The following is a 144,179-nucleotide window of genomic DNA, read 5'->3' as shown; positions in this document are numbered from 1 at the left end:
GAGATGCCCGAGTTATACCGGCTGTACATATATAATTATATAGAGGATATACCCAGGTTATACCGGCTGTACATATATAATTATATACAGGAGATGCCCAGGTTATACCGGCTGTACATATATAATTATATAGAGGATATACCCAGGTTATACCGGCTGTACATATATAATTATATACAGGAGATGCCCGGGTTATACCGGCTGTATATATATAATTATATACAGGAGATGCCCGGGTTATACCGGCTGTACATATATAATTATATACAGGAGATGCCCGGGTTATACCGGCTGTACATATATAATTATATATGTCACGCTCCCCGGGTCCTCGGCTCCCCTTCCCGGGTCCTCTGTTCCGCTCCCCGGGTCCTCAGCCCCGCTCCCCGGCTCACCTGCCACGCTCCCCGCTCTCCAGCCTCCGGTGCCCGTCCTTCCCAGGTCCCCTGGTCTCCGATCCCGGCGCCCGACGGCTTCCCAGGCCCTGGCCGGCTCCCCTGCGTCCTCCTCTCAGCTTCCTTCCCTGGCTTCTGGCACCCGTGCCGCGCGCATGCGCATTAGGGCGCGCGGGCGGTCACTGACCCTTTCTTAAAGGGCCAGCGTCCATTAACAGGAAATGAGGCTAAACAGGTACAGGGTATAAAGGGGTTTATTGTCCAAGGGGGCGGGGCCTGATCTTCGTGTTTCCTAAGCTAGGAGTCAGGTCTCCTGGTGTCTCTGTGCATATACTCACCTATCTCTCTTGTAGAGCCGTGCCTGCCTCGCCATCCAGTCCTGCCGTATCCTGAACCCCGAACGCTGTCCATCTGCCATCCTGACAGTCCGCACCATCTCGGATCCCTGCGGTGACCCGTCATCTCGCTCCAAAGGTTCCGGACCCCGCCTGACATCATCTCGGCTTCCGAACCTGAGCTGCGTCACCCGGACTACCACCCTTGACTCCGTGGTCCCAGGGACTTCTCCGCTATACTCGTGTGCACGGACTGTTCTGCTGTTTATAGTGTTCCAGCTACCGGACTCTTTACTACCATCTAGGAGTTCGGCCCAGTGGATCCACCTCCTGGGTCTGCCCGTCCACCTGGCCGTGACAGTAAGATCAGGCCATGGATCCCGCTGCAGCACTAGCAGCCATACAGGAGGAACTCCAACGCCAGCGTGAGACTCAGACCCGCATGCTGCAATTCATGTCTTCTGTGGACGCCCGCCTGAACACGCTACAAGCGGCAGTCACGTCTTCAGCATCTCGGGCTTCCACTAGTCAATCCACGGATCCAGCTCCTGTGGCGACTTCTTCAGATACCACCAGACTTCGGTTGGCTTCACCACCCCGGTACGCCGGAGACCCCAAGACCTGCAGGGGATTCTTAAACCAATGCTCCCTCCATTTCACGCAGCTGCCGCATTTGTTTGCCTCCGACCAAGCCAAGGTCGCCTTCATCATGTCCCATCTAGAGGGTGAGGCACTGGCGTGGATGAACCCCTTGTGGGAGAAGGGGGATCCTGTGACCACGAACATCCAGGACTTCCTGCAGGCATTCCGTGGTACCTTTGATGAGCCCGGACGCGCCTCCGCGTCTGCTTCGTCTCTTCTCCGGTTACGTCAGGGGACTCTGACGGTGGGTCAATACGCGATCCGGTTTCGCACCCTGGCCTCAGAACTCGGGTGGAACAACGAGGCCCTAACCGCCGCCTTCTGGGAAGGACTCTCAGGGCGAATTAAAGACGAGCTGGCGGGTCGTGACGTACCGACCACCCTGGATGCCCTGATTGCCCTAGCGACTCGAGTGGACATTCGCTTTCAGGAGCGATCCAAGGAAGTGTCCCGTGAGAGACGTCCGGTACGGCATTCCTCTCCTCCGCAGAAACCCTCCGTACTTCAGTCATCGACAGCTGGGGCTCCCGTCCACGAGCCCATGCAGATCGACCGAGTGCGTCAGTCTGAACAACGTCGAGCAGAGCAGCTCGCCAAGGGTCTCTGCTTTTACTGCGGTGAGGGCACACACCTGCTACGCTCCTGTCCAGAGAGGCCGGGAAACTCCAAAGCCTAGGGTTGGTAGGAGAGGCCACCCTAGGTGCTGGGAATCTCTCTGACCCGGTTACATGGACAGTGCAAGTGACAACGGGAGAGACGCGGTTCACGGCTGATGCCTACCTCGATTCCGGGGCAGCAGGCAATTTCATCCAGCAGGCCACGGTGGACAAGTACCGGGTGCCTGTTATTCCACTCGACAAGCCCCTAGTGATTGCCTCGGTGGATGGGAGACCCCTCTCTGACACCATCTCCTGGATCACCAGGCCGGTCGAACTGCGTATCGGTGCCCTTCACACCGAGAACATCGCTTTCTACGTCCTCCCACACATGTCCCACCAGATCCTGCTGGGACTTCCATGGTTGCGGACACACGAACCCTCAGTTTGCTGGGGCACTGGCGAAATCACCCGATGGGGCTCTTCGTGTCATGAGAGGTGCCTAAAGTCCATACAACCCATCCGACGACCTCCGGTTCCAGAGAACCTACCGGGGCTGCCCTCGGCCTATTGGTCCTTTGCAGATGTCTTTGATAAAAAGGAATCCGAGGTACTGCCGCCACATTGTCCATACGATTGTGCCATCGATCTGCTCCCAGGAACAACACCACCACGAGGACGGATATATCCTTTATCTCCAGCCGAAACAAGGGCCATGTCTGCTTACATCTCAGAGAGCCTGGCAAGGGGGTTCATTCGGAGATCCTCCTCTCCTGCTGGAGCAGGTTTCTTCTTTGTCAAGAAGAAAGAGGGCGACTTACGCCCATGCATAGACTACCGGGGTTTGAATCAAATCACCGTAAAAAACAAGTACCCTCTGCCGCTCATTCCCGAATTGTTTGACCGGCTTAGAGGAGCTCGTGTGTTCACCAAGCTGGATCTTCGGGGTGCTTACAATCTGGTACGCATCCGCTCTGGTGACGAATGGAAAACCGCGTTCAATACGCGCGATGGACATTATGAATACTGCGTGATGCCCTTCGGCCTGTGTAACGCTCCTGCCGTCTTTCAAGAACTGGTGAACGACGTGTTCCGGGACCTTCTCTACATCTGTGTGGTAGTGTATCTAGATGACATCCTTGTCTTCTCTCCGGACCTCCAAACCCACAGAGAAAACGTACAGCTGGTTCTACAAAGACTGAGAGAGAATCGTCTGTACGCAAAGTATGAGAAGTGTGTCTTTGAGCAGTCTTCTCTCCCCTTTCTGGGGTACATCATCTCTGATACTGGCCTGCAGATGGATCCCAAGAAGGTCTCCGCCATTCTCAACTGGCCTCCTCCTTCTGGACTGAAGGCAATCCAACGCTTCCTGGGATTCGCCAACTACTACCGCCAGTTTATCCCTCACTTCTCTGCCTTGACTGCTCCTCTCTCCACTTTGACTAAGAAGGAGGCTAATCCAAAGGACTGGTCACCTGCGGCTGACGCCGCGTTTGGCTCTCTGAAGCGGGCTTTTGCTTCCTCTCCTGTACTTCACCGTCCGGAGTTAAACCGCCAGTTCACCTTGGAGGTGGATGCCTCCTCCTCAGGAGCCGGAGCAGTGCTCATGCAAAAGTCCTCCTCCGGGAAGATGGTGACTTGCGGATTCTTCTCCAAGGGCTTCTCAGCGCCTGAACGCAACTACACCATCGGTGACCGAGAGCTCTTGGCAGTCAAACTGGCTTTGGAGGAATGGCGCTACCTCCTGGAAGGTGCAGTGTACCCCGTGATTATTTACACGGACCACAAGAACTTGGAATACCTACGGTCCGCTCAGCGTCTGAACCCACGGCAAGCCAGGTGGTCCCTATTCTTTGCCAGGTTTGATTTCCAGCTTCACTTCCGACCCGCGGACAAGAATGTACGCGCTGATGCCTTGTCCAGGTCTTTCATGCCCATGGAGCAGGAGGAAGAGACTACCCAACCCATCATTTGTCCTAGTAAAATCATTCCGGTGGCCCCTGTCACCCTGGCCCAGATACCGCCCGGGAAGACCTATGTCTCCGAGGTAGACAGGAAAAAAGTGTTACACTGGGGTCATGCCTCGAAAACAGCCGGTCATGCTGGTCAGAAAAAGACATGGGGTGCGATTGTACGTCATTATTGGTGGCCATCCCTTCGCACGGACGTCGCTGCTTTTGTATCCGCCTGTTCCTCTTGTGCCAGGAACAAGACGCCCAAACACCTCCCATATGGCCGTCTTCTGCCTCTGCCGATACCCTCAGTTCCGTGGCAACACATAGCAATGGACTTTATTACGGACTTGCCATTGTCCTCCGGACACACAGTCATATAAGTCGTGGTGGACCGGTTCTCTAAAATGGCCCATTTCGTCCCTATGGCTGGACTGCCCTCTGCTCAGGAACTCGCGGACGCCTATATACAACACATCTTCCGCTTGCATGGCTTTCCATCACACATCGTGTCCGACAGAGGAACTCAGTTCACCTCCCGCTTCTGGAGGGCTCTCTGTAAACATCTGGGAGTGACTCTGGACTTTTCATCTGCATACCATCCTCAGTCTAATGGCCAGGTAGAGAGGGTCAATCAAATCTTGACCTCTTTCTTACGTCACTATGTTAACGCCCATCACGACGACTGGTCCGCTCTTCTTCCTTGGGCTGAATTCTCCCACAACCACCACATCAGTGAGTCGTCCTCCAGCTCTCCCTTCCATGTCGTTTACGGACTTCAGCCTTCCATCCCATTGCCTATATCCCCTTCTTCGGATGTCCCTGCTGCAGATACAGTAGCCCGTGACTTTGCAACCATTTGGGACTCTGTCAAAGCGTCCCTTGGGCGTGCTTCCCTGCGGATGAAAAGACACGCAGACAAGAAACGTCTGGACCCTCCGTGTTTCTCTCCTGGAGATCTCGTCTGGCTTGCTTCCCAGTACGTCCGCCTGAAGATACCATCATACAAGCTGGGTCCTCGCTACATTGGGCCGTTTAAAGTCCTCAACAAGATCAATGAGGTCTCCTACAAGCTACAGCTCCCGGCCACGATGAGGATACCCAACTCATTCCACGTCTCCCTGCTCAAGCCGGTTGTCCTTGGTCCCTTCTCCGCTGCTGCCAGTCCGGCTCCTCCACCTATTGCCGATGACGACATCTATGCGGTAAGGGATATCGTGGCCATGAAGACCGTACGAGGTCGACAGTTCTTCCTGGTGGACTGGGAAGGGTATGGTCCTGAGGATAGGTCCTGGGAGCCCAGGGAGAACGTAGGCACTCCTCTGATCCGTGCCTTCCTGTCCCGGTTGCGGGGAGGGGGGCGTGGGGGGGGGGTACTGTCACGCTCCCCGGGTCCTCGGCTCCCCTTCCCGGGTCCTCTGTTCCGCTCCCCGGGTCCTCAGCCCCGCTCCCCGGCTCACCTGCCACGCTCCCCGCTCTCCAGCCTCCGGTGCCCGTCCTTCCCAGGTCCCCTGGTCTCCGATCCCGGCGCCCGACGGCTTCCCAGGTCCTGGCCGGCTCCCCTGCGTCCTCCTCTCAGCTTCCTTCCCTGGCTTCTGGCACCCGGGCCGCGCGCATGCGCATTAGGGCGCGCGCGCGGTCACTGACCCTTTCTTAAAGGGCCAGCGTCCATTAACAGGAAATGAGGCTAAACAGGTACAGGGTATAAAGGGGTTTATTGTCCAAGGGGGCGGGGCCTGATCTTCGTGTTTCCTAAGCTAGGAGTCAGGTCTCCTGGTGTCTCTGTGCATATACTCACCTATCTCTCTTGTAGAGCCGTGCCTGCCTCGCCATCCAGTCCTGCCGTATCCTGAACCCCGAACGCTGTCCATCTGCCATCCTGACAGTCCGCACCATCTCGGATCCCTGCGGTGACCCGTCATCTCGCTCCAAAGGTTCCGGACCCCGCCTGACATCATCTCGGCTTCCGAACCTGAGCTGCGTCACCCGGACTACCACCCTTGACTCCGTGGTCCCAGGGACTTCTCCGCTATACTCGTGTGCACGGACTGTTCTGCTGTTTATAGTGTTCCAGCTACCGGACTCTTTACTACCATCTAGGAGTTCGGCCCAGTGGATCCACCTCCTGGGTCTGCCCGTCCACCTGGCCGTGACAATATACAGGAGATGCCCAGGTTATACCGGCTGTACATATATATAATTATATACAGGAGATGCCCAGGTTATACCAGCTGTACAAATATATAATTATATACAGGAGATGCCCAGGTTATACCAGCTGTACATATATAATTATATACAGGAGATGCCCAGGTTATACCGGCTGTACATATATAATTATATACAGGAGATGCCCAGGTTATACCGGCTGTACATATATAATTATATACAGGAGATGTCCGGGTTATACCGGCTGTACATATATAATTATATACAGGAGATGCCCGGGTTATATCGGCTGTACATATATAATTATATACAGGAGATGCCCAGGTTATACCGGCTGTACATATATAATTATATACAGGAGATGCCCAGGTTATACCGGTTATACATATATAATTATATACAGGAGATGCCCAGGTTATACTGGTTATACATATATAATTATATACAGGAGATGCCCGGGTTATACCGGCTGTACATATATAATTATATACAGGAGATGCCCAGGTTATACCGGCTGTACATATATAATTATATACAGGAGATGCCCAGGTTATACCGGTTATACATATATAATTATATACAGGAGATGCCCGGGTTATACCGGCTATACATATATAATTATATACAGGAGATGCCCAGGTTATACCGGCTGTACATATATAATTATATACAGGAGATGCCCGGGTTATATCGGCTGTACATATATAATTATATACAGGAGATGCCCAGGTTATACCGGCTGTACATATATAATTATATACAGGAGATGCCCGGGTTATATCGGCTGTACATATATAATTATATACAGGAGATGCCCAGGTTATACCAGCTGTACATATATAATTATATACAGGAGATGCCCAGGTTATACCGGTTATACATATATAATTATATACAGGAGATGCCCGGGTTATACCGGCTGTACATATATAATTATATACAGGAGATGCCCAGGTTATACCGGCTGTACATATATAATTATATACAGGAGATGCCCAGGTTATACCAGCTGTACATATATAATTATATACAGGAGATGCCCAGGTTATACCAGCTGTACATATATAATTATATACAGGAAATGCCCAGGTTATACCAGCTGTACATATATAATTATATACAGGAGATACCCAGGTTATACCGGCTGTACATATATAATTATATACAGGAGATGCCCAGGTTATACCAGCTGTACATATATAATTATATACAGGAGATGCCCAGGTTATACCAGCTGTACATATATAATTATATACAGGAGATACCCAGGTTATACCAGCTGTGCATATATAATTATATACAGGAGATGCCCAGGTTATACCAGCTGTACATATATAATTATATACAGGAGATGCCCAGGTTATACCGGCTGTACATATATAATTATATACAGGAGATGCCCAGGTTATACCAGCTGTACATATATAATTATATACAGGAGATGCCCAGGTTATACCGGCTGTACATATATAATTATATACAGGAAATGCCCAGGTTATACCAGCTGTACATATATAATTATATACAGGAGATACCCAGGTTATACCGGCTGTACATATATAATTATATACAGGAGATGCCCAGGTTATACCAGCTGTACATATATAATTATATACAGGAGATGCCCAGGTTATACCAGCTGTACATATATAATTATATACAGGAGATACCCAGGTTATACCAGCTGTGCATATATAATTATATACAGGAGATGCCCAGGTTATACCAGCTGTACATATATAATTATATACAGGAGATGCCCAGGTTATACCAGCTGTACATATATAATTATATACAGGAGATGCCCAGGTTATACCAGCTGTACATATATAATTATATACAGGAGATGCCCAGGTTATATCGGCTGTACATATATAATTATATACAGGAGATACCCAGGTTATACCGGCTGTACATATATAATTATATACAGGAGATGCCCAGGTTATACCAGCTGTACATATATAATTATATACAGGAGATGCCCAGGTTATACCGGCTGTACATATATAATTATATACAGGAGATACCCAGGTTATACCGGCTGTACATATATAATTATATACAGGAGATGCCCAGGTTATACCAGCTGTACATATATAATTATATACAGGAGATGCCCGGGTTATACCAGCTGTGCATATATAATTATATACAGGAGATGCCCAGGTTATACCGGCTGTACATATATAATTATATACAGGAGATGTCCGGGTTATACCGGCTGTACATATATAATTATATACAGGAGATGTCCAGGTTATACCGGCCGTACATATATAATTATATACAGGAGATGCCCGGGTTATATCGGCTGTACATATATAATTATATACAGGAGATGCCCAGGTTATACTGGCTGTACATATGTAATTATATACAGGAGATGTCCGGGTTATACCGGCTGTGCATATATAATTATATACAGGAGATGCCCAGGTTATACCGGCTGTACATATATAATTATATACAGGAGATGTCCGGGTTATACCGGCTGTACATATATAATTATATACAGGAAATGCCCGGGTTATACCGGCTGTACATATATAATTATATACAGGAAATGCCCGGGTTATACCGGCTGTACATATATAATTATATACAGGAGATGCCCAGGTTATACCGGCTGTACATATATAATTATATACAGGAGATGCCCAGGTTATACCGGCTGTACATATATAATTATATACAGGAGATGCCCAGGTTATACCGGCTGTACATATATAATTATATACAGGAGATGCCCAGGTTATACCAGCTGTACATATATAATTATATACAGGAGATGCCCAGGTTATACCGGTTATACATATATAATTATATACAGGAGATGCCCGGGTTATACCGGCTGTACATATATAATTATATACAGGAGATACCCAGGTTATACCGGCTGTACATATATAATTATATACAGGAGATGCCCAGGTTACACCGGCTGTAGATATATAATTATATACAGGAGATGCCCAGGTTATACCGGCTGTACATATATAATTATATACAGGAGATGCCCGGGTTATACCGGCTGTACATATATAATTATATACAGGAGATGCCCGGGTTATACCGGCTGTACATATATAATTATATACAGGAGATGCCCAGGTTATACCGGCTGTACATATATAATTATATACAGGAGATGCCCAGGTTATACCGGCTGTACATATATAATTATATACAGGAGATGCCCAGGTTATACCGGCTGTACATATATAATTATATACAGGAGATGCCCAGGTTATACCGGCTGTACATATATAATTATATACAGGAGATGCCCAGGTTATACCAGCTGTACATATATAATTATATACAGGAGATGCCCGGGTTATACCGGCTGTACATATATAATTATATACAGGAGATGCCCGGGTTATACTGGCTGTACATATATAATTATATACAGGAGATGCCCAGGTTATACCGGCTGTACATATATAATTATATACAGGAGATGCCCAGGTTATACCGGCTGTACATATATAATTATATACAGGAGATGCCCAGGTTATACCAGCTGTACATATATAATTATATACAGGAGATGCCCAGGTTATACCAGCTGTACATATATAATTATATACAGGAGATGCCCAGGTTATATCAGCTGTACATATATAATTATATACAGGAGATGCCCAGGTTATACCGGCTATACATATATAATTATATACAGGAGATGCCCGGGTTATACCAGCTGTACATATATAATTATATACAGGAGATGCCCGGGTTATACCGGCTGTACATATATAATTATATACAGGAGATGCCCGGGTTATACCGGCTGTACATATATAATTATACACAGGAGATGCCCAGGTTATACCAGCTGTACATATATAATTATATACAGGAGATGCCCGGGTTATACCAGCTGTGCATATATAATTATATACAGGAGATGCCCAGGTTATACCAGCTGTACATATATAATTATATACAGGAGATGCCCAGGTTATACCGGCTGTACATATATAATTATATACAGGAGATGCCCAGGTTATACCAGCTGTACATATATAATTATATACAGGAGATGCCCAGGTTATACCGGCTGTACATATATAATTATATACAGGAGATGCCCGGGTTACACCGGCTGTACATACATAATTATATACAGGAGATGCTAAGGTTATACCAGCTGTACATATATAATTATATACAGGAGATGCCCGGGTTATACCAGGATTGCACAGATCCGTGCACAGGCGTCTTCTGTGCTGGTAAATGCTCGGCTGTGCAGATCTCACCACGTATACGTTTATATCCAGGTTGTGGTCAGGTGATGACTGGAGACATCGCATTTAATCATGTTCTTCTCCGGCTTCTGCATGAGATGAACACAGGAATGATAATTAGATGTTATTTACCGAGTCATCAACAAGAGATGGATTTTCCTGAAAGCTTCATTTATTTCCTAAAATATTCTTGTTTTTTCAGTTTGTAATGAACGTTGCGTAAAATTGATCCAAGGAACCCACCGCGCCGGGCATCTTGGTTTTGCAGCGGTGACCAAGGTCCACAAGAGACAAGGTTTAGCGACCACAAAATCCCATCACATATAAATGACCGAAAACAAAACCCGCTTTCTTCTGATCTCACAGGATACAAGAGCGGTATTCAACAAACGCAGAAAATAGAAACTGAAGTAACGGAAATAAAGACACTAAAGAGGCACATTCACTGCTCCAGCAACACCAAACCGTGCACATAATAATGCTGCAACAGAATTGTCAGAAAACTGCCCCCTAAATACAAGAATATAACTACTATAATACTGCCCCTACGTACAAGAATATAACTACTATAATACTGCCCCTATGTACAAGAATGTAACTACTATAATACTGCCCCTATGTACAAGAAAACAACTACAATAATACTGCCTCTATGTACAAGAATATAACTACTATAATACTGCCCCCTATGTACAAGAATATAACTACTATAATACTGCCCCTATATACAAGAATATAACTACTATAATACTGCCTCTATGTACAAGAATATAACTACTATAATACTGCTCCTATGTACAAAAACATAACTACTATAATACTGCTCCTATGTACAAGAATATAACTGCTATAATACTGCCCCTATGTACAAGAATATAACTACTATAATACTGCCCCCATGTACAAGAATGTAACTACTATAATACTGCCCCTATGTACAAGAAAACAACTACAATAATACTGCCTCTATGTACAAGAATATAACTACTATAATACTGCCCCCTATGTACAAGAATATAACTACTATAATACTGCTCCTATGTACAAGAATATAACTACTATAATACTGCCTCCTATGTACAAGAATATAACTACTATAATACTGCTCCTATGCACAAGAACATAACTACTATAATACTGCCTCTTATGTACAAGAATATAACTACTATAATACTGCCCCTATGTACAAGAATATAACTACTATAATACTGCTCCTATGTACAAGAATATAACTACTATAATACTGCCTCCTATGTACAAGAGTATAACTACTATAATACTGCCCCCTATGTACAAGAATATAACTACTATAATACTGCCCCTATGTAAAGAATATAACTACTATAATACTGCCCCTATGTACAAGAATATAACTATTATAATACTGCTACTATGTACAAGAATATAACTACTATAATACTGCTCCTATGTACAAGAATATATCTACTATAATACTGCCCCTATGTACAAGAATATAACTATTATAATACTGCTCCTATGTACAAGAACATAACTACTATAATACTGCCTCCTATGTACAAGAATATAACTACTATAATACTGCTCCTATGTACAAGAATATAACTACTATAATACTGCCCCTATATACAAGAATATAACTACTATAATACTGCCCCTATGTACAAGAATATAACTACTATAATACTGCCCCTGTATACAAGAATATAACTACTATAATACTGCCCTCTATGTACAAGAATGTAACTACTATAATACTGCCCTCTATGTACAAGAATATAACTACTATAATACTGCCCTGTATAAAAAGATATAACTACTATAATACTGCCCCCTAATTACAAGAATATAGCTACTATAATACTGCCCCCTAATTACAAGAATGCAATCACTATAATACTACCCCCTATGTACAAGAACATAACTACTATAATACTGCCCCCTATATACAAGAATATAACTACTATAATACTGCCCCTATATACAAGAATATAACTACTATAATACTGCTCCTATGTGCAAGAATATAACTACTATAATACTGCCCCTATATACAAGAATATAACTACTATAATACTGCCCCCTATGTACAGGAATATAACTACTATAATACTGCACACCATGTACAAGAATATAACTACTATAATATTGCTCCTATGTACAAGAATATAACTACTATAATACTGCCCCCTATGTACAGGAATATAACTACTATAATACTGCCCCCTATGTACAAGAATATAACTACTATAATACTGCCCCTATATACAAGAATATAACTACTATAATACTGCCCCCTATGTACAAGAATATAACTACTATAATACTCCCCCCTATGTACAAGAATATAACTACTATAATACTGCTCCTATGTACAAGAATATAACTACTATAATACTGCCCCCTATGTACAAGAATATAACTACTATAATACTGCTCCTATATACAAGAATATAACTACTATAATACTGCTCCTATGTGCAAGAATATAACTACTATAATACTGCCCCTATATACAAGAATATAACTACTATAATACTGCCCCCTATGTACAGGAATATAACTACTATAATACTGCACACCATGTACAAGAATATAACTACTATAATACTGCTCCTATGTACAAGAATATAACTACTATAATACTGCCCCCTATGTACAGGAATATAACTACTATAATACTGCCCCCTATGTACAAGAATATAACTACTATAATACTGCCCCTATATACAAGAATATAACTACTATAATACTGCCCCCTATGTACAAGAATATAACTACTATAATACTCCCCCCTATGTACAAGAATATAACTACTATAATACTGCTCCTATGTACAAGAATATAACTACTATAATACTGCTCCTATATACAAGAATATAACTACTATAATACTGCCCCTATATACAAGAATATAACTACTATAATACTGCTCCTATGTACAAGAATATAACTACTATAATACTGCCCCTATGTACAAGAATATAACTACTATAATACTGCACCTATATACAAGAATATAACTACTATAATACTGCCCCCTATATACAAGAATATAACTACTATAATACTGCTCCTATGTACAAGAATATAACTACTATAATACTGCCCCTATGTACAAGAATATAACTACTATAATACTGCCCCTATATACAAGAATATAACTACTATAATACTGCCCCTATATACAAGAATATAACTACTATAATACTGCTCCTATGTACAAGAATATAACTACTATAATACTGCCCCTATGTACAGGAATATAACTACTATAATACTGCCCCCTATGTACAAGAATATAACTACTATAATACTGCCCCTATATACAAGAATATAACTACTATAATACTGCCCCCTATGTACAAGAATATAACTACTATAATACTCCCCCCTATGTACAAGAAAATAACTACTATAATACTGCGCCTATGTACAGGAATATAACTACTATAATACTGCCCCTATGTACAGGAATATAACTACTATAATACTGCCCCTATGTACAAGAATATAACTACTATAATACTGCCCCCTATGTACAAGAATATAACTACTATAATACTGCCCCTATATACAAGAATATAACTACTATAATACTGCTCCTATGTGCAAGAATATAACTACTATAATACTGCCCCTATATACAAGAATATAACTACTATAATACTGCCTCTATGTACAAGAATATAACTACTATAATACTGCCCCCTATGTACAGGAATATAACTACTATAATACTGCACACCATGTACAAGAATATAACTACTATAATACTGCCCCTATATACAAGAATATAACTACTATAATACTGCCCCCTATGTTCAAGAATATAACTACTATAATACTGCTCCTATGTACAAGAATATAACTACTATAATACTGCCCCCTATGTACAAGAATATAACTACTATAATACTCCCCCTATGTAATTAGCTTACTGGGTAAATGTGTTTCCATACTTGATCTTAGAGGGGGTTACTATGTGATCCGCATCCGGGAGGGTGATGATTTACGGCCTGTTTAATGTCTGTTTGAATATCTTGTCCTCTCTTTATTCATTGCTCCTCCAGTTTTTCAAAACTTTGTGAATGATATTTGTGCTGATTGTGATGGGAGCTTTATCCTGGGTTATAGGGGCGATATTCTTTTTTTATCCCGATCTGGAATCACATTATGATCAGGTCCATTATTTCTTACAAAATCCTTTAGAAAATTCTTTGTTTGCAGAGTTGGAGAAATTCACTTTTTCTGTGCAAAAAATGTTTTCCTTGGTTCTTTGTATCTGCTGAAGGACTTAAGATGAAAGCTGAGACGGTACAAACCATAAATGATTGGGTTCAACCTCCGGACCTTAAAGCATTGCAATGATTCTTAGGACTCGCCAATTACTCCAGAAAATCATCAAACTTCTGACTGGTCTCACACGTAAGGAGGAGGAATGAGGGTCTGGACTCCGGATGTTGTTGGGGCCTTTCTTAAATTGAAAAAGTGTTTTATGTCGCTTCAGTTCTTTTCCAATTGTGGAGATGGATCTTCTGAAATTGGGGTAGGGGCTGTATTGTCTCAAGGTCCCAAAACATTGGCCAACTTGTGGCTGTGTGCAATTTTCTGTAGGAAGTTCTTGTCTGCTGAGTGAAATGATGGTGTTGGGAATCGTGAATTGTTTTTTGAAGAATAGAGATATTCTTTGGAGGGAGCCGTGAATCAAATCACGGTTGTGATTGATCATAAAAATTTGGCTTATATTGAGTCTGTCAAGGTGCTGACCCCAAGACTGGCCAGATGGTCATTATTTTTCCCTAGATTAGATTTTTCTAATAAGTTCAGGCCGGGGTCTAAGACCGTGAGTGCTGACACTTTGTCACGCGGACTTGAGTCCGTTTGTCCTCCAGAGCCTCCATCCTCTATTCGTCCTCAGGATATTGAGGTTTCTATGATGTCCTCGGAGTTGGAAGCAGAGATGCGTGAAGCCCAGTGGTTGGAGCCTTCCACTACTCCAGAGTCCTAGAAGGAGGTTAAAAGGAATATTGGGGTGGCCCAACTTGGTCAGAAATGGAAGGCTGATAGGAAGCCGTCGGGAGGTCCCGTCTTCAAGGAAGGAGATAAGGTTAAACTGAAGATGCCATCAACTAAATTGGGTCCTAAATTTATTGTCCCGTAAGAGATTCTGAAGATAATGAATCCAGTTGTCTAAAGTGGGCTTTACTTGCTACGATATATCTAACGAGATGACGTCGGGGTCACGTCGTTAGTGAGGCACATCCGGCCTCGTTAGTGATATCGTAGCGTGTGACAGCTACGAGCAGAAATACTCACCTTCTCGTTCATCGCTGACACGTCGCTCATTTTCTAAAAATCGATTGTCCGGTTGTTCATTGTTCCTGAGGCAGCACACGTCGCTATGTGTGACACCCCGGGAACGATGAACACAGCTTACCTGCGGCCACCGGCAATGCGGAAGGAAAGAGGTGGGCGGGATGTTACGTCCCGCTCATCTCCGCCCCTCCACTTCTATTGGCCGGCTGCTGCGTGACGTCGCTGTGACGCCGAACGTCCCTCCCACTCCAGGAAAAGGATGTTCACCGCCCACAGTGAGGTCGTTTGGAAGATAAGTGCATGTGACGGGGGTTACAGCATTGTGCGACATGGGCAACTAATTGCCCGCGCCGCACAACTGATGGGGGCGCGTGCGATCACAAATGCGATCCCACAATAAATTGTAACGTGTACAGCAGCCTTTAGTATTGAAACTTCCTCAGTCTTTTCGTATCCCTCATGCTTTCCACAGATCGCTGATGAAAGGTCTTTGTCCCTCCCGTGTTGTCCCTCTTCTCTGCCTCCTCCTGTTTCCGTTGATGGAGGTTTAGATTATGAGGTTCGGAGGATCATGGATTTCTTGAATGCCCCGAAGTCTCTCCAGCATCTGGTTCACTGGAGGGGATACGGACCCGAGGAGGGGTCTTGACTTCCAGCTCTATCAAGGCTGATCCTTTGATCAGCGGAATCCATAGGAGGTTTACAGGGAAACCTGGGGTCCGGTGGCTTCCCTTAGAAGAGGGGGTACTGTCACGATTCCTCAGCTCAGTGATCTGTCAGACTTTTGAGTGACAGCTCATGCACTCTCAGTCTGGGCTCATGCACTCTCAGTCTGGGAGGTGCTGGGTTTCTGCAGGAGTTCCCTGTTCCCTGTTATTGCCCAGCTATTTAGCTGAGCAGTCTTCCCCAGAGCACTGCCAGTCTTAGCCTTCTGCTCAGTGGTGCTAGTTGTGCTCTGGGAATTGTTCTTTTGCTGCGCAACCATAGACTTTCTTTGACCGTTCTTTTGCAGTCTGCTTTGATCCGCTGCCCTGCAGATATTCTGACTCCACACCATGACCTGCCTATGCTTCCGCATATTCCCTTAATCCTGATGTCCTCTCCTGGCACCTGACCTTGGAACATTTGACTATCCTGCCTCGTGACTGGCCCGTGTAATGACTTGCGCCACAATACGTGGGAAACCACAGATAGGTCTCATCTATAACTTGTTGCACTTTCTTTGCCCCAGAGACCCCCGATGTGCCAGAGTGGAGCTCAATGTTGCCTCACATGACAAGTTACACATCAGGACGCTGTTGAACCACATATACCAGCATGCCCCCATCGACCTCTCACCACTGTGTTTGATCTTCTCTTGTCCCGTGCTCAGTTCCGTGCTGTGCCCGCCACACTTTATATTTAGCGCTCCCTGGTGGCACCTGTCTCGGCAGGTGCTGATCACCAGGACCCCGATCTGCCGGAGCTGTCATAGCTGTCAGGGGATTAGAGCGCAGCTGCCGGGGCCTCACGTGCAGACAGTGGCGGCTCCGAACAATGGCTGTCAGCCGAGACAACGAGAGAGGGGCCATGTGTTATCCTATTTTCTTCCATCAAAGGGTCCGAGAGTGATGCCGAGAGCGAAGGAAGAGGCCAGAACATACATCACACATCACCTTATATATACCGATACCTATGTCATAAGAGGGAGCAGAAGATACCCAACTGCTGCCGGATTATCAGACGGACGAGAGAAGGCAACGAAAGGAGCGTCTGCCCCGCGACACGTCGGTCTGGTCTTCTCAAAGGTGGTCACTCGGCTTTCCTCGGAGCAGATCTAGGAGGACACAGTAACAGATTCCTCAGTCTCATGCCACTTCACACGCCCGTGTTTCCGGTATGTGCGGCATCATTTATTTCACGAATATCACCATTATAACCTATGGTGATCTTGACATGTCCATGAGAACCACACGTGTGTCCATGAGAACCACACGTGTGTCCATGAGAACCACACGTGTGTCCATGAGAACCACACGTGTGTCCATGAGAACCACACGTGTGTCCATGAGAACCACACGTGTGTCCATGAGAACCACACGTGTGTCCATGAGAACCACAAGGACACATGTCCGCTCTTTATGGGCAGCATGGAAGAAAATGGTCAATAGAAGTCTATGGGTCCATGAAAAACACGTATGGCAGATGGATGACATACGTGCGCCGTCCATGTGAAACATACCAGAATTAAATGCATTCAAGAAATGAATGATTTTTATCAGTGATGGACTCGGCCCAGTATTCTGGTACTGGGCCCGCATGTTTCTCAGCCATTAAACATGCAGTGATTGCCTGCCATACACAGTAATGCATTGGTCACGTTGGTTACTGACATTCCTGTGATTGGCGGCCACATTGCGTCATTGGGTCTATATGAGACCAGGCGGCATGACGCTCGGCACACAGCAGTGCAAGGAGAGTTGGTGTAGGAGGGAGATCCTAGATTAGAGCAGGCATGGTTGTACATTGCATCCTTTACTGCCTGTCATGTGCCACTAAAGGATGTTTTTAGCCGAGTTTAATATAATAAATAAATAATTAAAAAAAATTATGTGGCCTCCCCTCTATTTTTGATAATCAGCCAAGGAAAAGCAGACAGCTAGGGACTGGTGTTATCAGGCTGAGAAGATCCATAGTTATTTGGCCCTTCCCAGACTAAAAATAGCAGCTCACAGCCTCTCCAGAAGTGTCGCATCCATTAGATGCTCCAATTCCGGCGCTTTGCCCACCTCTTCCTTATGACCCTAGTACAGTGACAGGGTAATGGTTTTGGCGTTGATGTCAGCTGTGAATTGACAGCTGCCATCAAGTCCAGGGGTTAGTAATGGAGGATAGTCTGTCAGACAGCCCCATTACTAACCTAATAAGTGTAAAGAAAAACACACAGTGTCATGAAAATATAATAAGCAGATATGTTTTCATGGTCTCTGGATCAGGGGTGATTTCCCCCCCCCCCCTCCCTCCAGAGCCCTACCAAATTAACAGTCAGGAAACGATTTCCTTGTCAGGAGATGCAACAGGTACCTTTAAATTATCTTACAACACCCCTCCCCAGCTCTTCAAAGACCCCCTGCGTAGCCAGAGACGCTCCGTCTACAATCTGTATACACAGGGGCGGAGTACAAGATTCCTGCAGGAATATATAGCTTTGCTGATCAAAAGGCTCGGGCAGCCGTATTGTCTCCGTTGGGGAAGTATTAATATTGCGAGATACATATACCCCCAGATATGGCGGGCATACCACTGATCTCGAAATTCCATAACGCACAACTCACATATTTAAGCTTAATCGTAGGACATACGGAAGAGCCACAAATTAATATCTGCCACCCAGAACATACCCGATCCCCCTTGTGTGGTATTCACCTTCTGCTAAAATCATAAAATATGACGGTAATATCGTCCGCGTGGGATGTTCCCACACGGAGATATGAGGACCATGAGGATTCCATAATTTTGGAGGAGGGGAAAACTCCCTCCCTTACATGATGTCAGCAGAGGTGGGGACTGCAGGTTAATACAAGCCAGTGTCTTAGTACACACTGTGTCAATGCCAGAGGATATGCAGTCTGTGCAAAGGATTGTCCAGTTCCAAGGGGCTGCCTCTCCCCCCTATATCTGAGCCATAATCTGTGACCAGGTGTAGTAATCTTTCATTTTTGTTCATTTTTATTTTATGTAACTATACTGTATTTGTATTGTTCCCTTTTGTAAATTCTTGTATATTTTTATAAACACTGCCTTCTATTTTGGATTAAATATATAAAATTTAATAGTTTCTTTCCTCATGCTCTATATTAATGAATCCACAACCCGAAGGGCCTTATGCTTTCTGTAACGGGTGTCCGAACTTTGTGTACTAATTTTCGGTGGTGGCAGGGGAATTATTGTTGTGTAGAATTATTGGGGTGCTATCATTAAGGGTACCGAGGTATATATATATTCCATTAGAATCGGTGATATATACATTTACCATTGCTGTGAGACCTCCAATATTTGGCATTATTAGCTCAGCAGCCTCATTTACTTATTGTCCGGCAGTTCTGAAATTGACCTGACACTAAGGGGGCACTAAAGAGTAGTCGTGTTCTTGACAAATCCGTGAACAGCTGCGGGATACCTCAGTGACTCCCCCGGCTGTTCATGACACACAGGAAAAAATATTTTATTTGAATAAGGACTCCACCACGCTCGGCCTCTTTAACCAATTTATTAAAAAAAATCTTCCCACGAACTTCCGATGTAATCCACAATCCAGGACTCCATCTCCAGCGACTGTATTTGGCAGTAAAGTGCAGCTATTTATGGGCCCCGTTGACTACAATGCTTATCAGAGCCACCGGCCTAATGCTGCGCTCAGTGAGACCCGGCAACGCTGAAGAGCAGTGACATTAGTAATGTTACCTCTCCTTAGAGGCTCACGCAGCGCAGCGTGACCCGGAAGTGCCTGTAAGAACAGTCAGAACGAGGCTCTATACACTTTGTTCGCCCGAATCGCTGAACTATGGTGGACCTGCGGGGGATTTTATTTTATTTTGTAATAAAGTGGTGAACAAGAGAAAGTGTCGCGTTTTATTTCTCTGTTTTTGTAAGTTTTTCAGGTTTCCATTACTGGACTACGATGGATTCGGTGCAGTACAGGGGACTCCCTGGAGAATGTTGGTTTTCTTTTGGTTTTTTTTTAATAAAGTGGTGAATGAGGAGTGTTTATTGTTAGTAATGGGGTGTGTAATAGACATCTCTCCATTATTAGCACCAGGGCTTGATGCCAGCTGTCACTACACAGCTGGCATCAACCCCAAAACTATTACCCTGATTGTCATTGCATTACAGCAATCAGGAAGAGCTGGGCAAAGCGTTAGAATTGGACACTCTAATACACGCACCAATTCTGGGGCAGCTGCGGGCTGCTACTTTTAGGCTGGGAAGGGCCATAAAAAGCTGTCTGCTTTACCTTTTGATGGTTACCAGAAATATAAACTATCTGTCTATCTATCTATCCCTCTATCTATCTATCTATCTATCTATCCCTCTATCCCTCTATCTATCTATCCCTCTATCTATCTATCCCTCTATCTATCTATCCCTCTATCTATCTATCCCTCTATCTATCTATCCCTCTATCTATCCCTCTATCTATCCCTCTATCTATCTCTCTATCTATCTATCTATCTATCTATCTATCTATCCCTCTATCTATTTATCTATTTGTCTATCTATCCCTCTATCTATCTATCCCTCTATCCCTCTATCTATCTATCTATCTATCCCTCTATCTATTTATCTATCTGTCTATCTATCCCTCTATCCCTCTATCTATCTATCTATCTATCTATCCCTCTATCTATCCCTCTATCTATCTATCCCTCTATCTATCTGTCTGTCCCTCTGTCTGTCTGTCTATAACGCATAAAAATAAGTCATTTCTTGAATTCACATGGATGGTGAAAATTGACCATAACGCACCTTTGTTTGTTGCGCACAAAAGTGAAGCGGTTTTTAGGCTAAGTTCAAACGAACATCTAACACATGAGTTTCATCCAGAATACTGTCAACTACACCATGTGCAGAATTATTAGGCAACTTAATAAAAACCAAATCTATCCCCATCTCACTTGTTTATTGTCACCAGGTAACCAATATAACTGCACAACATTTAGAAATAAACATTTCTGACATGCAAAAACAAAACACAAAAAATGAGTGCCCAATATCACCTCTTTCTTTCTGATGACACTCAGCAGCCGACCATCCATAGATTCTGTCATTGCTTGATCTCTTTACGCTCCACATTGTGTGAAGCAGACACCACAGCCTCCAGACACCACAGCCTCCAGACACCACAGCCTCCAGACACCACAGCCTCCAGACACCACAGCCTCCAGACACCACAGCCTCCAGACACCACAGCCTCCAGACACTGCTCCCAGAGGTGGACTGTTTTCCCTCCCTGTAGATCTCACATTTTATAAGAGACCACAGGTTCTCTATGGGGTTCAGATCAGGGGAACAAGGGGGCCATGTCATTATTTTTCATCTTTTAGACCTTTACTGGCCAGCCACGCTGTGGAGTAGTTGGATGCATGTGATGGAGCATTGTCCTGCATGAAAATCATGTTCTTCTTGAGCGATAGCGACTTCTTCCTGTGCCACTGCTTGAAGAAGTGGTGTTCCAGAAACTGGCAGTAGGTCTGGGAGTTGCGCTTCACTCCATCCTCAACCCGAAAAGCTCCCACAAGTTGATCTTTGCTGATCCCAGCCCATACCAGTGCCCACCTCCACCTTGCTGGCGTCTGAGTTGGAGTGGAGACTCTGCCCTTTACTGATCCAGCCTCGGCCCATCCATCTGCCCATCAAGACTCACTCTCATTTCATCAGTCCATAAAACCTGAGAAAAATCAGTCTTCAGATATTTCTTGGCCCAGTCTTGAGGTTGTATCTTCTGTTTCTTGGTTAGAGGTGGTGGTTTTCAGCCTTCCTTACCTTGGCCTGTCCCTGAGTATGGCACACCTTGTGCTTTTTGATACTCCAGTAACGTTGCAGCTCTGAAATATGGCCAAACTGGTGGCAAATGGCATCTTGGCAGCTTCACGCTTGATTTTCCTCAATTCATGGGCAGTTATTTTGCGCCTCTTTTGCCCAGCACGCTTCTTGTGACCCTTTTGGATATTTGTCATGAAACGCTTGATTGTTCGGTGATCACGCTTCAAAAGTTTGGCAATTTCAAGACTGCTGCGTCCCTCTGCAAGACATCGCACAATATGGACTTTTCAGAGCCCGTCACATCTCTCTTCTGACCCATTTTACCAAAGGAAAGGAAGTTGCCTAATAATGAAGCCCCCCTTATATAGGGTGTTGATGTCATTACACCGCACCCCTCCTCATTACAGAGATGCACATCACCGGATTTACTTCATTGGTAGTTGGCTCTCAGCCTATACAGCTTGGAGTAGGACGACATGTATAAAAAGTATCATGTGATCACAATACTCATCTGCCTAATAATTCTGCACACGGTGTATGTTCCTCTCACTTCTCATCCGTACGGACCCGTTTTTCCAGAAGCAGCTATCAATCATTTACAGTCTCCTCTGTTACAGAATTGCAATGTATCTCTAATACTAATTGTCACACTGACCCGACACATGGAAGTCACTGGTGCCCGCTCGTGCGTCCGTGGTCAGTAATTCTGTAGCAGTGCATGAAGAACAGTACCCCACAGAGACAGGAAGGACGGAAGGACACCCATGTCTGCCATAGCGGTGTAAAGTGGTCTCTGGTGTTGTGCGTCTCGCTCTGTCGGGGACAAACACCAAAGCCATGTTCACACACAGAGACTTCTTGGCGAAGGAGAGCGGCGCCCGCGTGGCCCAGGGCCGATCATCTTCACTCCCAGGGAAAGCTCTCATGTGACCCTTATGCTCCAGTCACTCCCGAAGCTGCACTTTCTGTGGCAGTGGACTGATGCCCCCGGGAATTCATATGCAGGGTCTGCAGGGAATCAATGGATGTGCCGCTGCAGCTCTGGGTGTGACTGGAGTACAAGGAAGGAGATAATCTGTGACAGTATTCATTCTAGCTCTGGCATTGTAATCATGAAGCAGGAGGCTCAGGCTGAACATACAGATGAGAGTGAGGATCCAGTGACTACAAATCTGCCCTATAATGATGCTGTGTCTGTGGCTGGAATATACAGGGGGCTCGGGGCAGATTTTGGGGTGATGTGGAGCCCCCTTCATCACTATAATACGCTGTCAGTCTGGATGTGATGAGGATCACTGCTGATCTGACTTCACACTGATCCTCTGCATAGGAAAAATAGTGGAAAATACAATGAAAAATGCTACTTGCTAATTTGAACATGTGAATAATGAATTGCATACCTTGACGAGGTTTTGGGGCTCAGTTACATTGATCAATGCGATTGCTAAATATCTCCTTTTTCCTAATATTTATGGCAGGTATGCAATTCATTATTCACATGTTAAAATTAGCAAGTAGCATTTTTCATTGTATTTTCCACTATTTTTCCATATGCTTGAGGCATTATACCATTATCTAAGTTTGATGTGCAGCCTTATCCTTGCATAGTATGTCATTTTTTGGCTTGCACTCAGAATATATATATTAGTGCTCACTTCAGTTATCCTATTCACTATTATGGCTGCAGCATCTCCAGACACTACTATGGCTGCAGCATCTCCAGACACTACTATGGCTGCAGCATCTCCAGGCTTGTTCCCATGGCTGCAACGTCTCCGGACTTGTCTCCTGTGGCTGCAGCGTCTTTGGACTTGTCTCTCAAGTGGCTACAGTGTCTCCCGTGGCTGCAGCGTCACTGGACTTGTCTCCTGTGGTTGCAGTATCTCCAGACTTGTCTCTCCTGTGGCTGCAGCATCTCCAGATTTGACTCCTATTGCTGCTGCATCTCCAGACTTGTCTCCTGTGGCTGCCGCATCTCCAGACTTGTCTCCTGTGGTTGCAGCATCTCCAGACTTGTCTCCTGTGGCTGCCGCATCTCCAGACTTGTCTCCTGTGGCTGCAGCATCTCCAGACTTGTCTCCTGTGGTTGCAGCATCTCCAGACTTGTCTCCTGTGGCTGCCGCATCTCCAGACTTGTCTCCTGTGGTTGCAGCATCTCCAGACTTGTCTCCTGTGGCTGCAGCATCTCCAGACTTGTCTCCTGTGGTTGCAGCATCTCCAGACTTGTCTCCTGTGGCTGCAGCATCTCCAGAATTGTCTCCTGTGGCTGCAGTGTCTTCAGACATGTCTCTTCTGTGGCTGCAGCATCTCCAGACTTGTCTCTCCTGTGGCTGCAGCATCTCCAGACTTGTTCCCATGGCTGCCGCATCTCCAGACTTGTCTCCTGTGGTTGCAGCATCTCCAGACTTGTCTCCTGTGGCTGCAGCATCTCCAGACTTGTCTCCTGTGGTTGCAGCATCTCCAGACTTGTCTCCTGTGGTTGCAGCATCTCCAGACTTGTCTCTCCTGTGGCTGCAGCATCTCCAGACTTGTCTCCTGTGGTTGCAGCATCTCCAGACTTGTCTCCTGTGGCTGCAGCATCTCCAGAATTGTCTCCTGTGGCTGCAGTGTCTTCAGACATGTCTCTTCTGTGGCTGCAGCATCTCCAGACTTGTTCCCATGGCTGCAGTGTCTCTGGACTTGTCTCTTCTGTGGCTGCAATGTTTCTGGCCTTGACTCCATCGAACACCTGGGGGACATCATTGGTCGGTGCATAAACACGAGCTGCAAGCAGAGGATTTTGATGATTTGTCCAAATACTTTCAGCAGCAGAACCTTCCTCAGGTGGAGGCTGGAAGTGCCGGGATTTCTGCACGTGGATCGGACTCCAGCCTGGAAAAATCCAGAAGATTGGAAAATATTGTTTCCAGTTTTCCTCCTTAACAGATCAGTGATGTCTGTGTCCTCTGATCTCCATCATTCACCACTTCTTCTTGTTACAAGATATTGAGGAGTGTAGATGTATAAAGTATACAGTATATATTATGTTCCCATTATTACGGGAACCTTGCATGCGAGTGACAGCGTCACCATGAGGAGACCATGTGCCCGGTCCTCTGCTCCTCGCAGGAGCCTCTGATCGCAGGGTCATCAGTGATTGTCCAGCTATGTCATGTCAATTAATGGAGTCTATCACTTTGGTCATATGAGCCCTGCAAATAGAAAGTGTTTGTAGTGTGGATGATAGGATCTGTCCAAACTCCACACATGGGACTCGCTAATGAACACTCCCCGAGCTGGCGACACATTCCGGGAACGCTGCCTCGCGCCTCTCCAGAAAGCCGCTAATCTGGGGGGATTCACACCGCCTGGATGCAATCAATAGAGTGCGCCCCTCCATCCTGGATGCACTGGACCTGAATTCTTGGCGCCACCTTAAATTCTACACATAAATGTATCACATTTTCTGCATCGATACAAGTAGGATGTTTATAAGTAGAAAATATCTCCAGACCGGAGTGTGCAGAGACTCGGGGGGTGGCCGATCATGTAGAGACACCGATGCTCCACACTGAAGTCACAATATGGTTTTATCCGCTACTAGAAGAGATGAATGAGACGCTCGGAAATGAAAACTGGACATTTCATTTGTGTCACATAAAAATTGCAGAAAACTCAATACTGGAAAGAGTTTAATTGTTTGAAAATACAGATTGTGGAGAGAAGAAAAAAGACAGAACCCCACTGGCCATGAGAGCTTACACTCTACAGGAGAGAGGACCCCACTGGTCATAAGAGCTTACACTCTACAGGAGAGAGGACCCCACTGGTCATAAGAGCTTACACTCTACAGGAGAGAGAGGACCCCACTGGTCATAAGAGCTTACACTCTACAGGAGAGAGAGGACCCCACTGGTCATAAGAGCTTACACTCTACAGGAGAGAGAGGACCCCGCTGACCATAAGAGCTTACACTCTACAGGAGAGAGGACCCCACTGGTCATAAGAGCTTACACTCTACAGGAGAGAGGACCCCACTGGTCATAAGAGCTTACACTCTACAGGAGAGAGAGGACCCCACTGGTCATAAGAGCTTACACTCTACAGGAGAGAGAGGACCCCACTGGTCATAAGAGCTTACACTCTACAGGAGAGAGAGGACCCCGCTGACCATAAGAGCTTACACTCTACAGGAAAGAGGGAGGACCCCGCTGACCATAAGAGCTTACACTCTACAGGAAAGAGGGAGGACCCCACTGACCATAAGAGCTTACACTCTACAGGAGAGAAAGAGAACCCCACTGGCCATAAGAACTTACACTCTACAGGAGAGAGGACCCCACTGGTCATAAGAGCTTACACTCTACAGGAGAGAGAGGACCCCACTGGTCATAAGAGCTTACACTCTACAGGAGAGAGGACCCCACTGGTCATAAGAGCTTACACTCTACAGGAGAGAGAGGACCCCGCTGACCATAAGAGCTTACACTCTACAGGAAAGAGGGAGGACCCCACTGACCATAAGAGCTTACACTCTACAGGAGAGAGAGGACCCCACTGACCATAAGAGCTTACACTCTACAGGAGAGAGAGGACCCCACTGGCCATAAGAGCTTACACTCTACAGGAGAGAGAGGACCCCACTGGCCATAAGAGCTTACACTCTACAGGAAAGAGGGAGGACCCCACTGAACATAAGAGCTTACACTCTACAGGAGAGAGAGGACCAGACTGACCATAAGAGCTTACACTCTACAGGAGAGAGAGGACCCCACTGGCCATAAGAGCTTACACTCTACAGGAGAGAGAGGACCCCGCTGACCATAAGAGCTTACACCCTACAGGAAAGAGGGAGGACCCCACTGACCATAAGAGCTTACACTCTACAGGAAAGAGGGAGGACCCCACTGGCCGTAAGAGCTTACACTCTACAGGAGAGAGAGGACCCCGCTGACCATAAGAGCTTACACTCTACAGGAAAGAGGGAGGACCCCACTGACCATAAGAGCTTACACTCTACAGGAGAGAGAGGACCCCACTGACCATAAGAGCTTACACTCTACAGGAGAGAGAGGACCCCACTGGCCATAAGAGCTTACACTCTACAGGAGAGAGAGGACCCCACTGACCATAAGAGCTTACACTCTACTGGAGAGAGAGGACCCCACTGGCCATAAGAGCTTACACTCTATAGGAGAGAGAGGACCCCACTGACCATAAGAGCTTACACGCTACAGGAGAGAGAGGACCAGTCTGACCATAAGAGCTTACACTCTACAGGAGAGAAAGAGAACCCCACTGGCCATAAGAGCTTACACTCTACAGGAGAGAGGACCCCACTGGTCATAAGAGCTTACACTCTACAGGAGAGAGAGGACCCCACTGGCCATAAGAGCTTATACTCTACAGGAGAGAGAGGACCCAGCTGACCATAAGAGCTTACACTCTACAGGAAAGAGGGAGGACCCCACTGACCATAAGAGCTTACACTCTACAGGAAAGAGGGAGGACCCCACTGGCCGTAAAAGCTTACACTCTACAGGAGAGAGAGGACCCCGCTGACCATAAGAGCTTACACTCTACAGGAAAGAGGGAGGACCCCACTGACCATAAGAGCTTACACTCTACAGGAGAGAGAGGACCCCACTGACCATAAGAGCTTACACTCTACAGGAGAGAGAGGACCCCACTGACCATAAGAGCTTACACCCTACAGGAGAGAAAGAGAACCCCACTGGCCATAAGAGCTTACACTCTACAGGAGAGAGGACCCCGCTGGCCATGAGAGCTTACAATCTACAGGAGAGAGAGGACCAGACTGACCATAAGAGCTTACACTCTACAGGAGAGAGAGGACCAGACTGACCATAAGAGCTTACACTCTACAGGAGAGAGAGGACCCCGCTGACCATAAGAGCTTACACTCTACAGGAGAGCGAGGACCCCACTAACTATAAGAGCTTATACTCTACAGGACCCCACTAACCATAAGAGCTTATACTCTACAGGGGAGAGAGAGAGGACATCGCTGGCCATAAGAGCTTACACTCTACAGGAGAGAAAGAGAACCCCATTGGCCATAAGAGCTTACACTCTACAGGAGAGAGGACCCCGCTGGCCATGAGAGCTTACACTCTACAGGAGAGAGAGGACCAGACTGACCATAAGAGCTTACACTCTACAGGAAAGAGAGCACCCCACTAACCATAAGAGCTTATACTCTACAGGGGAGAGAGGACCCCACTAACCATAAGAGCTTACACTCTACAGGAGAGAGAGAGGACCCCACTGACCATAAGAGCTTACACTCTACAGGAGAGAGAGGACCCCACTGGCCATAAGAGCTTACACTCTACAGGAAAGAGGGAGGACCCCACTGACCATAAGAGCTTACACTCTACAGGAGAGAGAGGACCCCACTGACCATAAGAGCTTACACTCTACAGGAGAGAGAGGACCCACTGGCCATAAGAGCTTACACTCTACAGGAGAGAGAGGACCCCACTGGCCATAAGAGCTTACACTCTACAGGAAAGAGGGAGGACCCCACTGACCATAACAGCTTACACTCTACAGGAGAGAGAGGACCCCACTGACCATAAGAGCTTACACTCTACAGGAGAGAGAGGACCCCACTGGCCATAAGAGCTTACACTCTACAGGGGAGAGAGGACCCCACTGGCCATAAGAGCTTACACTCTACAGGAAAGAGGGAGGACCCCACTGACCATAAGAGCTTACACTCTACAGGAAAGAGGGAGGACCCCACTGGCCGTAAGAGCTTACACTCTACAGGAGAGAGAGGACCCCGCTGACCATAAGAGCTTACACTCTACAGGAAAAAGGGAGGACCCCACTGACCATAAGAGCTTACACTCTACAGGAGAGAGAGGACCCCACTGACCATAAGAGCTTACACTCTACAGGAGAGAGAGAGGACCCCACTGGCCATAAGAGCTTACACTCTACAGGAGAGAGAGGACCCCACTGACCATAAGAGCTTACACTCTACAGGAGAGAGAGGACCCCACTGGCCATAAGAGCTTACACTCTACAGGAGAGAGAGGACCCCGCTAACCATAAGAGCTTATACTCTACAGGGGAGAGAGGACCCCACTAACCATAAGAGCTCACACTCTACAGGAGAGAGAGAGGACCCCACTGACCATAAGAGCTTACACTCTACAGGAGAGAGAGGACCCCACTGGCCATAAGAGCTTACACTCTACAGGAAAGAGGGAGGACCCCACAGACCATAAGAGCTTACACTCTACAGGAGAGAGAGGACCCCACTGACCATAAGAGCTTACACTCTACAGGAGAGAGAGGACCCACTGGCCATAAGAGCTTACACTCTACAGGAGAGAGAGGACCCCGCTGACCATAAGAGCTTACACTCTACAGGAAAGAGGGAGGACCCCACTGACCATAAGAGCTTACACTCTACAGGAGAGAGAGGACCCCACTGACCATAAGAGCTTACACTCTACAGGAGAGAGAGGACCCCACTGGCCATAAGAGCTTACACTCTACAGGAGAGAGAGGACCAGACTGACCATAAGAGCTTACACTCTACAGGAGAGAAAGAGAACCCCACTGGCCATAAGAGCTTACACTCTACAGGAGAGAGAGGACCCCACTGGTCATAAGAGCTTACACACTACAGGAGAGAGAGGACCCCACTGGCCATAAGAGCTTACACTCTACAGGAGAGAGAGGACCCCGCTGACCATAAGAGCTTACACTCTACAGGAAAGAGGGAGGACCCCACTGACCATAAGAGCTTACACTCTACAGGAAAGAGGGAGGACCCCACTGGCCGTAAGAGCTTACACTCTACAGGAGAGAGAGGACCCCGCTGACCATAAGAGCTTACACTCTACAGGAAAGAGGGAGGACCCCACTGACCATAAGAGCTTACACTCTACAGGAGAGAGAGGACCCCACTGACCATAAGAGCTTACACTCTACAGGAGAGAGAGGACCCCACTGACCATAAGAGCTTACACTCTACAGGAGAGAGGACCCCACTGGTCATAAGAGCTTACACTCTACAGGAGAGAGAGGACCCCACTGGCCATAAGAGCTTACACTCTACAGGAAAGAGGGAGGACCCCACTGACCATAAGAGCTTACACTCTACAGGAAAGAGGGAGGACCCCACTGGCCGTAAGAGCTTACACTCTACAGGAGAGAGAGGATCCCGCTGACCATAAGAGCTTACACTCTACAGGAAAAAGGGAGGACCCCACTGACCATAAGAGCTTACACTCTACAGGAGAGAGAGGACCCCGCTGACCATAAGAGCTTACACTCTACAGGAGAGCGAGGACCCCACTAACTATAAGAGCTTATACTCTACAGGAGAGAGAGGACCCCACTAACCATAAGAGCTTATACTCTACAGGGGAGAGAGAGAGGACCTCGCTGGCCATAAGAGCTTACACTCTACAGGAGAGAAAGAGAACCCCATTGGCCATAAGAGCTTACACTCTACAGGAGAGAGGACCCCGCTGGCCATGAGAGCTTACACTCTACAGGAGAGAGAGGACCAGACTGAGCATAAGAGCTTACACTCTACAGGAAAGAGAGTACCCCACTAACCATAAGAGCTTATACTCTACAGGGGAGAGAGGACCCCACTAACCATAAGAGCTTACACTCTACAGGAGAGAGAGAGGACCCCACTGACCATAAAAGCTTACACTCTACAGGAGAGAGAGAGGACCTCGCTGGCCATAAGTGCTTACACTCTACAGGAGAGAGAGAGGATCCCACTGACCATCAGAACTTACACTCTAAAGGAGAGAGAGAGGACCCTAATGACCATAAGAGCTTACACTCTACAGGAGAGAGAGGACCCCACTGACCATAAGAGCTTACACTCTACAGGAGAGAGAGGACCCCACTGACCATAAGAGCTTACACTCTACAGGAGAGAGAGGACCCCGCTGACCATAAGAGCTTACACTCTACAGGAAAGAGGGAGGACCCCACTGACCATAAGAGCCTACACTCTACAGGAAAGAGGTAGGACCCCACTGGCCGTAAGAGCTTACACTCTACAGGAGAGAGAGGACCCCGCTGACCATAAGAGCGTACACTCTACAGGAAAAAGGGAGGACCCCACTGACCATAAGAGCTTACACTCTACAGGAGAGAGAGGACCCCACTGACAATAAGAGCTTACACTCTACAGGAGAGAGAGGACCCCACTGGCCATAAGAGCTTACACTCTACAGGAGAGAGAGGACCCCACTGGCCATAAGAGCTTACACTCTACAGGAGAGAGAGGACCCCACTGACCATAAGAGCGTACACTCTACAGGAGAGAGAGGACCAGACTGACCATAAGAGCTTACACTCTACAGGAGAGAAAGAGAACCCCACTGGCCATAAGAGCTTACACTCTACAGGAGAGAGGACCCCACTGGTCATAAGAGCTTACACGCTACAGGAGAGAGAGGACCCCGCTGACAATAAGAGCTTACACTCTACAGGAAAGAGGGAGGACCCCACTGACCATAAGAGCTTACACTCTACAGGAAAGAGGGAGGACCCCACTGGCCGTAAGATCTTACACTCTACAGGAGAGAGAGGACCCCGCTGACCATAAGAGCTTACACTCTACAGGAAAGAGGGAGGACCCCACTGACCATAAGAGCTTACACTCTGCAGGAGAGAGAGGACCCCACTGACCATAAGAGCTTACACTCTACAGGAGAGAGAGGACCCCACTGACCATAAGAGCTTACACTCGACAGGAGAGAGGACCCCACTGGTCATAAGAGCTTACACTCTACAGGAGAGAGAGGACCCCACTGGCCATAAGAGCTTACACTCTACAGGAGAGAGAGGACCCCACTGGCCATAAGAGCTTACACCCTACAGGAGAGAAAGAGAACCCCACTGTCCATAAGAGCTTACACTCTACAGGAGAGAGGACCCCGCTGGCCATGAGAGCTTACACTCTACAGGAGAGAGAGGACCAGACTGACCATAAGAGCTTACACTCTACAGGAGAGAGAGGACCAGACTGACCATAAGAGCTTACACTCTACAGGAGAGAGAGGACCCCGCTGACCATAAGAGCTTACACTCTACAGGAGAGCGAGGACCCCACTAACTATAAGAGCTTATACTCTACAGGAGAGAGAGGACCCCACTAACCATAAGAGCTTATACTCTACAGGGGAGAGAGAGAGGACCTCGCTGGCCATAAGAGCTTACACTCTACAGGAGAGAAAGAGAACCCCATTGGCCATAAGAGCTTACACTCTACAGGAGAGAGGACCCCGCTGGCCATGAGAGCTTACACTCTACAGGAGAGAGAGGACCAGACTGACCATAAGAGCTTACACTCTACAGGGGAGAGAGGACCCCACTAACCATAAGAGCTTACACTCTACAGGAGAGAGAGAGGACCCCACTGACCATAAAAGCTTACACTCTACAGGAGAGAGAGGACCTCGCTGGCCATAAGTGCTTACACTCTACAGGAGAGAGAGAGGATCCCACTGACCATAAGAGCTTACACTCTAAAGGAGAGAGAGGACCCTAATGACCATAAGAGCTTACACTCTACAGGAGAGAGAGGACCCCACTGACCATAAGAGCTTACACTCTACAGGAGAGAGAGGACCCCACTGACCATAAGAGCTTACACTCTACAGGAGAGAGAGGACCCCACTGGCCATAAGAGCTTACACTCTACAGGAGAGAGAGGACCCCGCTGACCATAAGAGCTTACACTCTACAGGAGAGAGAGGACCCCACTGACCATAAGAGCTTACACTCTACAGGAGAGAGGACCCCACTGGTCATAAGAGCTTACACTCTACAGGAGAGAGAGGACCCCACTGGCCATAAGAGCTTACACTCTACAGGAGAGAGAGGACCCCACTGGCCATAAGAGCTTACACCCTACAGGAGAGAAAGAGAACCCCACTGGCCATAAGAGCTTACACTCTACAGGAGAGAGGACCCCGCTGGCCATGAGAGCTTACACTCTACAGGAGAAAGAGGACCAGACTGACCATAAGAGCTTACACTCTACATGAGAGAGAGGACCAGACTGACCATAAGAGCTTACACTCTACAGGAGAGAGAGGACCCCACTAACCATAAGAGCTTATACTCTACAGGGGAGAGAGAGAGGACCTCGCTGGCCATAAGAGCTTACACTCTACAGGAGAGAAAGAGAACCCCATTGGCCATAAGAGCTTACACTCTACAGGAGAGAGGACCCCGCTGGCCATGAGAGCTTACACTCTACAGGAGAGAGAGGACCAGACTGACCATAAGAGCTTACACTCTACAGGAGAGAGAGCACCCCACTAACCATAAGAGCTTATACTCTACAGTGGAGAGAGGACCCCACTAACCATAAGAGCTTACACTCTACAGGAGAGAGAGAGGACCCCACTGACCATAAGAGCTTACACTCTACAGGAGAGAGAGAGGACCTCGCTGGCCATAAGTGCTTACACTCTACAGGAGAGAGAGAGGATCACACTGACCATAAGAGCTTACACTCTAAAGGAGAGAGAGAGGACCCTAATGACCATAAGAGCTTACACTCTACAGGAGAGAGAGGACCCCACTGACCTTAAGAGCTTACACTCTACAGGAGAGCGAGGACCCCATTGACCATAAGAGCTTACACTCTACAGGAGGGAGAGACAGGACCCCACTGACCATAAGAGCTTACACTCTACAGGAGATAGAGAGGACCCTGTTGACCATAAGAGCTTACACTCTACAGGAGGGAGAGAGAGGACCCTGCTGACCATAAGAGCTTACACTCTACAGGAGAGAGAGAGGACCCTGCTGACCATAAGAGCATACACTCTACAGGAGATAGAGAGGACCCTGCTGACCATAACAGCTTACACTCTACAGGAGAGAGAGGACCCCACTGGCCATAAGAGCTTACACTCTACAGGAGAGAGAGGACCCCACTGGTCATAAGAGCTTACACTCTACAGGAGAGAGAGGACCCTGCTGACCATAAGAGCTTACACTCTACAGGAGGGAGAGAGAGGACCCCGCTGACCATAAGAGCTTACACTCTACAGGAGACAGAGACATTTACCAGTGACTCTGCGGTACATATTGTGCTCGGCGGGGAGACGCTGATCTGTGATACTTTTATGAACGGTGAAGCAAATCTTAAAGAATTTGAATTCGCATGAAAAATTATTCTTTGCACTTTGCTCCTCCCCCGATGGATCCACTCCTCTGTGATTGTCAGGGTTATGCAGTGTACATTGTTACCAGGCAGGACGGTCATCCACACCTCCTCTGATAATGACACAGATCACAGGGGTAGTTACTGATCACCCCTCCATCTGTATGCGAGGAGCAGAGCGCCCCTTTATCACACAGCGCAGGATGAATACAGCCATCTGAGCAGAGCGCCCCTTTATCACACAGCGCAGGATGAATACAGCTGTCTAAGCAGAGCGCCCCTTTATCACACAGCGCAGGATGAATACAGCCGTCTGAGCAGAGCGCCCCTTTATCACACAGCGCAGGATGAATACAGCCGTCTAACCAGAGCGCCCCTTTATCACACAGCGCAGGATGAATACAGCCGTCTAAGCAGAGCGCCCCTTTATCACACAGCGCAGGATGAATACAGCCATCTGAGCAGAGCGCCCCTTTATCACACAGCGCAGGATGAATACAGCCGTCTGAGCAGAGCACCCCTTTATCACACAGCGCAGGATGAATACAGCCGTCTGAGCAGAGCACCCCTTTATCACACAGCGCAGGATGAATACAGCCGTCTGAGCAGAGCACCCCTTTATAACACAGTGCAGGATGAATACAGCCATCTGAGCAGAGCGCCCCTTTATCACACAGCGCAGGATGAATACAGCCGTCTTAGCAGAGCACCCCTTTATCACACAGCGCAGGATGAATACAGCCGTCTAAGCAGAGCGCCCCTTTATCACACAGCGCAGGATGAATACAGCCGTCTAACCAGAGCGCCCCTTTATCACACAGCGCAGGGTGAATACAGCCGTCTAACCAGAGCGCCTCTTTATCACACAGCGCAGGATGAATACAGCCGTCTGAGCAGAGCACCCCTTTATCACACAGCGCAGGATGAATACAGCCGTCTAAGCAGAGCGCCCCTTTATCACACAGCGCAGGATGACTACAGCCGTCCAAGCAGAGCGCCTCTTTATCACACAGCGCAGGATGAATACAGCCATCTGAGCAGAGCGCCCCATTATCACACAGCGCAGGATGAATACAGCCATTTGAGCAGAGCGCCCCTTTATCACACAGCGCAGGATGAATACAGCCGTCTGAGCAGAGCACCCCTTTATCACACAGCGCAGGATGAATACAGCCATCTGAGCAGAGCGCCCCTTTATCACACAGCGCAGGATGAATACAGCCATCTGAGCAGAGCGCCCCTTTATCACACAGCGCAGGATGAATACAGCCGTCTTAGCAGAGCACCCCTTTATCACACAGCGCAGGATGAATACAGCCGTCTAAGCAGAGCGCCCCTTTATCACACAGCGCAGGATGAATACAGCCGTCTAACCAGAGCGCCCCTTTATCACACAGCGCAGGATGAATACAGCCGTCTAACCAGAGCGCCTCTTTATCACACAGCGCAGGATGAATACAGCCGTCTGAGCAGAGCACCCCTTTATCACACAGCGCAGGATGAATACAGCCGTCTAAGCAGAGCGCCCCTTTATCACACAGCGCAGGATGAATACAGCCGTCCAAGCAGAGCGCCCCTTTATCACACAGCGCAGGATGAATACAGCCATCTGAGCAGAGCGCCCCATTATCACACAGCGCAGGATGAATACAGCCATCTGAGCAGAGCGCCCCTTTATCACACAGCGCAGGATGAATACAGCCATCTGAGCAGAGCACCCCTTTATCACACAGCGCAGGATGAATACAGCCATCTGAGCAGAGCGCCCCTTTATCACACAGCGCAGGATGAATACAGCCATCTGAGCAGAGTGCCCCATTATCACACAGCGCAGGATGAATACAGCCGTCTGAGCAGAGCACCCCTTTATCACACAGCGCAGGATGAATACAGACATCTGAGCAGAGCGCCCCATTATCACACAGCGCAGGATGAATACAGCCATCTGAGCAGAGCGCCCCTTTATCACACAGCGCAGGATGAATACAGCCATCTGAGCAGAGCGCCCCTTTATCACACAGCGCAGGATGAATACAGCCGTCCAAGCAGAGCGCCCCTTTATCACACAGCGCAGGATGAATACAGCCGTCTGAGCATAGCGCCCCTTTATCACACAGCGCAGGATGAATACAGCCGTCTGAGCAGAGCCCCCCTTTATCACACAGCACAGGTGAATACAGCCGTCTGAGCAGAGCACCCCTTTATCACACAGCGCAGTATGAATACAGCCGTCTGAGCAGAGTGCCCCTTTATCACACAGCGCAGGATGAATACACCCGTCTGAGCAGAGCGCCCCTTTATCACACAGCGCAGGATGAATACAGTCGTCTGAGCAGAGCGCCCCTTTATCACAGAGCGCAGGATGAATACAGCCGTCTGAGCAGAGCCCCCTTTATCACACAGCGCAGGATGAATACAGCCGTCTGAGCAGAGTGCCCCTTTATCACACAGCGCAGGATGAATACACCCGTCTGAGCAGAGCGCCCCTTTATCACACAGCGCAGGATGAATACAGCCATCTGAGCAGAGCGCCCCTTTATCACACAGCGCAGGATGAATACAGCCGTCTGAGCAGAGTGCCCCTTTATAACACAGCGCAGGATGAATACAGCCATCTGAGCAGAGCGCCCCTTTATCACACAGCGCAGGATGAATACAGTCGTCTGAGCAGAGCGCCCCTTTATCACACAGCGCAGGATGAATACAGTCGTCTGAGCAGAGCGCCCCTTTATCACACAGCGCAGGATGAATACAGCCGTCTGAGCAGAGCCCCCTTTATCACACAGCGCAGGATGAATACAGCCGTCTGAGCAGAGTGCCCCTTTATCACACAGCGCAGGATGAATACACCCGTCTGAGCAGAGCGCCCCTTTATCACACAGCGCAGGATGAATACAGCCGTCTGAGCAGAGCGCCCCTTTATCACACAGCGCAGGATGAATACAGACATCTGAGCAGAGCGCCCCATTATCACACAGCGCAGGATGAATACAGCCATCTGAGCAGAGCGCCCCTTTATCACACAGCGCAGGATGACTACAGCCATCTGAGCAGAGCGCCCCTTTATCACACAGCGCAGGATGAATACAGCCGTCCAAGCAGAGCGCCCCTTTATCACACAGCGCAGGATGAATACAGCCGTCTGAGCATAGCGCCCCTTTATCACACAGCGCAGGATGAATACAGCCGTCTGAGCAGAGCCCCCCTTTATCACACAGCACAGGTGAATACAGCCGTCTGAGCAGAGCACCCCTTTATCACACAGCGCAGTATGAATACAGCCGTCTGAGCAGAGTGCCCCTTTATCACACAGCGCAGGATGAATACACCCGTCTGAGCAGAGCGCCCCTTTATCACACAGCGCAGGATGAATACAGTCGTCTGAGCAGAGCGCCCCTTTATCACACAGCGCAGGATGAATACAGCCGTCTGAGCAGAGCCCCCTTTATCACACAGCGCAGGATGAATACAGCCGTCTGAGCAGAGTGCCCCTTTATCACACAGCGCAGGATGAATACACCCGTCTGAGCAGAGCGCCCCTTTATCACACAGCGCAGGATGAATACAGCCATCTGAGCAGAGCGCCCCTTTATCACACAGCGCAGGATGAATACAGCCGTCTGAGCAGAGTGCCCCTTTATAACACAGCGCAGGATGAATACAGCCATCTGAGCAGAGCGCCCCTTTATCACACAGCGCAGGATGAATACAGTCGTCTGAGCAGAGCGCCCCTTTATCACACAGCGCAGGATGAATACAGTCGTCTGAGCAGAGCGCCCCTTTATCACACAGCGCAGGATGAATACAGCCGTCTGAGCAGAGCCCCCTTTATCACACAGCGCAGGATGAATACAGCCGTCTGAGCAGAGTGCCCCTTTATCACACAGCGCAGGATGAATACACCCATCTGAGCAGAGCGCCCCTTTATCACACAGCGCAGGATGAATACAGCCATCTGAGCAGAGCGCCCCTTTATCACACAGCGCAGGATGAATACAGCCGTCTGAGCAGAGTGCCCCTTTATAACACAGCGCAGGATGAGTACAGCGCCCCTTTAAGAAGCAGGTTAGGAGGGTCAGTGATGGGAATTGCGGCGCTGGCCTCAGCTGTCACTGATCATGTAGAATATAAATGTGATACGTATTATACAGAGATGAGCGCAGACATCAGAGGTAAAGGCAGAAGCGACAGGCGCTGATACAAAGTCACAATCTGCGTCAGATCCGCCTCCTCCAGGATCCGCCTCCTCCAGAATCCGCCTCCTCCAGAATCCGCCTCCTCCAGAATCCGCCTCCTCCAGGATCCGCCTCCTCCAGGATCCGCCTCCTCCAGAATCCGCCTCCTCCAGAATCCGCCTCCTCCAGAATCCGCCTCCTCCAGAATCCGCCTCCTCCAGAATCCGCCTCCTCCAGAATCCGCCACTCACAGGCAAAAGAGGAGATCGAAGAGAGAAAGTGTCTGACACTGATATTTATACCCCGGGAGACGCCTCCGAGGAAGGAAGATGATGGACGCCATCAGCGAGGCCCGGAGAATGCTAATCAGGGGAGTGGAGGGTCCGGCCACACCTTATATCACAGGGGTCTCATACAGGGGTCATCCCAGAGGCACAGGGGTCTCATACAGGGGTCATCTCAGAGGCACAGGGGTCTCATACAGGGGTCACCTCAGAGGCACAGGGGTCTCATACAGGGGTCACCTCAGAGGCACAGGGGTCTCATACAGGGGTCATCTCAGCGGCACAGGGGTCTCATACAGGGGTCATCTCAGAGGCACAGGGGTCTCATACAAGGGTCATCTCAGAGGCACAGGGGTCTCATACAAGGGTCATCTCAGAGGCACAGGGGTCTCATACAGGGGTCATCTCAGAGGCACAGGGGTCTCATTCAGGGGTCATCCCAGAGGCACAGGGGTCTCATACAGAGGTCACCTCAGAGGCACAGGGGTCTCATACAGGGGTCATCTCAGAGGCACAGGGGTCTCATACAGGGGTCATCTCAGAGGCACAGGGGTCTCATACAGGGGTCACCTCAGAGGCACAGGGGTCTCATACAGAGGTCACCTCAGAGGCACAGGGGTCTCATACAGGGGTCATCTCAGAGGCACAGGGGTCTCATACAGGGGTCATCCCAGAGGCACAGGGGTCTCATACAAGGGTCATCTCAGAGGCACAGGGGTCTCATACAGGGGTCATCCCAGAGGCACAGGGGTCTCATACAGGGTTCATCCCAGAGGCACAGGGGTCTCATACAGGGGTCACGTCAGAGGCAGAGGGGTCTCATACAGGGGTCACGTCAGAGGCACAGGGGTCTCATACAGGGGTCATCTCAGAGGCACAGGGGTCTCATACAGGGGTCATCTCAGAGGCACAGGGGTCTCATACAGGGGTCATCCCAGAGGCACAGGGGTCTCATACAGGGGTCATCTCAGAGGCATGCAGGGGTCATCTCAGAGGCACAGGGGTCTCATACAGGGGTCATCTCAGAGGCACAGGGGTCTCATACAGGGGTCATCTCAGAGGCACAGGTGTCTCATACAGGGGTCATCTCAGAGGTGCACGGGTCTCATACAGGGGTCATCTCAGAGGCACAGGGGTCTCATACAAGGGTCATCTCAGAGGCACAGGGGTCTCATACAAGGGTCATCCCAGAGGCACAGGGGTCTCATACAGGGGTCATCTCAGAGGCACAGGGGTCTCATTCAGGGGTCATCTCAGAAGCACAGGGGTCTCATACAGGGGTCATCCCAGAGGCACAGGGGTCTCATACAGGGGTCATCCCAGAGGCACAGGGGTCTCATTCAGGGGTCATCCCAGAGGCACAGGGGTCTCATACAAGGGTCATCTCAGAGGCACAGGGGTCTCATACAAGGGTCATCCCAGAGGCACAGGGGTCTCATACAGGGGTCATCTCAGAGGCACAGGGGTCTCATTCAGGGGTCATCTCAGAGGCACAGGGGTCTCATACAGGGGTCATCCCAGAGGCACAGGGGTCTCATACAGGGGTCATCCCAGAGGCACAGGGGTCTCATACAGGGGTCATCCCAGAGGCACAGGGGTCTCATACAGGGGTCATCCCAGAGGCACAGGGGTCTCATACAGGGGTCATCTCAGAGGCACAGGGGTCTCATAAAGGGTTCATCCCAGAGGCACAGGGGTCTCATACAGGGGTCACCTCAGAGGCACAGGGGTCTCATACAGAGGTCACCTCAGAGGCACAGGGGTCTCATACAGGGGTCACCTCAGAGGCACAGGGGTCTCATACAGGGGTCACCTCAGAGGCACAGGGGTCTCATACAGGGGTCACCTCAGAGGCACAGGGGTCTCATACAGGGGTCACCTCAGAGGCAGAGGGGTCTCATACAGGGGTCATCTCAGAGGCACAGGGGTCTCATACAGGGGTCATCTCAGAGGCACAGGGGTCTCATTCAGGGGTCATCCCAGAGGCACAGGGGTCTCATACAGGGGTCACCTCAGAGGCACAGGAGTCTCATACAGGGGTCACGTCAGAGGCAGAGGGGTCTCATACAGGGGTCATCTCAGAGGCACAGGGGTCTCATACAGGGGTCATCTCAGAGGCACAGGGGTCTCATACAGGGGTCATCCCAGAGGCACAGGGGTCTCATACAGGGGTCATCTCAGAGGCATGCAGGGGTCATCTCAGAGGCACAGGGGTCTCATACAGGGGTCATCTCAGAGGCACAGGGGTCTCATACAGGGGTCATCTCAGAGGCACAGGGGTCTCATACAGGGGTCATCTCAGAGGTGCAGGGGTCTCATACAGGGGTCATCTCAGAGGCACAGGGGTCTCATACAGGGGTCACCTCAGAGGCACAGGGGTCTCATACAGGGGTCATCTCAGCGGCACAGGGGTCTCATACAGGGGTCATCCCAGAGGCACAGGGGTCTCATACAAGGGTCATCTCAGAGGCACAGGGGTCTCATACAGGGGTCATCTCAGAGGCACAGGGGTCTCATTCAGGGGTCATCCCAGAGGCACAGGGGTCTCATACAGAGGTCACCTCAGAGGCACAGGGGTCTCATATAGGGGTCATCTCAGAGGCACAGGGGTCTCATACAGGGGTCATCTCAGCGGCACAGGGGTCTCATACAGGGGTCATCCCAGAGGCACAGGGGTCTCATACAAGGGTCATCTCAGAGGCACAGGGGTCTCATACAGGGGTCATCTCAGAGGCACAGGGGTCTCATTCAGGGTTCATCCCAGAGGCACAGGGGTCTCATACAGGGGTCACCTCAGAGGCACAGGGGTCTCATACAGGGGTCACGTCAGAGGCACAGGGGTCTCATACAGGGGTCATCTCAGAGGCACAGGGGTCTCATACAGGGGTCATCTCAGAGGCACAGGGGTCTCATACAGGGGTCATCCCAGAGGCACAGGGGTCTCATACAGGGGTCATCTCAGAGGCACAGGGGTCTCATACAGGGGTCATCTCAGAGGCACAGGGGTCTCATACAGGGGTCATCCCAGAGGCACAGGGGTCTCATACAGGGGTCATCTCAGAGGCATGCAGGGGTCATCTCAGAGGCACAGGGGTCTCATACAGGGGTCATCTCAGTGGCACAGGGGTCTCATACAGGGGTCATCTCAGAGGCACAGGTGTCTCATACAGGGGTCATCTCAGAGGTGCAGGGGTCTCATACAGGGGTCATCTCAGAGGCACAGGGGTCTCATACAGGGGTCACCTCAGAGGCACAGGGGTCTCATACAAGGGTCATCTCAGAGGCACAGGGGTCTCATACAAGGGTCATCCCAGAGGCACAGGGGTCTCATACAGGGGTCATCTCAGAGGCACAGGGGTCTCATTCAGGGGTCATCTCAGAGGCACAGGGGTCTCATACAGGGGTCATCCCAGAGGCACAGGGGTCTCATACAGGGGTCACCTCAGAGGCACAGGGGTCTCATACAGGGGTCATCTCAGAGGCACAGGGGTCTCATACAGGGGTCATCCCAGAGGCACAGGGGTCTCATACAGGGGTCATCTCAGAGGCATGCAGGGGTCATCTCAGAGGCACAGGGGTCTCATACAGGGGTCATCTCAGTGGCACAGGGGTCTCATACAGGGGTCATCTCAGAGGCACAGGGGTCTCATACAGGGGTCACCTCAGAGGCACAGGGGTCTCATACAAGGGTCATCTCAGAGGCACAGGGGTCTCATACAAGGGTCATCCCAGAGGCACAGGGGTCTCATACAGGGGTCATCTCAGAGGTGCAGGGGTCTCATACAGGGGTCATCTCAGAGGCACAGGGGTCTCATACAGGGGTCACCTCAGAGGCACAGGGGTCTCATACAAGGGTCATCTCAGAGGCACAGGGGTCTCATACAAGGGTCATCCCAGAGGCACAGGGGTCTCATACAGGGGTCATCTCAGAGGCACAGGGGTCTCATTCAGGGGTCATCTCAGAGGCACAGGGGTCTCATACAGGGGTCATCCCAGAGGCACAGGGGTCTCATACAGGGGTCATCCCAGAGGCACAGGGGTCTCATTCAGGGGTCATCCCAGAGGCACAGGGGTCTCATACAAGGGTCATCTCAGAGGCACAGGGGTCTCATACAAGGGTCATCCCAGAGGCACAGGGGTCTCATACAGGGGTCATCTCAGAGGCACAGGGGTCTCATTCAGGGGTCATCTCAGAGGCACAGGGGTCTCATACAGGGGTCATCCCAGAGGCACAGGGGTCTCATACAGGGGTCATCCCAGAGGCACAGGGGTCTCATACAGGGGTCATCCCAGAGGCACAGGGGTCTCATACAGGGGTCATCCCAGAGGCACAGGGGTCTCATACAGGGGTCATCCCAGAGGCACAGGGGTCTCATACAGGGGTCATCTCAGAGGCACAGGGGTCTCATACAGGGTTCATCCCAGAGGCACAGGGGTCTCATACAGGGGTCACCTCAGAGGCACAGGGGTCTCATACAGAGGTCACCTCAGAGGCACAGGGGTCTCATACAGGGGTCACCTCAGAGGCACAGGGGTCTCATACAGGGGTCACCTCAGAGGCACAGGGGTCTCATACAGGGGTCACCTCAGAGGCACAGGGGTCTCATACAGGGGTCATCTCAGAGGCACAGGGGTCTCATACAGGGGTCATCTCAGAGGCACAGGGGTCTCATTCAGGGGTCATCCCAGAGGCACAGGGGTCTCATACAGGGTTCATCCCAGAGGCACAGGGGTCTCATACAGGAGTCACCTCAGAGGCACAGGAGTCTCATACAGGGTTCACGTCAGAGGCAGAGGGGTCTCATACAGGGGTCATCTCAGAGGCACAGGGGTCTCATACAGGGGTCATCTCAGAGGCACAGGGGTCTCATACAGGGGTCATCCCAGAGGCACAGGGGTCTCATACAGGGGTCATCTCAGAGGCATGCAGGGGTCATCTCAGAGGCACAGGGGTCTCATACAGGGGTCATCTAAGAGGCACAGGGGTCTCATACAGGGGTCATCTCAGAGGCACAGGGGTCTCATACAGGGGTCATCTCAGAGGTGCAGGGGTCTCATACAGGGGTCATCTCAGAGGCACAGGGGTCTCATACAGGGGTCATCTCAGAGGCACAGGGGTCTCATACAGGGGTCATCCCAGAGGCACAGGGGTCTCATACAGGGGTCACCTCAGAGGCACAGGGGTCTCATACAGGGGTCACCTCAGAGGCACAGGGGTCTCATACAGGGGTCACCTCAGAGGCACAGGGGTCTCATACAGGGGTCACCTCAGAGGCACAGGTGTCTCATACAGGGGTCACGTCAGAGGCAGAGGGGTCTCATACAGGGGTCATCTCAGAGGCACAGGGGTCTCATACAGAGGTCACTTCAGAGGCATAGGGGTCTCATACAAGGGTCACCTCAGAGGCACAGGGGTCTCATACAGAGGTCACCTCAGAGGCACAGGGGTCTCATACAGGGGTCACCTCAAAGGCACAGTGGTCTCATACAGGGGTCATCTCAGAGGCACAGGGGTCTCATACAGAGGTCACTTCAGAGGCATAGGGGTCCCATACAGGGGTCATCTCAGAGGCATAGGGGTCTCATACAGGCGTCATCTCAGAGGCGCAGGGGTCTCATACAGGGGTCATCTCAGAGGCACAGGGGTCTCATACAGGGGTCATCTCAGAGGCACAGGGGTCTGATACAGGGGTCATCTTAGAGGCACAGGGGTCTGATACAGGGGTCATCTCAGAGGCACAGGGGTCTGATACAGGGGTCATCTTAGAGGCACAGGGGTCTGATACAGGGGTCATCTCAGAGGCACAGGGGTCTCATACAGGGGTCACCTCAGAGGCACAGTGGTCTCATACAGGGGTCACCTCAAAGGCACAGTGGTCTCATACAGGGGTCACCGCAGAGGCACAGGGGTCTCATACAGGGGTCATCCCAGAGGCACAGGGGTCTCATACAGGGGTCATCCCAGAGGCACAGGGGTCTCATACAGGGGTCATCTCAGAGGCACAGGGGTCTCATTCAGGGGTCATCTCAGAGGCACAGGGGTCTCATACAGGGGTCATCCCAGAGGCACAGGGGTCTCATACAGGGGTCATCCCAGAGGCACAGGGGTCTCATACAAGGGTCATCCCAGAGGCACAGGGGTCTCATACAGGGGTCATCTCAGAGGCACAGGGGTCTCATTCAGGGGTCATCTCAGAGGCACAGGGGTCTCATACAGGGGTCATCCCAGAGGCACAGGGGTCTCATACAGGGGTCATCCCAGAGGCACAGGGGTCTCATACAGGGGTCATCCCAGAGGCACAGGGGTCTCATACAGGGGTCATCCCAGAGGCACAGGGGTCTCATACAGGGGTCATCTCAGAGGCACAGGGGTCTCATACAGGGTTCATCCCAGAGGCACAGGGGTCTCATACAGGGGTCACCTCAGAGGCACAGGGGTCTCATACAGAGGTCACCTCAGAGGCACAGGGGTCTCATACAGGGGTCACCTCAGAGGCACAGGGGTCACCTCAGAGGCACAGGGGTCTCATACAGGGGTCACCTCAGAGGCACAGGGGTCTCATACAGGGGTCACCTCAGAGGCACAGGGGTCTCATACAGGGGTCACCTCAGAGGCACAGGGGTCTCATACAGGGGTCACCTCAGAGGCAGAGGGGTCTCATACAGGGGTCATCTCAGAGGCACAGGGGTCTCATACAGGGGTCATCTCAGAGGCACAGGGGTCTCATTCAGGGGTCATCCCAGAGGCACAGGGGTCTCATACAGGGTTCATCCCAGAGGCACAGGGGTCTCATACAGGGGTCACCTCAGAGGCACAGGAGTCTCATACAGGGGTCACGTCAGAGGCAGAGGGGTCTCATACAGGGGTCATCTCAGAGGCACAGGGGTCTCATACAGGGGTCATCTCAGAGGCACAGGGGTCTCATACAGGGGTCATCTCAGAGGCACAGGGGTCTCATACAGGGGTCATCTCAGAGGCACAGGGGTCTTATACAGGGGTCATCCCAGAGGCACAGAGGTCTCATACAGGGGTCATCTCAGAGGCACAGGGGTCTCATACAGGGGTCATCCCACAGGCACAGGGGTCTCATACAGGGGTCACCTCAGAGGCACAGGGGTCTCATACAGGGGTCACCTCAGAGGCACAGGTGTCTCATACAGGGGTCACGTCAGAGGCAGAGGGGTCTCATACAGGGGTCATCTCAGAGGCACAGGGGTCTCATACAGAGGTCACTTCAGAGGCATAGGGGTCTCATACAGGGGTCACCTCAGAGGCATAGGGGTCTCATACAGGGGTCATCTCAGAGGCATAGGGGTCTCATACAGGCGTCATCTCAGAGGCGCAGGGGTCTCATACAGGGGTCATCTCAGAGGCACAGGGGTCTCATACAGGGGTCATCTCAGAGGCACAGGGGTCTGATACAGGGGTCATCTTAGAGGCACAGGGGTCTGATACAGGGGTCATCTCAGAGGCACAGGGGTCTCATACAGGGGTCACCTCAAAGGCACAGTGGTCTCATACAGGGGTCACCGCAGAGGCACAGGGGTCTCATACAGGGGTCTCATGCAGGGGTCATCTCAGAGGCACAGGGGTCTGATACAGGGGTCACCTCAGAAGCGCAGGGGTCTCATACAGGGGTCATCTCAGAGGCACAGGGGTCTCATACAGGGGTCACCTCAGAGGCACAGGGGTCTCATACAGAGATCACCTCAGAGGCACAGGGGTCTCATACAGAGGTCACTTCAGAGGCACAGGGGTCTTATACAGGGGTCACCTCAGAGGCGCAGGGGTCTCATACAGGGGTCGTCTCAGAGGCACAGAGGTCTCATACAGGGGTCACCTCAGAGGCACAGGGGTCTCATACAGAGGTCACCTCAGAGGCACAGGGGTCTCATACAGAGGTCACTTCAGAGGCACAGGGGTCTCATACAGGGGTCACCTCAGAGGCACAGGGGTCTCATACAGAGGTCACCTCAGAGGCACAGGGGTCTCATACAGAGGTCACTTCAGAGGCACAGGGGTCTCATACAGGGGTCATCTCAGAGGCACAGGGGTCTCATACAGAGGTCACTTCAGAGGCACAGGGGTCTCATACAGGGGTCATCTCAGAGGCACAGGGGTCTCATACAGAGGACACTTCAGAGGCACAGTGGTCTCATACAGAGGTCACTTCAGAGGCACAGGGGTCTCATACAGGGGTCATCTCAGAGGCACAGGGGTCTCATACAGAGGTCACTTCAGAGGCACAGGGGTCTCATACAGGGGTCATCTCAGAGGCACAGGGGTCTCATACAGGGGTCATCTCAGAGGCACAGGGGTCTCATACAGGGGTCATCTCAGAGGCACAGGGGTCTCATACAGGGGTCATCTCAGAGGCACGGGGGTCTCATACAGAGGTCACTTCAGAGGCACAGGGGTCTCATACAGAGGTCACTTCAGAGGCACAGGGGTCTCATACAGGGGTCACTTCAGAGGCACAGGGGTCTCATACAGGGGTCACCTCAGAGGCACAGGGGTCTCATACAGAGGTCACTTCAGAGGCACAGGGGTCTCATACAGAGGTCACTTCAGAGGCACAGGGGTCTCATACAGAGGTCACCTCAGAGGCACAGGGGTCTCATACAGGGGTCACTTCAGAGGCACAGGGGTCTCATACAGGGGTCACCTCAGAGGCACAGGGGTCTCATACAGGGGTCACCTCAGAGGCACAGGGGTCTCATACAGGGGTCACCTCAGAGGCACAGGGGTCTCATACAGGGGTCATCTCAGAGGCACAGGGGTCTCATACAGGGGTCACCTCAGAGGCACAGGGGTCTCATACAGGGGTCACCTCAGAGGCATAGGGGTCTCATACAGGGGTCATCTCAGAGGCACAGGGGTCTCATACAGGGGTCATCTCAGAGGCACAGGGGTCTCATACAGGGGTCATCTCAGAGGCACAGGGGTCTCATACAGGGGTCATCTCAGAGGCACAGGGGTCTCATACAGAGGTCACTTCAGAGGCACAGGGGTCTCATACAGAGGTCACTTCAGAGGCACAGGGGTCTCATACAGAGGTCACTTCAGAGGCACAGGGGTCTCATACAGAGGTCACCTCAGAGGCACAGGGGTCTCATACAGGGGTCACTTCAGAGGCACAGGGGTCTCATACAGGGGTCACCTCAGAGGCACAGGGGTCTCATACAGGGGTCACCTCAGAGGCACAGGGGTCTCATACAGGGGTCACCTCAGAGGCACAGGGGTCTCATACAGGGGTCATCTCAGAGGCACAGGGGTCTCATACAGGGGTCACCTCAGAGGCACAGGGGTCTCATACAGGGGTCACCTCAGAGGCATAGGGGTCTCATACAGGGGTCATCTCAGAGGCACAGGGGTCTCATACAGGGGTCATCTCAGAGGCACAGGGGTCTCATACAGGGGTCATCTCAGAGGCACAGGGGTCTCATACAGGGGTCATCTCAGAGGCACAGGGGTCTCATACAGGGGTCATCTCAGAGGCACAGGGGTCTCATACAGGGGCCGCATTTCCAAAAGGAAACTGATATAAAGTAACAAGTTCCTATTTTACTTTATCTTTGTCATTTTTTCTGGTATTTTTGATATTTTTACTGCAATTTAAAACAACCAAATAAATAAATAGTGAAGTAAGTGATGAAAGCGTCGGGTGTGAAGAGATCCAGTAGATCCCGGCCCTCACGCACAGTGTCTATGGGAATAGAAATGCCGGCATTCATTACATCGGATACTTAATATTATTCTTATAGAAATGTCGCTTATTGAAATCTCCAAGAAAATCCTATAAAGCGGAGATATTCTATACAGTAAATGTGATAAGTGCAGTATACATCTGCATCTCCCAATCAGAAGCTGCCATTGCTATTCCTTGTTCTTTCTGCACATTGCGGGAGATCACCACCTTCTGCTTCTTGTGGATCCGCTCTTCTAGGAGACATTGTGACCTGAGGTTGGAGAACGGGAGGGTTTTATAAGGTCTGATGCTCATCCAGATCCTCCTGATTCAGGCTGAGCTGACTCCATCCTTCACAATAATTGCAGAAGGTGCCATTGTCTTTCCCAAGGTGGCCGCGACTCTCAGCTGTAACAAAGGCCACTCCACCTGCTGCGAATAGCACTGAGAGTTTTCTCCATATATAGCTGCCACTATTCTCGCCGGCAGGAGGAGGGGGCTCCATAAAGACCCCTCCGGCCACATCTGTCCTCACAGTCCATTGTCACCTCCATCCAGATCATCTCACAGCCACCATGCCACCCAAGAAGCCCGAGCCCAAGAAAGAGGAACCCAAGAAAGAAGAACCCAAGGCTGCTCCAAAGCCACCGCCAGAACCTCCCAAGGAACCGGAGCTGGACCTTTCCTCCATCACAGTAAGTCCCTGTATCCCCCGGGACCCCATAGACACCACAGTAAGTCCCTTTATCTTCAGGGACCCCGTAGACACCACAGTAAGTCCCTTTATCTTCTGGGACCCTGTAGACATCACAGTAAGTCCCTTTATTTCCAGGACCCCGTAGACACCACAGTAAGTCCCTTTATCTTCAGGGACCCCGTAGACATCACAGTAAGTCCCTTTATCTTCCGGACCCCATAGACATCACAGTGAGTCCCTTTATCTTCCGGGACCCCGTAGACATCACAGTGAGTCCCTTTATCTTCTGGGACCCCGTAGACATCACAGTAAGTCCCTTTATCTTCTGGGACCCTGTAGACATCACAGTAAGTCCCTTTATTTCCAGGACCCTGTAGACATCACAGTAAGTCCCTTTATCTTCAGGGACCCCGTAGACATCACAGTAAGTCCCTTTATCTTCCGGACCCCATAGACATCACAGTAAGTCCCTTTATCTTCTGGGACCCTGTAGACATCACAGTAAGTCCCTTTATCCCACAGGACCCCATACACATCACAGTAAGTCACTTTATTTCCAGGACCCTGTACACATCACAGTAAGTCCCTTTATCTTCTGGGACCCCATAGACATCACAGTAACTTGCTTTATCTTCCGGGACGCCGTAGACATCACAGTAAGTCCCTTTATCTTCCGGGACCCCGTAGACATCACAGTAAGTCCCTTTATCCCCCGGGACCCCATAGACATCACAGTAAGTCCCTTTATCTTCCGGGACCCTGTAGACATCACAGTAAGTCCCTTTATCTTCTGGGACCCCGTAGACATCACAGTAAGTCCCTTTATCCCCCGGGACCCCATAGACATCACAGTAAGTCCCTTTATCTTCCGGGACCCTGTAGACATCACAGTAAGTCCTTTTATCTTCAGGGACCCCGTAGACATCACAGTAAGTTCCTTTATCTTCCAGGACCCCGTAGACATCACAATAACTCCCTTTATCTCCTGGGACCCCATAAACATCACAGTAAGTCCCTTTATTTCCAGGACCCTGTAGACATCACAGTAAGTCCCTTTATCTTCTGGGACCCCATAGACATCACAGTAAGTCCCTTTATCTTCTGGGACCCCGTAGACATCACAGTAAGTCCCTTTATCCCCCGGGACCCCATAGACATCACAGTAAGTCCCTTTATCTTCCGGGACCCTGTAGACATCACAGTAAGTCCTTTTATCTTCAGGGACCCCGTAGACATCACAGTAAGTTCCTTTATCTTCCAGGACCCCGTAGACATCACAATAACTCCCTTTATCTCCTGGGACCCCATAAACATCACAGTAAGTCCCTTTATTTCCAGGACCCTGTAGACATCACAGTAAGTCCCTTTATCTTCTGGGACCCCATAGACATCACAGTAACTTGCTTTATCTTCCGGGACCCCGTAGCCATGACAGTAAGTCCCTTTATCTTCCGGGACCCCATATACATCACAGTAAGTCCCTTTATCTTCAGGGACCTCGTAGACATCACAGTAAGTCCCTTTATCTTCTGGGACCCCGTAGACATCACAGTAAGTCCCTTTATCTTCTGGGACCCCGTAGACATCACAGTAAGTCCCTTTATCTTCCGGGACCCTGTAGACATCACAGTAAGTCCCTTTATCTTCTGGGACCCCGTAGACATCACAGTAAGTCCCTTTATCTTCTGGGACCCCGTAGACATCACAGTAAGTCCCTTTATCTTCCGGGACCCTGTAGACATCACAGTAAGTCCCTTTATCCCCCGGGACCCCATAGACATCACAGTAAGTCCCTTTATCTTCCGGACCCCGTAGACATCAGAGTAAGTCCCTTACGGGGAACAGACAGGGAACAAATGGGGAAGACACGGGGAACAAACGGGGAACAGACGGGGAACAGACGGAGAACAGACGGGGAACAGACGGGGAACAGACGGGGAACACGCGGGGAACACACGGGGAACAGACGGGGAACACACGGGGAACACACGGGGAACAGATGGGGAACATACGGAGAGCAGACGGGGAACACACGGGGAACAGACGGGGAACACACGGGGAACAGACGGGGAACACACGGGGAACAGACGGGGAACACACGGGGAACACAAGGGGAACAGACGGGGAACACACGGGGAACACAAGGGGAACAGACGGGGAACAGACGGAGAGCAGACGGGGAACACACGGGGAACAGACGGGGAACACACGGGGAACAGACGGGAACAAATGGGGAAGACACATGGAACAAATGGGGAACAGACGGGGAACAGACGGGGAACACACAGGGAACACACCACCTACAGGAAAAGGTTGTAGTGATATAAAGCCTGGACCTCAGTGCTGCACAGCAGAAATGCTAACCACTGAGCCACCATACTAACCACTAAGCCACCAAGATAACATACAAGCCATTGTGCTAACCACTTAACCATAGTGATAACCACTACGCCAGCCATCAAGCTAACTTCTAAACCACCTTGCTAACAACTGAGCAACTGTGTTAACAACTGAGAAATTGTAGTAGCCACTGAACCACCGTGCTAACCACTGAGCTACCATGCTGATCACTAAGATGCTGTATTAACTTTTAAGCCACCTTGCTAACAATTGTGCAAATGTGTTAACCACTAAGCCATTGTAGTGACCACTAAGCCACTGTGCTAACCACTAAGACACTGTATTAACCTCTAAGCCACCTTGCTAGCAATTGAGTAACTGTGTTAACCACTGAGCCATTGTAGTAACTATAGAGCCACCATGCTAACTACTAAGACATTTAACTTCTAAACCACCTTGCTAACAACTGTGCAAATGTTAACCACAGAGCCATTGTAGTAACCACTGAGCCACTTTGCTATCCAGTGAGCTACCATGCTAACCACTAAGACACTGTATTAACCTCTAAGCCACCTTGCTAACAACTGACTGACTGTTAACAAATGAGCCACTGTCCTAACTACTGAGCCACCCAGTTTATCTCTAAGCCTCCTTCCTAACAACTTGACAACTGTGCTGACCACTGAGCCACTGTGCTGACCACTGAGCCACGTTCTCCCGCTATCTCCAGAGCTCTTTCCCTATGACCTGGAGGTGACGGCCATAACCCGTGGAAGGCCACAATGTCACAGCGAGAGGTGAAGTGATGAAGGATCATAATATGGAGAACAATGGGCGATAATCTAAATATAATCCCTGACACTGAGCACCAGACACAGGAGGGGCCGCACGTCACCACTGAGGGGGCAAGTGAAGGACCCGGGGAGACCCCCACTACTGGGGCTGTGCATAGAGATGTCACTGCATTATTGATTCACTCCACATTTCAATAATTACTGCACATCACTGCCAGAGAGTACAGTATAGATTACCCAGAGGATTGCAGAAACTTCCCAAACCCCCACAATCCACCCTGAAATGCCCCCATATTCCCCCCGATATCTCACCACAATGCCCCCCACAATCCACCAACATTCTCCCAGCAATCACCCCATAATGCCCCCACAATCCCCCCACAATCCCCCAACATTCTCCCAGCAATCACCCCATAATGCCCCCACAATCCCCCAACATTCTCCCAGCAATCACCCCATAATGCCCCCACAATCCCCCCACAATCCCCCAACATTCTCCCAGCAATCACCCCATAATGACCCCACAATCCCCCAACATTCTCCCAGCAATCACCCCATAATGCCCCCACAATCCCCCCACAATCCCCCAACATTCTCCCAGCAATCACCCCATAATGACCCCACAATCCCCCAACATTCTCCCAGCAATCACCCCATAATGCCCCCACAATCCCCCCACAATCCCCCAACATTCTCCCAGCAATCACCCCATAATGACCCCACAATCCCCCAACATTCTCCCAGCAATCACCCCATAATGCCCCCACAATCCCCCAACATTCTCCCAGCAATCACCCCATAATGCCCCCACAATCCCCCCACAATCCCCCAACATTCTCCCAGCAATCACCCCATGACCCCACAATCCCCCAACATTCTCCCAGCAATCACCCCATAATGACCCCACAATCCCCCAACATTCTCCCAGTAATCACCCTATAATGCCCCCACAATCCCCCTGCAATTCCCCATAATCCCCCCGCAATCCCCCTGAAATTCCCCCATATTCCCCCTGATATCCCCCCACAATGCCCCACATCCTCGCAGCAATCCCCCCCCAATGCCCCTATAATCCCCCTGCAGTCCCCCACACAATCACCCCCACAATGCCCCCATAATCCCCCCTGCATTCCCCCATGCAATCCCCCTACAATCACCCCACAATGCCCCCATAATTCCCCCTGCATTCCCCCACACAATCCCCCCGCAATCCCCCCTGCAATTCCCCATAAACCCCCCGCAATCCCCTACACAATCCCCCCTGAAATGCCCCCATATTCCACCTGATATTTTCCCACAATACCCCCCACATCCTCCCAGCAACCCCCCCCCCCCCCCCACAATGCCCCATGATCTCCCCACAATCCCACTACAATCCCCCCCACAATCCCCTCACATTCTCCCCCACAATGCCATGTACACCTCAATGCTATGTCTGGGAGCACCCCACAGATCTGGTTAGTTGGGGTCTTTGCAGAGACCCTCCACGGGTCATAGAGATCTATCCGGGTGTACACCCCGATCTATCATTGTGCAGTAGATCCCCTGCAGATCACACCCGACCTTGTGTCCATATTTCTCCATTGTGATCTTGTTGCGGTGCTCACACTTGTCACTGCTGAGGGTTTGCTACAATTGTATCCAGTCCAAACAATCCTCTGTGAGAAAAACATCTCAGCCCCGGAATGATACCTTTTCCCTGCGCTGACACACTGCAACAAAAACTGAGCATTGCAGAAACTGGACACAATTGTAGCAGACCCTCAGCTCTGGGAAATATACGGTTCTGTTCACATGCAGCGGGTTTTTTAGCATCTTTTTCCTGATTTATCTAACCTGTTTGCTACATTCTCTCCAATGCTTTTTTCACTTTCTTATTGATTTGCTGCAAAAACCCTGAAACAATCGACTGCTGCAGATCTTAAAAAATGCCGCAATTCTTAATATTAGTCAGAGAAAAAAAAATAGAAATCTCCTGGTTGTTAATCAGAAATGCATCAAAAACAACCACAAAATGCTGCGTGTGAACAGCGCCTAATGCTGCGTGTGAACAGCGCCTAATGCTGCGTGTGAACAGCGCCTAATGCTGCGAGTGAACAGAGCCTAATGCTGCGTGTGAACAGCGCCTAATGCTACGTGTGAACAGCGCTTAATGCTGCGTGTGAACAGCGCCTAATGCTGCGTGTGAACAGCGCCTAATGCTGCGTGTGAACAGAGCCTAATGCTGCGTGTGAACAGCGCCTAATGCTGCGTGTGAACAGAGCCTAATGCTGCGTGTGAACAGAGCCTAATGCTGCGTGTAAACAGAGCCTAATGCTGCGTGTGAACAGAGCCTAATGCTGCGTGTGAACAGAGCCTAATGCTGCGTGTGAACAGAGCCTAATGCTGCGTGTGAACAGCGCCTAATGCTGCGTGTGAACAGCGCCTAATGCTGCGTGTGAACAGAGCCTAATGCTGCGTGTGAACGGAGCCTAATGCTGCGTGTGAACGGAGCCTAATGCTGCGTGTGAACAGAGCCTAATGCTGCGTGTGAACAGCGCCTAATGCTGCGTGTGAACAGAGCCTAATGCTGCGTGTGAACAGAGCCTAATGCTGCGTGTGAACAGAGCCTAATGCTGCGTGTAAACAGCGCCTAATGCTGCGTGTGAACAGCGCCTAATGCTGCGTGTGAACAGCGCCTAATGCTGCGTGTGAACAGAGCCTAATGCTGCGTGTGAACAGAGCCTAATGCTGCGTGTGAACAGAGCCTAATGCTGCGTGTGAACAGCGCCTAATGCTGCGTGTGAACAGAGCCTAATGCTGCGTGTGAACAGAGCCTAATGCTGCGTGTGAACAGCGCCTAATGCTGCGTGTGAACAGAGCCTAATGCTGCGTGTGAACAGAGCCTAATGCTGCGTGTGAACAGAGCCTAATGCTGCGTGTGAACAGCGCCTAATGCTGCGTGTCAACAGAGCGTAATGCTGCGTGTGAACAGCGCCTAATGCTGCGTGTGAACAGCGCCTAATGCTGCGTGTGAACAGCGCCTAATGCTGCGTGTGAACAGCGCCTAATGCTGCGTGTGAACAGCGTCTAATGCTGCGTGTGAACAGCGCCTAATGCTGCGTGTGAACAGCGTCTAATGCTGCGTGTGAACAGAGCCTAATGCTGCGTGTGAACAGAGCCTAATGCTGCGTGTGAACAGAGCCTAATGCTGCGTGTGAACAGCGCCTAATGCTGCGTGTGAACAGCGCCTAATGCTGCGTGTGAACAGCGCCTAATGCTGCGTGTGAACAGCGTTTAATGCTGCGTGTGAACAGCGCCTAATGCTGCGTGTGAACAGCGCCTGAGGGGATTTCTCCTAAAGGCATTTTTGCTTGAAAACCTCTTGGTGTTTGAACTCAAAACCGTGTCTGCAGCGAGGAATTAGCAAGAATCCACCCAAACGGTGAAGGCTTCTTCCCGTCATGTCCATTGTAACCTGCTCTATGTCCAGTCTCTGGAGAATTGTTTCCCTTCTTTGGGTTTTAAAAAATGTCGAGAAAGAAAATCAGAACGTTCCGGAGACTCGAGGATCTGCTCCAAACCGGGCAGAGACGGGGAAATAATGCAGCCGTTATCCCTAGGATAGGTATCGGGCCGCGTCATGGAGACTCGGGCACACGTCAGGCATATAGCAGGGCTGTGGTGACGGAAGATGTGGAGTTCACGCCACTCAAAGAATCCAGCGCCTCTTCTAGCCGTGAGTCCTCTGCGCCCTCTGCGCCCCCTGCACCTCTCCGGACATGGACTGCAGTGACATTTCTAGTGCAGATTGCACCACTAATATAGAGTGAATTGGTGGCTGGTGCTGACTCGTCTGGTCCTGCCCGCACTCTGTCCTCTTTTGTGGCTGGTGCTGACTCGTCTGGTCCTGCCCGCACTCTGTCCTCTTTGGTGGCTGGGGCTGACTCGTCTGGTCCTGCCTGCACTCTGCCCTCTTTGGTGGCCAGCGCTGACTCGTCTGGTCCTGCCCACACTCTGCCCTCTTTCGTGGCCGGCGCTGACTCGTCTGGTCCTGCTCGCACTCTGCCCTCTTTGGTGGCCGGCGCTGACTCATCTGGTCCTGCCCGCACTCTGCTCTCTTTGGTGGCCGGCACTGACTCGTCTGGTCCTGCCCGCACTCTGCCCTCTTTGGTAGCCGACGCTGACTCATCTGGTCCTGGTCGCACTCTGCTCTCTTTGGTGGCCAGCGCTGACTCGTCTAGTCCTGCTCGTGACTCGCCCACCCCAGGGCTATGGGACACCCGGTGCCGGGCCGGACCAGTCCAGGGGTAGTCAGTGGTGGCGGGGCCCGACTCCGTGGCCCTGGTGGGTGTCAGTTTAAATATGGCTGGTGACTTGGGGTTTGAATAAAGTTTGTGTTCGTGACGCCACCTGTGGTATGCGGCTATTAAGCCGCCGCTGCTGTGTAAGGCCTCCGGGGTGATGATATGGCAGCAATGGTGGTACTGCTCCCCACAGGTGGAGCAATGCCCCGGGGCACAGTTGGTGCTCGTGAGAGTCTATGGTGTAGTGAAAGTCTAAGCAGACGGAATAACAGAGGCAACTCCAAGGGTGCAGTTTCAAGTTCTTTACTCACACGTCCTGGTATGCGCACACTGGTGCCCTCAGACGACTGGAACCCACTGTCAGGGACCTCCGCCGTTTCTGGGTGATTCTTGGAGTGAAAACCGGTACCCTTCTCTCTAAGGTGTCTCTGTCTTCAGCTGTCTTCCTAAGCCTAGCTCTTTTAGGATGAACCTGCTCGGCCTCCACTACAGCCTCCAGACTGGGGGGTCACCTGTCGGATGATTACCCCTTTCTAGAGGTTCTGCTGTGGGCTGTGGCCCGGGGAGTTTACAACTTTCCCTGGGCCTCGGTTTTTACTGTTTGGAGATGATTTTGCACTCCTCCGGTTTCTAGGGACCGTCCCCTGATGCAGCTTGATCCCTCCACCGATGTTCCTGTGGAACAGGCCACCGCAGCTCTACAGCTACCCGTGGCCCTGGAATCCCTTCTCTTCCTCTGCTTGGGACCCTCTGAGTCCCAGGATCTTCACCAGGAAGCGTCTCTTTCTTCTTCTTAGCTCCTGACTGACTAGAGCTTTTCTTCTACTTTTCCTCCTTGCCTGCCTCCTGCACACCTCCTCCTCCTTCCCCACTCTCTCTCAGACTTCTGTTGCTTTCTCTGTGCGGACCCTCTGAGCTCACAGAGCTCCTTTCTCTTTCACAGCTACATGCTGGCTCCTCACCCTCTCACTCTCTGAGGTAAACTGAAACTCTGACCTTCCTTTCTCTGACTGCTCTCTGGTGGCTCCTCCCACCTCCCCAGTTGCTAAGCTGTACCCTATAGGAGCAGGGATGGGTCTTACAGCCCCTCCCAGCATGCAGCATGGGGGGGTAACTGCCACTGTTCCTGGTCCCAGTATGTACCTAACAATGGGTGTTGTGTAGATTTACCAGGGGACCGGTGTTCACTCCTTTCCTCACTCAGAATGGGGCATCACACCGCTGGATGGGGTGCAATGTCCTGTGGCGACGGAAGCCTCAGGGGCGCCACACTCGCACTCTGCCCTTTCTGGTGACCGGCGCTGACTCGTCTGGTCCTGGTCGCACTCTCCCTCTTTGGTGGCCGGCGCTGACTCGTCTGATCCTGCTCGCACCCTGCCCTCTTTGGTGGCCGGCGCTGACTCATCTGGTCCTGGTCGCACTCTGCCCTCTTTGGTGGCTGGCGCTGACTCATCTGGTCCTGTTCACACTCTGCCCTCTTTGGTGGCCGGTGCTGACTCGTCTGGTCCTAGTCACACTCTGCCCTCTCTGGTGGCCGGTGCTGACTCGTCTGGTCCTGCTCGCACTCTGCCCTCTTTGGTGGCCGGCGCTGACTCATCTGGTCCTGGTCGCACTCTGCCCTCTTTGGTGGCTGGCGCTGACTCATCTGGTCCTGCCCGCACTCTGTCCTCTTTGGTGGCCGGCGCTGACTCATCTGGTCCTGCTCGCACTCTGCCCTCTTTGGTGGCCGGCGCTGACTCGTCTGGTCCTGCTCGCACTCTGCCCTCTTTGGTGGCCGGCGCTGACTCATCTGGTCCTGCCCGCACTCTGCCCTCTTTGGTGGCCGGCACTGACTCGTCTGGTCCTGCCCGCACTCTGCCCTCTTTGGTGGCTGGCACTGACTCGTCTGGTCCTGCCTGCACTCTGCACTCTTTGGTAGCCGACGCTGACTCATCTGGTCCTGGTCGCACTCTGCTCTCTTTGGTGGCCAGCGCTGACTCGTCTGGTCCTGCTCGCACTCTGCCCTTTCTGGTGACCGGCACTGACTCGTCTGGTCCTGGTCGCACTCTCCCTCTTTGGTGGCCGGCGCTGACTCGTCTGATCCTGCTCGCACTCTGCCCTCTTTGGTGGCCGGCGCTGACTCATCTGGTCCTGCTCGCACTCTGCCCTCTTTGGTGGCCGGCGCTGACTCATCTGGTCCTGCCCGCACTCTGCCCTCTTTGGTGGCCGGCACTGACTCGTCTGGTCCTGCCCGCACTCTGCCCTCTTTGGTGGCTGGCACTGACTCGTCTGGTCCTGCCTGCACTCTGCCCTCTTTGGTAGCCGACGCTGACTCATCTGGTCCTGGTCGCACTCTGCTCTCTTTGGTGGCCAGCGCTGACTCGTCTGGTCCTGCTCGCACTCTGCCCTTTCTGGTGACCGGCACTGACTCGTCTGGTCCTGGTCGCACTCTCCCTCTTTGGTGGCCGGCGCTGACTCGTCTGATCCTGCTCGCACTCTGCCCTCTTTGGTGGCCGGCGCTGACTCATCTGGTCCTGGTCGCACTCTGCCCTCTCTGGTGGCCGGCGCTGACTCATCTGGTCCTGCTCGCACTCTGCCCTCTTTGGTGGCCGGCGCTGACTCGTCTGGTCCTGCTCGCACTCTGCCCTCTTTGGTGGCCGGCGCTGACTCATCTGGTCCTGCCCGCACTCTGCCCTCTTTGGTGGCCGGCACTGACTCGTCTGGTCCTGCCCGCACTCTGCCCTCTTTGGTGGCTGGCACTGACTCGTCTGGTCCTGCCTGCACTCTGCACTCTTTGGTAGCCGACGCTGACTCATCTGGTCCTGGTCGCACTCTGCTCTCTTTGGTGGCCAGCGCTGACTCGTCTGGTCCTGCTCGCACTCTGCCCTTTCTGGTGACCGGCACTGACTCGTCTGGTCCTGGTCGCACTCTCCCTCTTTGGTGGCCGGCGCTGACTCGTCTGATCCTGCTCGCACTCTGCCCTCTTTGGTGGCCGGCGCTGACTCATCTGGTCCTGCTCGCACTCTGCCCTCTTTGGTGGCCGGCGCTGACTCATCTGGTCCTGCCCGCACTCTGCCCTCTTTGGTGGCCGGCACTGACTCGTCTGGTCCTGCCCGCACTCTGCCCTCTTTGGTGGCTGGCACTGACTCGTCTGGTCCTGCCTGCACTCTGCCCTCTTTGGTAGCCGACGCTGACTCATCTGGTCCTGGTCGCACTCTGCTCTCTTTGGTGGCCAGCGCTGACTCGTCTGGTCCTGCTCGCACTCTGCCCTTTCTGGTGACCGGCACTGACTCGTCTGGTCCTGGTCGCACTCTCCCTCTTTGGTGGCCGGCGCTGACTCGTCTGATCCTGCTCGCACTCTGCCCTCTTTGGTGGCCGGCGCTGACTCATCTGGTCCTGGTCGCACTCTGCCCTCTCTGGTGGCCGGCGCTGACTCATCTGGTCCTGCTCGCACTCTGCCCTCTTTGGTGGCCGGCGCTGACTGATCTGGTCCTGGTCGCACTCTGCCCTCTTTGGTGGCCGGCGCTGACTCATCTGGTCCTGCCCGCACTCTGCCCTATTTGGTGGCCGGAGCTGACTCATCTGGTCCTGCTCGCTCTCTGCCCTCTTTGGTGGCCGGTGCTGACTCGTCTGATCCTGCTCGCACTCTGCCCTCTTTGGTGGCCGGCGCTGACTCATCTGGTCCTGCTCGCACTCTGCCCTCTTTGGTGGCCGGCGCTGACTCATCTGGTCCTGCCCGCACTCTGCCCTCTTTGGTGGCCGGCACTGACTCGTCTGGTCCTGCCCGCACTCTGCCCTCTTTGGTGGCTGGCACTGACTCGTCTGGTCCTGCCTGCACTCTGCCCTCTTTGGTAGCCGACGCTGACTCATCTGGTCCTGGTCGCACTCTGCTCTCTTTGGTGGCCAGCGCTGACTCGTCTGGTCCTGCTCGCACTCTGCCCTTTCTGGTGACCGGCACTGACTCGTCTGGTCCTGGTCGCACTCTCCCTCTTTGGTGGCCGGCGCTGACTCGTCTGATCCTGCTCGCACTCTGCCCTCTTTGGTGGCCGGCGCTGACTCATCTGGTCCTGGTCGCACTCTGCCCTCTCTGGTGGCCGGCGCTGACTCATCTGGTCCTGCCCGCACTCTGCCCTCTTTGGTGGCCGGCACTGACTCGTCTGGTCCTGCCCGCACTCTGCCCTCTTTGGTGGCTGGCACTGACTCGTCTGGTCCTGCCTGCACTCTGCCCTCTTTGGTAGCCGACGCTGACTCATCTGGTCCTGGTCGCACTCTGCTCTCTTTGGTGGCCAGCGCTGACTCGTCTGGTCCTGCTCGCACTCTGCCCTTTCTGGTGACCGGCACTGACTCGTCTGGTCCTGGTCGCACTCTCCCTCTTTGGTGGCCGGCGCTGACTCGTCTGATCCTGCTCGCACTCTGCCCTCTTTGGTGGCCGGCGCTGACTCATCTGGTCCTGGTCGCACTCTGCCCTCTCTGGTGGCCGGCGCTGACTCATCTGGTCCTGCTCGCACTCTGCCCTCTTTGGTGGCCGGCGCTGACTGATCTGGTCCTGGTCGCACTCTGCCCTCTTTGGTGGCCGGCGCTGACTCATCTGGTCCTGCCCGCACTCTGCCCTATTTGGTGGCCGGAGCTGACTCATCTGGTCCTGCTCGCTCTCTGCCCTCTTTGGTGGCCGGTGCTGACTCGTCTGGTCCTAGTCGCACTCTGCCCTCTTTGGTGTCCGGCGCTGACTCGTCTGGTCCTGCCCACACTCTGGATAGAGCTGGCTGGGAATGACGCAAAAAAGACCAAAAGTTGTAACATTTGTAAACGTGTTTTATACCATAAATACTTTAATGTATCTGCCCCTTGATTTTTCATCATCTACACACCCAGAGGTCAGAACAGGATTCGGGCCAGTAACGGTTTCAGACTTAGGAAGCAGAGATGTTACAGATATTGTGATATTGGATCACGTAGGAGATTGCAGGACATCAGGAATGTTCAGAACGTTTTGTGATACAGTGATACATGTAACTCTATGATCTGATGCCCACATCCTCCACCAGCTGCCCCCTGCCCCGAGGTCATGACACTGAGGATCCATGAGCGGAGCAAAGGATCAGTCACTTCAATCCCTTCTCTCCATGTCCGGCGATAGAGGCTTCTATCACATTCACAATGGAGAAGGACAAGAGTCCAATGCAGAAGCTTGTAACACATGGGCGGTGGATGGAGATCTGGGAACAACTAGAGGCGGCTGTGGAAGCGTCTTCCAGGTGCACAATGTCTAGGAGTCAGGGACGGACTAGAGGCGACCACATAGTATTCTGTGACATTGATAATGGTTGGTGGTCGGGATATAACTAGAGGCGACCACATAGTATTCTGTGACATTGACAATGGTTGGAGGTCGGGATATAACTAGAGGCGAGCACAGAATATAGATAATGGTTGCAGCGGGAGCTGCCATCACCCCCCCCCCATCTGTCTCCGTTTTCAGCTCCACTATTGTATCTATATACAGGTTGCAGCCCCACCTAACCCTCTATCCTCTAATTCTTTGTGGCCCCGGTTCCAGACCTCAGGGGCCCCAGCACTCCTTTGAACAGGACCTGGCGTTTGACATTGACTGACAGTCATCACTGTGAGTGGCGGAGATGCGTTTGGGATGAACGTGTAGCAGTACAAGCTGTTTTCAGCTTTTATCGCTATTTCCGGGCCCCGATTATTGCCGGTGATTGACTTGTCACCTGTGATGTGTCGTTAACCTGCGGAAACGTCTGTGGATCTACATGAATAATTGAGGGAGCAGTGAGCAGATGCCGGAAGCCATGACCTGTCTGTTATGATGGGACTTTACTCTTCTGCCCCCGTCATGTAATATTTATCACCGGCCCAAGGGCTTCTTAAGGTTTTAACTTCAGTCTCCAAATCTAGAAAATTGCAAAAGAGCAAGAAAAAGTGAAGCTCAGGGTGACCAATTACTGAGACAGTCCGGACTGGCAGCACCCCGCACACAGGCAGAGCTGCCGGACTCCGGGCACGAAAAGTCACCACACTGGAGCTTATATAATGAAAAGCAGAGCATGGGGGGCAGACACTAAAGGGGGACCATTCTGTCTGTTTTTGGCTTTTACAATACGAGTTACATCATCTTATATTTTGATAGATCGGACTTGATTTTATTAACCACAAAAATAAAAAAATAAAAAAATGGAAGGAAGAACAAATTATTCACGATGTGGATGGAATAAGGGAGCAATGAAATAAACACAGCTATTAATAATGAATGCACAGTGTGTGCAAATAATTACATGTATGTGAGATAAAAACAACTAATGCTAATGAAAATAATACAATGGATGAATAATAAATACAGATTTAATTTCTACATAATTAAAATGAAAAACAATAAAAAAAAACCTTTCGTACAGATGTGCGGTCCTGCGGGATGGCAGCGGTCCTGCGGGATGGCAGCGGTCCTGCGGGATGACAGCGGTCCTGCGGGATGGCAGCGGTCCTGCGGGATGGCAGCGGTCCTGCGGGATGACAGCGGTCCTGCGGGATGGCAGCGGTCCTGCGGGATGGCAGCGGTCCTGCGGGATGGCAGCGGTCCTGCGGGATGGCAGCGCTTCGCCTATCGCTTCCTCAGCTTTGATGGGTTGATCGTTTGCTCTGTATATTGCAGATTTTAGTGATATTCTCGTTCTTCTATGAAGCCCAAACGGATAAACAGGAGAGATGAGCGGATCACGCAAAATGAACCGTCCCCGGTGTGAGCAATATGTCCTTGGAAATTTTATGAGCAGAGAAGTTATTCTCCACTGATTTACTGTTCCATATTATGCTCTGGGGTCTCTCCCAGGACCATAACCAAAACTCTCATGGGCCCTGGTGCAAAGTTTGGACCTGGACCGCATCTGTATGTTGGTGAGATGTATGGGCCCGTGTAACATTCTAAATCCTATAAAGACACACAAGCTACCCTCATAACTGTACTAATGTCCCCCATCCTGAGCCCCTTCCAGTAATAATGTCCCCATTCTTGCTTCTTCCTGGTTTAATGACCCCCATACTGTGCCTCTTCAGTAATAATGTCTCCCATCGTGATGCAATGTTGCCAATCCTGACCTATTTCACAAATATATGGTCCACGTCCTGGGCTTTTCCTGGTATAATGTCCCCTATCCTCTGCTGCTTATTGGTATAATTTCCCATGTTTCACCTCTTCCAGTCATAATGTCCTGTGAGACTCATGTGGGATTAGTGGATGAGGGCAGGTATATCTCACCCCGGTATCGGTCCTATGTGACTAAGGGGTGCTTCACACACAGCGAGCTCGCTGCCGAGATCGCTGCTGAGTCACGCTTTTTGTGACGCAGCAGTGACCTCATTAGCGATCTCGCTGTGTGTGACACTGGATCTGGCCCCTGCTGCGAGATCGCTGCTCGTTACACACAGCCCTGGTTCGTTTTCTTCAAAGGCGCTCTCCCGCTGTGACACACAGATCGCTGTGTGTGACAGCGAGAGAGCGACAAATGAAGCGAGCAGGGAGCAGGAGCCGGCGTCTGACAGCCTGCAGTAAGCTGTAACCAGGGTAAACATCGGGTAACCAAGGTGGTTACCCGATATTTACCTTAGTTACCAGCCTCTGCAGCTCTCACGCTGCCTGTGCTGCCGGCTCCGGCTCTCTGCACATGTAGCTGCATTACACATCGGGTTAATTAACCCGATGTGTACTGTAGCTAGGAGAGCAAGGAGCCAGCGCTCAGTGTGCGCGGCTCCCTGCTCCCTGCACACACAGCTAAGCGGTGTGCGCTGGTAACTAATGTAAACATCGGGTAACCATACCCGATGTTTACCTTAGTTACCAGTCTCCGCAGCTTCCAGACGCCGGCTCCGTGCAAGCGCAGCGTCGCTTGCACGTCGCTGCTGGCTGGGGGCTGTTCACTGGTCGCTGGTGAGATCTGCCTGTTTGACAGCTCACCAGCGACCATGTAGCGATGCAGCAGCGATCCTGACCAGGTCAGATCGCTGGTCGGATCGCTGCTGCATCGCTAAAGTGTGAAGGTACCCTTAGCCTGGCCAGGATCACCTGGCTACTAATGGATTAATGGGAGGTGAAGGACGGAGGTAAAAGGAATCTGGGAAGTTGGGGGAGGGTCTCCATCTGGGAACACAGTAAGCCTGTCTGTGTAGGAGACACTTGTGAGGAGCAGTGCCTGATGTTTGTATGGTTTAGCTGGAAGGGAGAAGCCCTCCAGTTGGTAGTTAGGATAACACCGTGTATAGTTAGTGCCGGACAGGCAAGGATTTATTTTGTTGGTGTTTTTTTTCTTTTTGTTTATGCTTCACTGCAATAAACCTGACCAAGCGTCAGTTACACCTTGAATTCGGCTGTCTGCCTGAGGTGAATACGTGCCCTTTGAACCCAGCAAAGGCGATCCCGGAGCGTGTTATCACATTGTGGTGGAGAATGCGGGCAGCACGTTACAGCGCATCATAATGGATGACGTGGTGAAAGCGCTGGTACAATCCGCAGCTGTGCAGCAGGAGGCTAATCGCTTGATGTCGGCACAGTTGAAGGAACTGGTGGAATCGACGGTTAAAGACCGCCAACTTTTGCAGCAGGTGGCGCAGCGTCTGGCGACCGTACCGGAGAGTAATGCAGAGGCTGACCAGAGGGTGATTCATGTGAGTCGGTGCTGGCAGAAATTAACCACAGAGGACAATGTGGAAGCTTACCTGACCACGTTTGAACGGACGGCAGAGCGGGAAAAGTGGCCAAAGGAGCGATGGGCCGACTTGCTTGCACCGTTTCTGGCAGGTGAGGCCCAAAAAGCCTACTTTGATCTTGAGCCTGAAGCAGCGCATGACTTTGATAAACTAAAAGCCGAGATCCTTGCCCGGCTGGGAGTGACGACGGCCGTGCGAGCACAGAGAGTTCATCAATGGACTTATCAGCCCGATAAACCACCGCGGTCACAGATGTTTGACCTCATTCACTTGACCAAGAAATGGCTACAGCCCGAGGTTTTGACGGTGCCAGAGATGGTACAAAGAATCGTTCTTGATAAATACCTAAGAGCTCTACCGCCATCTCTGAGAAAGTGGGTAAGCCATGGAAACCCCACGACAGCGGATCAGCTAGTGGATCTAGTGGAGCGTTATTCCTTGGCAGAAGGACTTATGGACGATGCTACACATCCTCACTCTTCCCCTTCTCGACGAGGATCTGGTAAGACTGTTCCAGGGTCATGGGGAGGAGGAAAATATCCTAAGGCAGTGGAGGAGGAAAACAGGACTGCTGGCCCTGTGAGGGCTAAGGTGCCAAACTATGGTCTTAGCAAGGGGCCCGTGAGGTGTTTCCGCTGCCAGGAGGTGGGCCATATTGCTGCGAACTGTCCCGTAACTACAGAACCGATGCAGTGCGATGTCACAGACTTTGAAAAACGCATGGCTATGGTTGCACGGGTAGTGTGTATTGCGGCATGTCCAGGCGATATGGAAAAACACCTGTGTGAAGTGTCCATTGATGGCAATACTGTTGTTGCACTATTAGACTCGGGAAGTGTGGTGACTCTGGTAAAGGCCAGTCTGGTAGCAGTCCCGATGGGACCGTCAGATAAATTTTCTGTGACATGTGTGCATGGAGACACCTGCTCGTACCTCACAACGGTCTCCTGCATTACTACGCCCTATGGGTCTGTGCATCATAAGGTGGGACTAGTACCAGCACTATTGCATGATATCATTTTGGGCAGGGATTTTCCCCACTTCTGGCAGTTGTGGGAGAACCAATTAGTACCCCAGGGTAGCCGCACGGATGATCCTTCTCCCACACCTTGTGTGGGCCCGGAGCCACTAGAGGATGCCCCACAAGAGGGTTCAGAGGAGGAATCCGCTGAAAACAACCCCCAGTTCCCCTTTTCAGTTCTGGCGGGTGATTCCGATGAACCCGGGGCAGAGGCGGACACGGGTGGCTGTCCCCCTTCCTCTTGGCTGAATTTGGAAGTCCAGAAAGATGACTTCCAAAGTGAGCAAATGAGAGATCCTACCCTTACTCAGGCTATAAAAAATGTTAAAATGATAAACGGGGTGCAGGTGGATGCAGGTACTAGGCTGGCTTACCCCTACATGGCACTGGAGAATGACTTTATCAGATAGAGAAGAAGGGGGATGACACAGTACAACGATTGGTTGTGCCGAGAGCCTACAGGCGGAGAGTGCTGGACCTGGCACACGGACACATGATGGGGGGACACCTGGGGGTCCAGAAAACTACCGAAAGGATATTACACTGTTTTGTTTGGCCCGGCATGCATCACGATATTCGCACCTATTGCGAGTCTTGTCCTGACTGCCAAATGTCTGTGCCTAGGCCCCGCTTCTGTAGCCCCTTAGTACCTCTGCCTATCATCGAGATCCCATTTGAGAGAATTGGGATGGATTTAGTTGGACCCCTCCCCAAGTCTGCACGAGGACACCAGCACATCCTTGTCATCTTGGATTATGCCACTCGTTACCCCGAGGCCATCCCTTTGCGTAACACGGCCACCAAGACCATTGCCAAGGAGCTGGTCCATGTGTTTAGTCGGGTTGGTGTCCCAAAACAAATACTCACAGACCAAGGAACCCCCTTTATGTCTAAAGTAATGAAAGAACTCTGCAGGCTGTTACAAATAGCACAGTTACGCACCTCCGTGTATCACCCTCAAACGGACGGACTGGTCGAACGGTTTAACAAAACTTTGAAACAGATGCTCCGTAAGGCGATAGACAAGGACGGGAAGAACTGGGACTACTTACTCCCGTATTTGCTTTTTGCCATCCGGGAGGTGCCCCAGTCTTCCACCGGGTTCTCTCCTTTCGAGCTTCTGTACGCCCGACGTCCCCGTGGACTGTTAGATGTCGCTAAAGAAACCTGGGAGGGACAGGTCACCCCGTTCAAAAGCGTAATAGACCATGTAACCCAAATGCAGGACCGTATTGCGGCGGTGATGCCCATCGTTAAAGAGCATATGATACAGGCTCAAGGAGCACAGAAAAGGATTTATGATAGGGGGGCCAAGATCCGTACTTTTGCACCCGGAGATAGGGTGTTGATCCTGGTCCCCACGGCAGAAAGCAAATTTCTGGCAAAGTGGCAAGGCCCCTTTGAAATTAAGGAATGGGTGGGTGAGGTAAACTACAAAGTGTACCAGGCTGGTAAAAGGAAGCCTGAACAGATTTATCACGTGAATCTGATAAAACCCTGGAAGGACCGTCCAGCTCTGTCAGCAGGTCTGGCCCTTCCGGTCTGCAAGCAGACCATACCGGATGTCGGGACGGCGGAGACTCTGTCGGAGCGGCAAAAGACCGACGTCAAGCAGTTTGTAATCAACAATCACGAGTTTTTCTCGGAAAAGCCCGGGCAGACCACTCTCATTAAACATGACATCATAACAGAGCCTGGGGTAACAGTTCAGGTAAAGCCCTACCGAATACCGGAGGCTCGGCGGGAAGCTGTCTCCCGAGAAGTGAAGACCATGTTAGACTTAGGTGTAATCGAGGAATCGCATAGCGCCTGGTCGAGTCCGATTGTGTTAATACCGAAACCAGACGGCTCCATTAGATTCTGCAATGACTTCAGGAGATTAAATGCGGTCTCCAAATTTGATGCATACCCTATGCCACGGGTCGATGAATTAATAGATCGGCTTGGAAAAGCCCAGTATATCACGACCCTAGACTTAACGAAGGGCTATTGGCAGATCCCGCTAACAGAGGCCGCTAAAGAGAAAACCGCGTTTTCTACACCGGAAGGTTTATACCAGTATGTGTATATGCCGTTTGGACTACACGGGGCACCGGCAACCTTTCAAAGGTTGATGGACCGAGTCCTGAGGCCCCATAGGCAGTATGCTTCTGCGTATTTGGATGACATAGTCATATACAGCCTGGACTGGGAGACGCACCTCCAGAAACTAGAGGCCGTGATTGAGGACCTGCGGGAGGCAGGCCTAACAGCAAACCCCAAGAAATGTCATATCGGGCTGGAAGAAGCCCGGTATTTGGGATACGTAATTGGGAGGGGAATTGTTAAACCCCAGATTGACAAGATACAAGCCATTCAGAAATGGCCGCAACCAGTCAACAAGAAGCAGGTGAGAGCATTTTTGGGAATAGCCGGCTACTACCGACGGTTCATTCCCAATTTTGCGGCTACCGCTGTTCCCCTGACGGACCTTACCAAAGGGAAAGACTCTGTCATGATCAAATGGACCACGGCAGCCGAAGAAGCCTTCCATAACTTAAAACTAGCTCTTTGCTCTCAACCTGTGCTAATGACTCCTGACTTCCGCAGCGAGTTCGTGGTCCAAACGGACGCTTCTGATGCCGGTATAGGGGCTGTATTGTCACAACTGAAGGATGGAGAGGAACATCCGGTCCTTTATCTTAGTCGGAAACTTAATAAGCATGAACGCAACTATGCCATAGTGGAAAAAGAATGCTTAGCCATTAAGTGGGCTCTAGAGTCCCTTAAATATTACTTGATTGGAAGGAAGTTCCGGCTGATCACTGACCATGCCCCTCTCAAGTGGATGCACTTGAATAGGGAACGGAATGGCCGAGTGACCCGGTGGTTCCTTGCACTTCAGGCCTACCGTTTTACAGTGGAGCACCGCCCGGGGGTGCGGATGGGGAATGCTGATGCCCTGTCTCGTGTGCACTGTTTTGTGGGTGCTGTTGCTCAGCTGCAGTGGTCTGAGCAGAGGGGGGGGATATGTGAGACTCATGTGGGATTAGTGGATGAGGGCAGGTATATCTCACCCCGGTATCGGTCCTATGTGACTTAGCCTGGCCAGGATCACCTGGCTACTAATGGATTAATGGGAGGTGAAGGACGGAGGTAAAAGGAATCTGGGAAGTTGGGGGAGGGTCTCCATCTGGGAACACAGTAAGCCTGTCTGTGTAGGAGACACTTGTGAGGAGCAGTGCCTGATGTTTGTATGGTTTAGCTGGAAGGGAGAAGCCCTCCAGTTGGTAGTTAGGATAACACCATGTATAGTTAGCGCCGGACAGGCAAGGATTTATTTTGTTGGTGTTTTTTTTCTTTTTGTTTATGCTTCACTGCAATAAACCTGACCAAGCGTCAGTTACACCTTGAATTCGGCTGTCTGCCTGAGGTGAATACGTGCCCTTTGAACCCAGCAAAGGCGATCCCGGAGCGTGTTGTCACAGTCCCCCATGTGAATTATTTCCAGTAATTATTTCCCCATCTGGGCTCCTTCCTGGTATAATGTCTCCAATTCTTTGCCTATTTCAGTAATAATGTCCCCCATATTGTGCCCCTTTCAATAATAATGTCCCCCATTTGGGCTCCTTCTTGGTATAATATCCTGCATCCTTTGGCCCTTTCTGGTATAATGTCCCCAATGTTATGCCTATTCCAGTAATAATGTCCCCCATATCGATCCCTTTCCAGTAATAATGTCCCCTATTTGGGCTTCTTCCAGGTATAATGTCCTCCATCCTTTGCCCCTTACTAGTATAATGTCCCCCATTCTTTGCCTATTCCAGTAATAATGTTCCCCCTATTGAGTCCCTTACAGTAATAATGTCTCCCATCCTGGGCCCTTTCCTGGTATAATGTCCTCCATCCTTTGCCCCTTACTAGTATAATATCCCCCATTCTTTGCCTATTCCAGTAATAATGTTCCCCCTATTGAGTCCCTTACAGTAATAATGTCTCCCATCCTGGGCCCTTTCCTGGTATAATGTCCTCCATCCTTTGCCCCTTACTAGTATAATATCCCCCATTCTTTGCCTATTCCAGTAATAATGTTCCCCCTATTGAGTCCCTTACAGTAATAATGTCTCCCATCCTGGGCCCTTTCCTGGTATAATGTCCTCCATCCTTTGCCCCTTACTAGTATAATATCCCCCATTCTTTGCTTCTTCCAGTAATAATGTTTCCCATATTGAGTCCCTTACAGTAATAATGTCTCCCATTCTGGGCCCTTTCCTGGTATAATGGCCGCAATTCCTTGCCAATTACTAGTATAATGCCCCCCATTCTTTGCGTCTTCCAGTAATAATGTCCCACATATTGAGCCCTTAACATTGATATCTTCCATCCTGATTCTGAATGATATAACATCCCCATCTTTCACCTCTTCCAGTAATACTGTCCACCATATTCAGCCCCTACCATTATTGCCTCCCATCGTGATATAATGTCCCCCACCCTGAGCCCTTTGTGTTATAATGTCTGTGTTTTGTGGCTTTTCTCTAACACATTTAAAAAAAACAAACAAAAAAAAGATTATTCTCTATTTCCTGCTCCAACAACACAGAGTGTCCATGTGTCCCTCCCATGATTCCAGCTCTGGTCGTGTGCCGTCCATGTGTCCCTCCCATGATTCCAGCTCTGGTCGTGTGCCGTCCATGTGTCCCTCCCATGATTCCAGCTCTGGCCGTGTGCCGTCCATGTGTCCCTCCCATGATCCTGGCTCTGGTCGTGTGCCGTCCATGTGTCCCTCCCATGATTCCAGCTCTGGCCGTGTGCCGTCCATGTGTCCCTCCCATGATCCTGGCTCTGGTCGTGTGCCGTCCATGTGTCCCTCCCATGATTCCAGCTCTGGTCGCGTGCCGTCCATGTGTCCCTCCTATGTTCCTGGCTCTGGCACTGGTCATGTGATGTCCCTGTGTCCCTCCCATGATCCTGGCTCTGGTCGTGTGCCGTTCATGTGTCCCTTCCATGATCCTGGCTCTGGTCGTGTGCCGTCCATGTGTCCCTCCCATGATTCCAGCTCTGGTCGCGTGCCGTCCATGTGTCCCTCCTATGTTCCTGGCTCTGGCACTGGTCATGTGATGTCCCTGTGTCCCTCCCATGATCCTGGCTCTGGTCGTGTGCCGTTCATGTGTCCCTTCCATGATCCTGGCTCTGGTCGTGTGCCGTTCATGTGTCCCTCCCATGATCCTGGCTCTGGTCGTGTGCCGTTCATGTGTCCCTCCCATGATCCCAGGTCTAGCATTGGTTGTGGGATGTCTATATGTCCCTCCCATGATCCCGGCTCCGGCACTGGTCTTGTGCTGTCCATATGTCCCTCCCAATAGTCCTGGTTCCGGCACTGGTCTTGTATCTGTGCCGCCGGTGCTCCACTTTACTATACACTAATGTCTCCTACCATCATCCCCTCCGATCTGCCTCCTCTGTCCATCAGTCTCCGTCAGTCTCCGTCAGTCTCCGTCAGTCTCCATCAGTCTCCATCAGTCTCCATCAGTCTCAGATCCTTCTCTTGTCACAAACTTCGATTTTATTTTTTATTAACACAATTCTGAAATATAAAAAAATAATATAAAATTATGAAAAATAAGCCTGGTAGAAGCTAGAGACAGATGACAGAATAAATCCTGCCATTATTGCCAGCGCCTGGAGTCAGACACAAATCAGCTCATTGTAGCAATTTCTGTGTTTCATAAGATATTTTCAAACTTTCACATCAGGTTATTAAAAGTTCTGCTTAAAGGAACAGCAACGCAAAAATGAGACACCCAACCCCCAGATATGACTATTACAGAGAGGAGAAGGCGACGACTGGAGAAAGAATAAGATGAAAATTTTGCCACTTTTGGCTTTCAGGTCTGGGGAGGGTCCGGGGTCGGATCGGGGGTGGACGCACCACAAGTCAAACTGCGCAAAATCCCAGCGGTGTTCTGTTTATAAAAACATAAATCCCCCAAGATTCTCTGCTAATTAGTTTTCATTTGACGTCTCCTCCCTGAAATGGCTGCAGAACATGTTCAATACCTATCACTTTACAATCCGAAGTATTTCCATTGTGTCTACTAATACAATGTTTATAAATAGAGGAGCTCTTATCCACAGTTTTATTAGTGACATTTTAATGAATACTTTTCAAAGCACCAAAAAAGCCTCAACAACAGGGATATTTTTTATCACATTTCGGACGACATGAATCCGCGTGTAATATGCAATTTATAGCTATTATTTTCCTAGAAGGTGATACAATAACCTCCTGTGTAGGATCCAATGTAAGTGTTATATCCGGAACGTTAATGTTATTAAAACTAACCTCGTCAGTGACATTTAAATTCATGTTATTATTGATAGACGAAAAATTGTGACACCAATTCCTTGTGCCCATCCCATATCAGGAGCAGGTGGTCTATAGAGCGACCAAACCACCTGATATTGGAGGAGAAAGGAGCAGAGTCCGAAAGAATACAAAGATTTTCCCATTCAGATATGTAAATATTAGCTATCAAGGGCGAGAACCAGCCCCCATAGCAAGAACCCAGCCCCCATAGCAAGAACTCAGCCCCCATAGCAAGAACTCAGCCCCCATAGCAAGAACTCAGCCCCCATAGCAAGAACTCAGCCCCCTTAGCAAGAACCCAGCCCCCATAGCAAGAACTCAGCCCCCATAGCAAGAACACAGCCCCCATAGCAAGAACTCAGCCCCCATAGCAAGAACCCAGCCCCCATAGCAAGAACTCAGCCCCCATAGCAAGAACACAGCCCCCATAGCAAGAACACAGCCCCCATAGCAAGAACTCAGCCCCCATAGCAAGAACACAGCCCCCATAGCAAGAACACAGCCCCCATAGCAAGAACTCAGCCCCCATAGCAAGAACACAGCCCCCATAGGAGGTCGGCATTTCTGGAGAAAACACAGCTTATTACACGAAAAATGATTGTGCTTCAAAAGAAATTCCACTGAAATCATAAGAAATTCCAGCACATGGCGAATATAAGACCACCCGGGAGCACAACACTCCCCAACACTGCCAATTCCCACCACAATGAGGCAAAAGGGGAGGAAAGATCTCCGTGTGGAGAGGCAGAGAATGACATACGGGAACACTGGATAATGGACAAGTAAATCAATTAAAATAGTAAAAGGACACCATGACTGACAACTATACACCGTGTGCAGAATTATTAGGCAAGTCGTATTTTAGAGGATTTTTTTTATTATTGATCAACAACTATGTTCTCAATTAACCCAAAAGACTCATAAATTTCAAAGCTTAATATTTTTGGCAGTTGGAGGGCGTTTTTAGATTTGGCTTCTTAGGAGGATCTGTTTGTGCGGGTAACTATTACTGTGCAGAATTATTAGGCAACTTAATAAAAACCAAATCTATTCCCATCTCACTTGTTTATTTTCACCAGGTAAACCAATATAACTGCACAACATTTAGAAATAAACATTTGTGACATGCAAAAACAAAACCCAAAAAATGAGTGCCCAATATCGCCCCCTTTCTTTCTGATGACACTCAGCAGCCACCATCCATAGATTCTGTCATTGCTTGATCTCTTTACGATCCACATTGCGTGCAGCAGCCACCACAGCCTCCAGACACCACAGCCTCCAGCCACCACAGCCTCCAGACACCACAGCCTCCAGACACCACAGCCTCCAGACACCACAGCCTCCAGACACCACAGCCTCCAGACACCACAGCCTCCAGACCTCCAGACACCACAGCCTCCAGCCACCACAGCCTCCAGACACCACAGCCTCCAGACACCACAGCCTCCAGACACCACAGCCTCCAGCCATCACAGCCTCCAGACACCACAGCCTCCAGCCACCACAGCCTCCAGTCACCACAGCCTCCAGACACCACAGCCTCCAGACACCACAGCCTCCAGCCATCACAGCCTCCAGACACCACAGCCTCCAGACACCACAGCCTCCAGCCATCACAGCCTCCAGACACCACAGCCTCCAGACACCACAGCCTCCAGACACCACAGCCTCCAGCCATCACAGCCTCCAGACACTGCTCCCAGAGGTGGACTGTTCACCCTCCCTGTAGATCTCACATTTTATGAGGGACCACAGGTTCTTAATGGGGTTCAGATCAGGGGAACAAGGGGGCCATGTCATTATTTTTCATCTTTTAGACCTTTACTGGCCAGCCACGCTGTGGAGTAGTTGGATGCATGTGATGCAGCATTGTCCTGCATGAAAATCATGTTTTTCTTGAGCGATAGCGACTTCTTCCTGTACCACTGCTTGAAGAAGTTGTCTTCCAGAAACTGGCAGTAGGTCTGGGAGTCGAGCTTCCTCCATCCTCAACCTGAAAAGGTTCCACAAGTTGATCTTTGCTGATCCCAGCCCATACCAGTGCCCACCTCCACCTTGCTGGCGTCTGAGTCGGAGTGGAGCTCTCTGCCCTTTACTGATCCAGCCTCTGGCCCATCCATCTGCCCATCAAGAGTCACTCTCATTTCATCAGTCCAGAAAACCTGTGAAAAATCCGTCTTCAGATATTTCTTGGCCCAGTCTTGAGGTTTTATCTTCTGTTTCTTGGTCAGAGGTGGTGGTTTTCAGCCTTCCTTACCTTGGCCTGTCCCTGAGTATGGCACACCTTGTGCTTTTTGATACTCCAGTAACGTTGCAGCTCTGAAATATGGACAAACTGGTGGCAAATGGCATCTTGGCAGCTTCACGCTTCATTTTCCTCAATTCATGGGCAGTTATTTTGCGCCTTTTTTGCCCAGCGCTTCTTGCGACCCTGTTGGGTATTTGCCATGAAACGCTTGATTGTTCGGTGATCACGCTTCAAAAGTTTGGCAATTTCAAGACTGCTGCGTCCCTCTGCAAGACATCTCACAATATGGACTTTTCAGAGCCCGTCAAATCTCTCTTCTGACCCATTTTGCCAAGGAAGGAGGTTGCCTAATAATGAAGCCCCCCTTATATAGGGTGTTGATGTCATTACACCGCACCCCTCCTCATTACAGAGACGCACATCACCGGATTTACTTCATTGGTAGTTGGCTCTCAACCTATACAGCTTGGAGTAGGACGACATGTATACAAAGTATCATGTGATCACAATACTCATCTGCCTAATAATTCAAGGTCCTCTCTCCTCCTATACCAGTCTGTCTTGTACTGTTAATGATTGTTGTACGTATACCCTCTCTCACTTGTAAAGCGCCATGGAATGAATGGCGCTATAATAATAAATAATAATAATAATAATTCTGCACACAGTGTATATTACTGCCCCCTATGTACAAGAATATAACTACTATAATACTGCTCCTATGTACAAGAATATAACTACTATAATACTGCCCCTATGTACAAGAATATAACTACTATATTACTGCCCCTATGTGCAAGAATATAACTACTATAATACTGCCCCTATGTGCAAGAATATAACTACTATAATACTGCCCCCTATGTGCAAGAATATAACTACTATAATACTGCCCCTATGTACAAGAATATAACTACTATATTACTGCCCCCTATGTACAAGAATATAACTACTATAATACTGCCCCTATGTACAAGAATATATCTACTATAATACTGCCCCTATGTACAAGAATATAACTACTATATTACTGCCCCCTATGTACAAGAATATAACTACTATAATACTGCTCCTATGTACAAGAATATAACTACTATAATACTGCCCCTATGTGCAAGAATATAACTGCTATAATACTGCCCCTATGTACAAGAATATTACTACTATATTACTGCCCCCTATGTACAAGAATATAACTACTATAATACTGCCCCTATGTACAAGAATATAACTACTATATTACTGCCCCTATGTGCAAGAATATAACTACTATAATACTGCCCCTATGTGCAAGAATATAACTACTATAATACTGCCCCTATGTACAAGAATATAACTGCTATAATACTGCTCCTATGTACAAGAATATAACTACTATAATACTGCTCCTATGTACAAGAATATAACTACTATAATACTGCCCCCTATGTACCAGAATATAACTACTATAATACTGCCCTTATGCACAAGAATATAACTACTATAATACTGCTCCTATGTGCAAGAATATAACTACTATAATACTGCCCCTATGTCCAAGAATATAACTACTATAATACTGCCCCTATACACAAGAATATAACTACTATAATACTGCTCCTATATACAAGAATATAACTATAATACTGCCCCTATACACAAGAATATAACTACTATAATACTGCCCCTATGTACAAGACTATACCTACTATAATACTGCCCCCTATATACAAGAATATAACTACCATAATACTGCCCCTATGTACAAGAATATAACTACTATAATACTGCCCCCTATGTACAAGAATATAACTAATATAATACTGCTCCTATGTACAAGAATATAACTACTATAATACTGCCCCTATGTACAAGAATATAACTACTATAATACTGCCCCTATGTACAAGAATATAACTACTATAATACTGCCCCTATGTACAAGAATATAACTACTATAATACTGCCCCTATGTACAAGAATATAACTACTATAATACTGCCCCTATGTACAAGAATATAACTACTATAATACTGCTCCTATGTACAAGATTATAACTACTATAATACTGCCCCTATATACAAGAATATAACTACTATAATACTGCTCCTATATACAAGAATATAACTACTATAATACTGCCCCTATGTACAAGAATATAACTACTATAATACTGCCCCCTATATACAAGAATATAACTACTATAATACTGCCCCTATGTACAAGACTATACCTACTATAATACTGCCCCCTATATACAAGAATATAACTACTATAATACTGCCCCTATGTACAAGAATATAACTACTATAATACTGCCCCCTATGTACAAGAATATAACTAATATAATACTGCTCCTATGTACAAGAATATAACTACTATAATACTGCTCCTATGTACAAGAATATAACTACTATAATACTGCCCCTATGTACAAGAATATAACTACTATAATACTGCCCCTATGTACAAGAATATAACTACTATAATACTGCCCCTATGTACAAGAATATAACTACTATAATACTGCCCCTATGTACAAGAATATAACTACTATAATACTGCTCCTATGTACAGGAATATAACTACTATAATACTGCTCCTATGTACAGGAATATAACTACTATAATACTGCTCCTATGTACAAGAATATAACTACTATAATACAGCCCCCTATATACAAGAATATAATTACTATAATACTGCCCCCTATATACAAGAATATAACTACTATAATACATCTCCTATGTACAAGAATATAACTACTATAATACTGCCCCTATATACAAGAATATAACTACTATAATACTGCTCCTATATACAAGAATATAACTACTATAATACTGCCCCTATGTACAAGAATATAACTACTATAATACTGCCCCCTATATACAAGAATATAACTACTATAATACTGCCCCTATGTACAAGACTATACCTACTATAATACTGCCCCATGTACAAGAATATAACTACTATAATACTGCCCCTATGTACAAGAATATAACTACTATAATACTGCCCCTATGTACAAGAATATAACTACTATAATACTGCCCCTATGTACAAGAATATAACTACTATAATACTGCCCCTATGTACAAGAATATAACTACTATAATACTGCCCCTATGTACAAGAATATAACTACTATAATACTGCCCCTATATACAGGAATATAACTACTATAATACTGCCCCTGTGTACAAGAATATAACTACTATAATACTGCCCCTATGTACAAGAATATAACTACTAAAATACTGCCCCTATGTACAAGAATATAACTACTATAATACTGCTCCTATGTACAGGAATATAACTACTATAATACTGCTCCTATGTACAGGAATATAACTACTATAATACTGCTCCTATGTACAAGAATATAACTACTATAATACTGCTCCTATGTGCAAGAATATAACTACTATAATACTGCTCCTATGTACAAGAATATAACTACTATAATACTGCTCCTATATACAAGAATATAACTACTATAATACTGCCCCCTATGTACAAGAATATAACTACTATAATACTGCTCCCTATGTACAAGAATATAACTACTATAATACTGCCCCTATGTACAAGAATATAACTACTATAATACTGCCCCTATGTACAAGAATATAACTACTATAATACTGCTCCTATGTACAAGAATATAACTACTATAATACTGCCCCTATGTACAAGAATATAACTACTATAATACTGCCCTTATGTACAAGAATATAACTACTATAATACTGCCCCTATGTACAAGAATATAACTACTATAATACTGCCCCTATATACAGGAATATAACTACTATAATACTGCCTCCTATATACAAGAATATAACTACTATAATACTGCCCCTATATACAAGAATATAACTACTATAATACTGCTCCTATGTACAGGAATATAAGTACTATAATACTGCTCCTATGTACAGGAATATAACTACTATAATACTGCTCCTATGTACAAGAATATAACTACTATAATACTGCCCCCTATGTACAAGAATATAACTACTATAACACTGCTCCCTATATGCAAGAATATAATTACTATAATACTGCCCCCTATGTACAAGAATATAACTACTATAATACTGCCCCTATATACAAGAATATAACTACTATAATACTGCTCCTATGTACAGGAATATAACTACTATAATACTGCTCCTATGTACAAGAATATAACTACTATAATACTGCCCCCTATGTACAAGAATATAACTGCTATAATACTGCCCCCTATGTACAAGAATATAACTACTATAACACTGCTCCCTATATGCAAGAATATAATTACTATAATACTGCCCCCTATGTACAAGAATATAACTACTATAATACTGCCCCTAGATACAAGAATATAACTACTATAATACTGCTCCTATGTACAGGAATATAACTACTATAATACTGCCCCTATGTACAAGAATATAACTACTATAATACTGCCCCTATGTACAAGAATATAACTGCTATAATACTGCCCCTATGTACAAGAATATAACTACTATAATACTGCCCCTATGTACAAGAATATAACTACTATAATACTGCCCCTATGTACAAGAATATAACTACTATAATACTGCCCCTTAGGTACAAGAATATAACTGCTATAATACTGCCCCTATGTACAAGAATATAACTACTATAATACTGCTCCTATATACAAGAATATAACTACTATAATACTGCTCCTATGTACAAGAATATAACTGCTATAATACTGCCCCTATGTACAAGAATATAACTACTATAATACTGCTCCTATATACAAGAATATAACTACTATAATACTGCCCCTATGTACAAGAATATAACTACTATAATACTGCCCCCTATGTACAAGAATATAACTGCTATAATACTGCCCCTATGTACAAGAATATAACTACTATAATACTGCTCCTATATACAAGAATATAACTACTATAATACTGCCCCTATGTACAAGAATATAACTGCTATAATACTGCCCCTATGTACAAGAATATAACTACTATAATACTGCCCCTATGTACAAGAATATAACTACTATAATACTGCCCCTATGTACAAGAATATAACTACTATAATACTGCCCCCTATGTACAAGAATATAACTGCTATAATACTGCCCCTATGTACAAGAATATAACTACTATAATACTGCTCCTATATACAAGAATATAGCTACTATAATACTGTCCCCTATGTACAAGAATATAACTACTATAATACTGCCCCCTATGTACAAGAATATAACTACTATAATACTGCCCCTATGTACAAGAATATAACTACTATAATACTGCCCCTATGTACAAGAATATAACTACTATAATACTGCCCCCTATGTACAAGAATATAATTACTATAATACTGCCCCTATGTATCGGAATATCCCTTCTGTCAGTTGTAGGACTTTCTTTGTGTAGGTGTGAATGTGGGTTATTTCTTGGTTCTGGGGTCCGGCCTCTCCTGGGGGTGATTGTGTAGTGTATAGTGTCCTCCTCTATACAGTGATACATAATGGCGGCTCTTGCAGCTATTGATAATATTATGCAGAGCATTTGTCTCCTTACTCCTTAGTGTTCGGTGATGTTTTCTGCACTTTCTTCCCTCATTTCTGGAGGATGTGGTCTCCCCTCTGTGAGTCATTGTGGGGTCTCTCTTCTCTGTGAGTCATTGTGGGGTCTCTCGCCTCTGTGAGTCATTGTGGGGTCTCTCCCCTCTGTGAGTCATTGTGGGGTCTCCCCTATGAGAGTCATTGTGGGGTCTCCCCTCTGAGAGTCGTTGTGGGGTCTCCCCTCTGTGAGTTGTTGTGGGGTCTCCCCTCTGTGAGTCGTTGTGGGGTCTTGGCCGTGCTGGTCATTGTGGGGTCTCTCTTCTCTGTGAGTCGTTGTGGGGTCTCTCGCCTGTGTGATTCATTGTGGGGTCTCTCCCCTCTGTGAGTCGTTGTGGGGTCTTGGCCGTGCTGGTCATTGTGGGGTCTCTCTTCTCTGTGAGTCGTTGTGGGGTCTCTCCCCTCTGTGAGTCGTTGTGGGGTCTCTCCCCTCTGTGAGTCGTTGTGGGGTCTCTCCCCTCTGAGTCGTTGTGGGGTCTCTCCCCTCTGTGAGTCGTTGTGGGGTCTCGGCCGTGCTGGTCATTGTGGGGTCTCCCCTCTGTGAGTCGTTGTGGGGTCTCCCCTCTGTTAGTCATTGTGGGGTCTCTCCCCTCTGTGAGTCATTGTGGGGTCTCTCCCCTCTGTGAGTCATTGTGGGGTCTCTCCCCTCTGTGAGTCATTGTGGGGTCTCTCGCCTCTGTGAGTCATTGTGGGGTCTCTCCCCTCTGTGAGTCATTGTGGGGTCTCTCTTCTCTGTGAGTCATTGTGGGGTCTCTTGCCTGTGTGAGTCATTGTGGGGTCTCTCGCCTCTGTGAGTCATTGTGGGGTCTCTCCCCTCTGTGAGTCATTGTGGGGTCTCTCTCCTCTGTGAGTCATTGTGGTGTCTCTCCCCTCTGTGAGTCATTGTGGGGTCTCTCCTCTGTGAGTTATTGTGGGGTCTCCCCTCTGTGAGTTATTGTGGGGTCTCTCCCCTTTGTAAGTCGTTGTGGGGTCTCTCCCCTCTGTGAGTCGTTGTGGGGTCTCGGCCGTGCTGGTCATTGTGGGGTCTCTCCTCTGTGAGTTATTGTGGGGTCTCGGCCGTGCTAGTCATTGTGGGGTCTCTCCTCTGTGAGTCATTGTGGGGTCTCTCCCCTCTGTGAGTCATTGTGGGGTCTCGGCCCTCTGTGAGTTGTTGTCGGGTCTCGGCCCTCTGTGAGTCATTGTGGGGTCTCTCCCCTCTGTGAGTCATTGTGGGGTCTCTCTCCTCTGTGAGTCATTGTGGGGTCTCTCCCCTCTGTGAGTCATTGTGGGGTCTCTCCTCTGTGAGTTATTGTGGGGTCTCCCCTCTGTGAGTTATTGTGGGGTCTCTCCCCTTTGTAAGTCGTTGTGGGGTCTCTCCCCTCTGTGAGTCGTTGTGGGGTCTCGGCCGTGCTGGTCATTGTGGGGTCTCTCCTCTGTGAGTTATTGTGGGGTCTCGGCCGTGCTAGTCATTGTGGGGTCTCTCCTCTGTGAGTCATTGTGGGGTCTCTCCCCTCTGTGAGTCATTGTGGGGTCTCGGCCCTCTGTGAGTTGTTGTCGGGTCTCGGCCCTCTGTGAGTCGTTGTGGGGTCTCTCCTCTGTGAGTCATTGTGGGGTCTCTCTTCTCTGTGAGTCATTGTGGGGTCTCTCTCCTCTGGTAGTCATTGTGGGGTCTCTCCCCTCTGTGAGTCGTTGTGGGGTCTCTCCTCTGTGAGTCGTTGTCGGGTCTCGGCCCTCTGTGAGTCGTTGTGGGGTCTCTCCTCTGTGAGTCATTGTGGGGTCTCGGCCCTCTGTGAGTCATTGTGGGGTCTTGGCCGTGCTGGTCATTGTGGGGTCTCTCCTCTGTGAGTCATTGTGGGGTCTCTCCCCTCTGTGAGTCGTTGTGGGGTGTCCCCTCTGTGAGTCGTTGTGGGGTCTCCCCTCTGTGAGTTGTTGTGGGGTCTCCCCTCTGTGAGTCGTTGTGGGGTCTCGGCCCTCTGTGAGTTATTGTGGGGTCTCGGCCGTGCTGGTCATTGTGGGGTCTCTCCTCTGTGAGTCATTGTGGGGTCTCGGCCCTCTGTGAGTAATTGTGGGGTCTCGGCCCTCTGTGAGTCATTGTGGGGTCTCGGCCATGCTGGTCATTGTGGGGTCTCTCCTCTGTGAGCCATTGTGGGGTCTCTCCTCTGTGAGTCATTGTGGGGTCTCTCCCCTCTGTGAGTCGTTGTGGAGTCTCGGCCCTCTGTGAGTCATTGTGGGGTCTCGGCCCTCTGTGAGTGATTGTGGGGTCTCGGCCCTCTGTGAGTCATTGTGGGGTCTCGGCCGTGCTGGTCATTGTGGGGTCTCTCCTCTGTGAGTCGTTGTGGGGTCTCGGCCCTCTGTGAGTCATTGTGGGGTCTCGGCCCTCTGTGAGTGATTGTGGGGTCTCGGCCCTCTGTGAGTCATTGTGGGGTCTCGGCCATGCTGGTCATTGTGGGGTCTCTCCTCTGTGAGCCATTGTGGGGTCTCTCCTCTGTGAGTCATTGTGGGGTCTCGGCCCTCTGTGAGTCATTGTGGGGTCTCGGCCGTGCTGGTTATTGGTCGCTTTATGTTATTACATTTCTGCTGTTTCCTATAATAAGTTGCACATTTGGAGGTCTCGTTAAGCTTTGCCGGGTGTCGGGGGAGTCACATACCGAGCCCTGCGATCTGGCAGCCGTCTTTGGACCCCGGCCCAGCCTATGAGGTTAAGGTTAAATGTTCCTTAGGCACCAAAATCCGAAAAAAACAATTTTCCCATTTCGGGAACTGAGCGTGTAGAGCGGTGGGGTCGCGGTGCCTCAGGGGGCCGCACTTTAAGTTTTACTTTATGTAAATAAAGTTGAACCGTTCTGTAAAGTTCAGACACTTTATATTATTCTTTGCATTTTTCGTTTTTAATACTTTTAAACTCTTGTTCCAGTCAATGAATAAAATCTTTCCTGTTGCATCCGTCCTGCACAGGCGCTTCCCAGCTGAGGGGGTTATAATTGTATCCAGTCTAGACACCTGGAAACATGGAACACAGAAGGATGCATTCTTCCTGAACTGTTACAAAGTAACAAACCATCAGAACAGAAGCTTTATGCTGCTTCCGGTGACTTCAGGACTGAATATTCTTATATGTTGTGTTCTGAGCATTTGTCCTTCTCCTCTGCTCCGGTCACTGAATCTTCCAGACTGATGCTGCTACCTGCACTGATACATTGTAACGAAGTGTCAGGACCGGAGACATCTGTGCAGCTGCTGAGCTCCCGGAGGATTGTCCAGACTGATGCTGCTACCTGCACTGATACATTGTAACGAAGTGTCAGGACCGGAGACATCTGTGCAGCTGCTGAGCTCCCGGAGGATTGTCCAGACTCATGCTGGCTATATGCACTGATACATTGTAACGAAGTGTCAGGACCGGAGACATCTGTGCAGCTGCTGAGCTCCCGGAGGATTGTCCAGACTGATGCTGGCTATATGCACTGATACATTGTAACGAAGTGTCAGGAACTGAGACATCTGCGCAGCTGCTGAGCTCCCGGAGGATTGTCCAGACTCATGCTGGCTATATGCACTGATACATTGTAACGAAGTGTCAGGAACTGAGACATCTGTGCAGCTGCTGAGCTCCCGGAGGATTGTCCAGACTGATGCTGCTACCTGCACTGATACATTGTAACGAAGTGTCAGGAACTGAGACATCTGTGCAGCTGCTGAGCTCCCGGAGGATTGTCCAGACTGATGCTGCTACCTGCACTGATACATTGTAACGAAGTGTCAGGACCGGAGACATCTGCGCAGCTGCTGAGCTCCCGGAGGATTGTCCAGACTCATGCTGGCTATATGCACTGATACATTGTAACGAAGTGTCAGGACCGGAGACATCTGTGCAGCTGCTGAGCTCCCGGAGGATTGTCCAGACTGATGCTGGCTATATGCACTGATACATTGTAACGAAGTGTCAGGAACTGAGACATCTGCGCAGCTGCTGAGATCCCGGAGGATTGTCCAGACTCATGCTGGCTATATGCACTGATACATTGTAACGAAGTGTCAGGAACTGAGACATCTGTGCAGCTGCTGAGCTCCCGGAGGATTGTCCAGACTGATGCTACCTGCACCGATACATTGTAACGAAGTGTCATGACCGGAAACATCTGTGCAGCTGCTGAGCTCCCGGAGGATTGTCCAGACTGATGCTGCTACCTGCACTGATACATTGTAACGAAGTGTCAGGAACTGAGACATCTGTGGAGCTGCTGAGCTCCCGGAGGATTGTCCAGACTCATGCTGGCTATATGCACTGATACATTGTAACAAGGTGTAAGGACCGGAGACGTCTGTGCAGCTGCTGAGCTCCCGGAGGATTGTCCAGACTGATGCTGGCTATATGTACTGATACATTGTAACAAAGTGTCAGGACCGGAGACATCTGCGCAGCTGCTGAGCTCCCGGAGGATTGTCCAGACTGATGCTGCTACCTGCACTGATACATTGTAACAAAGTGTCAGGACCGGAGACATCTGTGCAGCTGCTGAGCTCCCGGAGGATTGTCCAGACTGATGCTGCTACCTGCACTGATACATTGTAACGAAGTGTCAGGAACTGAGACATCTGTGCAGCTGCTGAGCTCCCGGAGGATTGTCCAGACTGATGCTGCTACCTGCACTGATACATTGTAACAAAGTGTCAGGACCGGAGACATCTGTGCAGCTGCTGAGCTCCCGGAGGATTGTCCAGACTGATGCTGCTACCTGCACTGATACATTGTAACAAAGTGTCAGGACCGGAGACATCTGTGCAGCTGCTGAGCTCCCGGAGGATTGTCCAGACTGATGCTGCTACCTGCACTGATACATTGTAACGAAGTGTCAGGAACTGAGACATCTGTGCAGCTGCTGAGCTCCCGGAGGATTGTCCAGACTGATGCTGCTACCTGCACTGATACATTGTAACAAAGTGTCAGGACCGGAGACGTCTGTGCAGCTGCTGAGCTCCCGGAGGATTGTCCAGACTGATGCTGGCTATATGCACTGATACATTGTAACAAACCATCACCACAGGGCTGAGATTTCTTCTGCCATCAGTGCTCGTTGTGGACAGATTTTTAGTTATTTAATAAACACTACGATCTCCATTTACCATCAGTAATAAGAGTTTTCAATCATCCTGAATAATTGAAGCAGGGTATTGTAAATGTGCAGGACGGTCTCCAGCGGGGAGTGGCCATCCTGGGCCGTTACATGATGTGCTGAGTTCCCTCTGCCGGGATCATTTCTGGGATTAGCTGCAGACATGGTTTCATTATAGGTAATATTAGGAGATTAGCGGCTCCTCTGACAGACGACGTCTCGGGACGAGCAGCGGCGGCGGCTGGAGCTGGGCGACGGCCAAGGACATTACACTTCACTTTTGGTTTGTCTTCTTGTAATCAGAAGTTCTGTATATACAATGCTATACCCGTCACCGATACCGAGCCCGTGAGGGACGTACCCGGTGCCAACCCGAGGCCCATCCCAGAAATGCCAGCTTCAGGGCAAATGGGTTACACTCAAGAATTTGGCTGATTTGCACAAAATTCCACGAAGACTAAATGGAACTTTTGTTTTTCTGCTGCAAATTACAAAAATGAAGATATGACACGTCCAGCGGTGTGGGGGAATAATCCCAAGAAACAAGGTCCTTCTCTGGTATCACACAGTCAACCGAGCGATGGGTGAATAATCCCAAGAACCTTTATTCCATGCAAACCAGAAGGACCATAAAATGATCCAGCACACAGAGAGTAAAATAGTCCAGGAACACGGATACAGTCCAGTAACAGGATAAGTACCTGGGAGATGAGAGTCACAATCCTCCAGCTGTATTTTCCAGGGTAATCAGGGTTTTTCCAAGTCTATCTGGGGGCTGTCACAGGTTACAGACAGTCATGGGGTTGTTTCTGGAAACAGAAGGTCACAGTGTTTGGCTGTGCAGAATGCTCCCTGACTTTCTATTGTTCCTGCTGTCAGTATTCATTGTACTAGGTAGCTTTCCTGCTGGATTTTCATCTCTTCCCCTATAGGACCCAGCCAATCTCTCGTTCCATCCAGCTGCTGATCATTAGTATTCACCATGTGCTTAAATACCCCTTTCTTCCCTGGCTTGGTGCTGCTGATATTATTCAGTTAATTCAAGCACTGGTTGCAAGCAGGTGGCTTGTACTCCTCTGTGGTATCAGTGCTGATACTTTGCTGAACTTCTGCCTGAGCCATCTGTGGATAAGTAGTTCATGCATTTCCCCTGTGTGTCCTCCTTGTGTCTTCTATAGTGTCTAGTGGGGTTGATGAAGAGCTCATCCCACCTGCTCTCTATTTAGGGTCCAGCACTAGGGATATCCAGGGTCAGGTTTCCAACTTGGCGCATAGATGCGGAACCTATCTAGGGTGGTGAGAGACCCCAGGGGCCAGCGGTAGGTTTGGTCAGGGGTCTCCATCTTCCCCTTCCCTAGATGCAGGGGTCCCCTTCCCTTTCGCCATTCATTGGTACTTCCCCGTACTTAGCATGATAGGTGCTGGCCGTAGCATCAGTGTCCCACAATGGATGAATCTTGCTGCTTCTTGTCTTCCTCAGGCCCTCTCCTTATATCATGAGGTGGGATGCTTTTCAGGCCTCCCTAGGGATGGAGGGAATACAGGGGGTGATTTGGAGAGCAGGTGAGTAACGAATGGAGAGTCAGGAAATGTCAGCAGGGTTCATCAAGAGGCAATACACATCCAGGCTGCGGATAGTAACTGAGCTAATGTGATTAACTGGGCAAGATGGAAAATATACAGAGGAACAAGGCAACACTCCTAAAATCAGTAACAATAGGAACATACACAAAATGATACCCAAACCCCCCCCCCCCCCCCCCCGCCCCCATATCACACCATCACAAGGAAGATTACAACACAAGGAAGCTTCATTTAAAATATAACATAAGAAATAATGACCAAAACCAAAGCTGAAAAAACACAAAAAACCTCACTAAAATGTGCAATAAAAACCTCGAGATGCCTCAATAATCTAATTAGTGCAGAAAATCTACATTGAAAGCACAGAAGTGCCCCGGAGTCCCCGGCATAAAGTCCCCTGTCAGCGTATCTGGAGGGAACGAGCAGATCCTCAGATTGGGCCATTATTAATATTTGGAGCTTTTATTCTTTATTTCAGATAAACATTGTTACTTTTGGCTCTAAATTCTTGGAAATTGCGCATCACTTTTGAGCAAAATAAAATATTGGCCCCAAGTCATTACCGTTTTTGCACTTTTTTGGCAGGTTTTTAGCTGATTCTTCCTTATTTTTGTGCGCACTGTATTCATCTTCCCATTTGCACATATTTTAAGCCTTTCTTTTGCCTATTTTGCATTATTTGGGCAGTTTGTGGCCGGGTCCAAGGTTCTCATCTGCTTTTGCCGGATTCATCACTTGTCATTTTTCAAAGTCACTAATTTTCTTGCAAATGCTCCGCAGCAGCATTGCACTGGAACATGCAGATATTGCAATAAAAAGGTTAAAGACAAAAATAATTGTTCCAGTTTAATTAATTTGCAGCAAAAAAACCCGAAAACATCCAGAAAGAGAAAATCGATCATTGGTCGTCCGGCTGGATCCAACGTTTAAATTTTGATACTTTTGTACTGTTTTATATTTGTTTTTTATATCCAGATGTGCTCTCTGTTATCCAAAATTAATAAATAAAGAATAGCTAAAAAAAGCACCAAATAATCATCATAGGGGCCTGTGAGATTCCCCCGCACAAAGTGATTAATGGCTTCTGACATTGGAGGCTCTCCAGTTGAGTGACATTTTTCATGGAAAGTGTGAATGGAAACAATTTGTATTATTTGCACTGTGACTTGTAATGTACTTTACCGGAGTCCAGAAGGCGGAGTCAATAGCACATAGCTCCTCCCTCTGGACTCCTGCGTTGTGCACACCGTACTGGAAGCTATAGCACGACATTATGAAGCAGATGACTTACTAACATTTGCTTTTCTTCTTCTCCCACAGATTGAATTCTCAGTAGATCAGATAGAAGGTAAGACATGAAAACAAATACTAACAGTTTACAAAAAATAAATAAAAGACATAGAAATTACTACAGTACTGCAAAGAAATGCTGCAACACAAATAAAGAGAACAGGTTTAAAGAAAGAGGCGTCATCAGAGAGTACAATACATAAAGTGCAGCCATGCACAGGTCACATTGATGTACACAGACTGGACATATATAGGAATATAGTGGGTGCAGCAGTAAATTCAGCCATGTGTGTGATTCACACCCATATTCTCCCATTGTGCCAAGGATACACTAAGTACATACCCATAAGGAATGAAGAGGTTGCAGTCAAACCATGCCAATCTCCAAGAAGAGAGAAAAAGTCCCCAGTATCAGAACCCCAACGTACGTTTCGCTGTGGAAAAGTTGGCTTGCATTCAGACTTGCGCCACACCTCTCACAGGCAATCCAGGGGTCATGCAACAAGGCACATGCAGAGAAACGTGTCACCCTAACTCTCACTTCACACATGCACACATACATCAAGATAGCAAGAGTGTCGGGAATTGCTGCCTATTTAAAAAGTTAATATTTTGATGAATTGTTGCTTGTACATAGAAGTCTTGTACATAGGGGCAGAATTATAGTAGTTATATTCTTGTACATAGGGGGCAGTATTATAGCAGTTATATTCTTGTATATAGGAGCAGTATTATAGTAGTGATATTCCTGTACATAGGGGGCAGTATTATAGTAGTTATATTCTTGTACATAGGGGCAGTATTATAGTAGTTATATTCCTGTACATAGGGGCAGTATTATAGTAGTTATATTCTTGTACATAGGAGCCGATATTATAGTAGTTATATTCTTGTACATAGGAGCAGTATTATAGTAGTTATATTCTTGTAAATAGGGGCAGTATTATAGTAGTTATATTCTTGTACATAGGGGCAGTATTATAATAGCTATATTTTTGTACATAGGAGCAGTATTATAGTAGTGATATTCTTGTATATAGGAGCAGTATTATAGTAGTGATATTCCTGTATTTAGGGGCAGTACTATAGTAGTGATATTCCTGTGTATAGGGGGCAGTATTATAGTAGTTATATTCTTGTACATAGAGGCAGTATTATAGTAGTTATATTCTTGTATATAGGGGGGCAGTATTATAGCAGTTATATTCTTGTACATAGGGGCAGTATTATAGTAGTTATATTCTTGTATATAGGGGGCAGTATTATAGCAGTTATATTCTTGTACATAGGAGCAGTATTATAGTAGTTATATTCTTGAACATAGGGGCAGTATTATAGTAGTTATATTCTTGTATATAGGGGGGCAGTATTATAGCAGTTATATTCTTGTACATAGGAGCAGTATTATAGTAGTTATATTCTTGAACATAGGGGCGGTATTATAGTAGTTATATTCTTGTACATAGGGGTAGTATTATAGTAGTTATATTCTTGTACATAGGAGCAGTATTATAGTAGTTATATTATTGAACATAGGGGCGGTATTATAGTAGTTATATTCTTGTACATAGGGGTAGTATTATAGTAGTTATATTCTTGTACATAGGAGCAGTATTATAGTAGTTATATTCTTGTACATAGGGGCAGTATTATAGTAGTTATATTCTTGTACATAGGGGCAGTATTATAATAGCTATATTTTTGTACATAGGAGCAGTATTATAGTAGTGATATTCTTGTATATAGGAGCAGTATTATAGGTATTATAGTAGTGATATTCCTGTATTTAGGGGCAGTACTATAGTAGTGATATTCCTGTGTATAGGGGGCAGTATTATAGTAGTTATATTCTTGAACATAGGGGCGGTATTATAGTAGTTATATTCTTGTACATAGGGGTAGTATTATAGTAGTTATATTCTTGTACATAGGAACAGTATTATAGTAGTTATATTCTTGAACATAGGGGCGGTATTATAGTAGTTATATTCTTGTACATAGAGGCAGTATTATAGTAGTTATATTCTTGTATATAGGGGGCAGTATTATAGCAGTTATATTCTTGTACATAGGGCAGTATTATAGTAGTTATATTCTTGTATATAGGGGGCAGTATTATAGCAGTTATATTCTTGTACATAGGAGCAGTATTATAGTAGTTATATTCTTGAACATAGGGGCAGTATTATAGTAGTTATATTCCTGTATATAGGGGGCAGTATTATAGCAGTTATATTCTTGTACATAGGAGCAGTATTATAGTAGTTATATTCTTGAACATAGGGGCGGTATTATAGTAGTTATATTCTTGTACATAGGGGTAGTATTATAGTAGTATATTCTTGTACATAGGAGCAGTATTATAGTAGTTAATATTCTTGAACATAGGGGCGGTATTATAGTAGTTTATATTCTTGTACATAGGGGTAGTATTATAGGTATTATAGTAGTTATATTCTTGTACATAGGGGCGGTATTATAGTAGTGATATTCCTGTGTATAGGGGGCAGTATTATAGTAGTGATATTCCTGTGTATAGGGGGCAGTATTATAGTAGTGATATTCCTGTGTATAGGGGGCAGTATTATAGTAGTGATATTCCTGTATATAGGGGGAAGTATTATAGTAGTGATATTCCTGTGTATAGGGGCAGTTCCTTATTTCTTCCGGATTTCGCTCTTTGAACTTGATTAAACGATTTCCCTTTAATGCACTTTTTCCTACTCTTCATTTCTGGGATCCGCATTGATCGCTTCTCGGTTATTTGTTGTCTCGGCCGTGTTCAGACACACATTTTCTTTCCCACTTGTTCGGGCTTCATGAGTCTTGAGACATCACATTGAGGATAATCACTTCCAGATCACGGCTTTCCTCCAAGACTGAAAACTCCCACAATATAGTGGAAATGAAATAAAAGCAAAAAAAACAAAGAATGGCGCTAACTGGAGACAGATGTCGCGGGATGCCACACAAGGCCCTGGCAGCGCCCGCATTCCTGGCCTCTGTGTAGTGGTGAGAGGAGAGCGAAGCTGGGAATGATGGAAGATGAAGCCATTATATCAACCACCGAGTCCAAATCACAGTCACCCAACATCAATCACCAAAGTGACGTAAAGAAACGCATTGTTACTTTATATTGTTTTAAGGTTTATAACAAGTGTGAGACTGACTGCAAAATCAGCCATAATTCATCTCTATAGCGGCAACTGTGACCCTGTCCATATACAATAACAATACAGACACAACACTGATCCTGTATTATACTCCAGAGCTGCACTCACTATTCTGCTGGTGCAGTCACTGTGTACATACATTACATTACTGATCCTGAATTACCTCCTGTATTATCCTCCAGAGCTGCACTCACTATTCTGCTGGTGCAGTCACTGTGTATATACATTACTGATCCTGAGTTACCTCCTGTATTATCCTCCAGAGCTGCACTCACTATTCTGCTGGGGCAGTCACTGTGTACATACATTACATTACTGATCCTGAGTTACCTCCTGTATTATACTCCAGAGCTGCACTCACTATTCTGCTGGTGCAGTCACTGTGTACATACATTACTGATCCTGAGTTACCTCCTGTATTATACTCCAGAGCTGCACTCACTATTCTGCTGGTGCAGTCACTGTGTACATACATTACATTACTGATCCTGAATTACCTCCTGTATTATACTCCAGAGCTGCACTCACTATTCTGCTGCTGCAGTCACTGTGTACATACATTACATTACTGATCCTGAGTTACCTACTGTATTATTGAAGCGACCGGTGGTAGGGCCGCGGGTGTGTGTGTATGCTCTATTCCAACAAAATCCCCATACTCAGATTTTACCGGTAGTAACATTTCTTTACTATGAAACATATTTATAACACAGTCAACCGAACTATCTGCGCACATGTGTATAGTGGAGTCCCTGGATTTTCCCCCCTTCCGGGTACGCAGCAAGAAGAAAGGGAAAAAAAACAACAAAGAAATGGCGGCAACTTTCCCTAACTTTCCCTACAATCACGTACCAGTCTATCCCGGAAGAAGATGCCGCTCCCACGTCGCAGGCCTGGAGTCTCACGATGATGGGTCCCGGTGCAGCGCTGAAGGGATGCAGCTCCTCGGTCTTTTCCTTTGATCTTCTCCCACTGGTAACGGATTCTAGTCAGTCTTTTAGTCCCGGGGCACGCCGAACAGAAGAAGGGAGGTCACAGCCCCTGCACTTGCACTCAGGGTGTGATGCTCTGCAGTCCAGTTAGATCCTTGGTGAAAACAAAGTCCTGCAGACCGGGAATGGCAGAAACCACTTCCACAGGGTGATTTCTCCAAGACTCCGGTGGCAAAAGAGCCCTCTGTTCAGGAAGACCACACGCAGCTCTCCTCTGGCTGAGCTCCGGAGCTAAACAACCTTCCCGCACTTTTTTCTTCCTGGTTCAAACACACAAGCTGCAGTAGGGGATTTCCACCTCTGTGTTTGTGATTGCACAGTCTGACACTGCCCCCTTGTGGGCAAGTCCTGAAGCAATTTTCAAATCCATTTCTACATTAATGATGCAGTCTGAATTGTTGATCCCATTACATACCCCCCCACTTAAAGGTTGGCAGTCCCTGTCAACTACCGTCGGTTCCCAGGCAGCGATGACTGCAGATGTCACAGGGGTTGGTTGAGAAGTGGGCCATACATACTGGTCCTGTAAGACCGCCCGGGCGGGATCGCAGCAGTGGTGCGGTCAGTGCGTCTCAAGGGTCGGTTGTTCCCTTCCCTGTCACTGTCTTTACACCCCACTTCAGTCAGCACTCCGGGGGAAGAACTGGGTTGTGTAGGTGGGTCACCGGTCTCAGAGTCAACGTGATCACTATGCTGGGAAACGTCCGTGACGTCAGTCGTGTTGGCAGCGTCACCCCCTCCGGGTACTGTGGTAGGGGAGTCAGGCTGGGATCGGCAGGGACGCAACATATTTCGGTGCACAGTGCGAATGTTGTGACTGTCTTCACCCTGCACTCGGTATACATGCCCGTTGGGGTAGGGGCGTTCGATTACCCGGTAGACTTTAGTCTCCCACTTGGCTCGAAGTTTCCCTTGTGGCTTCTTGATACGGAGCAAGACTAGCTGTCCTAACTTCAAGGGTTGCTCTTGCACGGGGAGTGGGTCAGCATGTATCTGGCCCCGGATTTGTTGGCTCACCAGCCGGTGTACAGTCTCCATCTTCTGTCGGTGAGCATTTAACCAGGAGGGGTAGTTATGGCAGACATCATCTCCAGGGCGGAATAGGTTCAGGTCATGGACCCCTTTTCCGGGGCGGCCAAAGAGAAGGGTGTGTGGGGTGTAGCCAGTCACAGAGTGGACCTGGTTGTTGTAGGCCCATACTAGATCAGGAAGGAATTGGGGCCATTGGTCTTTCTTATCATCGGCCAAGGTGCGGATCAGCTGGAGTAGGGTCCGGTTGAAGCGTTCACATGCACCGTTCCCTTGTGGGTGGTAAGGAGTGGTCCTCGACTTCTGGATCCCATACATCCGATGCAGCTCTTCGATGACTCGGACTTCGAAACAAGCCCCCTGGTCGGAGTGCAACCTCTCCGGGCACCCGTAGACGTGGATGAACTGTCGACAGATGGCCCGAGCAGCCGATTTAGCCGTCTGGTCTTTGGTAGCGACCGCGACAGCGAATTTTGTGAAGTGATCCACCATGACTAGGCAGTACTGATAGCCACTGCTCGCCGTCCCAATCAGCAGATAGTCCACCATCAACAGCTCAAGGGGCCTGGATGTTTTAATTGTATGAACAGGTGCACGCTGCTCAGGGGACTTGTGTAGTTCACAGGTGCGACAGGTCTGGCAGACGTCTTCAACCAGCTTGCGGAGCCCCGGACAATAGATGGACTGTTGAATCCACCGAAAGGTCTTGTCTATTCCGAAGTGTCCATTCCTTTTATGGGCTTGGGCCACCATCTCACGGGCCAATTGATCAGGCACCATAACTTGAGTGCATTCCTCCAGCATGTGCGACAAGAGAACCTTCCGGTATAGCACTCCTTCTCTCAGAATCAGCCGGTCCCACTGACTGAGCAGGGTCAAGGTCCCGGTAGACAGTCGTGCCCGTATATCGGCGGGAGGCTTCTGCTGCCGCTTCACCCATTGTTTGAGTAGAGCCCATTCAGGGTTCTGATCCTGGAGCCTGCACCACTCCTGGGGTGGCAAGGCGACCCCCACTGGAGTTCCAGCTTCGCCCACAACGAACTGGCGGTAATCCAACATCTGTTGGGCGAGCTTTACAAAGTCAGGCGTCTCGTCCCCTTCCAATTCTTCATCCCGGTCTCGGTTGAGTAAGGGGTATGACACTCTAGACAGGCTGTCCGCATTTTGATTCTCAGCTCCAGCCCTATATTTGATCTTGTAATTGAACTTGGAGAGCCGAGCCATCCAACGCTGCTCCATGACTCCAAGCTTCGCATTTTCTAAGTGGGCCAACGGGTTATTATCGGTCAGGACTAGTACTTTAGTCCCCGTGAGGTATCCTGCAAATTTCTCCGCCATAGCCCACGTTAGGGCCAACAGCTCCAGCCGGAACGAGCTATAATTGGTGGGGTTCTTCTCGCCCTCATGTAGGGACCGACTGGCATAGGCTATGACCCGTTCCTTGCCTTCTTGGACCTGTGAAAGTACTGCCCCTAGACCCTGTAGACTGGCATCGGTGTGTAGTTGGAAGGGCAGGTTATAGTCCGCATATGCCAGGATGGGGGGAGACGTTAAGACACCCTTTAGGGGCGGGGGGGGGGGGGGGATGAAGGACTCTTCCTGGCTGGGTACCCAGCTGATGGGTCGTCCTCTGGGGCTGTTGGTGGTCCCTCGAAGCAGGTCATGCAAGGGTGCAGCAAGCCGGGCGAAGTTTTTGACGAACCGGCGGTAGTAGCCGGCCAACCCCAGGAAAGCCCTGACCTCCTTGACGTTTGTGGGCTGCGGCCAATCCCGTACGGCGGCTATCTTCTCTGAAGATGGCTGGACACCTTCGGCTGAGATCCGGTGGCCCAGGTAATTGATCTCGGGCTGCAGAAGACGGCACTTGCTGGGTTTCAACTTCAGGCCATGTTCTCCCAACCTACTGAACACACGGCCCAGCTGCTGCAGGTGTTCTTCAAATGTGGCCGAATAGACTACAATGTCGTCCAGGTAGATGAGGGTGAAGTCGAAGTTGAAGTCTCCCAAGCAGCGCTCCATCAGCCGCTGGAAAGTCCCCGGCGCGTTGTTCAGACCAAAGGGCATCCGGTCGAACTCGTACAGGCCCATGGGTAAGATGAAAGCAGTCTTCTCTCTATCTTTCTCGTGCATGGGTACCTGCCAATATCCGCTGGCCAGATCCAACGAAGAGAAGTATTTGGCTTTCTTCAGGGCTGTCAGGGATTCTTCGATCCTTGGCAAAGGGTATGAGTCCCGGATGGTGCAAGCATTCAAACGGCGGTAGTCCACACAGAATCTCAGGGATCCGTCCTTCTTCTTGACTAACACTACCGGTGCAGCCCAGGTGCTCTGGCTTTCTCGTACCACTCCAGCGTGTAACATGGAATTCAGGAGATTTTTCACTTCTTGGTATTGCTGGGGAGGAATTTGGCGATACCTTTCACGGATAGGAGCAGTGTCACCGGTGGGGATTTCGTGCTTTATACTGGTGGTGCACCCAAAGTCGGTGTCATGCCGGTCAAAGGACGCCTGATGCTCTTGAAGTAGCTCTTCCACCTGGGATACCTCCCGTTTGGAGTATTGGGATACGTCCAACTGACACTTCTTTCGTAGTTCTCGCCCCGCGTTGGTGTCACCCGCGACAGCGGCCATGGCAGAGACCGTCACTGTCCAATCTCCCTCTGTAGACGGTACAAACTGGAGGGGGCTCATAGGGTTCACCTCTTCGGTTAGAGCGTAGTAGTACTAGTACTACGTAGTAGTACTCGGGCGAGCTGTGTCCCGGCTTCTAGGTCAACGCTCACGTTAGCCGTGTTGCCCAGCCTGACAGGAATTCTTCCCTTTCTCACTACTGCTAGAGTTCGAGCGACGAGTGGATTCAGCTTCCCTTCCTTCGGGGTGCGCGGTTCAATCAGCACCTCCACGCCTTCAAGCTGTCTCGTGGTGCTATGGGGTAGTGAGATAACTGTCTCTTTCCCAGCTGGTAAGGTGATCCTAGTATGGCGGGGTACGGTGATCGTAGCCAGCGGCAGTTGTTCTTCTGTCATTCACTGGAGGTTGCAGGTCCGGACCACTTGCTAAAAGGCACGGCGGGTGGCCCTATGTGCGGTCACTTCTTGCCAGTACTTGGGCCCCTTCTTGGTAAACAACACCAGATTCAGGTCTTTCAAGATGTTCATCCCAATAATCATGGGCGTTTCTGATCCAAAGCCTTCCCTGAACACGATTATCCCTCTCTTCCCGAGACCTTGACCACAAATTTCGGTGTTCATCCAGGCAACTCCCGTCACTGGAATGGGTAGATTATTGGCTGCTTTGATCTTGATGGCGGTATCAGGGTCATAGGCAACCCGCGGCTTTAGGCTATGTGCGCACTAGAGCTTTTTACCCGCGGATTTACCCGTGGATTTGCCGCGGAAATTTCTTGAGAAATGTCTGCAATCTTTGTGCAGACATTTCCCAGCAAATTCTATGGGAAAAAAAAATAGCTGTGCGCACTGGTGCGGATTTTTCTCAAGAAATTTCCGCGAGAAGAATTTCTCGAGAAACTTTCTTGAGAAAATGAACATGTCCATTATTTCCGCAGGTACCCTGCGGATTTCGGCAGTACAGCCTGCAGAAATCCGCAGGGAACCACCCGTGGGAAAATCGCGGCAATTCCGCGGCAATTCCGCGGCTAATCCGCGGCAAATCCGCGGCAAATCTGCATGCGGATTTGGTGCGGATTTTTTCCGGAGGTCCGGAAATCTTTCACTCCCAGAAGTTTCTCGAGAAATTTTCTTGAGAAACTTCACATTTCTAGTGCGCACATAGCCTTAGACACTCTTCGTAGAACTGCTCGGAGATGGTGGATACCTGAGACCCAGTATCCATTAACCCTTGTACGGCGATCCCTTCCAGTAATACTTCCAGGGTGGGGCTATTTGATGCAAGTTTGTTCCGTGGCTGGCTCTGTTTTCCTACACCCCTCTCTTTGGCGTCCCCTGCCGAGTGAGCCTCTTTGGCAGGGGCGTCTAGTTTAAAGGCGGCCGCTGTTGTGAGACATGACTTGCTGATTCTGGTAGATCGGACTGTGGAGGAGCTTGAAAGTTCTGGGGGCAACGGTTGGCTCTATGGCGGGGATCGCCACATGTCCAGCATCTTCCCATCGGCCGGCTGGGTTGTTGTCTCGCTTGCCGGCCCGCCTGTTGGTCTAGGGTGAGCTGTAACACCTGTTTCTGCAACTCTGCCACCATCTGTTTCAGTTCTTCCGTGTTGCTGTTCGGAGTCCCGATACCAGATATGGACCTGCAAGCCGCGGTATATGTCTGTGTCTCCACGACAGGTCCCCTTGAACGTTCTATAGCTTCTTGTTTGACCTCAGCGAACGTAAAGGCCGGATTTATCCGGAGTAGATCTTGCAATGAGCGGTTAAGGTACGGGTCTCTCAATCCGGTCACGAACTGATCTCTCAACACCAGGTCACGGGCACCCGTACTAGCTAGCTGTTCTTCGTTTCTACAGACTTGTTCTAGTAGCACTTAAAGGGCATTGGCATATTGAGGAATGTCCTCCGACTCGAGTTGAGTACGCCGGAAGAACATATAGCGCAACGTTCCCGCATATGTGGTCGGCCCATAGGTGTTCTCCAGCACCCGCACCAAGTCATCCAACGTACGCTGGCCCCTAACTGTCTCCAGCCTGACTGTCGTCCACGCTTCCCCCTCTAATGTTAGCATGGCCATTTCTGCTAAGGTCTTAGGATCAGTGTTATACATTTCCCCCACTATCTTAAGTTGTTCAGTCCATTCAGTTACAGGATAGTTCCGTCCGTCAAACTTCCTCACCTGATTGACAATAGACGGCGGGGGAGCTGTCCGGTTATAAGTTACTACCGGGGGATGATTTTGTTGGTCACACATCCTGCCGACTACGCCACATGAAGCGACCGGTGGTAGGGCCGCGGGTGTGTGTGTATGCTCTATTCCAACAAAATCCCCATACTCAGATTTTACCGGTAGTAACATTTCTTTACTAGGAAACATATTTATAATACAATCAACCGAACTATCTGCGCACATGTGTATGGTGGAGTCCCTGGATTTTCCCCCCTTCCGGGTACGCAGCAAGAAGAAAGAAAAAAACAACAACAAAGAAATGGCGGCAACTTTCCCTAACTTTCCCTACAATCACGTACCAGTCTATCCCGGAAGAAGATGCCGCTCCCACGTCGCAGGCCTGGAGTCTCACGATGATGGGTCCCGGTGCAGCGCTGAAGGGATGCAGCTCCTCGGTCTTCTCCTTTGATCTTCTCCCGCTGGTAACGGATTCTAATCAGTCTTTTAGTCCCGGGGCACACCGAGCAGAAGAAGGGAGGTCACGGCCCCTGCACTTGCACTCAGGGTGCGATGCTCTGCAGTTCGGTTAGATCCTTGGTGAAAACAAAGTCCTGCAGACCGGGAATGGCAGAAACCACTTCCACAGGGTGATTCCTCCAAGACTCCGGTGGCAAAAGAGCCCTCTGTTCAGGGAGACCACACGCAGCTCTCCTCTGGCTGAGCTCTGGAGCTGAACAACCTTCCCGCACTTTTTTCTTCCTGGTTCAAACACACAAGCTGCAGTAGGGGATTTCCCACCTCTGTTTGTGATTGCACAGTCTGACACTGCCCCCTTGTGGGCAATTGCTGAAACAGTATTCAAATCCATTTCTACATTAATGATGCAGTCTGAATTGTTGATCCCATTACATTATCCTCCAGAGCTGCACTCACTATTCTGCTGGTGCAGTCACTGTGTACATACATTACATTACTGATCCTAAGTTACCTCCTGTATTATGCTCCAGAGCTGCACTCACTATTCTGCTGGTGCAGTCACTGTGTACATACATTACTGATCCTGAGTTACCTCCTGTATTGTACCCCAGAGCTGCACTCACTATTCTGCTGGTGCAGTCACTGTGTACATACATTACATTACTGATCCTGTATTATCCTCCAGAGCTGCACTCTCTGTTCTGCTGGAGGAGTCACCATTATCGGTGATTTATGAGGCGCACATCCCTCGCCTCCGGTGTCTTCTTGTAGCTGTCATGTCGGCTTGTTATTTGTGCCTGGCTGCGGTCGGCCTTCTCCCGCCGTCCCCGTCTGCAGATGTCTCACCGCACAGCACTGGGCGCAGATTCCAGGAAAGCGGCTAATAATACACATTCATGTGGGGAGCCGCGTCCCGAGTAAAGTCACCAAACCAAATATTTGTTGAGATTTAGCAGAATAACCAAAACCGTTAGTCCCCGGAATAGGGCCCGGCTGAGGCTGCTCTTTATTTTGGCAGAGTTTAAGGAAGCCTTCTCCCTCTTTGATCGGACCCCGAACTGCGAGATGAAGATCACCTATGGGCAGTGCGGAGATGTGCTGCGGGCGCTGGGGCAGAACCCGACCAACGCCGAGGTGTTAAAGGTCCTCGGCAGACCCAAGCCCGAAGGTGCGTGACTATGTGTGACGTCACTGATCAGAGGTAACACTATGCACAGTGTGTGCAGGCAGAGGCAGTGCGGGCAGAGTCAGTGCAGTGCGGGCAGAGACAGTGCGGGCAGAGTCAGTGCGGGCAGAGCCAGTGCGGGCAGAGTCAGTGCGGGCAGAGCCAGTGCGGGCAGAGTCAGTGCGGGCAGAGTCAGTGCAGAGCGGGCAGAGTCAGTGCGGGCAGAGTCAGTGCGGGCAGAGCCAGTGCGGGCAGAGTCAGTGCAGTGCGGGCTGAGTCAGTGCGGGCAGAGTCCGTGCGGGCAGAGTCAGTGCAGTGCGGGCAGAGTCAGTGTGGGCAGAGTCAGTGCAGTGCGGGCAGAGTCAGTGCGGGCAGAGTCAGTGCGGGCAGAGTCAGTGCGGGCAGAGTCAGTGCAGTGCGGGCAGAGTCAGTGCAGTGCGGGCAGAGTCAGTGCGGGCAGAGTCAGTGCGGGCAGAGTCAGTGCGGGCAGAGTCAGTGCGGGCAGAGTAAGTGCAGTGCGGACAGAGTCAGTGCGGGCAGATCAGCGCGGAGAGAGTCAGTGCAGTGCAGGCAGAGTCAATGCGGGCAGAGTCAGTGCAGGAAGAGTCAGTGCAGTGCTGATAGAGTCAGTGCGGGCAGAGTCAGTGCGGAGAGAGTCAGTGCGGAGAGAGTCAGTGCAGAGAGAGTCAGTGCAGTGCAGGCAGAGTCAGTGCGGACAGAGTCAGTGCAGTGCAGACAGAGTCAGTGCGGGCAGAGTCAGTGCAGTGCGGGCAGAGTCAGTGCGGCAGAGTCAGTGCGGGCAGAGTCAGTGCGGGCAGAGCCAGTGCGGGCAGAGTCAGTGCGGGCAGAGTCAGTGCAGTGCAGGCAGTCAGTGCAGTGCGGGCAGAGTCAGTGCGGGCAGAGTCCGTGCGGGCAGAGTCCGTGCGGGCAGAGTCCGTGCGGGCAGAGTCCGTGCAGTGCGGGCAGAGTCAGTGCGGGCAGAGTCAGTGCAGTGCGGGCAGAGTCAGTGCGGGCAGAGTCAGTGCGGGCAGAGTCAGTGCAGTGCGGGCAGAGTCAGTGCAGTGCGGTCAGTGCAGTGCGGGCAGAGTCAGTGCGGCAGAGTCAGTGCGGGCAGAGTCAGTGTGGGCAGAGTCAGTGCGGGCAGAGTAAGTGCAGTGCGGACAGAGTCAGTGCGGGCAGATCAGCGCGGAGAGAGTCAGTGCAGTGCAGGCAGAGTCAATGCGGGCAGAGTCAGTGCAGTGCGGGCAGAGTCAGTGCGGGCAGAGTCAGTGCGGCAGAGTCAGTGCGGGAAGAGTCAGTGCGGGCAGAGCCAGTGCGGGCAGAGTCAGTGCAGTGCGGGCAGTCAGTGCAGTGCGGGCAGAGTCAGTGCGGGCAGAGTCAGTGCGGGCAGAGTCAGTGCGGGCAGAGTCCGTGCGGGCAGAGTCCATGCGGGCAGAGTCCATGCGGGCAGAGTCAGTGCAGTGCGGGCAGAGTCAGTGCAGTGCGGGCAGAGTCAGTGCGGGCAGAGTCAGTGCAGGCAGAGTCAGTGCGGGCAGAGTCAGTGGGGGCAGAGTCAGTGCAGTGCGGGCAGAGTCAGTGCGGCAGAGTCAGTGCGGGCAGAGTCAGTGCGGGCAGAGTCAGTGCGGACAGAGTCAGTGCGGACAGAGTCAGTGCAGTGCAGACAGAGTCAGTGCGGGCAGATCAGCGTGGAGAGAGTCAGTGCAGTGCAGGCAGAGTCAATGCGGGCAGAGTCAGTGCAGGCAGAGTCAATGCGGGCAGAGTCAGTGCAGGCAGAGTCATTGCGGGCAGAGTCAGTGCAGTGCTGACAGAGTCAGTGCGGGCAGAGTCAGTGCGGAGAGAGTCAGTGTGGAGAGAGTCAGTGCGGAGAGAGTCAGTGCGGAGAGAGTCAGTGCGGACAGAGTCAGTGCAGTGCAGGCAGAGTCCGTGCGGGCAGAGTCAGTGCGGGCAGAGTCAGTGCAGTGCGGGCAGAGTCAGTGCGGGCAGAGTCAGTCCAGTGCGGGCAGTGTCAGTGCGGCAGAGTCAGTGCGGGCAGAGTCAGTGCGGGAAGAGTCAGTGCAGTGCGGGCAGAGTCAGTGCGGGCAGAGTCAGTGCGGAGAGAGTCAGTGCGGAGAGAGTCAGTGCGAAGAGAGTCAGTGCGGAGAGAGTCAGTGCAGTGCAGGCAGAGTCAGTGCGGGCAGAGTCCGTGCGGGCAGAGTCAGTGCAGGCAGAGTCAGTGCGGGCAGAGTCAGTGCGGGCAGAGTCAGTGCAGTGCGGGCAGAGTCAGTGCAGTGCGGGCAGAGTCAGTGCAGTGCGGGCAGAGTCAGTGCAGTGCGGCAGAGTCAGTGCGGGCAGAGTCAGTGCGGGCAGAGTCAGTGCGGACAGAGTCAGTGCGGACAGAGTCAGTGCAGTGCAGACAGAGTCAGTGCGGGCAGATCAGCGTGGAGAGAGTCAATGCAGTGCAGGCAGAGTCAATGCGGGCAGAGTCAGTGCAGGCAGAGTCAATGCGGGCAGAGTCAGTGCAGGCAGAGTCATTGCGGGCAGAGTCAGTGCAGTGCTGACAGAGTCAGTGCGGGCAGAGTCAGTGCGGAGAGAGTCAGTGCGGAGAGAGTCAGTGCGGACAGAGTCAGTGCGGACAGAGTCAGTGCAGTGCGGGCAGAGTCAGTGCAGTGCGGGCAGAGTCAGTGCAGTGCGGCAGAGTCAGTGCGGGCAGAGTCAGTGCGGGCAGAGTCAGTGCGGGCAGAGTCAGTGCAGGCAGAGTCAGTGCGGGCAGAGTCAGTGTAGTGCAGACAGAGTCAGTGCGGGCAGAGTCAGTGCAGTGCGGGCAGAGTCAGTGCGGGCAGAGTCAGTGCAGTGCGGGCAGAGTCAGTGCGGCAGAGTCAGTGCGGCAGAGTCAGTGCGGCAGAGTCAGTGCGGGCAGAGTCAGTGCAGTGCGGGCAGAGTCAGTGCGGGCAGAGTCAGTGCAGTGCGGGCAGAGTCAGTGCGGCAGAGTCAATGCGGGCAGAGTCAGTGCGGGCAGAGTAAGTGCAGTGCGGCAGAGTCAGTGCGGGCAGAGTCAGTGCGGGCAGAGCCAGTGCGGGCAGAGTCAGTGCAGTGCGGGCAGTCAGTGCAGTGCGGGCAGAGTCAGTGCGGCAGAGTCAGTGCGGGCAGAGGCAGTGCGGGCAGAGTCAGTGCGGGCAGAGTCAGTGCAGTGCGGGCAGTCAGTGCAGTGCGGGCAGAGTCAGTGCAGGCAGAGTCAGTGCGGGCAGAGTCAGTGCGGGCAGAGTCAGTGCGGAGAGAGTCAGTGCGGAGAGAGTCAGTGCGGAGAGAGTCAGTGCGAAGAGAGTCAGTGCGGAGAGAGTCAGTGCAGTGCAGGCAGAGTCAGTGCGGGCAGAGTCAGTGCGGAGAAAGTCAGTGCGGAGAGAGTCAGTGCAGTGCTGACAGAGTCAGTGCGGGCAGAGTCAGTGCGGGCAGAGTCAGTGCGGGCAGAGTCAGTGCGGAGAGAGTCAGTGCGGAGAGAGTCAGTGCGGAGAGAGTCAGTGCGGACAGAGTCAGTGCAGTGCAGGCAGAGTCAGTGCGGGCAGAGTCAGTGCAGTGAAGACAGAGTCGGTGCGGGCAGAGTCAGTGCGGGCAGAGTCAGTGCAGTGCGGGCAGAGTCAGTGCGGGCAGAGTCAGTGCAGTGCGGGCAGAGTCAGTGCGGCAGAGTCAGTGCGGCAGAGTCAGTGCGGGCAGAGTCAGTGCAGTGCGGGCAGAGTCAGTGCAGTGCGGGCAGAGTCAGTGCGGGCAGAGTCAGTGCAGTGCGGGCAGAGTCAGTGCGGCAGAGTCAGTGCGGGCAGAGTCAGTGTGGGCAGAGTAAGTGCAGTGCGGCAGAGTCAGTGCGGGCAGAGCCAGTGCGGGCAGAGTCAGTGCAGTGCGGGCAGTCAGTGCAGTGCGGGCAGAGTCAGTGCGGGCAGAGTCAGTGCGGGCAGAGTCAGTGCGGGCAGAGTCCATGCGGGCAGAGTCAGTGCAGTGCGGGCAGAGTCAGTGCAGTGCGGGCAGAGTCAGTGCGGGCAGAGTCAGTGCGGGCAGAGTCAGTGCGGGCAGAGTCAGTGCAGTGCGGGCAGAGTCAGTGCGGGCAGAGTCAGTGCGGACAGAGTCAGTGCGGACAGAGTCAGTGCAGTGCAGACAGAGTCAGTGCGGGCAGATCAGCGTGGAGAGAGTCAGTGCAGTGCAGGCAGAGTCAATGCGGGCAGAGTCAGTGCAGGCAGAGTCATTGCGGGCAGAGTCAGTGCGGGCAGAGTCAGTGCGGGCAGAGTCAGTGCGGGCAGAGTCAGTGCGGAGAGAGTCAGTGCGGAGAGAGTCAGTGCGAAGAGAGTCAGTGCATAGAGAGTCAGTGCAGTGCGGGCAGAGTCAGTGCGGGCAGAGTCAGTGCGGAGAAAGTCAGTGCGGAGAGAGTCAGTGCAGTGCTGACAGAGTCAGTGCGGGCAGAGTCAGTGCGGAGAAAGTCAGTGCGGAGAGAGTCAGTGCGGAGAGAGTCAGTGCAGTGCAGATAGAGTCAGTAAGGGCAGAGTCAGTGCAGTGCGGGCAGAGTCAGTGCGGGCAGAGTCAGTGCAGTGCGGGTAGAGTCAGTCCAGTGCAGGCAGAGTCAGTGCGGAGAGAGTCAGTGCGGAGAGAGTCAGTGCGGAGAGAGTCAGTGCGGAGAGAGTCAGTGCAGTGCAGATAGAGTCAGTGAGGGCAGAGTCAGTGCAGTGCGGGCAGAGTCAGTGCGGAGAAAGTCAGTGCGGAGTCAGTGCAGTGCTGACAGAGTCAGTGCGGGCAGAGTCAGTGCGGAGAAAGTCAGTGCGGAGAGAGTCAGTGCGGAGAGAGTCAGTGCAGTGCAGATAGAGTCAGTGAGGGCAGAGTCAGTGCAGTGCGGGCAGAGTCAGTGCGGGCAGAGTCAGTGCAGTGCGGGTAGAGTCAGTGCAGTGCAGGCAGAGTCAGTGCGGGCAGAGTCAGTGCGGAGAGAGTCAGTGCGGAGAGAGTCAGTGCGGAGAGAGTCAGTGCGGAGAGAGTTAGTGCGGAGAGAGTCAGTGCGGAGAGAGTCAGTGCGGAGAGAGTCAGTGCGGGCAGAGTCAGTGCGGAGAGAGTCAGTGCGGGCAGAGTCAGTGCGGGCAGAGTCAGTGCGGAGAGAGTCAGTGCGCGCCGATGCGAGAAAGCGAAGGGGGAATCATAGGAAGGCAATAATCACTGCTGGAGGTGGCCGCCAAAGTCCAACCCCGAGAAAAACCCAAATTTATCAAAAAATGGAAAGAACATCCAAAGGAAAAATATCAATTATTTGTTTTATCCAAAGCTGAAGTCCCCCCCCTCTTAACTGTCTGAGTGCAGCTGATGATAAGACTTCCTATAGATCAGTGCACCCCAACTGTACAAAAATCAGGCTCCGAATTACGAGTTCCGGTGTTTTATGTAGATTGAGCATCACTGTGCTCAGTACTCTCAGTGCTCAGTACTCTCAGTACTCTCAGTGCTCAGTACTCTCAGTACTCTCAGCGCTCAGTGCTCAGTACAATCAGTACTCTCAGTGCTCAGTACTCTCAGTGCTCAGTACTCTCAGTGCTCAGTACTCTCAGTACTCTCAGTGCTCAGTACTCTCAGTACTCTCAGCGCTCAGTGCTCAGTACAATCAGTACTCTCAGTGCTCAGTACTCTCAGTGCTCAGTACTCTCAGTACTCTCAGCGCTCAGTGCTCAGTACTCTCAGTGCTCAGTACTCTCAGTGCTCAGTACTCTCAGTACTCTCAGTGCTCAGTACTCTCAGTGCTCAGTACTCTCAGTGCTCAGTGCTCAGCACTCTCAGCGCTCAGTACTCTCAGTGCTCAGTACTCTCAGTGCTCAGTGCTCTCAGTGCTCAGTACTCTCAGTACTCTCAGTGCTCAGTACTCTCAGTGCTCTCAGTACTCTCAGTGCTCTCAGTACTCTCAGTGCTCAGTGCTCTCAGTGCTCAGTACTCTCAGTACTCTCAGTGCTCAGTACTCTCAGTGCTCAGTACTCTCAGTGCTCTCAGTGCTCAGTACTCTCAGTGCTCAGTACTCTCAGTGCACAGTACTCTCAGTGCACAGTACTCTCAGTGCTCAGTGCTCAGTACTCTCAGTGCTCAGTACTCTCAGTGCTCAGTGCTCTCAGTACTCTCAGTGCTCAGTGCTCAGTACTCTCAGTGCTCAGTACTCTCAGTGCTCAGTACTCTCAGTGCTCAGTACTCTCAGTGCTCAGTGCTCAGCACTCTCAGTGCTCAGTACTCTCAGTGCTCAGTACTCTCAGTGCTCAGTGCTCTCAGTACTCTCAGTGCTCAGTACTCTCAGTGCTCAGTGCTCAGCACTCTCAGTGCTCAGTACTCTCAGTGCTCAGTGCTCTCAATACTCTCAGTGCTCAGTACTCTCAGTGCTCAGTACTCTCAGTGCTCAGTACTCTCAGTACTCTCAGTGCTCAGTACTCTCAGTGCTCAGTACTCTCAGTGCTCAGTGCTCAGCACTCTCAGTGCTCAGTACTCTCAGTGCTCAGTGCTCTCAGTACTCTCAGTGCTCAGTACTCTCAGTGCTCAGTACTCTCAGTGCTCAGTGCTCAGCACTCTCAGTGCTCAGTACTCTCAGTGCTCAGTACTCTCAGTGCTCAGTGTCAGTGCAGTGCGGGCAGAGTCAGTGCGGCAGAGTCATTGCGGGCAGAGTCAGTGCGGGCAGAGTCAGTGCGGGCAGAGTCAGTGCGGGCAGAGTCAGTGCGGAGAAAGTCAGTGCGGAGAGAGTCAGTGCGCAGAGAGTCAGTGCGGAGAGAGTCAGTGCAGTGCAGAGTCAGTGCAGTGAGGGCAGAGTCAGTGCGGGCAGAGTCAGTGCAGTGCGGGTAGAGTCAGTGCAGTGCAGGCAGAGTCAGTGCGGGCAGAGTCAGTGCGGAGAGAGTCAGTGCGGAGAGAGTCAGTGCGGAGAGAGTCAGTGCGGGCAGAGTCAGTGCGGAGAGAGTCAGTGCGGAGAGAGTCAGTGCGCGCCGATGCGAGAAAGCGAAGGGGGAATCATAGGAAGGCAATAATCACTGCTGGAGGTGGCCGCCAAAGTCCAACCCCGAGAAAAACCCAAATTTATCGAAAAATGGAAAGAACATCCAAAGGAAAAATATCAATTATTTGTTTTATCCAAAGCTGAAGTCCCCCCCCTCTTAACTGTCTGAGTGCAGCTGATGATAAGACTTCCTATAGATGAGTGCACCCCAACTGTACAAAAATCAGGGTCCGAATTACGAGTTCCGGTGTTTTATGTAGATTGAGCATCACTGTGCTCAGTACTCTCAGTGCTCAGTACTCTCAGTACTCTCAGTGCTCAGTACTCTCAGTACTCTCAGCGCTCAGTGCTCAGTACAATCAGTACTCTCAGTGCTCAGTACTCTCAGTGCTCAGTACTCTCAGTGCTCAGTACTCTCAGCGCTCAGTACTCTCAGCGCTCAGTGCTCAGTACTCTCAGTGCTCAGTACTCTCAGCGCTCAGTGCTCAGTACTCTCAGTGCTCAGTACTCTCGGTGCTCAGTGCTCAGTACTCTCAGTGCTCAGTACAATCAGTGCTCAGTACTCTCAGTGCTCAGTACTCTCAGTGCTCAGTACTCTCAGTGCTCTCAGTGCTCAGTACTCTCAGTGCTCAGTACTCTCAGTGCTCTCAGTGCTCAGTACTCTCAGTGCTCAGTACTCTCAGTGCTCAGTGCTCAGTACTCTCAGTGCTCAGTACTCTCAGTGCTCTCAGTGCTCAGTACTCTCAGTGCTCAGTACTCTCAGTGCTCAGTACTCTCAGGGCTCAGTGCTCAGTACTCTCAGTGCTCAGTGCTCAGTACTCTCAGTGCTCAGTACAATCAGTGCTCAGTACTCTCAGTGCTCAGTACTCTCAGTGCTCTCAGTGCTCAGTACTCTCAGTGCTCAGTACTCTCAGTGCTCTCAGTGCTCAGTACTCAGTACTCTCAGTGCTCAGTACTCTCAGTGCTCAGTACTCTCAGTGCTCTCAGTGCTCAGTACTCTCAGTGCTCTCAGTGCTCAGTACTCTCAGTGCTCAGTACGCTCAGTGCTCAGTACTCTCAGTACGCTCAGTACTCTCAGTGCTCTCAGTGCTCTCAGTGCTCTCAGTGCTCAGTACTCTCAGTGCTCAGTACTCTCAGTGCTCAGTACTCTCAGTACTCTCAGTGCTCAGTACTTTCAGTGCTCTCAGCGCTCAGTGCTCAGTACTCTCAGTACTCTCAGTGCTCAGTACTCTCAGTGCTCAGTACTCTCAGTGCTCAGTACTCTCAGTACTCTCAGTGCTCAGTACTCTCAGTGCTCAGTACTCTCAGTGCTCAGTGCTCAGCACTCTCAGTGCTCAGTACTCTCAGTGCTCAGTACTCTCAGTGCTCAGTACAATCAGTGCTCTCAGTGCTCAGTACTCTCAGTGCTCAGTACTCTCAGTGCTCAGTACTCTCAGTGCTCTCAGTGCTCAGTACTCAGTACTCTCAGTGCTCAGTACTCTCAGTGCTCAGTACTCTCAGTACTCTCAGTGCTCAGTACTCTCAGTACTCAGTACTCTCAGTGCTCAGTACTCTCAGTACTCTCAGTGCTCAGTACTCTCAGTGCTCAGTACTCTCAGTGCTCTCAGCGCTCAGTACTCTCAGTACTCTCAGTGCTCAGTACTCTCAGTGCTCAGTACTCAGTACTCTCAGTGCTCAGTACTCTCAGTGCTCAGTGCTCAGCACTCTCAGTGCTCAGTACTCTCAGTGCTCAGTACTCTCAGTGCTCAGTACAATCAGTGCTCTCAGTGCTCAGTACTCTCAGTGCTCAGTACTCTCAGTGCTCTCAGTGCTCAGTACTCAGTACTCTCAGTGCTCAGTACTCTCAGTGCTCTCAGTGCTCAGTACTCTCAGTGCTCAGTACTCTCAGTACTCAGTACTCTCAGTACTCAGTACACTCAGTGCTCAGTAATCTCAGTGCTCAGTAATCTCAGTGCTCTCAGTGCTCAGTACTCTCAGTGCTCAGTACAATCAGTGCTCAGTACTCTCAGTGCTCAATACGCTCAGTGCTCAGTACACTCAGTGCTCAGTACTCTCAGTGCTCAGTACAATCAGTGCTCAGTACAATCAGTGCTCAGTACTCTCAGTACTCTCAGTGCTCAGTACTTTCAGTGCTCAGTACTCTCAGTGCTCAGTACTTTCAGTGCTCAGTACTCTCAGTGCTCAGTACTCTCAGTACTCTCAGTGCTCAGTACTTTCAGTGCTCTCAGTGCTCAGTACTCTCAGTGCTCAGTACTCTCAGTGCTCAGTACTCTCAGGGCTCAGTGCTCAGTGCTCTCAGTGCTCAGTGCTCAGTACTCTCAGTGCTCAGTACAATCAGTGCTCAGTACTCTCAGTGCTCAGTACTCTCAGTGCTCTCAGTGCTCAGTACTCTCAGTGCTCAGTACTCTCAGTGCTCTCAGTGCTCAGTACTCAGTACTCTCAGTGCTCAGTACTCTCAGTGCTCAGTACTCTCAGTACTCTCAGTGCTCTCAGTGCTCAGTACTCTCAGTGCTCAGTACGCTCAGTGCTCAGTACGCTCAGTGCTCAGTACTCTCAGTACGCTCAGTACTCTCAGTGCTCTCAGTGCTCTCAGTGCTCTCAGTGCTCAGTACTCTCAGTGCTCAGTACTCTCAGTGCTCAGTGCTCAGTACTCTCAGTGCTCAGTACTCTCAGTGCTCAGTACTCTCAGTGCTCAGTACTCTCAGTACTCTCAGTGCTCAGTACTTTCAGTGCTCTCAGCGCTCAGTGCTCAGTACTCTCAGTACTCTCAGTGCTCAGTACTCTCAGTGCTCAGTACTCTCAGTGCTCAGTACTCTCAGTACTCTCAGTGCTCAGTACTCTCAGTGCTCAGTACTCTCAGTGCTCAGTGCTCAGCACTCTCAGTGCTCAGTACTCTCAGTGCTCAGTACTCTCAGTGCTCAGTACAATCAGTGCTCTCAGTGCTCAGTACTCTCAGTGCTCAGTACTCTCAGTGCTCAGTACTCTCAGTGCTCTCAGTGCTCAGTACTCAGTACTCTCAGTGCTCAGTACTCTCAGTGCTCAGTACTCTCAGTACTCTCAGTGCTCAGTACTCTCAGTACTCAGTACTCTCAGTGCTCAGTACTCTCAGTACTCTCAGTGCTCAGTACTCTCAGTGCTCAGTACTCTCAGTGCTCTCAGCGCTCAGTACTCTCAGTACTCTCAGTGCTCAGTACTCTCAGTGCTCAGTACTCTCAGTACTCTCAGTGCTCAGTACTCTCAGTGCTCAGTACTCTCAGTGCTCAGTGCTCAGCACTCTCAGTGCTCAGTACTCTCAGTGCTCAGTACTCTCAGTGCTCAGTGCTCAGTACTCTCAGTGCTCAGTACAATCAGTGCTCTCAGTGCTCAGTACTCTCAGTGTTCAGTACTCTCAGTGCTCTCAGTGCTCAGTACTCAGTACTCTCAGTGCTCAGTACTCTCAGTGCTCAGTACTCTCAGTGCTCTCAGTGCTCAGTACTCTCAGTGCTCAGTACTCTCAGTGCTCAGTACTCTCAGTACTCAGTACTCTCAGTACTCAGTACACTCAGTGCTCAGTAATCTCAGTGCTCAGTAATCTCAGTGGTCTCAGTGCTCAGTGCTCCGTACTCTCAGTGCTCAGTACAATCAGTGCTCAGTACTCTCAGTGCTCAATACGCTCAGTGCTCAGTACACTCAGTGCTCAGTACTCTCAGTGCTCAGTACAATCAGTGCTCTCAGTGCTCAGTACTCTCAGTGCTCAGTACTCTCAGTGCTCAGTACTCTCAGTGCTCTCAGTGCTCAGTACTCAGTACTCTCAGTGCTCAGTACTCTCAGTGCTCAGTACTCTCAGTACTCTCAGTGCTCAGTACTCTCAGTGCTCAGTACTCTCAGTACTCTCAGTGCTCAGTACTCTCAGTGCTCAGTACTCTCAGTGCTCAGTGCTCAGCACTCTCAGTGCTCAGTACTCTCAGTGCTCAGTACTCTCAGTGCTCAGTACAATCAGTGCTCTCAGTGCTCAGTACTCTCAGTGCTCAGTACTCTCAGTGCTCAGTACTCTCAGTGCTCTCAGTGCTCAGTACTCAGTACTCTCAGTGCTCAGTACTCTCAGTGCTCAGTACTCTCAGTACTCTCAGTGCTCAGTACTCTCAGTACTCAGTACTCTCAGTGCTCAGTACTCTCAGTGCTCTCAGTGCTCAGTACTCTCAGTGCTCAGTACTCTCAGTGCTCTCAGCGCTCAGTACTCTCAGTACTCTCAGTGCTCAGTACTCTCAGTGCTCAGTACTCTCAGTACTCTCAGTGCTCAGTACTCTCAGTGCTCAGTACTCTCAGTGCTCAGTGCTCAGCACTCTCAGTGCTCAGTACTCTCAGTGCTCAGTACTCTCAGTGCTCAGTACTCTCAGTGCTCAGTACAATCAGTGCTCTCAGTGCTCAGTACTCTCAGTGCTCAGTACTCTCAGTGCTCAGTACTCAGTACTCTCAGTGCTCAGTACTCTCAGTGCTCAGTACTCTCAGTGCTCTCAGTGCTCAGTACTCTCAGTGCTCAGTACTCTCAGTGCTCAGTACTCTCAGTACTCAGTACTCTCAGTACTCAGTACACTCAGTGCTCAGTAATCTCAGTGCTCAGTAATCTCAGTGCTCTCAGTGCTCAGTGCTCAGTACTCTCAGTGCTCAGTACAATCAGTGCTCAGTACTCTCAGTGCTCAATACGCTCAGTGCTCAGTACACTCAGTGCTCAGTACTCTCAGTGCTCAGTACAATCAGTGCTCAGTACAATCAGTGCTCAGTACTCTCAGTACTCTCAGTGCTCAGTACTTTCAGTGCTCAGTACTCTCAGTGCTCAGTACTTTCAGTGCTCAGTACTCTCAGTGCTCAGTACTCTCAGTACTCTCAGTGCTCAGTACTTTCAGTACTCAGTACACTCAGTGCTCAGTACACTCAGTGCTCAATACTCTCAGTGCTCAGTACTCTCAGTACTCTCAGTGCTCAGTACTCTCAGTACTCAGTACTCTCAGTGCTCAGTACTCTCAGTGCTCAGTACGCTCAGTGCTCACTACTCTCAGTGCTCAGTACTCTCAGTGCTCAGTACTCTCAGTGCTCAGTACTCTCAGTGCTCAGTGCTCAGTACTCTCAGTGCTCAGTACAATCAGTGCTCAGTACTCTCAGTGCTCAGTACTCTCAGTGCTCAGTGCTCAGTACCCTCAGTGCTCAGTACTCTCAGTGCTCAGTACTCTCAGTGCTCAGTACTCTCAGTGCTCAGTGCTCAGTACAATCAGTGCTCAGTACTCTCAGTGCTCAGTACTCTCAGTACTCTCAGTGCTCAGTACTCTCAGTGCTCAGTACTCTCAGTGCTCAGTACACTCAGTGCTCAGTACTCTCAGTACTCTCAGTGCTCAGTACTCTCAGTACTCTCAGTGCTCAGTACTCTCAGTGCTCTCAGTGCTCAGTACTCTCAGTGCTCTCAGTGCTCAGTGCTCTCAGTGCTCAGTACTCTCAGTGCTCTCAGTGCTCAGTACTCTCAGTGCTCTCAGTACTCTCAGTGCACAGTACTCTCAGTGCTCTCAGTACTCAGTACTCTCAGTGCTCAGTACTCTCAGTACTCTCAGTGCTCTCAGCGCTCAGTGCTCAGTACTCTCAGTACTCTCAGTGCTCTCAGCGCTCAGTGCTCAGTACTCTCAGTACTCTCAGTGCTCAGTACTCTCAGTGCTCAGTACTCTCAGTACTCTCAGTGCTCAGTACTCTCAGTGCTCAGTGCTCAGCACTCTCAGTGCTCAGTACTCTCAGTGCTCAGTACTCTCAGTGCTCAGTACTCTCAGTGCTCTCAGTGCTCAGTACTCAGTACTCTCAGTGCTCAGTATTCTCAGTGCTCAGTACTCTCAGTGCTCAGTACTCTCAGTACTCTCAGTGCTCAGTACTCTCAGTACTCAGTACTCTCAGTACTCAGTACACTCAGTGCTCAGTAATCTCAGTGCTCAGTACTCAGTACTCTCAGTGCTCAGTGCTCAGTACTCTCAGTGCTCAGTACAATCAGTGCTCAGTACTCTCAGTGCTCAATACGCTCAGTGCTCAGTACACTCAGTGCTCAGTACTCTCAGTGCTCAGTACAATCAGTGCTCAGTACAATCAGTGCTCAGTACTCTCAGTGCTCAGTATTTTCAGTGCTCAGTACTCTCAGTGCTCAGTACTTTCAGTGCTCAGTACTCTCAGTGCTCAGTACTCTCAGTACTCTCAGTGCTCAGTACTCTCAGTACTCAGTACTCTCAGTGCTCAGTACTCTCAGTGCTCAGTACTCTCAGTGCTCAGTACGCTCAGTGCTCACTACTCAGTACTCTCAGTACTCAGTACTCTCAGTGCTCAGTACTCTCAGTGCTCAGTGCTCAGTACTCTCAGTGCTCAGTACAATCAGTGCTCAGTACTCTCAGTGCTCAGTACTCTCAGTACCCTCAGTGCTCAGTACTCTCAGTGCTCAGTACTCTCAGTGCTCAGTACTCTCAGTGCTCAGTGCTCAGTACAATCAGTGCTCAGTACTCTCAGTGCTCAGTACTCTCAGTGCTCAGTACTCTCAGTGCTCAGTACACTCAGTGCTCAGTACTCTCAGTACTCTCAGTGCTCAGTACTCTCAGTACTCTCAGTGCTCAGTACTCTCAGTGCTCTCAGTGCTCAGTACTCTCAGTGCTCTCAGTGCTCAGTGCTCTCAGTGCTCAGTACTCTCAGTGCTCTCAGTGCTCAGTACTCTCAGTGCTCTCAGTACTCTCAGTGCTCAGTACTCTCAGTACTCTCAGTGCTCAGTACTCTCAGTGCTCAGTACTCTCAGTGCTCAGTACTCTCAGTGCTCAGTACAATCAGTGCTCTGTACTCTCAGTACTCTCAGTACTCAGTACTCTCAGTGCTCAGTACTCTCAGTGCTCAGTACTCTCAGTGCTCAGTACTCTCAGTACTCTCAGTGCTCAGTACTGTCAGTGCTCAGTACTGTCAGTGCTCAGTACTCTCAGTGCTCAGTACTCTCAGTGCTCAGTGCTCTCAGTGCTCAGTACTCTCAGTGCAAGCCGCTTGCAGTCCCTGAATGGCTCCCACTGGGGGTAACAACAACATTTTCAGATGTAGTGTGTCAAAAAAACCCAGCCCTCTCTCCCCTGGAAGTGCTCAGTTTATGGGTGGCTGTATGTGGGCGAGCAGCTGAACTGCCCAATCATTGACTTACATTGGGATAGCGGGGATCCGTGGCTCCTAAGCTAACCCTATGCTACTCCTAACCTTAGGATACTCCTAATGGTGGAGAGGCCCGAGTATCATTCCTGGCCCTGCTCCTAACCAGTCCTGATCTCATTCACCCTCCCCCTCCACCTAGGAAGGACAGGACAGAAGTGTGTTGAAAACCACAGATAAAGACAGACAAGGGAAAACCAAAACTCTGTCACACAGAGAGATAAAGACAATAAGAGGTTCAGGAGGAAAAACAAGAGCAGGAAGGAAGCTACAAAACAACAAGGGTAACGCCACAACAGCTCCAAACAATAAGCACAACTTTCTGTAGTAAGTTTAGGACACCTCACAGACCAACATAGAATAAACTATAGCTAGCATGGGTGGAAGCATTCAACCAGCATAAATAGGAGGGGAGCAAATGTGATAGGTCATTCCACAACATGCGATCAAAGGAGACTAACAAGCAGACTAGCAGACATTAACTCTTGCTAGCCTGTCTATGAATCAGCACACAGCAGGTTGATGCCCGAGTCTGCCTGTGTTGATCCCAGTCACCAGAAAAACCATTGGGCAAGTGTTAGAATCTGCAATCTGAACAGAGCTCAATGCCACCATGACAGTTGGCAAATATTGGGCAAAACTCCATGAGACAGAATCAGAACTTCCACAGGTCCACTCATCTCTAGTCCTAGCAACAAGAGAAAAAAAGAGCATACCGTTTGTCTGATAGGGTAAACGTTCTTAGGCCTCGCAGCCACGCACCTGAGCCATGTGGACTCCTGACACATTCCTAATTCTCTCATTCGGGGCAGTTGAGCGTGGGTCATTCGGGAAGATCTTGGTGAGATTGAATCTACTGCGGCTTCTCCTTCACCGAGGATAATGTTTTATTTCACTGCCTCAACCCTGATCTCCACACCTCTACCAAGGCTCTGCGGCTATTTCGCCTCTGTCCTTTCTTATTGTTTTTCTCATAGTTGTGTAATATTTCATGCATTGGGTCACATGTTATTGTTTCTCTACAATGTTCTCTTCAGAACTTAACACAAAACTGATGGATTTTGACACCTTTTTGCCAATGTTACAACATATCTCCAAGTCCAAAGAGAAGGGCACCTATGAGGACTTTGTGGAGGGTCTCCGAGTCTTTGACAAGGAAGGCAATGGCACCGTCATGGGGGCAGAAATTCGCCACGTATTGGCTACTCTAGGTAATTCCCTACATTTACCATTATATAAACATTTATGATTTTCATATACTTATAACATCTAACAAGATTGCCAAACTCAATTTTCCAAAATGTATCCTCGACCAGGGGAACGAATGACAGAAGAGGAAGTTGACAAATTGATGTCTGGGCAGGAAGATGCCAATGGCTGCATCAACTATGAAGGTAATTAATCATTATTTCAGAGAATGGAAGTTACAAATAACAAGCCCGAAATAGTTATTGGCAGACGAGCAGGAGAACCAACCACTGAGATCACACTGTATGGGGAAGAAATTAAATATGCACATATTGATCGCAAAACAATTCAGTATTATTATGTCCCACTCAGTTTAGAATTTTCATTAAAAGATTCTCATCTTATTCTCATCATATTTTTCAGATATTTGCATCTGCTAGAAGCATCTAACTGCATCATATGTCATGTCAGACATACAGTATGTTTACATAGGCATCCTGAAAGTACCCATAGCGGTACCTTAAATATTGAAAACCAAAAATAAATAATGAAGATAGTGGCCCACTATAATATTTTTTAAAGGTTTTAAAGGTTCTATACCAGAATAGACATACGTATACACTGAAATCACTGAATGTACCCATAGCGGTACCTTAAATATTGAAAGATACCTAGTAATATCTTAATCAATCCAAAAAGAGTAGAGCCAGCATCCACAGGTAATATTAAAAACGTTTGCTAGATTCATTCAAAAAATAGAGTAAAACATAGACCCTGTCTGGTCTACACATTTCGACCTAATGACACATATAAAACCAAAATGGCAAGCTTACATATATCCTACAACCATACACAATGCCAAAGGGAAAAACAGGGGGAGGAGAAAACAAATCAGGTGTGACAAATAATTACTGAATGTACCAATTATGGTTCCTTAAATATCGAAAAACAAATATATCTGGTACTACCTTAAGCCTTTGTATAATCCAGTATAAATAATGAAGATAGTGGCCCACTATAATATTTTAAAGGTTTTAAAGGTTCTATACCAGAACAGACACATTACACTGGAATCACTGAATGTACCCATTGCGGTTCCTTAAATATTGAAAAACAAATATATCTGGTAATATCTTATTCAAGACTTTGTCTAATCTAGTACAAATAATGAAGATAATGGCCCACTATAATTTTTGAAGGGTTCTATACCAGGACAGAAATACGTATATATACTGGAATCACTGAACGTACCCATTGTGGTTCCTTAAGCACCATCAAATACTGTTGATATAGAATGTTAATATTATATGTAATTTGTTCAATTTGTCTCATATTTTCTAATCATATACATATCAGAAGAGGACACACATGGGGATGCCTACGCTCCTGCCCCAATCTCCTTCCGAAACAAAATGGACAAGAGCATTCAGCATTGATCCTTTACTATTTACTATTTTTTTTAGCTAGAACACTACTTTTTTTTATCCTTCCTTAAATATCTCCCTATTAGAAAGATAGCTGAGGTCACTAATTTCATTCAGCAGCAGATGCGTAGATATGGGGTCAGCACAGGGTGAGTGGACGGAGTGAACCACACCTTAATTGGACCCAAACCGGGCATCAGATTTTAAGAACTACAAAAATGCTCCCTAATTTTAGTGGATATTGTAAGCACCTTAGCAGATGTCAGTGCTGTAGCTGCATAAAATACACTATACAAGGACCAAGACAGATATTACTGCTATACAGTGACCATATAGTGGTAAACAACAGTTCTGCCACCTTCTGCTATAAGTGCCTATCATAAAGAACTAATGCTCACAAAATAAATGCTGCAACCACAGTGATAACGTTTCACCCTCCCCCATAAAAAAATGGTAATTCCTCCTGCCTCAATGGACCGTTAAAAATGAATAAAACATTTTTTATTCACTTTATTCCGGTTATTAATAAGATCCACCGCAATCTGGAGATCATGGCACCGCCTGCCCCGAGACGCTGGTGTCCTCTGCTTGCCCTGCCGTTCTGTGGCGCTCCCCGGCTCCCGGCTCCACCATAAGCTCAGAAGTATCAGTAGTCTGAATTCAGTGCAACGGAATATGTCAGCGCTACAGAAATATACAATATTAATATTAGTGTTTGGGGATTGCGGATACTGCTGAGAGCGGCGCTCGCTCCAATATTGCGCGGTATGAGGGATTTATTAGCATTGGCCGCAGGTTACATTTCATTCCAAAAGTAAAAGGTTCACGTCTGGAATGTGTTCAGTCATCGGGCGACGCTCCGCTCCAAAAACACAGAATAACAATGCAATTACCAAAAACTCACATTGCTGAAAAACAGGCAAAATAGAAAGCGCCGCGCTGCGGAGTCTGGAAACAACGGCTGAGGCTGTAAAATGAAAATTTCATTAGGAATATTGGCAAAAACATCAGGAGCGAGATCCCGGCCCCCGGCCGCACTCCTGTATGATGTCAGGAGATAAAGAGGAAAACAACACTGACGGGAAGCGACTACAGCTGATATAACATAGGGAATTATGCCACTATATCTGGACTGTTACATAGGACTGCTGGACTGATCAATTACACATACTCAGAGTTATCACTGTGGTGTTACATAGGACTGCATTACCTGTATATAACATGACTCTTCCTATTACCTTCTTGCAGCCTTTGTGAAGCACATCATGGCCAGCTGAACAGGTATTGTCTACAATACAAATCTAAGCTAGCAAAATGCAGAGGGGGGGGGGGGTGAATGATAAAGGAACACCCCAACAACTACTACAAAATAAACTCCTCAACATTGAAACTGTGATACCAAGAAGGAAAAGTCGTGAAATTATGGAAATCACAGGATGGGTAGACAAGCACCAGGACTAAACCTTCTCCCATGACTGCAGCCTCTCCAGACTTGTCTCCTGTGGCTGCAGCCTCTCCAGACTTGTCTCCTGTGGCTGCAGCCTCTCTAGACTTGTCTCCTGTAGCTGCAGCATCTCCAGACTTGTCTCCTGTGGCTGCAGCATCTCCAGACTTGTCTCCTGTGGCTGCAGCATCTCCAGACTTGTCTCCTGTGGCTGCAGCATCTCCAGACTTGTCTCCTGTGGCTGCAGCATCTCCAGACTTGTCTCCTGTGGCTGCAGCATCTCCAGACTTGTCTCCTGTGGCTGCAGCATCTCTAGACTTGTCTCCTGTGGTTGCAGCGTCTCCAGACTTGTCTCCTGTGGCTGCAGCATCTCCAGACTTGTCTCCTGTGGCTGCAGCATCTCCAGACTTGTCTCCTGTGGCTGCAGCATCTCCAGACTTGTCTCCTGTGGCTGCAGCATCTCCAGACTTGTCTCCTGTGGCTGCAGCATCTCCAGACTTGTCTCCTGTAGCTGCAGCATCTCCAGACTTGTCTCCTGTAGCTGCAGCATCTCCAGACTTGTCTCCTGTGACTGCAGCCTCTCCAGACTTGTCTCCTGTGGCTGCAGCCTCTCCAGACTTGTCTCCTGTGGCTGCAGCATCTCCAGACTTGTCTCCTGTGGCTGCAGCATCTCCAGACTTGTCTCCTGTGGTTGCAGCATCTCCAGACTTGTTTCCTGTGACTGCAGCCTCTCCAGACTTGTCTCCTGTGGCTGCAGCCTCTCTAGACTTGTCTCCTGTAGCTGTAGCATCTCTAGACTTGTCTCCTGTAGCTGTAGCCTCTCCAGACTTGTCTCCTGTGGCTGCAGCATCTCCAGACTTGTCTCCTGTAGCTGCAGCATCTCCAGACTTGTCTCCTGTAGCTGCAGCATCTCTAGACTTGTCTCCTGTAGCTGCAGCCTCTCCAGACTTGTCTCCTGTGGCTGCAGCATCTCCAGACTTGTCTCCTGTAGCTGCAGCATCTCCAGACTTGTCTCCTGTAGCTGCAGCATCTCCAGACTTGTCTCCTGTAGCTGCAGCATCTCCAGACTTGTCTCCTGTGACTGCAGCCTCTCCAGACTTGTCTCCTGTGGCTGCAGCCTCTCTAGACTTGTCTCCTGTAGCTGCAGCATCTCCAGACTTGTCTCCTGTGGCTGCAGCATCTCCAGACTTGTCTCCTGTAGCTGCAGCATCTCCAGACTTGTCTCCTGTGGCTACAGCCTCTCTAGACTTGTCTCCTGTGGCTGCAGCCTCTCTAGACTTGTCTCCTGTAGCTGCAGCATCTCCAGACTTGTCTCCTGTGGCTGCAGCATCTCCAGACTTGTCTCCTGTGGCTGCAGCATCTCCAGACTTGTCTCCTGTAGCTGCAGCATCTCCAGACTTGTCTCCTGTAGCTGCAGCATCTCCAGACTTGTCTCCTGTGGCTGCAGCATCTCCAGACTTGTCTCCTGTGGCTGCAGCATCTCCAGACTTGTCTGCTATGGCTCCAGTGCCTTCGGACACATCTATGGACTTGTCTCCTGTGACTACAGCATTTATGGACTTGTCCCCCATGTCTGCAGCATCTCCAGACTTGTCCCCCATGGCTTCAGTATCTCTGGACTTTTCTTCCCTGATTACTGCATCTCCAGACTTTTCTCCTGTGGCTCCAGCATTTCCGGACTTGTATCCCGTGGCTGCAGTATCTCTGAACTTGTCTCACATGGCTTCAGTGGATCCCGCTGATTATACAAGTGGTTTCAAAAGGCAGAACCTTCCTCAGATGACCATTAATAACCTCAGTCATCGCAGTTGAGGCTGGAAGTGCCGGGATTTCTGCACGTGGCTCAGACTCTAGATTGGAGAATTTCCATTTTCTCATTGTTTTCACATCAGTAATGTCTCCATCTTGCGATTTCCATAACTCACCATATTTCCTTTTGGTTTTGTAATATCAGTATTGAGGAGCGAAATTCCAAGACATTATAAACATACAAGAAATCAAGATCAATAGTATAACATTTGGGGTCACCATACGAGAAAATGCAACCCCAACACCTCTCACTCAGCTATCTCTTAACTTTTAACACTCACTTCCTCATATGGCCTCAACCAATGGTCCTTCTCAGCTACCCACAAAGATGCCCACCCCACAAACTTACACACCCTTGCATAAATGTCAAACACCTTGATCTACAGTCACTTTCTGTGTCCCTTCTCCCTCTTACAGACATACGGTAACTACATGATGCAGATCCTGCTGTCTCTTTATATAATACCACAATAGCTGCACCTCTCGAATGAGCCCCTCCTGTATATCAAAACTCGCACAATCAACAGACAACCCTGGCACACCAGCTTCACTAAAGAACTGAGACGGGCTTCCAGGATTGCTGAGCAGATATGAAAGAGTTCCAATTTCTACAAGCACTTTATCAAAACAAACCTACTTCTCATCCCACATTTCCTCTCTATCTCCCAACCCTAAACAGCTATTCAACACCTTCAATTCTCTCCTCCGTCTCCGGCACCACCTCCCTCTCCTCTCCTCCGTCTCTGGCACCACCTCCCTCTCCTCTCATCTCAGGCAAAGATATTGCCTCTTTCTTCTAGCAGAAGATTGATAACATCAGAGTAAGCTTTGGCTTACAGTCTCCGCAGCCACTCCTCACAACTACTCAGCCGTCTTCCTCCAAATCCAGCTTCTCCACCACGACAGAAGATCATCTTTCCACTCTGCTCTCAAGATCCCATCTCACCACCTGTGCACTTGACCCGCTCCCCTCACTGCAGTCTTCGACTTGACCATAACCCATCTCTTCAACCTATCACTAACAACTGGTGTCTTGCCCTCATGCTCTAAACATGCCTCGATCACACCCATCCTCAAAAGTCCTTTCTTTGACCCTTCCTTGCCTAGCTATCGCCCCAAATCACTTCTCCCCTATGCCTCAAAACTACTGGAACAGCATGTCCATCTTGAATTGTCCTCACACCTCTCCTCCTGCTCCCTCTTTGACCGGTTACAATTCCGGCTGTATTCCGACCGCATCACTCTACTGAAACTGCCCTAACTAAAGTCATCAATGACCTACTAATCGCCAAAGCCAAGTGACACTACTCTGTCCTCCTCCTGGACCTGTCCTCTGCCCTCTACACTACTCTGTCCTCCTCCTCCTGGACCTGTCCTCTGCCCTCTACACTACTCTGTCCTTCTCCTCCTGGACCTGTCCTCTGCCCTCTACGCTACGCTGTCCTCCTCCTCCTGGACCTGTCCTCTGCCCTCTACACTACTCTGTCCTCCTCCTCCTGGACCTGTCCTCTGCCCTCTACACTACTCTGTCCTCCTCCTGGACCTGTCCTCTGCTTTTGACACAGTAGACCATTCCCTCCTATTACAGATTCTCTCATCTCTGGGCATCACAGACTTGGCGCTATCTTGGATCTCTTCATAGTTAACTGACCGGACATTCAGAGTCTCCCATTCTCACACCACTTCCTCATCTCGCCCCCTATCTGTCGGTGTCCCCCAAGGTTCAGTTCTTGGACCCCTGCTGTTCTCCATTTACACCTTCGGCCTGGGACAGCTCATAGAGTCCCACGGCTTCCAGTATCATCTCTATGCCGATGACACACAGATCTACCTCTCTGGACCTGACATCACCTCCTTACTAACCAAAATCCCACAATGTCTCCCTTGTATCTCATCCTTTTTCTCCTCTCAATTTCTAAAACTTAATGCTGGCAAAACATTCATCATATTTGCTCCATCTCACTAAATCCCCAACAGACCTAACCATCATGGTCAGTGGCTGCTCACTATCCCCAGTCCTGCGTGCTTGCTGAGTCGGGGTAACCCTTGACTCTGCTGTGTCCTTCAAGCCACATATTCAAGCCATTTCCACCTCCTGCCGCATCCAACTCAAAAATATTTTCCAGATCCGTACATTCCTTGACCAAGAATCTACAAAAACACAAGTGCATGCCCTCATCGTCTCCCGCCTGGACTACTGCAACCTCCTGCTCTCTGGCCTCCCTTCTAACACTTTTACTCCCTCCAATCTAGCCTAAACTCTGCGGCCCGCCTAATCCACCTCTCCCCCCGCTACTCCCCGACCTCTCCACTCTGCCAATCCCTTCACTGGCTTCCCATCACCCAAAAACTCCAGTTCAAAACCCTAACCATGACCTCCAAAGCCATGCACAACCTGTCTCCTCCCTACATCTGTGACCTAGTCTCCCGGTACCTACCTGCACGCAACCTCAGATCCTCACAAGATCTCCTCCTCTCTTATCTCCTCTCTCATCTCCTCTTCCCACCATCGCGTACAAGATTTCTCCCGCGCCTCCCCCATACTCTGGATCTCTGGGATGTGCATATTTATTGATCCTTTTTTCTTGTTATTGGACGTATATGTATATTTCGGTATTTACTGCTCCGCGCCCGTTAGTCTGTCCCTTTCTGACCCCATTGTGTCATATCACAGTGATGTGTAGAGACTCTTATCTTCTCTTTATTCTGTTTTCTTTTCTGCTGTTTATTTGTTTCTTTGTTGCAGAAATGTCCACGCCTCGGTCTTCAGGAACCCGGAGCCGGTGCTGGAAGCCCCTCAATGATCCCACCCTGGAGAGAAGACCTCAAATGTCACATAAAAATCCCCCAGGGAGGGAAAGTGAATAAATTCCTTGAAATAAATGAATTTTCCGTTGTTTCTTATTGCATCAGGTCTGGTTTTGCATCAGTTACGGGGTTGTGTCCCCCAATATCAGAATCCCCCATGTCTGAAGTCCTGGGGTCATTGTCTGCTGTGATGGTGATGGTATCTGATCCTGGGAAAGCTGGGTGATGATATTATCGGCTGGTTTTATGACCTGTGGATGGCGCCATTCGGAGAAGCAGCAGGTTTTCTCTCGCGCTGCAGCTGTGGTGGTTGAGGTTTCCATAGTTGGACGTTCTATAGGACCCAACCCCCCAAAAAAGCCAAAACTTTAAGAATAACAAGGGAGGAAGCACCGGGTCTCGCCTGCCCTTTAATTTCCACTTTCCTTTCGAGCTGTGCCATGTGGACTTAGTCACTGCGGGATTGTGTTACCGGCCGGATCGTCAGCTGTAATTTGCAAAGTTATGGAAGGTTTTCCCTTTTTATTTAAAAAAATATATAATATGATGGAGATCAGAAGCAGAATGGATCCGGAGCACGAGGGATAGAGCCTCGAGAGAATCCTTAAAGGGGAATCCCACCTTCAGTTTAGGCGCGGACATCGCTATATGAGGTGCAGAGGCAGCAATCATCCAGGTCCCCCCCGGTCTGCATCTGTGCTGGAGGACCCCAGGTTCTGCCTCTGCGCTGGAGGACCTCAGGTGCTGCCTCTGCACTGCAGGACTCCAGGTTCTGCCTCTGTGCTCAAGGACCCCAGGTTCTGCCTCTGCGCTGGAGGACCCCAGGTTCTGCCTCTGCACTGGAGGACCCCAGGTTCTGCCTCTGTGCTCAAGGACCCCAGGTTCTGCCTCTGCGCTGGAGGACCCCAGGTTCTGCCTCTGCACTGCAGGACCCCAGGTTCTGCCTCTGTGCTCAAGGACCCCAGGTTCTGCCTCGGCATTGGAGGACCTCAGGTGCTGCCTCGGCGCTGGAGGACCCCAGGTTCTGCCTCTGTGCTCAAGGACCCCAGGTTCTGCCTCTGCGCTGGAGGACCCCAGGTTCTGCCTCTGCGCTGGAGGACCCCAGGTTCTGTCTCTACGCTGGAGGACCCCAGGTTCTGTCTCTGCGCTGGAGGACCCCAGGTTCTGCCTCTGCGCTGGAGGACCCCAGGTTCTGCCTCTGCGCTGGAGGACCCCAGGTTCTGCCTCTGCGCTGGAGGACCCCAGGTTCTGCCTCTGCACTGGAAGACCCCAGGTTCTGCCTCTGTGCTGGAGGACCCCAGGTTCTGCCTCTGCGCTGGAGGACCCCAGGTTCTGCCTCTGCGCAGGAGGACCCCAGGTTCTGTCTCTGCGCAGGAGGACCCCAGGTTCTGTCTCTGCGCAGGAGGACCCCAGGTTCTGCCTCTGCGCCAGGCTCTCCACCATGTATTGAGCAGGAAGGACGGACTCCTACCGCCATACTGATCCTGCCTGCTGATTGTTTCCCTCTCACCTGGACATGATGGCCTATATTATTAGGATGTGATGAGGCCGGAACGGTGAAAGCAGGAATAATAATAATAATAATAATAATAATAATAAAGGGCGCACTAACTATACACTATACACCCTCTGCTCCGGGGGCCGCAGCGCTGGACCCTAATTCTGCCATGTCCTCATTAATCCCATCTGCTGCAGGTTTTCCAGGCTCAGGGCAGTGTGGATGATGGTTCCTCACTGACTCATTGTATCGGCCGTTTTTGCAGGTTTTTATTCCGCCGCGCGCTGTCATCACGTGTATTGCGGCTTCTGCATCATTTACATGAGAAATGCAACAATGAAACAAGCATATAAAATGGAACCTCAGTGTTTTCTATCCATGTGATTAGTAATACACAGATTTTAGAATGAAATAACCCTGGCACCACACAGTGCATTAATAATACCGCAATACATGGTACATATAATACTGCCATACAGCACTCAAATTATATCACCTTGAGAATGCTCCTAAAAATAAATTCTCAAATACGGTACTCCCATACAGTGCTCAGAAAATGTCCTAATACTGCACTGAAATCATCGCACTATGCAATAACCAAGAAATGCCGACATACAGTGCTGAGAATAAGACTGCCAAGTGCATGGGAACGCCCAGAGAGTATCTGACATGCTACTGACATACTGTACAAAGTCAAATAAAATCAACATAGAATGGTCAAAAATATGACTATAGGGAATGTCACAAACTACAGCAACTGTAATGGCAGCATCGGGTTCTGTTCAGACTACAGATTCTGATAACTCCTCTGGTATCTGTGATCTACACAGGCAGACTCGGGCGTCAACCTGCTGAGTGCTAATTCAGATGAAGCCTAGCAAGAGTTACTCTCTGCTGCTCTGCCTGTTAGTCTCCTTTGATCACATGTTGGGGGAGCCAATCACATCTGCTCCCCTCTTATATATGCTGGCAGGATCCTTCCACCTATTCCAACTATAGTTTATCTTAGCTGGTCTGGTGAGGTGTGGAGATCCAGACTATCTGGCGATACCTGTTGATGAGTGCATTGTGGAGTTTACCCTTGTTGTCTTTTTGTTGCTACCTCCTGCTCTTGTTTTTCGCCTGAGTCTCTCTTTGTCTATTCCTGTGTGTGTGCACTGTGTCAGAGTTTTGTTTTTTCCTGTCTGTCCTTATCTGTTTACCATCTCACTCCGGACTCTCCCTCCCTGGTGAAGGGGAGTATTAGAGCAGTATTTCTCAGGAGTATAGAAAGGCACGGGACTCCAGCATCTCCACCATTAGGAGTAATCTGGAGGTGAGAGATAGCCAATGGTCCCCTAACATGAGGGACAGCATAGGAGCCCCTGTCCCTCACTAAGTAACATTGTGATAGGGAAGGAAGGAAAGAAGAGGAGAAAAGGAAGGAAGAAAGGTAAAGGAAAAACTGAAAAAGGAAATCAGAGGAAAGAATATATGAAAAAGGAAAGAAGAAAGGAGGATGAAGGAAGGAAAAACAAGAAAGGAAGGAGAAGGAAGAAAAGACAGGAAAGGGAAGTAAGAGGCGAAGGAAGGAAGGAAAAAGAGCGAAGAAAGGTGAAGGAAGGAAAGAAGATGGAAGGTAGGAGAATCAATGAAGGAAGAAAAAAGGAAGAAAAAATCTGGAAGGAAGAAAGGAGAAGTAGGGAAAGAGAAGGATAGGAGGAAGGAATGAAGAAGGAAGGAAGAAGGTTGAAGAAAGGAAAAGGAAGGAAGGGAAAGTAAAGACAAGAAAGAAAGAAGGAAGGAGAAAGGGGAAGGAAGGAGATGGAAAGGAAAAAAAGGAAGAAGAAGAAAAGGGAAGGAAGTTCAAATCTCACCAAGGACAGTATCTGTATGTTCTCGCTTTGTTTGCTGGGTCTCCTCTGGTTTCCTCCAGCATACTGTACTGAGAGGGAGCTTTTATTGGCTGTGCTGTGCAGCAGAATATGGCCATATATATATATATATATATATATATATATATATATATATATATATATATATATATATATATATATATATACACACATACATATATATATATATACACAGTGCCTACAAGTAGTATTCAACCCCCTGCAGATTTAGCAGGTTACACATTCGGAATTAACTTGGCATTGTGACATTTGGACTGTAGATCAGCCTGGAAGTGTGAAATGCACTGCAGCAAAAAAGAATGTTATTTCTTTTTTTTTTAAATTGTGAGAAGTTTATTCAGAGGTCATTTATTATTCAACCCCTCAAACCACCAGAATTCTGTTTGGTTCCCCTAAAGTATTAAGAAGTATTTCAGGCACAAAGAACAATGAGCTTCACATGTTTGGATTAATTATCTCTTTTTCCAGCCTTTTCTGACTAATTAAGACCCTCCCCAAACTTGTGAACAGCACTCATACTTGGTCAACATGGGAAAGACAAAGGAGCATTCCAAGGCCATCAGAGACAAGATCGTGGAGGGTCACAAGGCTGGCAAGGGGTACAAAACCCTTTCCAAGGAGTTGGGCCTACCTGTCTCCACTGTTGGGAGCATCATCCGGAAGTGGAAGGCTTATGGAACTACTGTTAGCCTTCCACGGCCTGGACAGCCTTTGAAAGTTTCCTCCCGTGCCGAGGCCAGGCTTGTCCGAAGAGTCAAGGCTAACCCAAGGACAACAAGGAAGGAGCTCCGGGAAGATCTCATGGCAGTGGGGACATTGGTTTCAGTCAATACCATAAGTAACGTACTCCACCGCAATGGTCTCCGTTCCAGACGAGCCCGTAAGGTACCTTTACTTTCAAAGCGTCATGTCAAGGCTCGTCTACAGTTTGCTCATGATCACTTGGAGGACTCTGAGACAGACTGGTTCAAGGTTCTCTGGTCTGATGAGACCAAGATCGAGATCTTTGGTGCCAACCACACACGTGACGTTTGGAGACTGGATGGCACTGCATACGACCCCAAGAATACCATCCCTACAGTCAAGCATGGTGGTGGCAGCATCATGCTGTGGGGCTGTTTCTCAGCCAAGGGGCCTGGCCATCTGGTCCGCATCCATGGGAAGATGGATAGCACGGCCTACCTGGAGATTTTGGCCAAGAACCTCCGCTCCTCCATCAAGGATCTTAAGATGGGTCGTCATTTCATCTTCCAACAAGACAACGACCCAAAGCACACAGCCAAGAAAACCAAGGCCTGGTTCAAGAGGGAAAAAATCAAGGTGTTGCAGTGGCCTAGTCAGTCTCCTGACCTTAACCCAATTGAAAACTTGTGGAAGGAGCTCAAGATTAAAGTCCACATGAGACACCCAAAGAACCTAGATAACTTGGAGAAGATCTGCATGGAGGAGTGGGCCAAGATAACTCCAGAGACCTGTGCCGGCCTGATCAGGTCTTATAAAAGACGATTATTAGCTGTAATTGCAAACAAGGGTTATTCCACAAAATATTAAACCTAGGGGTTGAATAATAATTGACCCACACTTTTATGTAGAAAATTTATTTAAATTTAACTGAGCAACATAACTTGTTGGTTTGTAAGATTTATGCATCTGTTAATAAATCCTGCTCTTGTTTGAAGTTTGCAGGCTCTAACTTATTTGCATCTTATCAAACCTGCTAAATCTGCAGGGGGTTGAATACTACTTGTAGGCACTGTATATATATTCTAAAGCCAGCTATTTATTTATTTCCCTCCTGTATCTTTATACTATATTGACACATTATATTGTTTGGGGGGTTTGGGGGGGGCGAGGTTAGGGGTTTGATGATAACCCGTGGATCACACCCACAGAGCAGGAATGATCGTTTTCTCCTGAAAATGCTGAGGTTTTAGAGACTCCTAAGAAACCCGACAATTCAGCCGGAGAGGATTTTACTCTGTTAGAATTCAAGGTAACGGTGAAATGAGCGGCTGTAATAAATACGAGCTCTGCCGAAAGGTTTACTGTGCAAATAGTAGAATATGTGCGAAGACTGATGGCGTCCATCAAAGCCGCGACAAACTCCGGCCCAGAACACTTATATCTCAAGCGGAGAACATACGCCAATAAAACGCTGCCGTGTAAAAAGAAACGAGGCCCCGGGGAGACCCGACCATCAGGATGAATGAAGGCGAGGGGGAGGCATCCCGAGCCGGTGGTAAAGAACTGCGTGCCGGGAACTGAAGACGAGAAACCGGGAGAACAGCCCTAATCACTCATATATACACTATACATTATCTATAATTCATCTATAATATATCTATCTATATATCCATCCATCCATGTATTATATCTATCTTATATCTATTATCCATCCATCTATCTATCTATCACGGGGTCCTTCTCTGATATCACACAATCAACAGAGCGAGAGATGAGCAAAAAATCCGAAAGAACATTTATTCCAAGCAAAATCAGATGGTCCATAAAATAATCCACCACACGGAGGGTAAAATAGCCCAGTAACACGGATACAGTCCAGTAAGCGATAAATGTCTGAGTCTCTCTGGGGTGTCAGCTTCCCCCCAGAGGATCAATCTTACACCTTCTCTCTTGTCTTTGTCAGACAGACTGAATAATCTGCCAGGTAAGCAGAGAGTTTAGGTGGATCCCAGGCCCCCCTCCCCCAGACTTAGAGATAAAAGCCCGGCAGGGGGTAATTAGCCTAACTTAACAGGACAATGTACACAGAATGGACAGAGTACCACGCCTGAAATACGAATGTACACAAAATTATACAAAACCCCCCATCACATCGTCTCCCTCCTTCTTAATAAGTGAGTACACCATGAGGTCTACACAGACCTCTGGCCACCTCACTTAAGTCCATGTTGCTCAGCTGTGGATAGTCCCTTGTACAGCGGTAGGGTTGGAAGGACAGGCTTCCCTTTGTGTCCTCCTTCACTCTAATTGTGTTTCCTGCACCCACAAATCGACATTGTAGACCTCCCACATCATTTCCTAGGAGAATATCGGCAGGCAGCCGCTCATCACCCCAACCACACGTTGCTTGACCCTAAAGCCAAAGTCCAGATCTACAGTCATCTTTGGGATATTCCTCCTCTGTCCTCCGGCCAATTCAATAACAATCCCTGGTCCATGATGTGTCGCCTCTGGCCGAACCACCCGGGGAACAGCTATTGTGAGAAATGCCCCGGAGTCACAAAATCCAATGCCTCTCCGTCCATCCGGCACAACCTCCTGTAAGTGCTTACTTTGATGGTAAGAGGAACTCAGGGCTGTGGCTCGCACCCCATAAACCCCTAGTGGCCGACCCCGAGTGTCTGAGTCATTAGACAAGTCAACATGAAGGGGTGAGAACTCTTCCCCCCTTGTATATGGCTGTACAGAATGAACAGGTCGATTTGGTGCAAGGTCATTCCTCAATCGACCAGCAGGACAAGTGTTTTGCAGATGCCCCGGCTGCTCACATCGATAACATCTCCTCTGTGTCAGACTCCTTCTAATGTGCATTCTGGAGAAGGCAGGAGGAGAACCTGGTGACCAAGGCCGGAGGCCATACACTGCAACAGGGGCATCTATGGAGCAGGGGTCAGCGTACACTCCAACAGGGGCATCTATGGTGCAGGGGTCAGCGTACACTCCAACAGGGGCCTCTATGGTGCAGGGGTCAGCGTACACTCCAACAGGGGCCTCTATGGTGCAGGGGTCAGCGTACACTCCAACAGGGGCCTCTATGGTGCAGGGGTCAGCGTACACTCCAACAGGGGCATCTATGGTGCAGGGGTCAGCGGTGCACTCCAACAGGGGCCTCTATGGTGCAGGGGTCAGCGGTGCACTCCAACAGGGGCCTCTATGATGCAGGGGTCAGTGTACACTCCAACAGGGGCATCTATGGTGCAGGGGCCAGCGGTACACTCCAACAGGGGCCTCTATGATGCAGGGGTCAGCGGTACACTCCAACAGGGGCCTCTATGGTGCAGGGGTCAGCGGTACACTCCAACAGGGGCCTCTATGGAGCAGGGGTCAGCGGGGCACTCCAACAGGGGCCTCTATGGTGCAGGGGTCAGCGGGGCACTCCAACAGGGGCCTCTATGGTGCAGGGGTCAGCGGTACACTCCAACAGGGGCCTCTATGGTGCAGGGGTCAGCGGTACACTCCAACAGGGGCCTCTATGGTGCAGGGGTCAGCGGTACACTCCAACAGGGGCCTCTATGATGCAGGGGTCAGCGGTGCACTCCAACAGGGGCCTCTATGATGCAGGGGTCAGCGGTGCACTCCAACAGGGGCCTCTATGATGCAGGGGTCAGCGGTGCACTCCAACAGGGGCCTCTATGATGCAGGGGTCAGCGGTGCACTCCAACAGGGGCCTCTATGATGCACGGGTCAGCGGTACACTCCAACAGGGGCCTCTATGATGCAGGGGTCAGCGGTACACTCCAACAGGGGCCTCTATGGTGCAGGGGTCAGCGGTACACTCCAACAGGGGCCTCTATGATGCAGGGGTCAGCGGTACACTCCAACAGGGGCCTCTATGATGCAGGGGTCAGCGGTACACTCCGGTGGAGGTGGTGGTAACTCTTCCTCAGGCGGGATGGAGTGCACAAAATGCACCAGACAAGATGGATGTGCGTGAGGGTCCCTCCAAGTCCTTGCGGGACAACTGGATTGCAGGTGCCCAGGTTGCCCGCACCCATAACATCTCTCTGTGATTCCCCCAGGGCGTGGTCGGAACTGTTGGGGCTCAGGATTGTGAGCCGTGGATGTCATCGGCCTGTGGCTGGGTGGAGGGGCAGATAAAACTGGAGAGGGCCGGGGAGAAGGAGCAGGCTGTGTCTTATTGTACAGACGCCTCTTCCATTGTGGCCGGATAGTAAGGGCCTCATCAGCCAGGGCACAACCCCCCACATCCCGCCATCATACTATCCATCCATCCATCTATCTATCTATAAATCCATCCATCCATCAATCCATTTATCCATCCATCCTTCAATCCATCTATCCATCCATCCTTCAATCCATCTATCTATTCATCCATCCATCCATCCATCTATTCATCCATCCATCTATTCATCTATCCATCTATTCATCTATCCATCTATTCATCCATCCATCCATCCATCTATTCATCCATCCATCCATCCATCTATTCATCCATCCATCTTTCAATCCATCTATCTATTCATCCATCCATCCATCCTTCCATCCATCCATCCATCCATCTTTCAATCCATCTATCTATTCATCCATCCATCCATCCATCCATCCATCCATCCATCCATCCATCCTTCCATCCATCCATCCATCCATCCATCCATCCATCCTTCCATCCATCCATCCTTCAATCCATCTATCTATTCATCCATCCATCCATCCATCCTTCCATCCATCCATCCTTCCATCCATCCATCCATCCATCCATCCTTCCATCCATCCATCCATCCATCCTTCCATCCATCCATCCATCCTTCCATCCATCCATCCATCCATCCATCCTTCAATCCTTCCATCCATCCATCCATCCTTCAATCCATCTATCTATTCATCCATCCATCCATCCATCTATTCATCCATCCATCTATTCATCTATCCATCTATTCATCCATCCATCTATTCATCCATCCATCCATCCATCTATTCATCCATCCATCTTTCAATCCATCTATCTATTCATCCATCCATCCATCCTTCCATCCATCCATCCATCCATCCTTCCATCCATCCATCCATCCATCCTTCCATCCATCCATCCATCCATCCATCCTTCCATCCATCCATCCTTCCATCCATCCATCCATCCTTCCATCCATCCATCCTTCCATCCATCCATCCTTCCATCCATCCATCCTTCCATCCATCCATCCATCCTTCCATCCATCCATCCATCCATCCTTCCATCCATCCATCCATCCTTCCATCCATCCATCCTTCCATCCATCCATCCATCCATCCATCCATCCATCCATCCTTCCATCCATCCATCCTTCCATCCATCCATCCATCCATCCATCCATCCTTCCATCTATCCATCCATCCATCCATCCATCCATCCTTCCATCCATCCATCCTTCCATCCATCCATCTATATATCTATTTTAATATTTTCTAAAAGTATCAAGCATTGTGCGACACTTTGAGAAGTTTGGCAAAAATAACATCAACACAAAAAAGTGACGTATGAAGTGTCCCTGATGATACATGGCTGCCTGTGTGATTCAGCTCGCCGCCATTGTCCTGATATTTGCTGGCTGTCGGTAGATGAGGACACTCTAGGTCACCAGGGCTTCTCATGGCTGAGAAGTGGATGTCATTGTCTCCATAACACATTAGCAGCTGCACAATCTCTCGTGTTCTGTTACATTGTATCAGTCTGGAGGTCGGCGCGTCGCTCCTGTTCTGTTACATAGTATCAGTCTGGAGGTCGGCGCATCGCTCGTGTTCTGTTACATTGTATCAGTCTGGAGGTTGGCGCGTCGCTCGTGTTCTGTTACATTGTATCAGTCTGGAGGTCGGTGCGTCGCTCATGTTCTGTTATATTGTATCAGTCTGGAGGTCGGCGCGTCGCTCATGTTCTGTTACATTGTATCAGTCTGGAGGTCGGCGCGTCGCTCATGTTCTGTTACATTGTATCAGTCTGGAGGTCGGCGCGTCGCTCGTGTTCTGTTACATTGTATCAGTCTGGAGGTTGGCGCGTCGCTCGTGTTCTGTTACATTGTATCAGTCTGGAGGTTGGCGCGTCGCTCGTGTTCTGTTACATAGTATCAGTCTGGAGGTCGGCGCGTCGCTCGTGTTCTGTTACATTGTATCAGTCTGGAGGTCGGCGCGTCGCTCGTGTTCTGTTACATTGTATCAGTCTGGAGGTCGGCGCGTCGCTCATGTTCTGTTATATTGTATCAGTCTGGAGGTCGGCGCGTCGCTCGTGTTCTGTTACATTGTATCAGTCTGGAGGTCGGCGCGTCGCTCCTGTTCTGTTACATAGTATCAGTCTGGAGGTCGGTGCGTCGCTCATGTTCTGTTACATTGTATCAGTCTGGAGGTCGGCGCGTCGCTCGTGTTCTGTTACATTGTATCAGTCTGGAGGTTGGCACGTCGCTCATGTTCTGTTATATTGTATCAGTCTGGAGGTCGGCGCGTCGCTCGTGTTCTGTTACATTGTATCAGTCTGGAGGTCGGCACGTCGCTCGTGTTCTGTTACATTGTATCAGTCTGGAGGTCGGCGCATCGCTCGTGTTCTGTTACATTGTATCAGTCTGGAGGTCGGCACGTCGCTCGTGTTCTGTTACATTGTATCAGTCTGGAGGTTGGCGCGTCGCTCGTGTTCTGTTACATTGTATCAGTCTGGAGGTTGGCGCGTCGCTCGTGTTCTGTTACATTGTATCAGTCTGGAGGTTGGCGCGTCGCTCGTGTTCTGTTACATTGTATCAGTCTGGAGGTCGGCGCGTCGCTCGTGTTCTGTTATATTGTATCAGTCTGGAGGTTGGCGCGTCGCTCGTGTTCTGTTACATTGTATCAGTCTGGAGGTCGGCGCGTCGCTCGTGTTCTGTTATATTGTATCAGTCTGGAGGTCGGCGCGTCGCTCGTGTTCTGTTATATTGTATCAGTCTGGAGGTTGGCGCGTCGCTCGTGTTCTGTTACATTGTATCAGTCTGGAGGTCGGCGCGTCGCTCGTGTTCTGTTACATTGTATCAGTCTGGAGGTCGGCGCGTCGCTCGTGTTCTGTTATATTGTATCAGTCTGGAGGTTGGCGCGTCGCTCGTGTTCTGTTACATTGTATCAGTCTGGAGGTCGGCGCGTCGCTCGTGTTCTGTTACATTGTATCAGTCTGGAGGTCGGCGCGTCGCTCATGTTCTGTTATATTGTATCAGTCTGGGGGTCGGCGCGTCGCTCGTGTTCTGTTACATTGTATCAGTCTGGAGGTCGGCGCGTCGCTCATGTTCTGTTATATTGTATCAGTCTGGAGGTCGGCGCGTCGCTCATGTTCTGTTACATTGTATCAGTCTGGAGGTCGGCGCGTCGCTCATGTTCTGTTACATTGTATCAGTCTGGAGGTCGGCGCGTCGCTCATGTTCTGTTATATTGTATCAGTCTGGGGGTCGGCGCGTCGCTCGTGTTCTGTTACATTGTATCAGTCTGGAGGTCGGCACGTCGCTCGTGTTCTGTTACATTGTATCAGTCTGGAGGTCGGCACGTCGCTCGTGTTCTGTTATATTGTATCAGTCTGGAGGTCGGCGCGTCGCTCATGTTCTGTTACATTGTATCAGTCTGGAGGTTGGCGCGTCGCTCGTGTTCTGTTACATTGTATCAGTCTGGAGGTCGGCACGTCGCTCGTGTTCTGTTACATTGTATCAGTCTGGAGGTCGGCGCGTCGCTCCTGTTCTGTTACATTGTATCAGTCTGGAGGTCGGCACGTCGCTCGTGTTCTGTTACATTGTATCAGTCTGGAGGTCGGCACGTCGCTCGTGTTCTGTTACATTGTATCAGTCTGGAGGTCGGCGCATCGCTCGTGTTCTGTTACATTGTATCAGTCTGGAGGTCGGCGCGTCGCTCATGTTCTGTTATATTGTATCAGTCTGGAGGTCGGCGCGTCGCTCGTGTTCTGTTACATTGTATCAGTCTGGAGGTCGGCACGTCGCTCGTGTTCTGTTACATTGTATCAGTCTGGAGGTCGGCACGTCGCTCGTGTTCTGTTACATTGTATCAGTCTGGAGGTCGGCACGTCGCTCGTGTTCTGTTACATTGTATCAGTCTGGAGGTCGGCACGTCGCTCGTGTTCTGTTACATTGTATCAGTCTGGAGGTTGGCGCGTCGCTCGTGTTCTGTTATATTGTATCAGTCTGGAGGTCGGCACGTCGCTCATGTTCTGTTATATTGTATCAGTCTGGAGGTCGGCGCGTCGCTCCTGTTCTGTTACATTGTATCAGTCTGGAGGTCGGCACGTCGCTCGTGTTCTGTTACATTGTATCAGTCTGGAGGTCGGCACGTCGCTCGTGTTCTGTTACATTGTATCAGTCTGGAGGTCGGCGCATCGCTCGTGTTCTGTTACATTGTATCAGTCTGGAGGTCGGCACGTCGCTCGTGTTCTGTTACATTGTATCAGTCTGGAGGTCGGCACGTCGCTCGTGTTCTGTTACATTGTATCAGTCTGGAGGTCGGCGCATCGCTCGTGTTCTGTTACATTGTATCAGTCTGGAGGTCGGTGCGTCGCTCATGTTCTGTTATATTGTATCAGTCTGGAGGTCGGCGCGTCGCTCGTGTTCTGTTACATTGTATCAGTCTGGAGGTCGGCACGTCGCTCGTGTTCTGTTACATTGTATCAGTCTGGAGGTCGGCACGTCGCTCGTGTTCTGTTACATAGTATCAGTCTGGAGGTCGGCGCGTCGCTCATGTTCTGTTACATTGTATCAGTCTGGAGGTCGGCACGTCGCTCGTGTTCTGTTACATTGTATCAGTCTGGAGGTCGGCACGTCGCTCGTGTTCTGTTATATTGTATCAGTCTGGAGGTCGGCGCGTCGCTCATGTTCTGTTATATTGTATCAGTCTGGAGGTCGGCGCGTCGCTCATGTTCTGTTACATTGTATCAGTCTGGAGGTCGGCACGTCGCTCGTGTTCTGTTACATTGTATCAGTCTGGAGGTCGGCGCGTCGCTCCTGTTCTGTTACATAGTATCAGTCTGGAGGTCGGCGCGTCGCTCATGTTCTGTTACATTGTATCAGTCTGGAGGTCGGCGCGTCGCTCATGTTCTGTTACATTGTATCAGTCTGGAGGTCGGCGCGTCGCTCATGTTCTGTTACATTGTATCAGTCTGGAGGTCGGTGCGTCGCTCGATTGTCTGCGCTGCGCACATTGTATGCACTTCTCTGATGAGGGCAGGAGGGTTGTTACTGCCTCCAAAACAAACAAAAAAGAACAATGGAAGCATGAACGTTGCGGAACTTTCCTCTGTAGCCTGATCCTGCTCCAGGAGGGACTTGTCACAGGGTTATTTGCTGGAGAACGTGGGTAATTGAGGAGCTGATAACCTGAGAAAAGGCTCCTGATTGTGTAAGGACTTGGTGCCGCACTTTGATCATTTGTGACCGTCTATTGTGGATTAGGGGTGCGCGGCCCTGGGTGTGTGCTGCTGTCCTAGGTCTATATATACCCGTATACAGTGATATATACACACACATACACACCCTGGGGGTGTGCTGCTGTCCTAGGTCTATATATACCCGTATACAGTGATATATACGCACACACACACCCTGGGTGTGTGCTGCTGTCCTAGGTCTATATATACCCGTATACAGTGATATATACGCACACATACACTAGGTCTATATATACCCGTATACAGTGATATATACGCACACATACACTAGGTCTATATATACCCGTATACAGTGATATATACGCACACATACACTAGGTCTATATATACCCGTATACAGTGATATATACGCACACATACACTAGGTCTATATATACCCGTATACAGTGATATATACGCACACATACACTAGGTCTATATATACCCGTATACAGTGATATATACGCACACATACACTAGGTCTATATATACCCGTATACAGTGATATACACGCACACATACACTAGGTCTATATATACCCGTATACAGTGATATATACGCACACATACACTAGGTCTATATATACCCGTATACAGTGATATATACGCACACATACACTAGGTCTATATATACCCGTATACAGTGATATATACGCACACATACACTAGGTCTATATATACCCGTATACAGTGATATATACGCACACATACACTAGGTCTATATATACCCGTATACAGTGATATATACGCACACATACACTAGGTCTATATATACCCGTATACAGTGATATATACGCACACATACACTAGGTCTATATATACCCGTATACAGTGATATATACGCACACATACACTAGGTCTATATATACCCGTATACAGTGATATATACGCACACATACACTAGGTCTATATATACCCGTATACAGTGATATATACGCACACATACACTAGGTCTATATATACCCGTATACAGTGATATATACGCACACATACACTAGGTCTATATATACCCGTATACAGTGATATATACGCACACATACACTAGGTCTATATATACCCGTATACAGTGATATATACGCACACATACACTAGGTCTATATATACCCGTATACAGTGATATATACGCACACACATACACTAGGTCTATATATACCCGTATACAGTGATATATACGCACACATACACTAGGTCTATATATACCCGTATACAGTGATATATACACACACGGCCACAGCATTCCTGTGGATGAGGCAGAACTACAAAGTAAAGCGCCTCATCTTGAAGCAATTATTGGCCATTTCTCCACTCGCTGCCATGCGGCTATTTTCACCCTCGGTTTGCTGGTCTGTGCGGGCGGAGGCCGGGAGCGATAACATGTACACTGTCATTACATAGAATAACAAAGGTCGCTGTACTTCTTGTGGGGGCTATTTTTGAGACCTACCCCCCTCCCAACCGCCACTACCAGCCTTGTCAATTGAAAGCAATCCATAGTATGCACATTCCAGGCACACCGCAGGAGCGCTCGGCGGCTTGAATGGAGCCATTGTGCGGCGCGGTGTCCCCAACGTGCGCCAGTTTGTGACTTTGACCACAGCGTGGAGGCTGCAGCTCACACACAGAGGACCATGTCTGGGCCAGGCCCGGAGCCGGCAGAGGAGCTGGGACATTAATGGTGCTGGAATTAGCCCGGGCCGGTATATAGCACACACTGTGCCCACCACCGACCCTCACAAAGAGCCCCCAATATGTTATTTTTACAAGATGTTTTTGGAGTCACTTCTTAAGGGGAAGATGCCAAGGATTAATCAATTAGGCCGCGGAGAGATGAATGCCCGTATTGAGGAGGCTTTTTTAAGACTGGGTTTGTTTACTCCTAATGATGTGTTAGTCAATAGGTATTCAGGTCTCAGGCGGCATTTACATTGAGGAGGACATCTTGGAAGGTAGAGTCGCCCTGAGGATTTGTAGAGGAAAGGTTCCCGATGCCCCGGTACTTCACAATGCAGCAAATATTGGGAATCTAAGTCTAAAAATGGTCTAAGAAACATTCATGGAGGATTGTTACTGATGTACTCCGAAAATATCAGTCAATGTCCACCAAACATAGAATGATATCCCGAGAAGGTCAGTATGAGACTTCTCACTTATACATTCCCTAACCTAAAGAAAAAGCAACACGAGAATATACAATGTTCAAGGTTATTTCCTCCGTGGGATCTCTACAGACTGGATCCCTCTTTTTCACCTATGTGGGCTATTAATTGATCCCCAGATCTTGCGGCATGTACTGTATATCAAACAAGTCTCTCACCTCTCAAGATCTTCACCAGCTCTCCTCAGTCCTGGACCCCTACTTCATCATCTCTTCATAGCCCTGCATCATTCTTTACGTCATCAGCTCTCCTAGGTCCTGGATCTCTACTTCATCAGCTCTCCTAGGTCCTGGATCTCTACTTCATCAGCTCTCCTCGGCCCATGATCCATACTTCATCAGCTCTCCTCGGCCCATGATCCATACTTCATCAACTCTCCTCGGCCCATGATCCATACTTCATCAGCTCTCCTCGGCCCATGATCCATACTTCATCAGCTCTCCTCTGCTCATGATCCATACTTCATCAGCTCTCCTCGGCCCATGATCCATACTTCATCAGCTCTCCTCAGCCCATGATCCATACTTCACCAGCTCTCCTCTGCCCATGATCCATACTTCATCAGCTCTCCTCAGCCCATGATCCATACTTCATCAGCTCTCCTCAGCCCATGATCCATACTTCATCAGCTCTCCTCAGCCCATGATCCATACTTCATCAGCTCTCCTCAGCCCATGATCCATACTTCATCAGCTCTCCTCGGCCCATGATCCATACTTCATCAGCTCTCCTCGGCCCATGATCCATACTTCATCAGCTCTCCTCAGCCCATGATCGATACTTCATCAGCTCTCCTCAGCCCATGATCCATACTTCACCAGCTCTCCTCTGCTCATGATCCATACTTCATCAGCTCTCCTCAGCCCATGATCCATACTTCATCAGCTCTCCTCAGCCCATGATCCATACTTCATCAGCTCTCCTCGGCCCATGATCCATACTTCACCAGCTCTCCTCAGCCCATGATCCATACTTCATCAGCTCTCCTCTGCTCATGATCCATACTTCATCAGCTCTCCTCTGCTCATGATCCATACTTCATCAGCTCTCCTTGGCCCATGATCCATACTTCATCAGCTCTCCTCAGCCCATGATCCATACTTCATCAGCTCTCCTCAGCCCATGATCCATACTTCATCAGCTCTCCTCGGCCCATGATCCATACTTCATCAGCTCTCCTCGGCCCATGATCCATACTTCATCAGCTCTCCTCAGCCCATGATCCATACTTCATCAGTTTTCCTAGGTTCTGAATCCTTAGTTCATCAGATCTTCTAGATCCTTGATCTCTACTTCATCAGTTTTCCTGGACCCTGGATAACTACTTTGTCAACTCTTCTAAGTCCTGGATCCTTCATCATCTCTTCTAGATCCTGGATCCCTACTTCATTAAGTCTCCTAGATAAATCCTGGATCTCTACTTCATCAGCTCTCCAAGATCCTGCATCTTGACTTCATCAGCTTTAATAGGTCCTGTGTACAGACATAATCAACCCTTCTAGGTCCTTAATTTTTACATTATAAGGTCTCTTAGGTCCTAATCACTAATCTATGAATGAGGTTCTGGATCCCTACTTCATCATCTCTCCTTGGTCCTGCATCATTACCTCAATATTCTCTTAGATTCTGGATCCCTACTTTTTCAGCTCCACTTGGTCCTCGATCCCAACTTTATCAGCTCTGACAGGTCTTTTATGTGTATTTTATTAGTTATCCAAGGTCCTAGATCCCTACTTCATCAGTTCTCTTAGATCCTGGTCCCTACTTCATCAGTTCTCTTAGATCATGGTCCCTACTTCATCAGTTCTCTTAGATCCTAGTCCCTACTTCATCAGATCTCCTAAGTCCTGGATCCCTAATTCACCAGGTCCTGGTCCCTACTGTATTAGCTCTCCCAGATCCTGGATCCCTACTTTATCAGTTCTCCTCAGTCCTGAATCTCTACTTCATCAGCTCTAGATCCTGGATCCCTACTTCATCAGCTCTCCTAGATCCTAGATCCCTACTTCATCAGCTCTCCTAGATCCTGCATCACTACGTTATCAGTTCTTTTCAGTCCTGGATCCCTACTTCATCAGCTCTAGATCCTGGATCCCTACTTCATCAGCTCTAGATCCTGGATCCCTACTTCATCAGCTCTCCTAGTTCTTGGATCACTACTTTTTCTGCTCTAATAGATATTGTGCACAGACTTCATTAACTCTAAAGCCTGCTTTACACCAGGCAATCTATCGTGCGATAGATCGTCGGGGTCACGGTTTTTGTGACGCACATCCGGCATCGCTGGCGATGCTGGCCTGTGTGACACCTCCTAGCGACGCAGTATCGCTCACAAATCGTGAGTCGGGTACTGCTCGTTAGGTTCCATAATATCGTTTACTTTAGTTGCCCATCGTTTCCGTGGTAGCACACGTCGCTCCGTGTGACACCACGGGAACGATGAGCAGCTCACCTGCCTCCCGCGGCCGCCGCCGTCTCTATGTGGAAGGAAGGAGGTAGGCGGGATCTTTACGTCCCGCTCATCTCCGCCCCTCCGCTTCTATTGGCCGGCGCCCGTGTGACGTCGCTGTGACGCCGAACGTCCCTCCCACTCCAGGAAGTGGACGTTCGCCGCCCACAGCGAGGTCGCACGAGAGGTAAGTATGTGTGACGGGGTTTAGTAACTTTGTGCGACACGGGCAGCGATTTGCCCGTGACGCAAAAAGGACGGGGGCGGGTACGATCGATTGTGAAATCGCACAATCGGTCGTACCGTGTAAAGCAGGCTTAAGTCCTGGATTTCTACTTTATAAGGTCTCCTTTGTCCTAATCACTAACCAATATATGAGGTCCTTGATCCATAATTCTTCGGCTTTCCTAGGTCCTGAATTCTTGTTCTTTTCACGGCTTTCTTACAGTCTATGTGTGATTCTTTTTTCTCTTAGTGCGTTGTATCCTGTATAACTGCTTTTTCTCCTTATGTCCCCTCCTGACTTAGTCTTTTTTTCCAGCTCTCCTAAATCTCAGTTCCTTGCTCCCATATCTCATAACTCTAGTAGGTCCTGCATCCTTGTGAAGGCCTCACAAATGTGTGTGAGAAAATCAGGGATCAAACAGCCTCATAAAAACCAAGGAACCCACCGAACAGGTCAGGGATAAAGTTGTGGAGAAGAATAAAGTAGGGTTTGGTTATAAAATAATAGCCCAAGTTCTGAACATCTCACAGAGCACTGATCAATGCATCATCCAAAAATGGACGGAGTATGGCACAACTGCAAACCTACAAGACCAAGACAAGACCAAGACATGGCCTCTACCAAAAGTAGAGAAGCATCCGAGAGGCCCATGGTGACTGGAGGAGCCACAGAGATCACAGCTCAGGAGGGGAGAATCTGTCCACAGGACGACCATTAATCATAGACTCCACAAATCTGCCCATTATGGAAAAGGAGGAAGAAGAAAGCCATCTTTTTAAACAAGTCATAAGAAGTCCTGTTTGCAGCTTGCAGAAAGACATGTTGAGGACACAGTGAACATGTTGAGGAAGGGGCTCTGGTCAGATGAGACTAAATTCAAACTTTTTTGGCTAAAATGCAAAACACTATGATTAGCGGAAATAACACACTGAACCCCATTCCCACCGTCACACATGGTGGAGGCCGCATCCTACTGTGGGGAGGCTTTTCTTCAGCAGGGGCAAGGAAGTTGTCAGAGGTGGTGGGAAGATGGATAGAGCTAAATGCAGTACAATTCTGGAGGAAAACCTGTTAGAGGCTGCAGAAGACGTGAGATCGGGGCGTAGGTTCACCTTTCAGCAGGACAACAAACCTTAACATCCTGCAGAGCCACAATGGAGGGTTCAGTGAAATGGATAGAAACAGCACGGGGAGGACGCCGGACACATCGCTGCTGGGAACGATATTGTCAGAGGATTACATCACTTTTATGGACTGACAATAAAACATGCAAAACCGGAGATAAAATGGATTTTATAGGAAGAAATGATGGGAAACTTTCCTTCCAGTATAATGACTTGTATAGAAAGCAAAATTAAAAAAGAAAAAAAAAAAAAAAAAACCTCCTCCCCTTAATATCCGGCCATCTCTCCCTGTATTTACCCATCGCCTATATCTACAGTGGACGACATAATAGAGGGGGAAATAAAACGACACCCGCCACAAGTCACCGGGTACATGGCATTTTAACATTTTAATACTTGTTTAATTTATGAAGGACGAACTCTGACCCTCACAAAGCCTAAGCGGACAATGCAAGAACTGCCAAAAATAAGAAGAGGGACTCCGATACCCCCTGTATTAGACACCAAGGTGGGCTCTATTACACCCTGTATTACACATAAAGGAGGGTTCCGATACACCCTGTATCACACACAAAGGAGGGCTCCAATACACCCTGTATTATATATAGAGGAGGAACTCCAATACACCCTGTATTACACATAAAAGAGGGATTCCGATACACCCTGTATTACACATAAAAGAGGGATTCCGATACACCCTGTATTACACATAAAAGAGAGACTCCGATACACCCTGTATTACACATAAAAGAGGGACTCCGATACACCCTGTATTACACATAGAGGAGGGACTCCGATACACCCTGTATCACACATAGAGGAGGAACTCCGATACACCCTGTATTACACATAGAGGAGGGATTCCGATACACCCTGTATTAGACATAAAGGAGGGTTCCAATACACCCTGTATTATACATAGAGGAGGGACTCCAATACACCCTGCATTACACATAAAGGAGGGACTCCGATACACCCTGTATTACACATAGAGGAGGGACTCCGATACACCCTGTATTACACATAAAAGAGGGATTCTGATACACCCTGTATTATATATAGAGGAGGACTCCGATACACCGTGTATTACACATAGAGGAGGGACTCCAATACACCCTGTATTACACATAAAAGAGGGATTCCGATACACCCTATATTACACATAAAGGAGGGACTCCGATACACCCTCTGTTATAATGGTTAGCTAGTGGGATTGCTACACTCGTAAAGCCATTGCACTAAGTGCAAGGGGTGAGAAAAATTAAAAGGTGGAACTGCAATACTCCCTGAAAGACACATAGAGGAGGGCCTCAAAAACATTTTTTTTCCCATTGACCTCTGCCGCCAGCCTTGTCAGATGGGAATTTTTGTACTAATTGTACAACTAGAGTCTTCTGGTTTTGCACCAATTTACTAGCCCTCTCCACCACAGGAAAGAGATGGAAAGTTCTCCTTGTACTGTGGGTCAATAATGGAGAACAACCAGTAATCAGTGTTGGCCAAAATGTGAATAACGTGAGGGTCAGGGGAAAAACTGAGGGACATAAAGTCATGTGTGCCAGACTCCCAACAGGCAAGACTTCACTGTCCCCTCCAGGAGAACGACTCTCCATCTATTCCTCTTCTAATCCTGACCTCTTCAGGCCATTCACACTAAAGAGGTGGGATGAAGCTCGTGTGGGTAGAACCCTCTGTAGTGCAGACAACCATCTTCTGCTTTCAATAACTCTGCGGCGGTGGCTGTTTATCACCTAAACAAATTAGTTTCAGCAGAACCTGTTGCCGCTTCACAAGGC

At 49.3% G+C, this 144,179-nt stretch overlaps 1 protein-coding gene across 1 annotated transcript; it reads left to right on the top strand.

Moving 5' to 3' along the window:
• Positions 1–49,028: 49,028 nt before the first annotated feature.
• Positions 49,029–122,948, top strand: MYL3 (myosin light chain 3). The gene is made up of 7 exons (XM_075316916.1): positions 49,029–49,177; positions 88,514–88,541; positions 99,969–100,118; positions 115,290–115,463; positions 115,569–115,646; positions 118,113–118,145; positions 122,864–122,948. Exons 1-6 carry the CDS (start codon positions 49,058–49,060, stop codon positions 118,139–118,141), a joined length of 579 nt encoding a protein of 192 aa, XP_075173031.1. The 5' UTR covers positions 49,029–49,057; the 3' UTR covers positions 118,142–118,145; positions 122,864–122,948.
• Positions 122,949–144,179: the final 21,231 nt, after the last annotated feature.

The sequence above is a fragment of the Anomaloglossus baeobatrachus genome, chromosome 6, assembly GCF_048569485.1.
Source record: "Anomaloglossus baeobatrachus isolate aAnoBae1 chromosome 6, aAnoBae1.hap1, whole genome shotgun sequence".
Classification (NCBI taxonomy): domain Eukaryota; kingdom Metazoa; phylum Chordata; class Amphibia; order Anura; family Aromobatidae; genus Anomaloglossus; species Anomaloglossus baeobatrachus.
The sequence above is the reverse complement of the archived record's forward strand: the minus strand, read 5'-3'. Positions and strand labels throughout refer to the sequence as shown.

Excerpts from the sequence above, each read along its gene's own strand:
- MYL3 (XM_075316916.1), top strand. The coding sequence starts at position 49,058 with ATGCCACCCAAGAAGCCCGAGCCCAAGAAAGAGGAACCCAAGAAAGAA. Across the intron at positions 49,178-88,513 it reads TGGACCTTTCCTCCATCACA|ATTGAATTCTCAGTAGATCA; the intron begins GTAAGTCCCTGT and ends CTTCTCCCACAG. Across the intron at positions 100,119-115,289 it reads CGGCAGACCCAAGCCCGAAG|AACTTAACACAAAACTGATG; the intron begins GTGCGTGACTAT and ends TGTTCTCTTCAG.